Raw genomic sequence first — 144179 nt, forward strand, 5'->3', positions numbered from 1 at the left:
GCGGTGGTCAGAGTCCCACAGAGACAGTGGCTGGCCAGCACAATGAGAATATGTTTCCTCCAGAGAGAAGAGCCCTCACTTGCCATGAGACTGCTCTTTCCTTGCTGCTGTGCCATTTGCAAGGCTGACAAAGTCGTAACATTTTGTGGGTGGCAAAGTGATGTCATTTTACTCAACAGCTTGTAGTAATTTCCACTCCTAACCCTTCATGAGAGGTACAAATTACCAAAGAAAAAGGTCTGTAAGCTTACAGATGGCAGTATCGCTTTTCTTTTCCATTGAGATCACAACATCCTTCTTTCTAGCTGAATGACAATTGGGCTGTCACTAAAATTACATAATGCTGTGTCCCCTGAGGGGCTATAGTTTGGGATTCAAAGGACAGCTGTCAAAATACAAGTTGCTCTATTTTGAGCTTTAAAAGTCTCTTAGCGGGCTGCATATAAGAGTTTATCTTTTTGTGTGTGTGTGAGTTAGAGGCACAGTTAACAATGGAAAATTAATGAAAAAACTACACTTACATGGTAAGTTAAATGATACACACAAGATACAAATGACACATTAAAATAACTAGTGTTTGCTGTAAATCATTGGCTTATGCAAATGGCAGCACTACGACCAGTGACTTTTCCCTTTGCTTGGTATTCTATCACATCATACAATATGTAGTAAAATTTGCTCTGATTTTCCAGGTTTTGTCCGGTGTTTTGAAGTCAGCTGTGCTCTAATAGCATTTACTGCTGTACACTGAGTGTTTGCATATTGCAAATTACTGTGAACAAGCATTAAGTTGAAGTTTCTCAGTACAGCCTTTGACTGTGACTGGAAGCTTCAGCTTGGGTAGTTTTAGAAAACTTCTCCAAAATTTCCCCAAACAAGAAGGGGAGAAAAAAAAAAAAAGTAAAAGATTTGAAAAAATATCTTGGTTTGGCTTTTGGGCTTTTGTAGATACTTTTGGAAAAAGTATCTACAAAAAGTAGCTTGATAAATGTTGTGGTTTAGCTCCAGTGGGGAACTGCCCCTAAACAGCTTCATGGCCACTCCCTGTGAGTGGGATGGGAGAGAAAATCAGAAGGCTCAAGGTGTGAAAACTCATGGATTGAGATAAAGGCAGTTTAGTATGTGAAGCAAAAGATGTGTTCACAAGCAATGCAAAATATGGGATTCATTCACACTTTGCAACTGGCAGGAAAATATTCAGTTGTCTCTAAAAGCGTTGGGTTCCATCTTCCATAACAGTGACTTAGGAAGGAAAATTATATAATTCTAGACTTCCCTTTTTCTCCTTCTTTCTCCCAGCTTTTATTGATGAGTGCAGCATCCTGTGGTGGGTCATGTTCCTCTGGTCAGTTGGGCTCAGCTGATTGAACTCAGCTTCCTACAGTGGGCAGTTCTACATTCCCCCAATCCTCGCCTTTGGACAGTGTGACTGGACCCCTTGCAGGTGAGGACCAAGGCAAAAATGTCTTCTACTCCCTCAGCCTTCTCCATCTTTGTGGTAACAAGGTCTTTTGTTTCCTTCTGAAGAAATCACACATTTTTCCTACTCTTCCTTTTATCACCAACATACCTATAGAAGCTTTTTTTCTTTTTGTTGCCCTTGATGTCCCTGGACAGGTTTAATTCTCTCAGAACTTTAGTTTTCCTAACCTGATCCCCGCTTGCTTGGAGAACTTCTCTGTACTTCTCCCAGACTACCTGTTCCTGTTTCCACTCTTTGTAGGTGTTTTGTTTGTGTTTTAGTTTGTCCAAGAGCTCCTTGTTCATCATGCAGTCCTCCTGGAATATTTGCCCGACTTCCTCTTTGTTGCGATGCATCATCACTGAACTTGGAGGAGGGGATCCTTGAATGTTAACCAACTTTCTTGGGCTCCTTGCAGGGTTTTATCTCATGATATACTACCAAGCAGATCCCCGAAGAGGCCAAAGTCTGCTCTGCTGAAGTCCAGAGTAGTGAGCTTGCTGTACGCCCTCCTTGGTGCTCTAAGGAACCCCACTATGTCATGGTCATTGCAGCCCACGCAGAGGTGGGGGTGTGTGTCAGAGTGCCTATTTCTGGGCTCTGTCAAGCAGGGCAGTCTCTTGCTGTATATTGCTTTAGCTGGCAGCAAGACATTTCAAAAACCCCGAAACAAACTGAATGCATACATAGTATCACCTTTTCAGGTCTGAGTCACTGAGAGGAAATAGTTGTCTGTGACATGAATGGAAAGGGAAACATCTGCAAAATAGTCGAACTCTCAGATTCAATGTTAGTCCCATTTCTGAAATGCATTTAACACTAGGCCTAAGATGACTGAGATGTGCAAGTGTTAGAACACATATTTGCTGCTCAGCTGTGTGGGAATGAATGAGAGGATGAATGATTGGTTTTTTTTTTTTGCCAGTCTGATTTGTGCAGGAGATTTGTGGGATGGTACTCAGGCATGAATGGAATGGGAACTGTTGGCTTGTTTAGTAATAGCAGAACAAAAGAGAGAAAGGTCATTGCTACCTCTAAATACTGTCAGAGGGGAAAAGAGTATTTCATTGAAAAGACAATGCTGGCAGAGAAATGCCCTGGTATGAATGAGCTATAAGTAAATATAGGCTGACTATGAAAAAGTTCATAATCCTAGGCAAGGAACTAAATTTTAGAGAGTGGTTGGCAAAAAAAACCTCTGAGTTTTGCTTGTTTTAAAGAAGAGCTGAGACAGTTTACAGATAGGATTGTATGATGCTATTTATCTGGCAGAATGAGGACTAAAATTCACCCACTCTGAGGTCTTTTTCAGTCCTAGGTTCCTTGGTTCTACAAAGCATTTACATCAGACCTATGCATTGCATAGCCTCCCTGAGCACATGCTACCCACCGAAGGCTTTCTTTGGCCAAGCACATGTGGATAAATAATTTGGTTTTTTCCTGTTTGACCTCTGCAGGTCAAAGCTTCCACCAGAAATAAGGTGATGCCTCTTAGCCAGAGGGAGCTGGCTGCATGGGGAGTTAAGAGGCAGTGGGCCAGGAGGTATCAGGATTATTTCTCTGCAAAGATTTTGAGATTGTGCTTCCAGAACTGAGATCAAGAGAATGTTGGGAGGACACTGGGAGATGGCATATGTGCACAGGGGCTGTAGGATTCACTGGGAGTCAGAATTAGCAATGACTGTGACATCCAAGGATGGGCCCTCATGTTTACAAACATTGTGGGTTAATTGTCGTGTAGGGCATTTTCAGCTCCATTAGGAAAGTAATTTAGATCAGTCTTTGCAACCATCAGCTACCATCTGTAGCTTTGTCTTTCCTAATGTTTTTTACCTCCTGATGCATGTTCTCACCCAAAAGGAGTTGCTGTGAGCTGCTGACCAGTGAGTAGCAATTGGAGCAGGCATAAGTGGTAGATGTTGGTGGCTCTTCATCCTTGGGGCTATTTGCCCTAAGTCTTGCCTTCTCAGCTGTTCCATAACATTTACTCTGGGACAGGCAGAGGGAGCAGGGAGCTGGAGTGAGGCGTTGGAGAAAGTAATTAAGTTTTAATCAAAAAGCAAATCAGCAAGCAGGAAACACTAACTTATATAAGCAATATTAAACTTATAAGCATTTTATGGAGAGCAAAGAGGTATTCTCAGAGAAAGAATTATTCTTATTGGCAGTTCTAACCTAGCAGTAGTTCTGGTTAATTCACAAGAGTTTAACTATAATCTGTACCTGTTCCTCTAGGGAATGTTATTACATATTACACATTTCTACTGAAAGTGGTCATGTATTGCTGTCCCTTTCTCTGTGGTATGTACAATAGATAGAAGCCTTATTTCCACACGTTCATTAAAAAAATATTCTAAAATAGCTTTTAATTAGTCCATTTTTAATTAAGGTAAGAAGATCTGTAATTTAAATGTCTATTTTTAAGTGTGGTAAAAGTACAGAGAAAAAGCAGATCAAAAATACACTCTTGGGGAAAAGAAACAGCTCTCTTAACAACAGGAGGTACTTTCTGTGGTTAGAGAACTCATCTGGTTGTATCAACACTTGTATTCAAAAAGGTCTGAAAATTAGTCATTCTCACCCTTTCTGATACTGCCTTTTCCTTTAGGGGGTTTGTTGACTTTTTTCATATGATGAAGAGGGAAGTAATCTGCACTTGTCTTTTTTTTTTCTTTTTTTAATGCATAATTAGTCAGTCACTTAATTTGAACACCACAGAAAGAAACTTTAAAAAAGGGCTCCTGCTTTGTATTTGATCTTAGTGATTTGAAATTAAATTTTGATGCAGGTGATTAGCTACTTTTCTGGAGACTTTAGGTTTGTCCTTTCTTCTAGCTTGGCAATAAGTGTAGTTTGATCCTTTCCTAGTTGTTTCATGTATACATAATAAAGAATTTTTGAAGAGTAATTTTGAGGCAGATGATAGCTTTAGAAAACAATTAAAAATTTTCAATGAAAAGACATCTCCAATTTTGATTTATTTTTTTTGCGCGTGGGGGGGGGGTGGGGAGGGGTTAAGAAGCGATTCCTGCTGGCTTTTGTAGCATGAAAGTGAGCTGAGCAACCAGTAAGCACAGGCTCTAAGCAAAAACTAGCCCAGGAAATGAGAAGGATGTTACACAAGTACATGGGCAGCACAGCCAGGTCCTTCCTTGTGTTAATCCTGTGGAAGGGGTGATGTTGGAGTGAAGCATTCAGTGATGGGATGATGTGGGGAAGAAGGAGTGTGGAGACAAAATTTGAGGCAAGCTCTGCCTGTCTGGGCACTTGACTGCAAGCAGGAGCTTGTCAGTGAGCAGAGCAGTGCCAGGAGGAGCCTGTCTTGCTGGTTTTGAGTCCTGACATTACACCAGTGCAGACCACTGCAGGTACAAAGGTCAGATATGTGTCTGCATGCACATTTTCATGATGAATTATTTAGTTTTTCATAAAAATGGACAAGGGGAGTCCCTGATTATTACCCACTTCACTATCACAAGCTCAAGGACTTGAAGTTCAAATCTAAACTAAAAATAATCAAAATTGAAGAGCATATAGAAATGCTCTGGGACCTCCAACACAAGAAAGTTATGGACCTGCTGGAATATGCCCACAGCAGGGCCACAAAGGTGCTGAGAGGGCTGGAGCACCTCTCCTATGGTTGAACTGAGGCTGTTCATCCTGGAGAAGAGAAGGCTCTGGAGACAACTTGGAACAGCATTCCAGTACCCAAAGGGGGCCTTCAAGAGAACCTGGAGAGGGACTTGTTACAGGGGTGTGGAATGATAAGACAAGGGTAATGGCTTTAAGGTGAAGGAGGGTAGGTTTAGATTAGATTAGATATTGGAAAGAAATTCTTTGCTGTGAGAGTGTGGAGGCCTTGGAGCACGTTGCCCAGAGAAACTGTGGATGCTCCATCCCTGGAAGTGTTCAAGGCCAGGTTGGATGGGACTTTTCTATTGAGAGGTGTCCCTGACTGTGGCAGGGTGGTTGGAACTGGATGATCTTTAAGGTCCCTTCAACTCCAAATCATTCTGTGAATCCATGAAATACAACCCCCCTCTCCCATGTTAAATCAGTTTGCAGCTACCTCAGACTGATCTTCTTGTATTATTTGCTGCTACTATTATTACTATTCACTGATTATCATTACTCTGTTGCAGCTCAAAAACCCTCAGGTAGTGTGAGCACCCATTTATTCCCTTCCCTCAGAAGTAAGGAAACCAAGCCAAGGGAATGGAGACCTCTTTCCAGTTGGGCAGGGAGCTGGGATTAAGAGCCTCAGGGGCCAGGCAAGCACCATTACTGACCTGGCTAGTACCACCACCCCTGCCTTCTCATCACTCATTTATTGCACAAAAAGCTTCATTGCAGTATGTGTGCATGTGTAAATATATATACTCAAAAATTATTATTTGAAATTTTAATATAAATCAATATTATTATAATTAATATCATTAATATCATTACCAATAGACATACTATAATAATTAATAATTATTAGAAATACTAGATATAGTTATATATAATATAATATAATTATATGTATATAATTAATATATATTATAAAACAGATATTATGTGTTATAAAAATAATATAAAATAGATATAATGTAAAGTTATTATAATATTATATTATAGTATTATAATTATATAATATTATAATATTATAATATCATGGTTATAATATAATAATAATAATAAATATATATTTATAAATAATACGTTAAAATTGCTATTGTTTTAAATTCTAATATAGATTTATGGATCAATATAATCAAAATATAATATATATTATATGGTATATAAATAATTTCATAGAATGAAGGATTTCCAGAAATGACCCTATTTCAATATTAAAAAATATAAAATCTGCAATTATTTTAGACTTCAATATGGATGTATAGAGCAACTTAATTAATAAGGGACATAAAAAAATAGGTGTCGGGTGCTGTACAGCGAGCACTTTTACAGAATGCTCTATTTCCAGGCAGGAGGGTCCGGCTGTGCGTGCGGGGGCGCCCGGGGAGGCGGAGGGAGGGAGGCGGGCGGGGGCGGGGGCCGCGGGCGGGGCGGGGCGGAGGCGGCAGCGGCCGCCCGGGGCTTTGCCCGCTCTCTCTCCGGCGCTGCCATGGCTCCGTTCCGCTCCGGCCCGGCGTGGTGGCGCCTCCTGTCCCTGGCCGTGCTCGGCCCCGCGTTCTGCGGCCGCCCGGCGCGGGCCGAGCCGGAGCCGGGGCCGGCGGGGGATCCGCACGGGCGGCACCTCTACAGCGCGGAGATGCTGCGGCACGGCGCCGCTGCCGCCCCCCACTTCGTCATGTTCTTCGCCCCGTGGTGGGTACCGAGCGCGGCGCGGCCCGGCCCGGCCCGCGCCTTCCGCCCGCCTCCTCCCCGTTGACGTGGCGGGGGAGGCGGCGGGCAGGGCCGGGCCGGGCCGGCGGGGAGGCCGCGGGGTCGCGCTGCCCCGAGCCCGGCGGGGGGACTGGCGGGGAAGGGCAGCCCCGGGGCCGGGAGGGGCTGGGACGGGGAGCGGGACCCCCGCGTGTGCTGGCCCTGGCCGCGGCGGCCGCCGCCGTCACGGAGCCACGGGCTCGGCTAGGTTGGAAAAGACCTCTGAGATCATCAGGTCCAACCTATCGGCGCCCGAAGCCGCCCCCGGCTGGGGCTGCGGGGGAGCCGCTCCGGCGCGCCTCAAAGAGACCGAGAGCAGTCGCAGCTTGGCCACCGACACTTACTCACCCTGGGCCCCCCAGCCCGAGCTCGCAGATGCTTTCGTTGCAGAATCGATGTTCTCTTTGCATGCACAAAATTTAAGGGTAAATTTGCTGTGTTAACTATCATGCTGTGTCCCCGAGGCCACAGGTATCCGTAGGAGAGCTGGAGAGTTATTAGGTTTGTGAGAGACCCACTGGGCTTTTCTCCTGGACTGGTACTTTTGGCTCGAAAATGGTTGAGATGAATGAGGGAGCAGTGCTTTACTGGATATTCCTAGTCAACAGCACAGTACTTTTCATGCCTGGGTCTTTCTCATGGTTGTTCATATTCTTCTCTTTTCTTTGCCTCTTCCCCTACCCTTTTTTATCTTACTGATATCCAGTAGATGTTTTTGGGAGTTCTATTGTTGGGGTTGTAAGGTTTCTTTTTTAATTTTTTATTTTTCCTCCGAAGTTTTCTTTAATCTAGATAAAATAAAGTTAAGGGAACAATGTGCAAAAGTTGTGTTTTGATCCAAAGTTATCCATTGCTACATGGTGCCATTTAGGCGTATGAGAGTCTTTGAAATCCTTAGCAGGAAAGCATTTCTTTTGAAAACTTTTTTTGTTATTAACATTGACTTATTTATGCCATGTGAAAATGTTAAGTAAAAGCTTGAAAGAGCAGATGCCTTTGTTCTCTGAAGATCACAAAAGTGGATGACGCCTGACTTGCTGGTGAAGGACTTTTGCCTGAGAGTGCAGTAAGGCCTGAGAAATGCTCGTGCAGAGCAGGAGTACTTCTGCTCTCTTCTGTACTCAAGTGATGATATCTGTGTCTGTCCACACCTTGACTGACTCTTTCACAGGCATCCCTAAAACCACATGAGCTTTCTCTTATCCCAAGACACTTCTTGTAGGAGACTCTCTGCCAAAAGGGCTGTTGCAGAATCCAGTGGATTTTGCACATCCTCAGCACAGATCAAAGGGAGTGCTGGCCTTGCCTGCTTGGATCACACTGTGCCCTTGCGAGAGCTGAGGATCTCTGCTCAACTTAAGTGTGAGGGAACGGTGTTGTTTACCAGATTTGTGGCAGCTTCTCTGGGTGTTCTCCTCATCCTTAGCAAATCTCCAGATCTCTGGTCTTGGCCTCAGGGCCCTTGGTCTGGATGTCTGGCTCCTGACAGGCAGCAGTAGGGCCAGGTTTCAGGTCCAAGGGAAGAGCAGAACAAAAGGAACATCCAAGTACCTGAGAGAGTTGCTTATACCACTTACACCAGTAGTTCTAACTGTCAGTGGGATCAGGGTGGGCTGCCTGACAGTCCTGGAGTCTGTGTTAGAGCCTCTTGCCCTGTTCTGAGGTGATGTGCTAATCTCCCAATGCTTCCCACAGGCTGTTGTCTGTAGTTCTAAGGCAAACAGCAAACAGCCCAATGTTCAGCTGGGATTGTCTTTCAGATCTGTGTGGGTGCTGCTAATGTTGCATCATCAATGCTACCAGTAAGAGTTGGGTTAGAGCCAGCACCACCCTTCTCTTCCAGATTCTTGAAACAAATGTAGCTCTGGGCCTCACTCAGAAATAGTGGTGGTACAGGGTGGGGTTCTACATTTGTTTAAAGATGGCAGCATACTCCAATTAGAGAGCATTCCAAGTCACTTGCCATCAGATGTCATAAGATTTTTGTTCAGAAGGCTGTCCCACTTGGTAGGTACACTTGGGACAAAACAGGTTACTCTCTTGGTGGCACAAAGTATTCTTAAGTTGTTTGCCATGCCAGTTCCATTTCTACAGAGGAGGGAGGTTCCCCTGGTTCTTTAGCAGGAAATCATCTCAACTGAGTAGTTTTACTTCATTATTTTGACTCTTACAGGTCTTTTCAACATATGTTCTTACTTGGTAAATCTGGCAAGTCCACTGAGCTGCAGCAGAATTGATCACCAGAGTTTGTTGTTGTTGAATAGAACTCTGTTGGCTGGATTTTACTTCAGTTGAATTCTTCTGTGCAGAGCAAGAATGGTCCTGGTCTGCTTATACCATGTCTGTGTTTTTAACTGGATAAGGATTTGAGCTGTACCTTACTGTGGAGCTGCCCTTGCTGGCTGCTGAGCTCAAGTTCTACTAGTGGCCCCCAGAAATGTTTGTGTTAGTCTCTTTTGGATCTTCATTTTACTTGCCAGTGGAGGTTGTGGATGCTTACAACTTTCTAGCCCATGTAGGGATAAAAGAGCAGAACTCATCATTGACACCCAGGTCCCCACTGTCCCCAGCAGCTCCTCCAGCCCCACTGATGTGTTGTAGAGTAGCAGCAGTGAAGGACTGTGTAGGTGCATAGGGTTGAGGGAAGCCTGTGATATTGCATGGTCTTGCTCTTTGATTTTGCTCTCCTTGATTTTATATATATTTCCTCAGAAACATCAGAAAAAGTGTTTTTGGGACCATCATGTATTTCCTTCTATATAATACTGTTTTGGTTTTTATCAAACTGGGAATGACTAACTAGTCGATTACTGATTCAGATAGGAACATTTTTCCTGCTTTATTTTCAGTTTTAGCTTCCATAATCCAAAGAAGGAAGGAAAGGGGTGTGTATAAGAGAGATCACAGTGTTAAGTAGGGACAAGGCAGCTCTGTTGTGCTTAAAAAACAGGAGGTTAATTAATTGGGATTCCCTTACTTAGTTTTCCATGCTCTGTTCTCTAACACCAGCCAGTGTTCATTTGGTGTTTTGAATCACTGCATCTGCTAGGGGAAGGGATCAGAGTATCTAAAATCCTCCTCTTAATTCAAGCTCTGTGAAGGAGTTGACTATGGAGGGACTTCAGTCAGGAGTTAAATATTTAAGGAATACTTGATTTTAATAGCAACACATTGTGTCCCTTCACCAGGACAATTCAGAATAAGATCACATAGGAGATTGTATTTGGCCACATCATGGGAGCATTTGTGACCCATTGTGCCTGACTGTTACAGGACCTTATTAACATCAGAAAAAAATCTTTATCTTAAAGTAAATCTCAGGGGTTTTTTTGTTTGGTTGGTTAGTGTTTTTCTCTCAATGATCTCAGGATAGAAAGGTGTGAATCCATGCAACTTTTCTACAAGTGTACTCAAAATCATTTGTATGAGTGTAATTATTTTAAGTCCAAGCAAAGTTCTCCAAAGTCCTAGTGGTGATTTAATTGTTACTTACAAAATAGATGTTGTAGGTCATGCCAAGCAATAACTGCTGTCACACTGTCAGTCTGAGAATGCTTTCTGTTACTCCAGCTTTGTATTTCTTTGATGTCTTGGAGGGTTGGCAAAAGCAGCCATTAAGGAGAAATGAAAATCCATTCCTTAAAATTTTCCATCATACTTTGAGGAATAGAGTATTGCTATAATGATTTGAAAGATTAGGAAAACAGTGAGAAGAATAATAGCTATTTTTTGCCTTTGGGGAGGTGCTGTTGTAGGAACTGTATGAGGCCAGTTTTCTGTGTGTATGCAGATATAAAGAGTTGATGGTGTCCTGCTGGGGCAGAGCATAGCATGGGAGGATTTTCACAGAATATTCTGAGGTGGAAGTGACCCACAAGAGTCATCAAAATTTTGGGAAACTGTATTGCGAAATTGGTTGTGATCTTTCTTGACTTGTGTGTTACAATTCCTCTGAAGCATGGAGGTGCAAGTGGCATTACAAAGAGGCTAGAAACTATTCTCTTCTTAGCTACTGCTAGAAAAAAAGGAATTTTGAAATATTAGAATGTAAAGAAAGCTGGGCAACCTTGCAGGATTTTTCTAAAAAGCTGGAAGATGGAGAGTGCTTTGATTAATAGCCTTACTAAATTTGGGGGGTATTCATAGGATTTGTACTATAAAAGAAGAGTAGCAAGAGGTTCTCAAATCTTGATGATTTTTAAATTAGATGTGTTTGCAGCCTGCTGCAGTTCTTAATAGCATTTGCTGTTGCTTAGTGGAACAGGGCTTGAGTATGGAGGATTTCTGATGTAACTGATATAAGTTTTGATTTAAAAACTTGTTTAAATTTATCAAAATCACCACTCTGCATATGACTTTTCCATGGGCTCATTCCTCTCTAAGTGGAAGCAGCTATTAAACAGTATCTTGTCCCTTCTGTCACAGGTGTGGACATTGTCAGCGCCTCCAGCCAACTTGGAATGATCTGGGAGATAAATACAACAACATGGAAAACCCACAGGTCTATGTTGTTAAAGTGGATTGCACTGTAGATGTTCCACTGTGCTCTGAATTTGGCGTGCGAGGATACCCTACGTAAGTATAGAAAGAAGTCTGCTCCTATGTTTCTTTTTTAGTTTTCCATGATCCCTTGCCAATTTCTTGAAGCTAACTTCTAAGCTGTATTTTAGCTGGGTTTCTTTGTAGCCCTTTGGACCTGATATATTCATTTTAAGCCTTTTTGCAATGTTGCCAAGTATCATGTGATACATAGTACTCTTAGGCTTTTTCTTTTTTTTTTTCTTTCAAGAAGCTGTTTTATGTCTTGGAAGGTGGCTGTGTTTAACTGAAGTCCAGAATTTTCCTGTTCTTTTGTGTGGGAGTACCTCTTTCTGAAGCAACAGTACATTGTGCAGCTGTGATATGCATGACAGAGCTGGTTTCTACTAAGAGTGCTTTTGAAAGTAACTTGCCACAAGTTTTTCACTACACTGCACCTTCATAATTGCATTATAAGTGGTCTCTTAGATTTTTAGTGAATTAAGTGCTCACAAAGCAATAAATGAATAGTATCACTTAGCATAGCAGTGGTGATATTGTGTGGATTTTTTTTGAGCTAAATTTGGTTATATTGGTCTAGTATTTTAAGGTTGCTATGTTTATGCTGTTATCAAGGATGTATGTCTTACTACCTCAGCTTTGGTATGCAGAGCATGGTCTAGAGTATCTATGAGAGGTCAGTGCCTTTGGGTTAGATGTGTGTTCCCTTTTAAAATGACAGAAAAGGAGCAAAAGGATTTATTTTTCACTTGTGTCTTCTTTAAAGCTTCTTGCAATTATGGATGGGATCCTTTCAACTGGTTTATTAATTATTCAGCTTAGTGGGGATAAGTGGAGATTGTATCAATGATTATCTGTAGCCCTTCCACAGCCTGTATTTTTCAATTTCCTTCCCTTTGCTCACTTTGTCTGGTGTTTTTGCTAACGCCAGCAACAGCCGGAACTTTTCATTCGCTCCTGGCTGCACCCACTTGGACGCAGATGAGTGTGACTGAGTAGAAGTTGAGAGTTATAAATAGCACAATCCTTGTTGAGATAGGAGTTGTCCTTAAGGGCAGTGTATGTCTTGCTTCCACTACAAATACCAAGAAAGAATGAATGCTACAGTTCTGTTTTCATATCTCCAGAAGTGAACATTGGTTGTCATTGCCTGTTTGCATAGATTATATTATGGTGCTGTTCCTCTTGAAACAGAATGGCAGAGATTTTTGAATAGGAAAAAATCAATGGATGTGTAATTGCTGGAGGGTTTTTTCCCCTCCCTCCTCTATAAGGTCATTGAATATACAGGTTTGTTAGTGCTTGCTTTTATCTATTTGAAAAGTTAAAAATAATAAGGCAGTCATCTGCTAGGTATAGAAATATAGCAATGAAGGGCAATTCATGGTAACAGTTCTCTTTCTCTTTGAGTAAGGTTTGAACTAGCTTGTTTCTAAAAACCTCCAGCAAGGGAAGTTTCACAGTTTCCTCAGGCAGAGGTATTGCTGCAAGTCCAAGTTATGCTTATCCCTACACTGCTTTCCTAAACACCTGTCAAAGGAAAGGCTGCATCCCCTTTCCATCCCCTCAGAGAAAAAGTGGCTGAGCAGGTCCCTGCACTTTCTATCACAGTTGTCTCAGGACTACCTGGTGGTGCAAAATAAATATTCTCTCAACTGAACTAGAGAAAATGTACCCTTGTTTGCAGAAAATAAAGGTGCAGCTAGCTTTTTTTAAGATGTTACCTGAATTTGTTTTGTTACTTTTCAAAAAATATTGCCAGGATGTGTGTTTTAGATATTCTTCTTTTAAATTTTTTTTCCCTTCCTTATTATTCTGATTTTCTGTCATCACAAGGAACATTCAAGAGTACCTTGAAAAGAAAAAACAGTGGGAGCTCCTATCTCTTTTGAATGTATTTGCATTATGTGGTTTTTAAACACTTTTCATATGTTCATTTCTTCCAACTGTGGAACAAGAAGAGAGAGAAAAACATTCCAAGAAATTAAAGAAGCAGTACAAAATGACAGCTTGTCAAGGGGAAGTGAGGGCTAGGTGACAGTAGTAATTGAAAGTCTGATTTGCTTTAAAAAATAAGACTAGGTCAGAATGCAGTATCACACCTTTGTTAAATAGACTTCCAATTTTAACTTAAAATTTGCATAGAAGCTTTACGTAGTCTATGAAAATGTTTTGATGGCGATTAATGAATGTTGCAATCATGAAGTCTAGATGCCTACAAGAAGTCACTTATCCTCTTGTCCTATTGACTTGTCTCAGTGTGTTTTTAATCAGTTTAATACCACATGACAAGCCCTACACTACAAGAGCAGTCAGGGAACAAAAGGTGAGAAAGAAATTTCCGGGAAAATAAGTGCTAGATATTTTTCCTTTGGTGAACAAAACAAAATTGATGCTCTTTGAGAAACTGAAATAGGATTAATAGAACTGAATTCTGCAATTTTTAAATTATTTTTTCTTATTGATCAAAGGGATATTACACTATGCTGATTTTTACACTATTGTGCACTATTATTTTTACACTATTGTACACTATTACACTATGCTGATTTTTAACTTAGTATGGTTTATTTTCTCTTTTAAAAATCTCCTTAAAGCTTACATGGGAAAGAAAAGGGGTCCTAAGTTCTAGCCATGACACTTTAATCTGAAAGGGGTGCCTGATGCTGATGTTAATCGTCAAGAGATCTGGTACTCTGGTACTGCCTGAGATGCATTGCCATGGATTAGCAAAGCACATTATGTTTCTGAGCATGTTTCCTGTGTGAAAAATTTTGCCTCACTCTTCTCTACATTTTGACCCTTTAGGCTAAAGTTGCTTAAACCGGGACAAGAACCTCTGAAATACCAAGGCCCTAGGGACTTCCAGGCACTGGAAAACTGGATGTTGGAGAAACTAAATGAGGAACCATCTGTAAGTGAAAAGGAAATAATATTTTCTGCAGGCTTACTTATCTATCATTTCTCTAAGTTAGGTTTCAATTTCCAGGAGGAAATCTGCTCCTGAGAATAAAAGTCAGATTGCAGTATCAATCTGAAACAGCTTACATGTAAGCCAGAGTAGTAATTAAAACTGTCATCCTGTGACCTGCTCTCTGTTTCCTGCTTTTAAAATTACAGTACATAATGCAGTTTTAATGCTTATACATTTGACATTTCAAGATACAGTCCTTGCTGTCAATTCACTTGACACGTGTAGGCCATAATGTTTCTAGAGTGAGAAAAGCAATTTAGCTCTAATACATTATAAATTGCATTTGTGTTGAGCTTTATTACCTCTTAAAACATGGATGCCATCTTTAGCTGAGTTACCTTCTGATAATATTGTGCCTAAAGAAAAGGTTTAAAATGATCAGTTAAGTAAGATATGCTAATATCATTAGGAAAATCCTTAAGTTTAGGGGTATCATTCACATACGGGAGCCAAGCCTTGCCTAAAATTAAATTTTTGATTGCTGTTTCTCATCAAGAGAAAGCTTTAGTGATTGCTGAACCACAGTTAGAATGTGATTACATTTCAACAAACATGGTATTTTTAATAATTGAACATTAAATGCTAAATTATTTTAAGAAATACACATTGTGGTTTCTAAAAAATTCTTTTCAGCTCTAGAGTTAGAGTCTAGAAAGTATTCACCTGCTTTTGCTGAAATGCTCATGAGTTTCTTGCAAGTTAAATGTATTAAGTGTTTGCTCCATTTCCATTGTTGCTGTTTTCCTGGCACCATTAGGTAGACAGCATTCCTTCTGGCACTAGGGGAGCAGAAAATAGCTTTTGCACTATTTTTAAATAGCCCAGAGACCACTGAAATGAGTGTAATGGCAGCTGTGGCTGATGTGTGATGCTCTGGAGGCACTGTTATATAATTAAAGTGTGTTAATATATGGTGATGCAATGAATGCTACAGCAATTACTGTGCCCTGAGACTGTACTAGAGCACAGTGAAAGACTGGTATTCCACAGACTCTGGTAACTCTCTTTTATGTGGCAGTCCTTTTCACCTTTTGCTTTCATGTAGTTGTTTTTTAGAAAACATTAGGTACTTAAATCAACCTAAGTAAGGACCTTGCTTTAGGAATTCAAAATTTCAGAGTCTATGGCACTATCACACAATGATGTGATACAAGAAAAAAAATGTTGTGTATTTACTGTAGAACAAAAATAAGGTAATTTTTCTCATGAATAGGACCCTGAATCTGATGTGGAACCACCAAAAGCCCCTGAACCTAAGCAGGGAATGTATGAACTTTCAGCAGACAATTTCAAGATGCACATAGCAGAAGGTAACTGTTTTTTCCAAACAAGAGAAACTTGGTTACAGAGACATTAGTAGAGGGAAGGTTACACCAGAAATGTTCATTCTGAGGACACCTCCATCTCACTTTTATTTTCCAGTAATACCTAGTGAAAGAGGTAACTACATAGCAAACTATGTAAAAATGCACTGTTTAAATTATTTACTGCGGACTATAGGAAAGTTGAAGTACAGCAGTCAGAAGGCAGAAAAATTATGGTTCCTAATCCCAGGGAAGAAGCTAGTGGGGCTTGCTCAACTAAACTGTCTCTTTTCCTGAGCTCCTTGCTCAGTCACAGCCTTGCCACTTTGTGTTTTTGCAAGTCCCATTTCCTCCTTCCCTAGGTGCTGGTTTGTTCTTCCTCCCAGGTTGTTATTCTGGATAAGTGTAATCCACCCGCTTCCTCCTTCCAGCCCCCATCCCACTCCAGTCTGACGCTTTATTTGATATTGTTTCGCTTCCTTCCTCCAGAATTAATGTGGGCAAAACACTTCGTCTGTTTGGCTATTTTAAAAAATACTTTGTCTGGAAGCTTTAAAATTAATGCCAGGAGGGATACCTAATAATGGAAATTTCACCACTCAGATGATTTTTTTTAGACAATGAGCAAAATCTTAGAATACAAACTTTGGGCTGGCATGACAACAGAGGATTCTACTTTCTCCATCTGTTATCTGAAAAAGAAAGGCTGGGTAAAATTAAATGTTTCCCCATTTGAAATCATTAGGGAGGTCAAACTAGAACTTCTTAAAGTAACCATTACCTCATTAGAAATATTTTCATGTGTAAAACAGCATTTTGTGCAGCTAACTTAAAATTTCCCAGCATGTCTGGCTTAATGTGGAATTCAATCAAAATTCTCCATTAATTTTCCTCTAAGCCATCAGTGATATGCTAAGCATTTGTCAGCTTAACTGCCTTCTCAGACTGTAAAGTTCAGTGCATTGTAAATGTTTTAAGTGTTTTTATTATGTATCCATTGGCCTTCATAGAGGAGACATTCTGATGGTCATATCTGATGGTTAAACAGGTTTATGATCATCTGCAAATGTGCTGTCCTTTCTTGACTTCAGTTACAAGAAGTTCAGTGCTTAAATACAATGTGAATCTTAGCAGTTACACCAGCAAAGTTGAATTCTGTTCTTAAATAGCCTCCTTTTACCTTTTTGCTGCTCTGGGACAAAAATAAATTATATTGTTTTCTATTGAGGAGAGTATGTCAGAGTACATGGTAAAGAATAGCTGATTTTGACTAGTGTTCTTATTAATTCATGGGAAATTTGATTTTGCAGTTTACTTGACCAATACATAGAGTGTCAATCACTCTATGTCTTCCACATGCAGAGTCATGAAAGTCTTCCACATGCAGACCAGTCCAGTTAGAGTACACTAGTACTGCAGTTGTTTTTTATTGCCTTTCCTCTGACCTTCCTTTGTGAACAAGCCTTCAAACTAGAAATTAATTCAAGTAATATCAGCCCCAAAGCAGTCTTCAAATGATTATGAATAATTCTGCTAAAAAGAGCTTTTCTCCAATTGCTGGTGTTTCCTGCAAATTAATTTTTTTCCCTTATTTTAATTAAGTTCATTTTTATTTCATTTAACAGAGCCTTGCCTCAGTGTATGCAAAAAATGTGCAGCAATTTGAATTAATTAATCTTAATTGAAAGAAATTGCATATTCTAGTACTCTGCAATCAATAATATATACTTTTAAACTAAACCTTAGTAGGAGATAGCACAGGGACTCTGCTTAAAATGCCACAAACATCTACTAAAGGCAGAAATTTCTGAGTAGTTGACATGAAAATTCAAAGAGCAGGGCAGAAAAAGAAAAATGGAAAACTGAACAACATTTTTCAGGTAATTAATGGACTTAAGCATTTCTTAGGAAACACCATTGCATGAAGTTGAAGTTTAATACTTCAATTTATGCTGTTATCAACATATATTCCTTGGTAGTTCTTTCTACTCTGTAAGAGGACAACTGGTAGAATTAAACATTAAGGTAAATGGTTAGGTTAAAAGTATCAGTTTTAATACCTCACTTGTTGGCTTAAGATTGTGAAGCTGTTTGAATTTTCAGGAAATTTGGCAACACTGTGGGAATGCATACAGTATTGAAAACCTAATTGCTGAAGTATTTTGTCCTGGCCTTTGATTCACAGTGTTTCCTATCTTTAACTCAGGAAATACCATGATAAATTTGTAGCCTGAGATTAGTACCTCGGCTTTAATTGCAGCCAAGTTCATTCCAAATTAGCTAAATATTTTTTTTCTTTTTTTTTTTTTTAACTTAAAAGGTAATCACTTCATCAAGTTCTTTGCCCCTTGGTGTGGTCACTGCAAGGCTTTGGCCCCAACCTGGGAACAGCTGGCTCAAGTCTTTGAGCATTCGGAAACTGTCAAAATTGGTAAGGTAGGTGAAACACTCTTAGTTTGAAAATATGGTTTGTGTCAACATATGTTTCAGCCAAGAATCATGCCTTTTGTGCTATGATTTGCAAATCACAATTGTTTTGTTTGTCACCTCTTAAATCCTTTTATAGTCACAGTTTGTATTTTTGTTTTGAGACGGTCATGGTTTTTTTCTTACACATCCACAGTTAACAGGACCTCCCCTATTTTAAGCAAAGCCTTGTTACAAACAGAGCTGCCTCTCTGCATTTCAGAGAGCTGGGAATAAGACTGATACTTCAGATGCAGGGAATAATATTTTTGAGATTTGTTTTTTATTATTCATTTGCTTTGCAGAACTTGATAGACTTCAGTATTTATTTTGAGTGGGAAAGTGACTTTGAATTTGTTCTTTGCAGCATTGGATTCCTTAGCAAGCTTTAGCCCTACTGGGTATTTATGATGAGTTATTTCTTTGTTGGTTTTGGTTTTTTCCCTCTTTTTCCCCATAAAACTTTTAAAAGGTTTCAGGGGGGTCTTACACCTTAAAAATTGATATATTGTCCTGCTTTACTATTTCCCTTAGGGTTGATAACCAGGTTCTGTGGTGTATTTACCATGGGAGCTTGTTACTTGTACGTGGAGTGACTACTGTGCAGAGGTATGGAGGTGGTCTGGCAATTGCAGTTACTGGCTTTATTTGCTGACCCATACCTAAGTCCAGGTGGCTCATGATGGGAATCCCTCTGTATCTGCCAACCATGGAAACTGGACCAGGCTCAACTTCCACGTCCCTAAACTTTCACAGTGGTTCCACTGACCTGAAATACTGCATGGCGCTATTGTCAGTCCTGCAGAGGGACTCTCCCTCTGCTGTCTCCCCTGCCTCTGCCCTCACAGCACTTTCAGCTGCACGGGAGGGATGAGCTTGACTGTTTTTTTTAAATGCTTTTGAAAATCTGTTGATTCAGGTATGCTGTACATGTACAGCACAGGCCAGCAGAGTTGAACTTTAGAGGAGTTTAGATGAGACATATATATATATATGTAATGTTCAGACCTGGTGGTTATAAAGTTAGATTCCTTCTGAAAATGAAATGTCAGAAGCTTTTTCTCCTTTGAATCTTTCTGTACTTTTTGATACCCTTGTTTGCTGTCTGATGAAATAGTTGCTTAAGTATCTTTATGAAGTTACCATTTTCTGGTACCCAGAGAAAAAGAAACAATAAATTTCCAAAATTTCTGTTTTAATCAGTTGTCTGTGGTGTTTGCAGTTTGTATTACTGAGAGAGTTGCTGTTTAATACTTCCACTAAGATTTGTCTTGATGCCTAGACAATTTTATGTAACTGTATAGCTTGTGAAATATATCTTGAAGCATGTCTTGGCTAAGATTTTAAGTCTGTAAGTAAACAGGAAACACAACTGTTTCTAAGAAGGTTGAACCATGACCTTCATCTAATCTGGGGGAATAGTGTCTTAACACTGTTTAATCTTTAGAATTGATCTTCAGTGAAAAGTTTATAAACAAGTAACTTTACAGACTATATTAGAATTGAATGTTGCTATGCACTTGGAGCTTCCCTTGAAATACAGTTCACTTGCTAACTGTTGACATGCCTTCTGAAGCCTTTAAAGAGTAGTTTTTTAATAAATGGGTGAGCCAGTATGTCTTCATTTTAAAGCTCTCTCACATTAGTGTTTTGTGTCTCATTGTCCATGTACTGATTTTATTAGCTGAGAATACCAAGTACTTTTTAATTGAAATATTTAATTATGTCTTCATTGTTCTTTGTAACTGCTACTACTTCCTTCTAGCCATACCTCCCTCCCTGATCCTCCTTAAATAAAATAAATAAATCAAATACACACAGGGTCTCCCAATTATACAACCAAACCACTGTTTGGAAGGCAGACATAATCATTCTCAAGATAGTACTTGGTACTGAGTTTTGACAAGCCTTGTATTGCTTCTTCCTCTATTTTTCTGAGCTTTTAAACAAGGGAGGCTGTGATGCTTGTTGTATGTTTATTTTAGGCACTGAGTAGTTTTGGATTTTATTCCCAAAATGTAGGTCGACTGTACCCAGCATTACGAAGTCTGCTCTGAAGCCCAAGTTCGTGGTTATCCCACACTCCTCTGGTTTAGGAATGGTGAAAAGGTGAGTCTGCAAGTTCAGCAAAAACTCACACAATTTTTCTCTGAATAGTATTTGGACTATGCTTACATTCTGGAAAAAAAAAATCTGCTTGTGAGAGAAGAGATGTTGGATGTTAATTTGGGTGCTAGAAGAGGTAAACTTTGTCCACAGATAAAGGTTTCTGTTCTCTGTTTTGCAAACAACTGATATAATGTTCATAAATCTGTAAGCAGGATCTCCAGTTATGCTGCTGTGTGAGAGAATTCTGGGTTTACTTTATCATAGTATTTTACTTCATATGAAACACAATAATATAACTGAAACAGAAATAGTAATAAAATATGTAATTTTCACAATGTGTATCAGAAGGTTCTGATTTCTAAGTGGTGCCCATCTGCTGAGTGATGTCTGGAGATGCAAATTTTCTTTTTTATATAAACCCAAACATTTCACATGACGCGAGTGAGAATCCTGTGGGCCCAGTTGACATTTTTTCCTTGCAGCAATTCAGAGAACTAAAATATTCTGAAATTATGGGGAGATAAAATATTTATAAATACCACATACCTGAACAGCAATAAATAAACATATTATATAGCATTATTTATACTACATTTTACAATTTCAAGATTAGTTTAATATATTCAATGGATATTCAAAACAGGCCTGCAAGAGAACCCAGGACTACACTTCTAGCTCTTAACTACTAAGTTCTTAGCAGGGGGAAGGTTGAGGAGGTTTTCTGCCATTCATCTTGAATTCCTTTTTGAACATTTATAGTATCAGCAACATTAGGTTCTGTTACTTGAAACAGTTTAGTGGCCACTACTTGTGGCTGTTTTCTGGCACTCTGAAGAGAAACTGGCTGCAAGTACACACCATATGAGGTTTGGGATAAACACCCCTATAAGATGAGACACTAGGGAATTTAAATGAAGCAGCCCCGGTGTTTTTGAATTCAAACCAGATTCACATAAGTGTGCAGCTTTGTGACCTCTCAAGCAACACAGCTGGAAGCTGAGGGAGTGCTCAAATCAAGAATGGTGGCATGTCCAAGGCTGGAGGTTTTTAGTTAATTAAACTTTAGTTTAAACATTGTAATAATTGGAGTTCCTTGGAGTTATTTCAATCAAGAGTGCAGTGACAGAAAAAAAAAATCACTGCTGTTGTATTTGGTAAAGCTGAATCTCGGCCATTAATCTGAACAATGTATTTCAGTTGACATCAAACTCTTTCCCCACTGGCAGTGTGGAATTCCTTGGTAGAATACTGCCACCAAAATCACATGTTCCTCAATGGGCTGATACAACATATTTGAAAAAACACAGAACGACCTCAACAATTTTCCAATAATCTGGCCCAGAAATTCCTGAAACTCTCTCTGGCAGCCATAATACTGGTCAGTAAGGGGAAGGAGGAGAACTGATTCAGTCATCCAGCCTTATCTGTAATACCTTCATGCCCTTTGCCATAACTGAAGTCTGGCATCACACCACTGCTGTTGGTGAGATGCAGCAGATACTCTGGGAGGAGCCCTGACCCTGCCCTGCTGACATGGGTACAAACAAACAGGTACAGGCCTCTTGCTCCTTAGGGATTGACTGACACCCAGTGCCAGGAAAGGGGCAGTAGTTACAGGAAACATTATCAATTACAAAGGAAGGAAAATGTGTACGAGTTCCAATGACAAAGGAAAGTTGAAGAGATGTCTGTTCTTCCCTCTAATCTATGGAAGATTTTGTGTTGTTTCTTAAAGAGTCTTCCTCGTCTGCAAGAGGAAATATATCTTGCAGCCCACACCACATAGGACCACATCTCAAGAATTCTATCCAAAATGGATTTGTAATGCCTCAAAGATATGATCTCTCTTCTGAACAGGAAAATTAATACTAATTTTCACAGACAGCCCTGAGGGCATTCATGCAAGAGCCAAATTGGAGAGGGCCAACAGTGAGTTTGAGACTAAAAGATGCTCACAAGTGCTCTGATTTCTTGTTCTGACAATCTCCTGATTGTCTTGTTCTCTGGATTTGGAAAGTACCAGAAATATGGGGAAGCATCCAAAGTAAACTGTGGCCTCCCAAAGATCTGGCTGGCTGACTGCTTCATGTGCAGGTTAAAAAATAGGATTAGACTTTTGGGAGAGTGGTGCCATTGGAAATGTCTGCCCTGCAGCAGGCTGCTGTTGTCTCTTGCTCCCACGTGAACCTAGGTGCCCAGAGTGCAATGGCTTACTATTTGGGTTTTCCAAGGACTTGTGGCAAGTGTGTAGGCCAGAGGAATGACTGTGTAGTCCAGAGACAGGCAAGTTAAAGTTTTCAGCCCTGCGTTGTGCTTTCAGTCAAAGCACTGCGTTGAGCTCACAGGGTAACAGAGACCACACCCAAACCACAGTGGATATTTTATTGTTCCTTGTAGTAGAGTTAGGTGCAAAAAAATAAAACTTTTAAAAAGCTGACTAGGGTGAGACCAGAAGGTCAAAGTGGAAATGTTTCAAAATTTTGTTTCTATGTTTCTAAAATACCTTTCATTTCAAGGGAATGTTAGATTGTTCCCTTCGGGGACCAAAGAATCTATGGCAAAAGCTGAAGATATGGAGTGAATGGAATGTCATAGAGAAGTTTAAGAACTAGATAATCATATTTATTATTTATTTGCTTACACTTGGCAATCTTGTTTTACTAGTAATTATTTATTTGCTTTGTCAACTGCATATAGAAGGTTGCACAAACTATTTGCTAATTGTAGGGTGACCAGTACAAAGGGAAGAGGGACTTTGATTCCTTGAAAGAATACGTGGATTCCCAGCTGCAGAGCTCTGGGAAAGAGCCACCAGCAGATAAACCTGTTGAAGCCCCACAGCCACCTGCAGAGCCCACCCCTGTTGAGGTAAGTGCTCCTGCACTCTGCAGCAGTGTAAGGTGTTGAGACTGTTTTAGCTGCCTGAGTCTTCCATGTATTTCTCTCTCTCTGATAGCTTGACAATTTCTGGAGGTAAACTGTACCAAATGCTTCCCTGGTTATTTTTTTGAGTAACTAATGAGTGGAATCAGATCACAAATCCTAGAGATACTTTTACTAATCTTATAAATTGAAGAAGGGAAAAAAATCTGATTCCTATTTTATGGTTGCAGTAAGTTATTTAGATACAGGCATAAATGTGTCTTTTTGGCCCGTGGAACTGCTGGCATCTGGATCTGTATGACAGCATATTTTACCACTATAGAGATGAACATTTCTTGCAAGATTATCACTTGAATCCAGGAGGATGGTGCACACTGCTAAGCCCCTAAAAAAAGCCAAGGTTCTATACTTAGAAATCTATCTGCAGAAGCAATGAACAAAGATTATGAAGACCAGTACCAATATGGTAAGGTAATGTGCCCTGTGACAAGAAAACTCCTTGGCTTTTGGAGACTATTTTTATCTTGGTTGTTGGAACTACAGGCTTATGTTGTGAAGAAATTGGCAGAAATAACCTTTGTACAATTGTAGTTCATGTCATATAATTTTATGTCTTTTCTAATCCCTTTGGCATTTCATCTGCCATTTTTCTTGGAGATGAATGAAAAATTGGTGAGGCTGAGAAATTAGGGATGGATATCAAACATAATTTTTCATGAAAGTACAAAACATACTTTCTGCCTATAAAATAAGGGACAGGGATTTACACCCCCTTGTGCTATAGAATGAACTTAAATAATTAGGTAACAATGTTATTAATATAAACATAGTTTCTATGTATCTTCTTATAGGAAAATATTACCTTTCCTAGCTGACTTTTCCAGCAGCATTACCCATCTTGCATAAAGTGGCTTACCAAACATTACAGACCACATAGATTTGCAATTGTCATGCTCTTCAATTTTTATTTTCTTAATTGACCTCATATTTGGAAGATCCCAATGAGCTGGTGTTAGTACAATGCCGAAAGTAATTAGTTGTCTTTCTATTTTTATAGAAATAACACAAACCACATGTGACACAAATTCCCACTTCTGCCTTGCATTCACCAGGCACACACACAAGGAAGAAAAGATTGTTGGGGTATTTTTTGCTAAATATTAGTAGATATGGTTCTGGACTCAGCTTGTCCTTACAACTTTTATCTTCAGACCCCCTGACTCTTTGTTTTCATGAATTTTGAAACAAGGAGCCAGCCCCTGTAGCCAGCAAACACTGACTGCATTTGCTATCAGTTGACCACAGACAGCCAAGGCAATGAGTTCCCACTCCAAATTTGTGTCCCAGTGTTGAGCCCCTACTTGGATTCCCCCATGTCTTATATAGCCCAAGTACTTGCCAGCCCTTTTACAGAAACTGCACTTTCACATCCATGACACTTCTCTACTGCCAGACATGGCTAAAATCATACAAAAAATTATCCTGGTGGATTAAGGCAGCATGACCAGCAGATGCTCAGATTATGTGATTGCATTAGATGTCTTTTTTGAGACACAAAGCTAAAATTGGGATATCTCATATTAAATTTATTTTTGTGGTTACATAGTTCACATTACTATTCTTATAGTATCTACAGGTCTTTAAAATTCATTTTACTGTGCAAATCATGGAGAAGTTGTTACTAATCAGGTTTTCACATATTGTATCTTAGATTGTATATTATGTTTGGAACATCAGTTTTAGATAGCCATTTAGGAATATCAGAGTAGAAGCATAGTGCTTACTTTTTGCTTCATGTAATTATTTCTGATTATTTAATAATTACAAAGTATAAAAATATAATTTCTAATTTCTAAATAATTATTTAGAGGTAAAAGCACTTCAGCATAGTGAAATAAGTCCACGAACTAAAGGTTATTTACAGAAATGTTTAAAGGTACTGGATAATTTGGATTTTCAAATTTATTTTTGGCTTCACAAAACTTACTGGGGTTAAAATAGAATTGATAATACTGTCAGCTGTGATCTTATTTTTCTTTTGCTTTCATTTGATTTTGAAGCTTTTATAGGCATGGGGTACATTTATTTGTTTTTAATCCCTCCCACCCTTAAAGGTCTCACACAAAAAATGAAGATTCAGCTCTATGCTCTCATGTGAGACTGTAAGCAATGTGCTTTCCTCCCATCATTCCCTTGCTCCTGATATTATCAGGAGTAGAAACATTTCCTGGCACCCATGCAAGTGTGGTGTTGTGATGTCCTTTTGACAGGCAAATCCGTGTTTCTGGTAACAGCTTTTTTTGTGAATGCAATGCAGGGGAAGAAAGAAGAGAGCAGCTCTTGAGACATCACTTGTGTGCCTTGAATACCTCATTAAAATCTCAGATGGCCATTACCTGCTTGAAGCCAACTCCTCTAAGGGCTGCTCCTTGAAACATAGTGTATTAAAATTAAGGTGATTTTTTACAGTTACTGAAAATCTGGATACAGGCAAATCCTTTGAAAATAGGAAAGCTTTGTTTCCTCAGTTATGGATGAGATTCAGTGTAAAATATGCTTTTCTCTGCATCTCTCTGGGGAAGGAGAGTTGCTGTGAAGTAAAAGGCAGGTCTGCTGCTGCTACTCTTGTTTATATTGCCAACAATATTATCTTTTCCAATTCCAATTTCCCTTTTAGGAATGTAAAAGCTCAGTAGACTGATGTTGTATATACAAAATGTTTTGACATTTTTTTCTCTTTTTCTGTTTTTCAGGGGCAGGCTGCAGTGCTCTCTCTCTCTGAAAAAGACTTTGATGCAACCATTGCTAGAGGGATCACCTTTATTAAATTCTACGCTCCATGGTAAGAAGTTTGCAGCTGTTGCTGTTCAGGATTATTGCTGGCTAAGATGTGAGTGCACTAGTTGCTGTAGATCTTTAAGCTGTAGTAGTGGATTTGTTGTCTTGATCTAAACTGTGAATTAGCTGAAGAATGTGTGTGTTGGCAAGAGTCACAGCAAAAAAAAAGCTTAGCCTTGTTTAGCTCCCTTGAGCTGCCTCTCTGTGGAAAGGCTGACACAGAAGCTTTACCGTGTCAGCCTCCACGTACTGCTGGGGTAACAGGGAGAGTGAAGCTTTCTTTGCAGGTGCAGCATGTTCCTATCCCTGGGTTAGGGTGAGATGAGGGGAGTATATCACCATATCTCAGTGCTGAGAAAGGAGAGGATGCTGGCCTTAGGGCACTCTCCAGCCTCCTTGGAAGCCTCATTGGAGCACCTGAGTTTTGATACAGATTGTTGAGCTATGGATAATTAACTGCCTGTTACTCTCCAAATAACTGTCCAAAAACTAATTTGCTCAAGTGGCAATTTTAAGATGTTCTTAAGAGTGTATGTTCATGCAGTATGTTCTTAGAGGGACCCAGAGCAGATGGTGTAGGTGTAGATACCCAATGGAATGCGTTGGAGGGTGAAATGAAAGTCATCTCTGGCATCTGCCATTCCTGCTATATCCAGCAGAACCTGGGACCCCAGATGGGTTAAGACCTCAGTATTACAAACTTGTAGACGAAATATTTCCCCCTTTTCCTAACTATTCCCTTTCTGAGACAAAAAGAAAGTTTCACGCTTCTCTCTCTGGTTTATAGAATTCATCTAATTTGTGCCTCTACTGAATTTAATGAAACTTGCATGCCATCTTGCTCATCCATTGCTCCATTGCTGGTCTTTTAGCAAACAGAAGGAAGCCTAGTGTAGTGGGAGAGATTAAAATTAAGCTGTATTTCACTGGGTGAAAGATAACACATCTCTGATTTAATCACTAGCATTCCATTAACACAGTGTATAAAATATAAAAAGATATTTTGTTTATGTTACAAAAGGCCCCATTACAAAGCAACACAAGCTAACACCACCCATATTTAGATGTGCTCAGGCATCTCAAAATATTGCCATTTAACTTCACCAGTAGGCATGCATGTGTTTCTTAGTGTAGGCAAGAATTACCTGGGAACATTTCATTTCACTTAAGCTCAGGCTGCAGGCTTTTCCAGTGTTGTCACCCTTTGCTGCTTGAGAACCACTGCTATGCTCTCTTCCATCTGTAAGATCTGCTTTTGGATGTGAGCAAGTATCTGCCACCACTGGGTTAAGAAATGTCCTGCCCATAGCATGCACACCCCTCATCTTTTACTGCTCTTTCCTCACTGCCTTTATCCCCTCTGTACTCTGGGAGGGATTTAGATTGAGTCTGTGCCTGTGCTGCTTCTGCCCCACCTGCAGAACTGGCTGGGAAATTCAGTTCACACCTGTGCTCAAGAGCAGCTTCCAGTCTGATTTCTGAACCCAGGGCTTGTTGGCATATCTACTAGTTCATTTCCTGGAGCAACTTTTTCTGGGAGAGTTTGAGATCAAGAAATTCACCCCTTTTGATTATCTCTTGTTAACAATACCATATCCTCATCTCATGAGATTATCCTGGGATGCTGCTGGATCTCACAGATAGGATCAGTGCTGGATGGCAGGGTGAGAAACAGTGGTTTCAGGATGTAGAGTCACCAGTGTGTGCTGCCTGGCTGCAATGCTCAGAAAGCCACCATTTAGGAAAATGCTTCCTATATTTATATAACTCGTATCCTAGTTTTGGCTCTGAAAGTCAGGCTTGTGACTGCCTCTAGTGCTCTGCATATAAATGACCATATTCTCTTCCAAGTGGATTAACTTATGTACGGCTCAGCAAACACTATTATGTTGCTTTCTAGTTCTGCCCTTCAGTTAGTTTTGGATAAATATAAATGTTAACTTGCATCGTAAGCACAAAATCATCCTGTTCTAGTAGTTTTTGTGCATGGTCAGAAATGCTTTTATACTGTCACTGTGTATTAACAAGGTAGTTTAAATATACACTGGCTTGCATTAAGAAAACTTCTGCCGAGACATCTTTTATTATTTTTGTAAATGCCCTGATCCAGCCTTGAGGCAATTATGGGTCTGTTTTAAAAACCCAATTAAGGTGCAGCTGGGTTAGAATAGTATGAGCAATGCAGATTTAAAGTCTAAAGTGCTTTGGGAATTCTTCTTAAAGGCAGTAAGAAGTTCACATTAGGAACTTGACTAAGCCAAGTTCAAAATATAAACAAAATGAATGCTAATGGTCAAGGAGGCCATTAGGAACTTGAAGAAATTTAATAGGGAAATTAAAATCTCATTTAACTAATTAAAACTCGGCTTATGTAGCTTTAGCATGATTGGCATAGGCTACCTGAAAAATTAATTCTACAGACATTCTGTGTCTTCCTAAAAGCATTTTTGTTTCCAAGAGATTTTTTTTTTTCCATTTAAATATTCTCTGGTCTTGTCTTTATTTGGCTTCATATTCCTCTGTGGGGTAAAATGTTAATGTACCGAGATCTAGAATACCATTCTAGACAAGACTAAAATGACCAGAAAGTACTTCAGTGCTTAACTTAAATAAAATCACTTCTTTTCTTAGCTCATTTACTGACATAATAGTGCAAGGGAGTTGGAGGGCCAAATCATTAGGGATAGGAAAGGCTGCTAGTTAAACTTACATCAATTGAAGCAAGACAGTAGAGATAAAGTAGAAAGCGTGTCTGTTAAACAAATCTCCCTCCCTTGTTTCTAGGTGTGGTCACTGTAAGAACTTGGCTCCAACCTGGGAGAACCTTGCCAAAGAGCAATTTCCAGGTTTGACTGATGTCAAAATAGCAGAAGTGGACTGCACTGTGGAACGTAACGTCTGCAACAGATTTTCTGTAAGTGTGAAAGTTCTGAAATGAAGGGGACAGTATTGTGTACCAGATGTTGGAGGCTCCAGTGTGCAGCCCAACTGGCTGCTGCACTCCAGGTGCCTGCTGACAGTACAGCTGTGGTCTCTATTAGCCAAAAAGAGGCACCTGGTGACATCATTTTGTTCCTGAACTGTTTGTTTGGGCTTGGTCATTTTCATTATTGGACAAAGCTGAAGAAGTCCCTACTTTAGGAAACCTCTCTGAAAGCACTAAAGCTGTCTTGTGGTATCCAATGCTGAATTTTGTTCCTAGAAAAAAAAAGTCTTTCAGAGCTGTTAGGCAGACAATTGAAGACAGAGCTGGGGCTGTCATTCCAAGACCCTAGAGGAACATGTATTACCCCATTCTCTTAAAAATGTTCAGAAATTGCAGGTCGGCATTGAAAGTTCTGCTGTGGATTTGTTTTTTTAAATTAAATTGGCTTACTGTTTTAGATGGCTTTTCAGAATCAGGTAAATATGAGTGATGGATGCAAGTTTGAATGTTAATAGCAAGTTTCTTTTTTTGTGTGTGTCTTTTGAAGGTCCGTGGTTATCCTACACTTCTGCTTTTCCGAGGTGGAAAGAAAATCAGTGAACACAACGGAACGAGAGACCTTGAATCACTGCATAACTTTGTCTTGCGTCAGGCAAGGGATGAACTGTAATAAAAGTCTGGATGCTCTGTCCCTGGCTGTCTCTGTACAGTAGCTGAGGGATTTCTATCTTTGCTAATTTTTAAATAGTGTATTTGGGGGGGATGGGGCTTTTTTTGTTTCTTTGTTTCTAGGAAATTGAATGTACTAAACTTTGGTATCTTCCCCTTGTGTGTGTGTTAGAGACATGTCTCTGTATGTGTGAAGGAAAGCTAACAAATAGTTACTGTGCAAATCAAGAGTATTTTCAGCATTGGTAGTTGCACTGCATTTCTGCATTCCTGCAATGAAGTGTAAATGGTTTCCTTTGAGACCAAAATACGTTAAGAAAACCAACTGAACGGCAGCAGTAGAATATTTTTGTCTTCAGGTCAGATCTGGTTAAAAAGTAATCCTTACAAACTGCTTACCATTACTAGAAAGGCAAAAGCTACAGCTGTGTTGAGTCACTTTTGCCTCTAGAATTGTACTTAATCTTTATTTGTCTTAATCTAGCTGCTGAAAGGTTGAAAACACACACACCTTTGGAAGATACCAGGCCACCATGAGCTGGTTGTTTCCTGTTAATCCTCTCAGCATGGGAGGTCTAGCCATAATGAAAGTGATGGTACTGTAACATGTGCCTGAACGTTACTGATGCCATAGTGTACATGTGTCAGGTGCATTTCCATAGGCTGCTGCCATCCAGCTCCAGAGGCACAACTATGCTCTACTTCTCTAGAGCCAGAGTGAAAAATAGGTGCTGTTACAACTGCCCCGTTAATGGTAAATGATCAGTCAGACTCCAGAGCTAAGGACGTGTTTCCTATCCCGGCCTCAATCCAGACATTGTGCTGACCTGCTCCTTAGTCAGAGTACCTAGAGAACAACAAGTAATACAATGTTTAATATTTTTTTTTCCATTCAGCTCTTCTGCAGTAGTGTAAAATAGTTCCCCCCTACCCCTCTTCTCGAGCCTTAATGTTTCTCCAAGCTGTAAGCATTGATAAGTTTGAATGCTAGGACCACACACTTTGTGGTGTCTTGGATTATAATATGAATCTATTCTTTGGTGCATAAGATGTTCCATGTTAGACTTAACTGAAAGCCAAAGAATTACATTGCAGAGACTGTCATGATACAAAGGCAACAGCAAACCAAGGATTGAATTCTGCTGTCTCGTGCACAGAAACTCATGAGGAATGAGGATTGCTACAGGCTAATTTGACTTATCTGTCAAGATGCTGGGTTTTGTCCATCATATGGAGTAAGTTGGGTTGCTTTTCTTTTTTATTAAAAAAAAAGCAAAACATCAATGAACTTTTAAAACAGTGAATTTCTGGTTCTTCACTTCACTGTCTGTCCAGAACTTTTGATTCTGTTCAGTCTGAAAATGTGTGAAGGTGAAAAAGCCACAGTGAAAGCTAAGTGTTGTACTGGCAGATGTATTGGATCAACTTGTGTACTTCTGCCTTTCAGGAAGCCTTTATTATGTTTTTAACAACTTTCTAGTGAAGCACAATCTCATGAGTTTCTTGTATAAAATCAAAGTGGTACAATTGTTTACACTGAGATTTTTTCTAAATAAAAACTTTTTAAAAAAGCAGTCTTTCTATAAATGATACAGCACAATGAATATACAGTGACAAGTGCAATAAATTATAGCTTGTATTTACAATAAGCCTTTTAAATGCAAGTAGAGGTAAGTGCATTTAATACAAGTTTAATATTGATCAAAACCATTTGCTATTAGCTTCTGCTAGACAAACCATGGCTCTATGCTGCATTTCCTTTATACCAGTTTGTTAGTTGCATGAGTTGAAAGGGAAAGATTGCAAATGTTGTTGACATTCTGTCTTCCTGTAAACAAACTGTCCAGCTAGAGAATGAATGGCCCCTAAGCTTTTACGTCTGAATTACAGCTGAAGAAGTGTCCTGACTTCCTTCCTGGGCAAGTGGTAGTAGATGAGGCAGCTCCACGTGGGGAGTGGAAGGAAGTTGCATAAGAACAAGTGTATAAATTTGTATTGCTCAGTCAGATAGTGAACTGGGAAGACCAGCCTAGGTCTGAGTTCATGGTAGTGTTTCTAACACAGGGTGCAGCCATGCCATCTTACACTTGCAAGATAAGAGTTAAACGGTGCTGGGAGCATAAGAGAACTGAAACATCTGCTTTGGCACAATTTTAGATGCTTACTGTCACGACAGATGTCAGGAGAAGACAGTCTAGGTCCAGTAATTGGTCCTTCTGGCCAAAAGGATCTTGCACGAGATGTACACACTACGTTTGAAGTACTAACACCACTTTCTTTAGCTTCTCTGCCTCTCCCCCTCATCTTCCCTCCCTGCCCCCAGAGAAAGACCCTCAGTTGTTTTGGGTGTTGAGTGCTCATCTGGTAAAACTGCAGCACATATCCAAGCACCTGCTACAGGTCAAGCTTCTCTGTGAGATTAGGACCATCCCAGCCAAATAAAGTGTGGGGCCATTTTGCTGCTGCTGCTGCTGAGCTGGGCAGCCACTGTGGTGTAGGGTCAGTCTGTAAGAAGTCCAGCAGTTTACTCCCACCCTAGGGGGTGGTCCCCACACCCCTTCCTCCCACAAGGCACATACATGGTGTTCTGAAGGGTGGTTAATCACGTGGGGTTTTTTTCCCCCAAGGTCATGAAAACAGGGAGGGGTGGATCCAAGTTCATGGCAGCATCACAGAGTCCGTGTGAAGACTGTTTGTCAGTGACATCCACAAGCTCTTACTACCATATTCCTGTATTTCTTCAAGATTACATTAGAATTATCATCGAAGTAAAGGACAGATATGGCATTTAGTTTGGTAGGTGCACAGCATGGTTTGGGAACGTAATCAGGATTCATTAGATGAACCTGTTGCCAAGAAAGAAAACACAACTGAGACACTGGTATATTGTTTACAAATTCACCTGGTGCTTTGGCACTGAGCTGCCTGGAGACTTACCAGAGTTTGTACAATGGCATGATTGGTTGCGTTCATATGGGCGTTGAGTGGGAACGAGCACTCCCCATCACAGTAGTTGGCTGCGTAGCCTTTTGGAGCGATTATCCAGTCCTTTTTAGGGAAACAAACAGAATGTGGTTCAACAGACAACTGCACACAATTAAGAGCAGCTGAAAATTTTCCACTAACTTCTTCCTTGAGGGTGAAAATGTGTTTTCACTGAAACTGCTTGGGTTTTAGTTGGGTTTTTTAATTTCTTTTTGTGCACCACTTTTTGTGTGTCACTTTTCCATGGACACACTGATTTTAATGTCCAAAGAATGATGCACATCTATGTACAGCTCAACTACCATTAACTAAGAGGGCTTTACCCCTAAAACTCATTGGGTTGCATTGTGGAGATTGTGGTTTGGAGGCCTTTATTTCCAACATTTCCTGCAGGCCCTCTGGCTGAAATACCTTTCCTAGGTTGAGTCACAGGCACAGCTGGTGTCCTCAGAAGGAGCCTAGCTTATACACTCTTATAGAGGGATACTACTCTGCTACAGACCCTGTGGGAAATCTTGGCTGGCTAACAGCTTCTCCACCTGTGTCAGACTCCTAAAGGAGGGGCATGACAGCCAGCCTGAGCTGAGGTGGCCCCAGTGGCAATCTGAGTGCCATGCTAGGCAAAAAGGGGACTCCACCAAAGGAAGCTTGTCTGCTGCTGACACAAAAGAGCCAAAGGGAAACTAAAAGCAGCACCATGGAACAAGAGACACTTGGCCTCCCTTGGTGTTGGGCTCTGCAGGTCACCCTGCAGAAGGACATACCAGCATGTTTCATGTGCATGTATCTCTTAGGCAATTTCCACTCTACCTGACAACCCCCTGAGTTTCCCTGAATTTTGCTTCAGCAGGGCTAAGCAGCCACACACTGTTGCTGTAGCTTTGCTAACCAAGTTTGTTCTGAAGGAAATAGCAGTGCCCAACTGCAGGGGGCTCTACCTTGCCTTGATCATTTTCCTACAAAAAGTAGGACTGGATTCCAGCTCTTAGAATGAGCCCTGCTGGTCTGTGGCCTTCCTTTGGCAGCATCTTACCTTTCTGCAACTAGAATGGTGAAGGTAGTACCTTCAAGATCATGAACTTCCCAACTGGAATCCACTTCCTGCCCAAAAGTAGGGCAAGTAAGATTAAGGAAGAGGTGGAATGTCTCTGCTCAAGTGAAAAGTCACCCGTAAGTAATGGGGAATGGAGTCACTACACAACCACAATTGCAGCTACTGGGCTGGAGTTGACACATGAGCTACAAAAAATGCTGCTATCTCATTAGCTGAGAGAGGACTTGCATGTGTTGAGTATTACAGATGCAGCAAGGACAGCTCTGGCATCCTGAATTATAACCTGGTAAAAATATTACCTGATAGAAATGGGACCTCCCTCAGAAGTGTTGAATGAAGTAATTTAAAAGAAATAAAATAAAAAGAGAAGGGCATTCTTTGAAATATGATGTTTGTTTGCACTATAGCCTGGTTCTAAATAACTTAACTTTATAATGACTTTCTGGCCTCATGGTGTTGCAACTAAGCTCAGTCTTCAGTCTACCTACCGCAGGCAATGATAATTGTGGGGCAGGGATTGTGGAGGATTTCAAACAATGGCCAAGGTTAAAATCAGGGTGATCACTAGAAAAAAAATTTAGTTAAAATCACTGCTTAACATCAGATTGTTTTCCTTATCATTGGAGGTACACAGATATAAGCCCTTGCCCGTACCATGACTCCCATGAGTGACAGAGAATGACTGTATACTTGAATCCCATAAAGTATCAAGCTTTCTCTGGGTCTTATCAAATGTCACAACTATCAATATTTATTTGCCCTTCTCTGTGACTGGTTTTAGTGAGGAGGCACAAGGAACATTTTAAAGCATAATGGCAGAGTTGAGTGGAATTACTGTGACACTGTTTAGATAACATTTCATAACAAAATGTCTGGTTTACCCAGAGAGAAACATCACACACCTGCCATCCCAAGTCTTGGAAGCTAACGTAAAGCTCATGCTTTCTGCACGCTGTTTTTAAGTCACTGCTGTTGTAATCTGTTAAAAGAAAAAGAGCAAAACAAGAATTTAGAAAGTAAAACAGGCCGAGCATTGCTGGAGGGCACATCTGGCCAGATGTGTGCATGCTGCGGGCTCAGCAGCGAGAAGTGACGAGCTCCCTCAGCAGCTAAAAGGATAAGGGTGTTGAGGGACATCCAAAGCAGGGCTGAAGCTTTTAAGATGCCTGTGGGAATGGAGGAACCCAAGTAACAGTGACTCAGTTATAGTAACTCAGCTGTCTTTAAAGTGCTTGGAAAACATCTCCAGTAAAACTACTTCTTAAAAATAAATCTGCTTCAACCCTGCATAGGCTGCATCCCCACCGAGTGCTCACCCTCACCCCACTTCCTCAGCTCCCCTTTCTGGCATGTGCTGCCCCAGGTGGGGAACTCAAGCTGCACACACTCACTGAGAGAGAGAACTACAGCCCCAGGAAGGTTAATCATCACCTTGTGCCCCTGCACCAGTCTGCAGAAGTCCTCCAACAGCTAAGGTGTCCCATAGGCAGGGAAGCCATGTCCTTGTTCCTCTCTGTACTTTACCCCAGCTTGCCCCACACATCTTATGTGACCCATGGCACCACCTCTGCCCTTGGACCTTTACAAACCATGCCCTGAAAAACACATTTCTCCTTTCCATAAACTGCTTATTTGCAGATGATACAGCACTTGACATGCTCTCACCATTCACTTGCTCCTTATTGTCAATAAAGTGAGGACACCGGATGCAAAGCCCTGACAAAGACCTTCTCCCTTGCCATGGCACAATGTATGGGGATGTTTCAACCATGCAGGAGCTGCTCCTGATGATCCCACAAAGTACAGCTATTGATAGCAAGTGGAATTTCCCATTTATATTTGGAAAGAGAGGCAGCTCGGCATGTGAACACCTGAAACCACAGTGAGCAGAGGAGCTGAGCTGTGACAGAGGGGCCTTTCACCTCCAGGTGGCTGCGCAGATCCACCCTGATGGGTGGTTGCTGATTTTGTCACACCTCAGGTGGCTGCTGGACCTCAGCAGAGCAGCCACAGAAACCACCCTTGCAGCGAGGTGACTTGGCCACCAGCTACAGCTGCTGATCCTGTGCTCTGCACCCGATGGTAGGCACGAGAGAAAGAGATGGCAACAAATTCAGCCAAGCAGCTTGGGAGCCAAAGTCACCATCCATGTTTTCCTCCCATGCCTTTCCACAGGGCCCTTCTCCTCCCTCACAGCTCCCATTTGCGAGTAAAGGCACTCCTGTCAGCAGGCAGATACCTCAGGCTGATGCCCCTGCCCCCTGCTGCCCTAGATCTTTCAGTTTACCAGCCCCCTGGTGCCCCTAACATGGCTTGAAAGGGCACCCTCCCAGTGCAGCTTTCCCCAGATGCGGCAGCTGGGATAGAAAAATATTTTTAGTGATTTTTTCCTTGGCTCTGAATAAGCCTTTCTTTTTCTTCCCTCCAGCATCATTCCCCCCGCCCCCCCTGAAGTTTGGGAACTACAAATGCAAATATTTATTCAGAAGAAAAACTATAATACTAAAAGCACATCCAACTGACATTAAGGGCAGCACAGCAGTACAGCTGGGTACAGTTAACACTGAGGGCCGAAAAAACCCTACACCTCAAACCCAGCTTCCCAACCACCAAAGATTAGGGAGTTGTTTTTAGAAGCAGTTGGGTTTTAAACTCTGAGGATTGCATTTCAGCCTTTGAATAGCTTCACTTCAATCACGGATTTAATCAGGTGAGCAGAGCTGGTTAACAGCCTGCTGCAGCATAAACATTCGCTCTTCCAGCAGCACGCGGCAGCGAGAACGGAGGCAAGTCTCTCTATTCAAGCTTTCCTTTTTCAAACCAGACATACCCAGTAGAAACCAGGGTGTGGTGGTTTATTTCGGATGAAGCTTCCCAGTCCCTGGCTCAGCCCAGGAGCAAATTTCTAGCATGAGATGTTTTGAAATTATTTGGTCATAATGAGGGAAAAAAAATATGAGAAGATGCTTTTAGTGATCAAAGGCCTTCATTAAAACACCTGGAACACAACCTCATTGTTCTTCAATGGGATATATAGATTGTTTAGAGGAAAACCATCTGTATTTGACAGTGGAGTTGATCTATTCACAATTGAGTGGGTAAAATTGTGCTATGTTCCAAATCCAGCTACAATTTACCCAGATCTGCTACAGGAAAGGGGAGAAGGCAAGGGAGGCAGAGAAAACAGGAGTGGGAAGGAAGGCTGCAAGCAATCACAAGTTTAAGAAAACACAGGGGTGGAAAAAAAGAGCTGCTTAACAAGGTACACCAAGCAGAACATGTTATGAACGTGTCCTCTCTCACACTATCCCCAAAACCTCGCCTCAGCTCACTGGTCAGTCACCTGATTCACACTCTGCATGGAGCCCTGGCTGCTCTCCATCCAGGGCAGATGCAGACTGCTCTACCTCCTCACTTGCCCAGCCTCAGCCTTTGCTTTTCTAAATGTCAACACATTAAACATCCCCTCTCCCTAGCTTTACATTCTTCCCTGTTTAACCCTCACCCAAGATCCCCTGCCCTCCTTTCTTATTATGTGTTTGCCTACTATGCTTGCTTTATGGAAGCTATTTTAGCCCGGCTTTAGGTAAGTCACAAACCTTTAAGCAACCTTTAGCAGTGGCTTTCTGAATTGGGGAAATTGCAGCAGTACAGATGCACATAATCATGACCCATTCCCTACAGTTAGGGGCTCAGCATATGTCCTACATTGGGCCTACATCCTGAAATCCCATCAGTTATGGGTCTGAAAAGAAGACGAATACACAGTCACAGAGTTTTTGGCAGTGAGCTAAAGCTCACTGAGCTACTGAAGTTGGCTTCCACAACACATTTTCTGCAAAGCTGGAAAGCAGCATCAGCCACCCCAGGCCAGCGTGCTCAGCTGTTTTAGCCCAAATTGCCACTCAGGGTGGTTTGCAGTGCAAGATCCAACTGTCAAGAGGTGACAGGGATTGTGTCCCTTCCCACCAGCTTTGCAGCAGGGAGCCAGGAGGGCCAAAGGCAGGCAGCCTGCAGAGGGGAGGTGCTGCAAACAGCTGCCACAGGGCTGGCCCACACTGCCATGGCACAATTGGCAGGGATTGCTCACCAGAGGCCTTCAGCATCTCTGAGAGTTTAGGGAGCTGCTCTGGGAGCTCCTATAGGCTCATTGTGGGTTTAGCAAAATTGTCTCTATTTTTTGCCCTGAACATACCAATTCAGAAATGCTAACTTGGCACTTAGAAGGCACTGCATTTAATCATGCTGCAAACAATTTTTTCTAAAAGAGATTCAAAAAAAGCTCAAACCCCTAGTTCTGCACTTAAAAATAACTCCCAGAGCAGCACAGTTAAAACGTCACAGCTAAGACGGCTTGTCTCTGTGGTGTGTTTGCACTGAATGTTGTCTGCCTTCACAGGACCCAGGTCTGACTTTCTGCAAGCACAGATGTTTCTCTTAAGGCTGGACACTGGCATGTGTGTTGCTGAAAAGGGTGAGAGAACAGCCTGACCCTAATGGTCTTCCTCCTACAGATAGATACTTATGCACCCACCTTAGATTTCCTATAGCCTCTCCCACGTTAAGTGCTGGCAAAGAACATATAAATATTTACTGGGTTGATCTATCTGAGTACACCCTCGCTGCTCCCAAGGTGCCAGTTTACAAAATTCCACACAGTAATTAATTGCTTCTGCGATCCAAAATAGCTTTGACAGAGGTCTCCAAGGCCAGCCCCTTCTTCTTGGTGTTTGACTTTGGTGATTTGTCCGGATAAAGCTGGTGTAAACTGATCACACAGTTAATAACAGCCCACTTCACATGAAAGTGATCTGCCTGGGTGGGAAGAAGGGGAGATGTCGGGCTGACGTGAACCTGCATGTGAAGGCACACACAGAAATGCTGGCCACGCTGCTCCAGTCTGCATCCAAACACTGCACTGAAGGGAAAACTATTCTGGAGGGAGGATTGGCTGCCAGATAACAAAGTTTATTAACAAGGCCCTTGCCATCACAAAAGCATTTGGCCTTATTTGCCTCCAGTGTTTGTGAATGCTGCCCTTTGCAATATCTGGTTCCCGTACACATGCGGAAATCTGTCTGGTTGAGTGCGCATCTGCTGGAAGGAAAGACCACTTGAAGGACCTCTCCATTTTTCATAGAGCACCTCACATCACTCCAGGGGGCATTACAGAGAAGGGCCTGAAAAGGGACTCGGCTTGAGTTTCATTCAGAGCAGCAAGTGCAGCCCAAAGTCAGGCATTTAAATTCTCTCCACGAGGAGGGGCTGATAGGAACGGATGTGCCTGGAAGCTGACTTGCAGAAGAGAAGGATTATCGCCACTGGAGAAAGAGATAGCCCTGTGTGAAACCCATAAATCATGGAGGTGGCTGAAGGGCAGAGGTTCACCGCCTGTTATGCTGGACAGTCCCATCTCTTTGTTCAGCTGGAGGGTCAGTATGAGTCTGAGAGCACAAGTTCAAGCCACTGCAAGATTCAGCTGAGCCAGGGCCCTCCAGGCCCTGCAGACAACAGCAGAGAAACACCTGCAGGCTCCTTCCACCCACCCTGTCTCTCCATGGCTGGGGCCAGACCTGGCATGTGACTTCCTGCCTCAGCAGATGAAAATACTCCTTTTTCTTCCTGCTCATCCTCCTTCTGCAGAAGAATTGAGGCTCCAGGAATGCATTGACACAGGACTCTATGTCAAAGCAGTTTGTAACCATGGGGTTTGCTCAGTTCTGCTTTATATAAGCCAGTGATAATTAAGTGTTTATAATACATGGAAATAAGCATTCTTGGCAAAAAAATACAGACCATTGAGAACCTTGTGCCACAGACACAGCCTTAGCATCTGAGCTCTTGGTACTGACTGCAGGACAACTGCACATCAAAGGGAGCAGAGTGGGCTCTCTTTGGGTCCCTTTCCCACACACAGCAGCATGCCCTCACCTAACTCCTTGCCTCCCCAGGTCCAATACCAGCCCTGCAGCACACTTCATGTACTCCAAACTAATTGAAACACCTCCCATATCCAGACAGTAATTGGGGCTTTTTAAAACATACTGCCCCAAAACAACTCACAGCATCTTTTGGGAAAGGGGTTCCTTTTTGGGCTGAAATAAGAAAACCCTGTGTATTGATTAACACGGAGGAAGGAAGTTGCAGTCTACAAAAAAAAACAAAACATCAAAACTAAAAAGTGCCTTGCTCTGCAGAAGAGAAACTGCTCTCAAGCCGTGGTAGGGAGCAGCAATCCTACCTTGGGGAAGAGCACCAACCAAAAATCTGACAAGATGTGAGATACAGCAAGAGAAGAAGATGCGCGGGTGAGGAGAGGCACAGAAGGGAACTGCAGCATCTCAGTTTTGCACCCACTTTGGGTCCAGATGCATCAGGGCACCCTCAGAAGAGCTAGGCAGCCTTCAGGATAATCCCTGGGCTTGCCTTCTGCTTCATCTTGGGGCAAATGCTTCCTCAGCCCCACCATCCATCAGGATTTTTTATCTTCCCAGGTTAAAAAAAAAAGAAAAAAGCCCTGTGATCTCTAACACTAAAAACACTTTTTGGTCATTGGTGCCTCTTGGGCCAATAAATCAACCACTTCTTAAAGAGAACAGAGTCTGAGAGTGTCACACTTAGAAAGGAAAACAAGATGATGTAGTTTCTCTTTTCTAAACACAGAAATCAACCAAACATACAACTTAACTTCAAATTCCCCTCCTTTCCCCTGCCTTAAATCTACAGTCTCAACTATACCTTGTTGACCACTGTGCTGCCAAATTCCAGGTTTTAAATTAAAGCTGGCCCAAAAAAAGCCCTCGAGACCACAGAATGCCAGCTATTTTCCCTTTTTGTCATTTTAGAATTTTATGACCTGATGTGTGGTGTAGTCAAGAAAGCAGCAAAGTACAAATAGCCCTTTTTGCCCAACATATCTGCTCCCTCTGGGGCTTTGAGTCACATCACCTGATTTCATAGTGTGAAAATTTTGTTTCAGCACTGTGAAGTTTGTAGAGCCAGGGAGAGAAAGCTGGAGCTTATCCTGACTCCAAGTGCCACTAGCACCACAAAACAGCAGTGCAGCACGTAACTTTCCCAAAGCACCGTGAATGCATTTAAAAATTGGCTCTTGTGAAGGGAGCACAGAAGCTGAGCCTACCTAGGTGGGAGAACTGCCTGCATATCAGCTGGGCTTATGACACCCAGCTGAATAAACTACCTGTGCCCTTGGCAAACTCATCATGCAGGAAAATAACTCAGCAAGCAGCTACGATGCCCAGCTGTAAAACTGCAGCGCGGAAACCTGAAGGGGGACCAAAGCAGGTCTCAGCAACTTAGATCCACATAAGGTGTTCCAATGGCAGATTAGGTGATAACTCCTCCAGAAATGTCACGCTGGCACTGGCCAGCCTCCCCCAGGGAGGTTGGGCTGCAGAACTGAGTTGCTCCTCCTGTCCTTAAAATCCACAGAGGACATCTCACACCCAGCCGAGTCTGGCACTTGCATTGCATGGCATGGGAACCCACAGCCACGCTGCAGTGTGCACCACAAGGACGTGCAAAGGCCACTGCTGCTGGCACACACTAGCTCAGAGGGCAAGGCCATCACCACAATGGGCTGGAGCAATTGAGCTGAGTCAACACACGGCCATGCACAACTCTGGCTGCCAGCCCTGGAAGGGCTCCCAGCCTGGCTCTGCTCCCTGCAGCATGGAGCCACCTTGGGATCAAGCATGGCTCACCCACAACCCAAGCATGCAAGAGCAGGGAACGGCCTACATATTTTCACCAGCTAAGCATCACCAATGCTGGTTCATCTCGCTCTGCTGTGTTTGGACATAGAATAAAAAATACAACTGCCTCTCTTCGTTGGGGCATAGTCATTTCTAAACATGAGAAAAGCAGGGATACTACAGGAAACAAAGGGGGCACCATAAGCAAATTAATCAAGCAACTTGGAATAGGCTGAAATGTTTGAGAGGAAAGAAGGTGCTCAGCGAATGATGGGCTTGTGGTAATGGAAAACAGACAAGACTTAGAAGACAGAAAACTCACAATTTTTGCCAAAATGTCATTGTTACTCTATTGCCCCACCGGCCCACAACAGCACTCACAAGGCTTCTGTACAAAACCTGCAACATGCAACCTCTCCACAGCAAAACTTCTTTGCCTGCCTGGAAAGGTACTCCACCATGTGTACACTGATGTTCTCACAAGATTAAAAATATAAAGCATCTCATGCTGTTCTTCCATGTTTTTTCCAAAGAAAACTGAAAGAGGACTCTGCTGGGAATGCATACATGCAACACCATAAATCTCAGTGCATACAGAGATAGAGTCTTTGAAATACTGCATTTCACAGGGCATAATCCTAGACACACTGTATAGCAAGAAAACTACAAGCACAAGAGTTGTGGTTAAAATACCTCACCACCTTGAATTCAGTGGATGCAAGTTCACATGGGGGTCTGGACTCCATGCAGGATTCAAGAGGACTCCTGTAAGTTTCATTACGTGAGACCTCCTCTCCTACAACCTTGCAGATGTAACCTATTATCCCAAGGGAGAGCATCCCACCTCACGACCCCCTTCTTGCTTCTGCCCTCCAAAGCATCCAAAACCATTACAAGACATCATCCCAGCTTGTGCTGCATGATTGATTTCCCGTGTTCCATGGTTACCTGTGACACTGGACACCCTGGAAACGTCCTGAGTCTGGGTGGAGCGGTTCCGGCTCTGCTGCCTGCGCCTGCTGGTCGCTGACCTCGTGGTGCGCAGGTGAACCTCGCTCACTTTGAAGAAGGCAACCATGAAAGGCTGCTTGTCGTAAGGGCCATCTCGCCCTACCAGCCCTGCTTCTCTAGGGTTTACACTGAAACCTTCAAGCCAAACAGAAAAGGGAGAAAAGTTAAGAGAAATGGTGCAGTTGCATTGCTCCTTTGAGCAACCAGTGTCTCCTCTCTTCTTGCTTATACTCCTCTTTAAACACTGAACATTCCTTTCCTGCAACCACAACATATGGACATTTTTATGACAGCTCTCCACCCATGCTGGACAAGACTTCACTGCAACATCTGGTTCCTTGGTTCCCCTTTGGCATCTCTGGTCCCATTTTGGCAGTGAAGCTATATAGATAGATATGTAAAACACTGAACTGAACTTGATGTGTCATGACATCAGTCCTGCTGCCTGTGAAACAGAAGCAGCAGACATGAGATTAGGAGATGTCTAGGGACAGCAGAGGGCAAAGAGATGGTGTGCTTTTGCCAGGAGCACAATGATGGGCTCTCAGCCCAGCTGGGAAGGTAGAGTTTGGCACTAACATTTCCTCAGGGAGAAGTGGACAGCCCCTCTAGTCTTACTTGACATCACAGGTGTACTAAACTGCAGAATGAAGCAATAGAAAAAAACAAGGTTGGAGATTGGTTCCTATAGAAGACAGACGTCAGTCACCTTCTGCTCATCTAGATCCTCTCCATTGCTTATCTTCCAATTTCATGCACTTTTGCAGTCTCTTATTTTATTTTCTTTTCCACCTTTCAAAGTTTCTGTAGGCTGCGAAATGCTGCTATTACAGCTGCCCCACACAGCAACCACATAGTTTCTCCAGCAGTGCTCCCACGTCAGCTTTGATGAGATCAACAGCAGCCACAGCAGCCAGGACAGCTGACATAAACCCACATGGGGAGGTACATACCTCTGCCTTTTCTCTTCTTCTCATCCCCAAACCTCACCCTACATGGCATCCCAGTTCCTTGCCCCCTTCCACCTCCAACCCAGAAACTGAGGCCCTACCCAAAGCCATCTCCACCAGCTGGCCTGGTACTGCCTAGGGACAGTTGACCTCATTTATAGGGAAAGAGGAAAGACATGTCCATCATGGGACAGCCAGGAACCAATGTCTGAGGGCACAGCCCACCACCTGTGCTCTCAGACATTCTTGCTCGTGGTGTTGGCTGCAGCTGCCTTAGGAATGCAGAGTGCCTACCCTGCCTCATCCCAGCAGAGTTCTGTCAGCACCACTTCCAGACAGCATCCAAGAGACTGAGGGGAGACTCATGCTACCTGGCCCATGACCTACCATCCTGGGTCACCACGCTCAGCTGCAGCCCCATGTTGTGCTGGGGGTTCATCACCCACATGTTGCTGGTGGCAGTGACGTCAAACTCCAGCCAGCCCTCCTGCGATGCCCACACTGCCCGTGTGTCCAGCAGAAACAGGTCAGAGGCCCTGCAGAGAAGGGGAATGACAAGACTGTGAGGTTGGGGATTTTCTCTCTTGGCTTTTGCTGTTACAGAAACAAAATCTGAAATAGTTCTAAATTATGTTAATGTCCAAAACAAAACAATGTCTCAAATCTTCCTGTTTGTATCCAGAGTTTTGCCATGAGATGCACATACTTCCACACATGAAATTCAGGATTATAAAGGTTTTCACCATTTTCTAAGATGGAGGAAAGCAATCCTACTCCTCAGGGCTGTCCATTTCTCCACCAGCAAGGGATGAGTAAGGCACTCTTCTTCCTGAAGAGTGTACTGCTAGCCCTGACATTACTTCATTCATACATTTACTACATTAATAGCCAGTGGAACCATCAGCATGACCAGGCATTCTATGGCTTTTGCCATAGGGGTGTCATGATTTAAGCTCCCCACACATAAACACAGGCTTATCTTAACTGACCAAAATAAAGCACAAAAAAAACAACTGGCCAAGCATCAAACAGTGAAGGAAAATGGACTTCTAAAGGCCTCTAAAGACATTTTTCTGAGGCTTATCAACAACAATTGGACGCCTTGCTTCAAGGCTGCTGATCTTGTACCACCTTCATGGGCTTCAGCTTCAAATGCTTTTAAGTTAATAACTTTTTTGCAGCACCAAGTACTCACCCAAACTCTACTCAATGAAATCAGCTGCAGAAGCACTCAGAGAAATCCCACATATATTTTCTTACTGTATTAGAGATGTAACTTTCCTGTGCAAGAAAGCTACAATTCCTATCCTTTACCTGTGGCCATCACCACAAATGGATACCAGGTGTCAATCCCATCTTCTCATCTTTTCCCCCCTGGATATTTTTTCCCTAACATTTGTAAATGAGGAAACAGGGTACCTGTCTCTCCTACACACCAAAGGTTAAGTTCAGGAAAAGATTTTGATTAAGTTACATTTTATTTTTGGCCGACTGCTATGTCATACTGCCCAGCAGCTTGGTTTGCATGAGATCACACATGGAAAAAAAAGCACTTAAGTGTACTAGAGCTCCTATTTTTACAGCATGGAGGCTTTCCTCCACCTCACTGGTAGCTGCACACTGTGGTTGACTCAGCAGCCTTTCCCACAGGAGTCTTTGCCACCGTTCCTCCAGTGGCAAGAGGGCTCAGGATCAATTCTGACCTTCACCTCCAACAGCAGCAAGCAGCTATGGCCAGTCAGCTGCTCCATGCTTTGGAAACCCTAAGGTTGAGAGATTTGGGCTTTCCCAGGCAAGATATTTAAACTGAAATGTTGCTTAAAGGCAACTGCAAACAGCAGCTGCAGCTATGACCACTCTTTCCCTCTCCAGTTTTAAGAGAGGAATGAACTTCTAGATCATTCCCACCTCTGAATATGACTTAAACATTGGGCCTCTCCAATGCCTGAAGTAAACTATATCTGAAAAGAGGTTTTCCTAGCACCTGTTCTGACCTTCCTCCTCACACCAGTTGCTTCCTGAGCTCTGTAACTCCTCTACACAAGGAACTCTCTAAGAGCAAACCTGAACATTGAAACACACACACAGGAGTAGTCAGGTCTAAAAACAACATGAAGAGGAGGTCAAAAGTTTACATTCCCACTGCCTTGACATTTGGAAAGGCACCTGGACATCAGAGAGCTGTAAAGCCAAAATGGTCCACATGGCATCACGTAGCCCACTCCATGAACTCCAGGAAGGATCACCTACTACCCATGTTGTTCCTGAGAGATGTTTGCCTGACCTGATCTTGAATATCTCCAGCTTCAGGAACTCTCTCATCTTTCCAGGAAATTGAATGGGCTTCATGCGACCTTTCTCCCCCTTTTTTTATCTAACTTAAATGTCACTACAATGTCCCCTTCTTATTACAACAATATCTTCAGTCTCTCCTTAACAAGCCCTGTTTTATAGACTGACTTCTCTCATTGCTTTTTATTGACCCAGCTCAGATCAAGATCTCACTGATTCTGAGCACAGTGGAAGGATAATCTTGATACATCTCACAGACTGCGCCTCTACTCATACACCTCAGAATATTATTTTGGCTTCTTCACAAAACTCACACTGTTAACTCATGTTCACCTTGTGATCTACTATAATCCTTGGATTCATTCTGCTGAACCGCAAAGGACACATTAATTCCCTAGTCAGTCAAATTTCAATGATTTTTCATGTCCAAATGCAATTGTCCTTTCCACCAAATCAAATTGCCCCCCACACCACCTCAGACTGAACCTCCACAATTATCAGATTACTTAAAATACAGACTTGCCTTCCAATGGGTATCCTTCATTTTAGTATCCTCCACAAATATAGTAAGAAAACTGCCTGATCAAAGAACAATTCTACCAAACAAGAACGAGCCACTTTATCCCAGTCTGTCACTCTCCCTTTGGAAAGATTTTGATTCCTCTGTAAAATGAACAAAAATGGATCATCGGCTTTCCAGTCCAGTTAAGTCTCTGAAAAAGTCCCATACAGAACTGGTTTTCAATCAGCTCTGCTATTCAGATGACTTTTGCATTGTTCAACTGGATGAAGGTTCACCCCACAAGTATTTTAGGGCATAGTGGATGTGTAGGCAACACTTCTGAATACCTTTTCTTTAAGACTCTTTTCAATCAACATTTGTCGCCCAAGCCTTGGCAGGCTGTGCAGAACTGTGTATCATTACTAGTTTCCATTTTGGCATGAAGGTTTTAAAAAAATATTCAGTCAGCTATTTCCAAAGACAAAACTAAGGAGGAAGAAGGGGGTAAAAATTTACTCACATATAAAAACCTCCCAACAATTTAACTGTGTCTTTAACCACTCCTTTATATTTTTCAGAACAGAAATCTTGCATGTCCTCCCCACTCCTTAACAAAATCACCTCAAATTTGGCCAAGCAGTAAGTACTTGAAAATTGCTGCCCACAAAGGCTCAACAGAGATTCAGCTCTTAGCAACAAAACTCTCTGGACTTTTTGCATGCAGGGAACATACTTTCCCCTCCTTCCCCACAGATACCATGAATCACCTGAGGAGAATCTGCTCTTTCTAGAGCTGTGTGGCTAAGAGATACCCCTGCTACTCCTTCAAAAAAAAAAAAAAAGCCATGTGATGTCTGATCTTGAAATGGACACTGGGAAATCTCCCAGACTAGCCTCTGGTCAAAGAGAAATAGGAAGGGAGGTTAAAGGGAAAGAACAAGTCATCTCAGCCCCTGGTCAAAGAGAAAGAATATCTCATTAGACAGGGAAAGGTAGAGGAGCTTTTGCAGTCGCGAGGGACATGGAGACATGCAAGGACTAAATGAAGAGACCTTGGATAAAAAGTCTGCAGAGAAAAAGGGATTACAAAGATTTTCATCTGCACAAGAAGAATGAGGCCCTATAGCAATGTCCAAAAGAGAAATAGTCTAGGAAGCAGTGAAACACCATGCTGAAGAGCACTACACATAAGTAGTTGCAAGCCCACAGTCGAAGCAAAATTAAAGAGTGAACAAGACAGTTGGAAATATACTGAACAAGTCACACAAAACACGGTATTGAATTTCTAGCCATTAAGTGACAACATTGATCCTGTGCAGTGAGGCAGGCAGTGGCCTTCCAAGAGGAAGCAGCAACTGTGTATGTGGTCACATTCATGGAAGGATGTCTGAAAGCTTCAGCTTTGAGAACCACAGAGGTAAGATGGAACCTAAGGGAAACAGGAAGAGAGTGTGAGGAACAAGAAAAACTAGAAAAATAAAGGCTGGAAGAAATTTTTGAGCCAGCATCACTGAAGAGAGAGGAAGAAGTATCTGCTCTTAACATAGGCTGAAGAAAGCAGAGTCAGTCCAAAGGTTTCATGCCCAAGCAACCCCAGATGTCAAGGACATCAAAGGACCTCTGGCACCTCCTTTAAAATTCAGCATACAGAAGATAAATTTCATCACCAAAACAAGCAGCTTCTTCATACTCTCTGTCTAAACCTGCCTCTGGGTTTTTACACAGCCACTGCCACCTCATTGTCACTAACGAGCCCAACAGTCTCATCTGGATGAGTCCAGTTACTGATTTCCATAGGAAGGCTGCTGCAGGCATATTATGTATTAACCTTTTATTATGAAAGAGAAGCAAGTGAATGAGAGAAACTGAGTTGATGAGCTGAAACAACTTTCCTGATACAAGAGAGGATATTAAATAGGAAGATGCAAATTAGAGACTCCCAGCTCAAAACAGGAGGTCTTTGTTCTGCATCAAGGCCCTGAAGTACGGCTCAAGTCTCAAGAAACAGATGGTAGTGTTTCCATGGCCTTCAGAAGACTTTGGAGAAGGACAGAGAAGCAAAGGTCACAGAGCAATCACAAGTGGCTGCAATAAACAGAATGGAGTACACAGTTTACTGAAGGAAATATGGCCTGTGTAATTCAGAAGGCAGGATTTAGCTCCAGTGCCTTCAGAGAGCAGATTTGTCAGATATAAATATCAAATATAGCTACTATTCTTAATGCCGGCATCCCAACCATGTGCTCAGGGCATTTATAGGAGAAACAGCTTGCATTTAGCTTCAGTGCTTTCTCCCTCTAAGATAAATATTTTGTTAACTGAAACCTCTGTGTAAACCTTTCAACAGAATGTCTCTAGGTGTTAATTCTTTTTAATTGAACACTAATTAAATTAGAATGCAGTCAAATTAGTAACCAGGTCAAGTGATTTCTCTTAGTTACTATACTTAGTGAAATGTTCACATTAAAATAATTTCTCTGTTCTGGATACACATTACAACATGGAACTTTGCTTCAGGAAAAACACCAAAGCTATAAAAAGCTAAATTTAAAGAAGCATCTGTTGAACTTATTTTTTTACTTTCCCACCCTCCCTGGCCTTTTTTCCCTGAGCAGACAGAAGTTTTACCAGGGAGACAGTGAGAACAAACAGAAATCTCACCTTCAAAATGACCAAGTTAAAGGTCTCGTATTTTAATTACATGTCTTAGAACAACATTTTTGGCCCAACTTCAAAGCTTGCAATTACCCAGGTGTTTAAAGGATTGTTACGCATCAACAGCCATTTACCAAAACATTAATTACTATAAGTCTCTAAAACTTTCCTCAGCTCAACCTTTTTGTTTACTTTTCTTCAAAGACAAGTTGACATAATAGTCTAGACTGCCTAGCAGCAGTTTCTCAAAAGGGAATTTTGCACAGAAGTGTGTGGAATCTACATTTTAATTAATACACTTTCTAAATACTCTTCTGCATACCTCAGGATCTTTAGTTTGTGGTCACATCAACTTTCTGTAAAAATTGTATTCTATTCTGTATATAGCAAACTAGCAAGATTATTTGCTCTTATCTACTTTCAATGGGCAAATCACTCTTACCCACAACTGACTTGGTCTTGCAGAGTTGGATGGAGCTCCACACAGATAAAACTTTGAAACTGCAGCCTCTTCAGACCTGTAGATCCCCCATCTTGCAGTAGATGTAAGCACTGCTTCAAATTTAGAAGTGTTTATTACTTATAGAATGGACCTTATGTGGAGCTCCCATGGCACAAAGTACTGCCAAGAGATGCAACACAAAACCTTAACAACTTTGTGTGTCTAAATGACCAGCACTCCAAAGACTTAACAGCAGCATAGGAAATTTAATCTATCAGTGCTCCCCTGTACAGAGAGCCTCAGGCAGGGGAATGCCAGCACCTGGAGTGAGCTGCCATGGAAAGCAAAGGCAGTCTCTATTGTTTCATGAAAAGTGAGAGTCAGTTTAGCTGTCCTGAAGAAGCAATGCCAGAAGGCCAGGAGAGAGGTACATAGCCTGTAAGAGTTTCTTAGAAACAAGGAAGGAAATATGAAGAACTGCCAACCTAAAAATCAAGTTGCTTCCATGGTGGAAGATAAGACCAGCAGCTGGGCACTGATTTGCAAGGACTGAGAACCAGCAAAGGAAAAAAAGCACAGAATGGAGATGTTGGGACATTCTGGAAGAAATCTGCAATTCAGCATAGGGAGGGGAAAGCCATCCTGGATGCATCCAGACATGGAAAAGAGCAAGAAGGAATGGATAAGATCAGCCTCGCACCTCCACCACTCTGTGTAAAGAGTAATCCTGTGCTGAAAAGGCTGTTCTGTAACACTGTGTCCATTGCCTCTGGCACCAAAGTCTCCTAGGGCAGAGGGTTGTCTTTCAGACTCACCAGAGAGCAGCAGGGTGAAACCCAAGTTTCAGAGCTCCCTCTGGCAAAGGGTAGAAAATCAGAGCATAGAACTAGAAGACGCCAAGACTATGGGAAGTTCAACCTACAGGTCCATGATAATGCCCAGTAAAGTCAACACAAATACCTGGGTGCAAAGGTGTGCCAACCCATTTAGCTTAGGGTCTTGAGCTTTACAGATATGAGGAAAGAATATTTTACCAACTGGAACAGTTTAAAGAAAAGAAAAAAATCATCCCAAATCATAGGAATAAGATATGTATTTACCTTTTTTTTTTACTTTTTACTACAATTCTTTAGGGAAAAGGGGCATTCCAGCTGTAGTGACAGCTATAGTACTAGACTTCAGAATTAAAATGCAGCTTGAGGCACAAAGATGGGGGAGAGGACAAAGGGGTAGTATTTATCTTTGTCCATTAAGTAAAGAAATAAGGCACTGATATGGCATTCTTTAGTTTAGATAGAAAATGCCAGCTGGTTATGGAACCAGTATGTTTCACCCAGAATAACTCTGACTTTCAAACTACTCTAAACCAACCAGCCTAAAACACAACAAATCACATACCCACAGTGGGAGCTGAACTGAGATGCGGACAGATGCCTCTCTATAGCATCATGGAAACAGCTTCATCATATACAAATATATGCACACTATATACAAATCTGACCCCAACTTGAAACAGATTGATGCTAGCTTTGTCATTTGTATTACACAACCCATTCCAAAACCCAGTTGAGGAGGGTTATTTATTTTCTAAGCTATAAACACTGCCGTTGAATCAATTTGCCCTTTAGATTAGAAGCTCGGATCACATTTGTATAAATATCCTGTTGCAAAGAGGAAGACTTTATTACCACTATAACTGGCAGCTAAAACCAACAAGCACTTAACCCTTAAGGAATTGTGTTCCATAGAACAGGAACATGGTCCCCAGGCAGTTGCTCTGCAGGGCACATTTATGTCCACATGTGTCTTTTCATGTAGGAGGAATCTTCCTGACCATCATGTTCCCATATTTCATTCTGGGTGCAAACAAAACTGTTTTATAAACTGACCATTAACGTACCGTATCTTCCTTTGATCACTAACACAGGCCACTGTGTTTTTCATAGATCAGTTGTTTGGACAGTGTGGGAGTGTTTTGAGGTCTGCATTAGCAGGATATTTACACTTGAAAACATACTGATGATCCATACCAAGGACTAACATCTTTGATCAACCATAAACTGCCTTCCCTAGTCCTGACCTGACACCTCTCTGGGTGAGGGCATGGAAGTTTCGAGAAAGAAACTGTTTAAATAATGATCGGTTTTCAGGGTCAAACTAATTTCTTCCCTTCCTCTGTAAAGGTCTTGTTTACATGGCATTCCACTCCCAAGAGGTACCAGAAATCACAGAGGGCTTTGCTGATTCTTCCACAAAATCAGTCCTGCACTTTAGACTCAAGTCCAGGTGCCAGGTTTAGCTGTGTGTTGGTACCACACAAGGGAGGAGAGTTGAGGCTGTGTAGCTGCTGAAATTAAACAGTCTGTCAGATACAGCAAGGTGGGACAAGCATCTGGAAGCTGACACCACTTGCCTTCCTAAACTAATGCTTTGGCAAAGGTTCCTGTTTCCTCCATGTTCCAAAGGAGGGGGAAAAAAAAAAGAAGAAAAAGATCCCACCCTAGTGTTCAAACAGCCCAGTCTCTTAAAACTCTGGGGGGTCAGAAGCTGAAGGGCAGCAACATCCGCCAGATGTGTCACCCATTCCCTCTCCCAGCATCAGCCCCTACAGCCCACAGCCTGTTCCAAAACCCAGCCATCCCTCTCAAAGCAAACCAGATATCACCTCAGCCCTGCCTGGTGAAGCCTCTTCTCCACACAATCCAAAATGCATGCCACTGATGGCTGGCCACAGGCTTGACCCATCCATCCTGAGGATTTAATTAATCTCCTCGAAGCATCCCACTGACAGCTCCAGCAGTTTGTGTTATGACAAAATGTGGCCGTTAACCACGGTTTGGTTAAAAAACAAAAGCTTCGTTTCTAGGCACTATTTTTCTTACCTTACGAAAGGGTGGAAGGAATGGGGAGATGAAAATATTACTGACACAAGTGAGTCAGTATTAAAAATGTTTTCTTTTTTGAGAGAGAATGTACATAGACCACACTGTCCTCAATGTGAGTTTCACTGCCTGGAACCCCCACAAGTATACTTTTCATATTTCTGATGGGACAAAGTCACATTTCTGCCCAGAGGTTTTATGCTATTTCAATCAGCATTGATCTCTGATCATTCATGCTCTCTTTCCATACAGGTCTGCCTAGAAGACAGCCTCAAATGGGCCCATGTAGTTCCTGATATCAGCCTTGTCTACAGTGGCAAAAATCAGTTTGGTAATTCAGTAACTGGCAGAAGTTTTAGCCTCAGGCTTGATTCCATTTTTAGCCATCAGGGAGCAGCCAGCAATGCCTCACGAATCCGTGCAGCAGCGCACATCTGGGCTGGAGTCACACGCTCACGCTGTTACTGTCCAGATGAGCTTTTTTTTCCCTTTGCTCAAGTAATACTGAATTAAGCCACTTCATTACACTTAATCGGAGCCAAGGGATACTTCCAGGCTGAGCTTTGGTGAAGACTTGTATTTACTGAACATTTCTCTTATCTCCTGCCCTGCCAAACTTGTTTCTTTGACAGAAGCAGGCAGGATCCTTTTTCTTTATATTCCTCCCCCAGAGGTTCATGCTGCCTTTCCCTGGTAGATTCCTGGTTTAAATCCATACATGCCAGCTACCCTCTTAAGAATCATTTGTGCCCAAAAGTATTTTAGGAGCTACCAATATTTGCCCCAGACAACTGTTAACCTCATAAACACCATGATTAACATGGTGTCTTTGAACTTTCTCTGCAGACAGGAAATCTTAACTGAACAGGCACCTTCTGCAGCCCTTAGAGATGAATTGTCCTGACCAGAAGGAATATATGTCAGCCCAAAAAGATGAAAAAAGATGTGACATCAACTCTTCTCTCTCACCTGCTTGTTCACTAGCTAGACTTCAAGATCTGAACAGACTCCTCCTCATACAATAAAATGTCATAAAATGTCAGGAAATATCAGGCTGTCATTCAAAACCATTAATCTAAAGGAAGTGTGACCCAACTTTTTTTAGTACTTTTTGGTTTTTTAAGTCAAAGGCAGCTGTTATTTTTTGGCTCATAAGATGTTTTCTAAAATTCAATAGAAGCCTTACAAATATTTAGCAAGTTCCTTCAAAACCCAGTGCTTTCTTTTTCTTATAATTTAACCTGCCAGTGTTCTGATCTGGAAAAGAGAACACGGTATTCCAAATTAATCCACTGAGATAAGAGGGGAGAAAAAAAAAAATTTGGACTTTTCCCCCCACCAGTAAAAGCAAGTAAGTGAATGGATGATCAAAACCCATAACCTCTCAAATAATACAGTTTCTTCAGGCATACCAGAATAATCTGAGGCATTTTCCCCCTCCATGCAGAGATATTAGCAAACAGCTAAATACAGTTTTTTAGTATTTGTTTTCAAGAATATTTAGAGGTCATATTCCACCCAGGTCACCAGTGAGGGTGAATGTTTGTAGCCAATGGAGTCAGACCTCATCTGAATGCAACACTGAATATACAATATGCAGCTTCTACTATCTTAACTCTTTTAATATCTGCATATTTTTAATATAAAGAGGACAATTAATAAATATATATGCACTTTTATTTACAGATAATATACAGAAAATAGAAGCCTATCCATGTATTATTAGAGAAGCACAATTCAATTATGATTTTATATTTTACACATACATGTAAAAGTCTTTTAAACTGAAAGGAAAAAAGAATGGAAAAGGGCATGTCCTTTCTACAGCTGCAGGAATCTCTGAGCCACATCTTGTCCACCTCTGTGAGGATGATGTGACAAGTCCCACAGACTCATCTGAAGTACAAAATGCTTCAGCCAAACGTCTCCCTCCTTCCCACCAGTAAAAGTAAATAAATAAAGCAGGAAAAGAAACAAAAAGGGAGCCTTGAGGGACTGGATGAGTCAGGGGTTAGTAATGAACTACAGACACTCATCCCTGGGTCAGCGGTTCACGCCCAGCCCCTGTCAGGAGGGACAGGGAATTGCTGGCAGCAGCCCGGGCCTGGAGGAAGCCGAGTTAGGATTCCCAGTCCCAGCGGCGGGATCCCCTCCGCATGGCCGCCAGCAACGGCAGAAGGAACGCGGCAGAAAGGAATGGAAAGACCCAAAGTACTTGCCAGCTCCTGGGCAGAGACCACCCTGGGGATCCCCACCAGGTGTTCCTGCCTCTGCTCTGTCTGTAGGGAGGCCCCTAGCACATAGGGATGCCCAGGACACACAGATGCCAAAGGAAATGTCCCAACTTTTCAGTGCAATCCCATTTTGGCATGCTGCTGATATGGTGTGTGAAACCGCAATGCAAGGTCCCAGCATCATTGCTGCACACAGCCGCTTTCAGAACAGAGAGTTACTAGATTTGTTAGGAATAGGGCATACTAGGGGCCATATCCTGTACTTTATCCAGTACTTTATTCTCTTTCCCACGTTGCCTTGCTTGCTCAGTTTAAAAATGTTATATCCACATAAATGTTATATCTCCAAACAAATGTTATATCCATATAAAATTTGACAGTTCTCCTACTCTGTGCCCTGCTTCAGTGACTGTCATAGAGCAGCATATCAATTTCTTCCACAGACGCTTGGCAGAGGTTTCCTTCCTGCTCCGGGGGTGGGATCTCTACTTCTGCAATCTGAAGCAGACCGACACTCGCCATTATTTCTGCAATGTGTCTCCAAATGAACAATATATCTAACATCTATGAAATCTGCAGGACTGTCTGTTCATCAAGTGGGCACTGATGTAACATCCTAACCAGCATAGACAACATCCCAGGAGGCACTCCAGCAATCTGCAAGTTGAAGCACAAAGGGAACACTGATCTCCCAAAATCCACACCTTCTTCCCCATCACCTATGTACCCAAGTATTTCTCTCTTCTCCCCAGAAGCCACACTCCCCACAGAACAACCACGAGCTATTTGATGTTGCCCTAAGAACTGCCAATCATGAAAGGCTGATCCCTCCAAATGGTACCAGTGGAAAGGCTGGAGAAAGAAGGAGCAGAAAGGAAAACGCCCATGAAGGCTTCAAAGAGAAAACAAATTGCGCTTTTTTCAAACACTGTTGGTTTTGAATTTTTTTTTTTTTTTTAATGCCTGCAGCAGAGGAACAGTTACAGTCCTGACAAGTTTCGGTAGAAGTAATGAAACACTTTTGTACCACAGCATTACTCTGACATTTAATTGACCATGTATTTCCATCTTTTAGCCTTACATGATTCCTCCATCTGAAACATTACTCTTTTAAAATTAATCATTCCATTTACACTTGTTTGGATTTTTGTGTCACAGTTTCTACCCTGCCTCTCTCACTTTTTCTCTCTCATTGCCACTGAAAGAACAGAAATTATTTTGTACCTGTGGTCAGCATGTTGAATTTTCTTCTGCTTTATTTACTTTAAGTCCAGCTGAGAGCGGATCAAGTCTGAGCTAATTACCAGTACTTTTCAAACAGGCTGCTAGTATTAAGTTGAAAGTTGAAAGGGGATATGTGTATTTCAGTACACAACAGCAATGCCAGCAGTGCTTTAAAAATCTACTGCTTCTCAGCAGATTCTTTCTTTATTTAAAGACAAAGCTTGCAGCTAAGTCACACCCTCATTCACACCCTACCATGCCCATTTCCCATAAGGAAAGGGCCATGCAATAATATAACCCTGTTAACATGAACAAACCTATATTTATTTTCAGTATTATCAATACTATTGCATAAGCTCAGCCTTCTCCAGGACAGCAGCTGGTGGCACAGAGCAAGCCCCCTCTTGCATACCTGTTCTGATGTTCCTGCAGCACCTGGTAGATGCTGATAAGGAAGGTTTGGTTTTTAAAGCTTCCCAAAACGCAGTCCTTGTAGATCCGAAACTCAGCAGCTGTGACGGCCTCGCCCTCAGGAATCTGAGACAAATTAAATTTGAATTCCTTGTGGTGCCGCTGGTGAGGCGTGAACTCCTTGTCATACTCAACTGCAGATGGGAAAAGGAAAGAAAAGGAAAAAAAAAAAGGAACCATGACTAAAATTTAACAACAAAAGGTTTCTACATGCTGCCACCTGTTCCTTCAAAAAAACAAGGAATCTTGTTTTTTTCTCCAAAGATAGCCCTGGTGAGTGTCAGGAAAACTTATGCAATTAAAGCTTTTCAAATACAGTACTAAGTGAAGATGAATGTTCCTCCTCTCTAGCCAATTCCTTTTGAATTTCCTATTTTTTAAAGAAAAGCCAGCTTTGACAGGTGAAATATGACCATGCATTTTGCTCCTGTGTAAAACTCTGAAGCTTGTGATCACTCCCAGCATTTTCCACCTGTGGCTCTCCAGGTTCTTTACAGCATTTCCCTAAGTCTCATAGCTCTCTTCCAAGCAGGGAGACACACAGTCCCATTTTGCTTTAGCACACGCAGGCACAGGCAGAACCAAGTGATAGCACCAGGTCAACCAATTCCCTAAGTGCCCTAACACGTCCTGTTTTCTGGTTCCCAGGTTTGTACACTAGCCATTGGACCACCTCGTGAGTGAATACAATGAATATGATATTTATTTTGAGGTTAAAGTCAACCAGAGCTCCCCCTCCTTTGCAGAAGCTTATTTTAGAAGGAGAGAGCTGAAGAGTGACCACTTTTAGTTTCTGGTCTTGGACCTCCTTGGGTACACTCTCAGGCACAGGATTTAAGACAGACACAAAGCAGAATTCCTCCTTCTTTAGGAGTCAGGATTTGCATTTTCTCTGTTTGAGGCTCTCTTTGCAAACTCTGCTTCCAGTCCCACTCTTGTATTACTTGATTACATCTCAGTTTAGTCTGACTTTGATTAATTGTTTGTTATTTTTTCTAATTTTCTACTAGAAATGGCTTAAAACATTAACATATTATATAAACATACAAAATTACATCTTTACAAGCCTGAGGGGACAAAAAGTAAAAACAAAAAGCCGTTCCCACCAGTGGAACTGAAGGAGTGGATGTCAGTGATGAATAAGTCACCATTACATTATCATTAGGGACATGATTACGTGCACAGGCAGCAAAGGAACAACAGATCCCTTTTAATGTTTGTCTTTGTGGTCACTTTTTGTTGTTCCCCTCTGCCCCCATTTAATACATCAGACTGCAAAGGCGTCCACGAGCCTACTCTCACAACATCCCCATGAGGTAAGCAGCAATGCCTGTTCTCCAGCTGGGATACTGAGTCACCAGGAGAGTGACTTGTCCAAGGACAGGCAGTGGAGGCTTGTGGCAGAGCCAGGAATGACAGCCAGCGTGCCTGAGGTTCGGCACTTTACCCACAGGTTACCTCCCTGAAGAACAGACATCTCCCAGCTGCTGGAAACAGCCCATGGAGACTTTCCCCTCCACCTTGCCCAATTGCCTGTTCCTCCTCATTCTCCAGTCACAGTTTCATATATCCTCTCCCTTTCTTTTGGCAGCCCTTCCATGTGAGCTGCCTCATCTGGCTGGGTCCACGTCCTGGCTCCCTGTGAGACAGTTAGTCACATCCTTCTCTTTGAAGCTCACCTGGAAATCTTTTCACCTCTGCATGACTGCTGCCAAGCATTCTGTGGGACACCACACTGGGGAATGCCATGTTAAGGGCTGCCACAAGGCAAACAGGCAAATTCTCAAACTGCTGTCAGATACTGCTGCCAATTTTGTTAGTCTTGCATTGCATCTGTCTGAGCAGTTCATATGTCAAACAACAGACAAATGAGGGTGACTGGGCTCTATGGCTTCCAGAAATGAGGTTGTGACACCCAGCATCTCCATCAGAGACTGCACCAAAGCCAAGGATGGTAACATACTCAATCCCAGTGCCACCAGGTATTACCTCTCTGGCTGTTGGTTATGGGTGATCTGGCTTCCCTTTGCCCCTGTAGGGGGATGGGGATTGATTCCAGCAATACTGGCCTGGTTGGTGTCACTTGCATGTACACCCTCTGAGATGGGACCTGAGCTGCCTAATCCCTCCCCATCCCGAGGAGAGTCCCACAGGATGCACCTCCCAAAAGAGAGGAATCATGTACTATGAGAACATTGTAATTAGCCAACCAGTGAGAAACGGTGTTAGGCTGCTTGCAGCAGGATGTGCCCAGCTTGGCCCATTCACTCGCTGCTAAAAGACAAGAGGATGTAATTAATGGTGAGGGAATGTCTAAATCCAAGGGTTTGGAGAGGCACACATATGAAGCAAGAGCTCTCAAATTAGAACTCACTACATCCTCGCTCATGGGTGCAGTGACCAGCTGAAACCCACACCCCCTTCCGTGCTGTCACAGGGATGAGCTGACCTACGGGCAAGGTGCAGCGAGACGGCTTTTCCCCAGGCTCGTGGCTGAGGATGATAAAGAAGAAGCAGGAAGAGCAAGGGGAAGGACACAACCAGGATAAGCAACAGAACTCCATCAGGGTGCCAGAAAGCTAAAATTACACCAGAGACAGCAAAGGAGTCACTGACGCTTCCTGCCAGCTCTTGTCCTACATCCAGATGTGATATGGTCTCTCCTTGTGCACGAGAGAGCCTGGAGCTGTCCCACACAGCACAGAGCTCAAAATGAGCCCAAACATCACTTTTTGTTGTTCCTCTCTGACCTCAAGCTGGCTACAGTGGCCTGACCTCCACTCATCACTACAAAATATGCAGTTTAAAAGTGATATAACCAAACTCTAGTCTTTTAAATCAGTATTTTCCCACATTCCTCTCCTAAAACATCAAACACAAGTCACAAGAGGAAGAAAAGCCCACCAAAACAACTACCACAGAGCATGACAAGTAGCAGCAGGTGTGATGCTTGACTCCAATTACCCTTTCTCAGTTTTTACTTGCCTGATATATTCACAATAGTATTTTCCTGTTTTTTTCAAACTTTCTTCCTTTATCCCTGTTCTTACCCAAATACGCCACACAATCAGAGAAGCTGACTCAACTGATTACAGGGGGAAACATTCAGACTGATTTCGTTATCAGGTTTGGCAGAATAAACAACCCGAAACACACAAACAAGGAAATCTTTTTTTAATCCTTCAGATTAAGCAATTCAGCTCATTCTGTTAAAAGAAAGGCAGGTTTCTGTTATAAGGAAGAAATACTGCTAAGATGATGGTGTCCTCCTCCACTGGGATCAGTTCAGAAGCAGCCCAACAACATCACAGGATGGAAAAAAGCCTACATTAAGCTTGTATGAAGCAAGTATAAAAGTTTAATGAGTTGGAAAGTTTTTCTGGCTGTGTATCTTCCCATGATACAATGGAGGGTGGATTTTTTTTTCTTTGTGGGAGTGGTGGGATATTTAAGTTCTATATACTCATTGTCACCCCATCAAGCTAATAATCAACTGTTTTCATTCAGCAAGACAGCTTAAAAATATAAAATGCCAACAGTCTTTCTCTGGGGGCTTTTTACCCCCTGGAAACTCTTCATTTTTAACAAAGAAGTCAAGTTTTAGAACAGTAAAATTTGGAAAGGCAAGATTCAAGCTGCTGGTTCCCAGGATTACCCAGTCAGGATTGCTATTGCGTTACAATGCATCGGATGAGCTTGTATTCAAAATACAGACAGCACACACCAAAATGCAAGGCAACAGCAAAAAGCAGAAATCATTTCTCAAGCTGCTTTCCCGTTATTATTTTTTCCACATGAATACATTCGGGTCAGTCTGACCGGTGATGTGAAATCCAAAGCTAATTTCCGTCTGGTGATGGACATAAGAATGTCCCAACTGTGCAAAGCTCTTGCAGGGAAAATCAGGCAGCTCACAGCTGGGTCAGGTTGGAAGGTAGAAGCCCTGAGTGGTGTTGGGCCCCCATAACCTTTTCCCAGAGTGCTGGCTGGAACGTTAGGACCAAGCCAGGCAGAACCAGTCTTTGTGAGTTCATGGCATGAACTACAGCCTATAAAACTCATCTTCATGGTTAGACGGTATTATCCCAAACATTACTATTCTTTTGCTGGAGTAAGTCCTTGGAGGTTACAAATCCAGGCCTGCACATATCAGGGCAAGTTGGAAAAGGAGATGGCAAACAGATTTTAGCCCATCACGAGCCAGAGGGACTGCCCACTCCACCATGGGGATCTGCCCCCATCCTGGCTGGTGGCTGCTCCTTTGCTTGCAATGCAAAGGAAGGTGTGAGCTCTGGACATGGGACTCATGCCTGAGTTTTCACTAGAGCCCATTTCGGAGCAGACTGCCAGAGCGTGCAGAAAGAGTTAACAGAGGAGCCTGCCAGTAGCTCTTTACATTCCCCTTAACAAATATTTTTAAATACTATACAAACACAGCACTATTGTTGAGCAGTTAAAAAGGCAAGAATGGCAAAATTAGGGTTACTGTGGTTTTGAATTTTGTGTATTCTAATTCTAACCCAGTGTTGCAATAGCCAATTTCAGCACAAAATGTCCCTGGTTTAAAAATAGCGTGCTGCTTACCATACTTGTTACTTTAAAAACACTGCACAGAAAAAAAAAATTAATTGAGAAATTAACACATCTATTTTGGCAACTATACCATCCTACTTCCATTTGACTGTGTAGGGCGCACCTTGGACCAAAGGAAGCATAAGTCTAATGTCAGACATGGAAATAAATTCTCCTTCTGCATTGGAATTTTAAGTATTTCTTTTTGGATCTAAATCAAACCAGTATGCAGAAATAACAGGTCAAGAGCCTTTCCTGAGGAAACACAATTTTCACTTAGAACAGCAGCACCAAGTATCATATCTGGTGATTTTCTCCAGTTCTCAGCTGCTGAGAAAAGTGTTAGGTCAAGTGTTCAGGTGAGAATTAAAATACTGGCTTAAGAAAGTTTCCAGTTCCAACTCTAATAAAACAAAGCCAAAAATACTAACCTAGAGCTCTAAAAGTAATTTCTTAAAAATAAATTTCCTATATAAACAATTATTATTTCCACGACAATGTGCCTTGGAGGGCACAGGGAAGGAGTGGGGCTGCAAATTAATAAGATAGGACTATTTAGGACATTCTGCATCTGTCCTGACCTCAGCAAAGCTGAAACTACCGAAGAATCTTTTGCACATCAAGATCTTTAATGGTGACTTGGTTTGCAGGGCCACATGCTCTAGGAAAAGTAGCCAGGATTCACAGCCTGCTTATGCAAAGTGAGTTGTGCATAAGTGTTCCTGAATTCAGTTTGAGAACAAATATAAGTAGTTCCTATTTATTTCTTCTCAGCCTTTACATGTGACCCACTCCCAAATAAAATGAGAAAACATCTGAAGACTGGAATTGCTAACAGGAGATTCACCACCACATCTACATAATCAGCACAAAGGCAATTCTTCTGTATTACATCACCAATTTCTGCTCTAAGTCAACAGCATTTATCACATCTGGAGCAATGAAGCAGTGTATTATGCTTCAAATGCTTTAAGCATTACTAAAGCTCCAACAGTCCCCTCTAATAAATGGACCATGTACATATGTGACTGATCTACTGCTGTGAACCTACAGTGGCATCACCAGAATTTCTTTAATATTGGCAGACAATAGCTTGCACAGAACAAAACTTATGTAAGCTTAAATCCCCCCTCCTTGATCTTGGCCCACAGTTGCAAGTTGCTTCTTTTGAAGAAAAAGAGAGTAAGAATGGAGGTTTGTACACCCAAACTGAGGGATGTCCAGCTTTAGAGCAAGACTCAGTCTTCATTTGGGTCTTACAATTCGCCTTCTGTTTCACAGTGGATCTACATGGATGGGGTCTGCAGTGCATTCTTTTTACTCTGAAGGGATGCCCACAATGTGCCTGAAGGCTTGTTTGTGTTTTCCAAATCCATCAGGTCAATCTAAAAAAAGATACCAAGTCTCCCAAACAGTCCCAAATCTCTGACAGATGATCACAACTGCAGAAGCATTGTTACTGTTAAAGATTAAAGCTGACATTTCTTCTTAAAATAAGCAGCATTTCCTAAACACTGTTCTAAAAACTGCAGAGTACAACCCAAAGAGCACAATGTACCACTTTAATATCTTCAGATAGGAAGGAGAGAAGACTAAGAGGCTTTACAGGTACTTTCTGCTGTTTAACAAGGAAACAGAAGTTACATTGCTCTAGGTGTACCTGCAGGTTCAAGAGCAGGTCACCAGCAAAAGCAGATGTCTCTAGAAAGTAGTGAGGATGCCTCAGAAAAGGATCACTGCTGCCTGTTTTTCACACTTCCATGTATACAACGTGTGCCACTGTCATTTGGGCACCAAGATAAAGAGATAAGTGGTCCATCCCACTGCAGTGACATCCTAAATTCACTACAGCTTATGGACAGGACTGATCACTCTCTCTTTACTGTAAAGAGCCAAAATAAAGCAAAACCTTCCCCTTTTCAAAACTATGATTTATTAACAAGCCATTTCACAGGTGGTGAGTAGGACAATTCTTTAAAAGATAAGAAACTCAGATGAGACATTAAAATACAAGGTCTGAAAGCAAACCCTTCCCTGCCCAACATGCACAAGAGGTGGAGAGATAATTTCTTCCCAACTTGGTCTCAGCCCAGCAGCTTCAACTACCTTCTGCAAACACAGCAACTCTACACAGCCTCCTAGAATCTCCTAAAAATGACTGTTTCTTTTGTTTACCCCAGTTATGATGAGGGATTCATCACCCACATCATGCCCACTGCTTATTGCTCCTGCTGCTGCTTTTGTACATGACAGATCTTCCCAAACTGCCCCCTCCCCATTCACCCATTTCTGAAAAGCAGAAAGAGCAAAAATAACTAATTCCAAAAAGAAGCAGTCCCTCTGCTTCTCAGACATCTCCCCTGGATTTTCAGTACAGTATCCCAAACAAACTGACCAAGGTTTGATCTAATGAATAAGAGCATGTAAAAGTTTGCCGGAACTCCCTGATGAACTTGTCCTACATCCACAGGGATAAAAGGCAGTTTTTAAACATAAAAAAAGGTCAAGATTCCTACAGTTCAGTTTGGCATTCCACCATTTGCTGATCCCTCTGGGTCCAGCTGAGGTGGGTTAGACACAACAACCAGCTGTGCAACCATAAATCTAACGCAGTTTTAAGTTAATGCCCAGACACCTTTACAATTATATGAAGATTCAAGGCCAACAAACTCTAAAAGGATGCTTTCTTCAAAACAGCTCTAATATCACATCTGGGCTGACACAATATAAAGTGGAATTATTCCACTGGCTTTGGTGGAGTGATGCCAGTTTACAGTCAAAGAAGACCTGGCTTTATGCTCAAGAGCTGAGTGTGCCAGAAAATAATGACTCAGAAAATAACCCATCATTAATCCAATCCCAATGTAATTATGGAGATTAAATTTAAACAATACCAAATCTCTCTCTAAACATAACACTCTGCAGAAGATCTTCAAAGGAGGAGGGGTTTTTACTTTGGGATGAAAAATGCAACTGAGCTCTTCTTTGTTTCTTTGTGCTGGGAATCAAGCTGGAATCAGCTTGTAAAATCAGATTAAAATAGTTGCACAACAACTTCCTTTCAGGATTCTTGAACCAAAGGCAGTCTAAAAATCAAAATAATGCCCTAATCAAATCCACAATACCCATGGGACACCAGAAAGTACTAAAAAGGCATTTTCACATTTTCACAAAGATGCCTACTGTATGGCCAGTAAAGCTTTTCCATTCTGCAATGGGAAGAGGCAGCAGTGGGGACCTTGCTCTAGCACATGATGGGAAAAGCTAAAGCAAAACTGAGGTGAAGGAGAGCTCTTGGCAAACTGCTCAGGGGGCAGCTAAGCCAGGAGGCTGACTGCAGGCCACCAGCACCTCTGCCACCAGCACTCACTTTTGGGCTTCCTGGGCTGTCCCCCTTGAAATAACAGAGATTGCTTTGCAACTGCTTCCACAGCCGCCCGCCGCCCCCTTCGTTCCTTCCCCACAGCTTCCCAACACAAATGTTAACAAAGCTGGTGTTTTCTTTCCATATGCTGGCACATATGGCAGGTCCCTGCACTGCAAACAGTGCTGTATCTTAGGAAAACAAAACATCTTTTTGCTTAAGAGATGCCAAACTGCTTTATCAAAGGCACTACTGTTTGCATTTTTGTGGCAATATTAATGCAGTTCCCACTGAGAAGCTGATAAAGACTCTGACTGCAAAAACACTCCTCTGGAAGGAGTGATCTGAAGCTATTTCTGTATTTCATTTCCAAATAATTTGTGATTAAAATAATATTATGGTTTTCAAAAGCATTTCTATTTCACAGCCAGGCTTCATGCGTGCACTGCCAGGTTGCAGGAGGGGAGAGGCTGATGCTGCCAGCCCATCAGCACAGAGACACGATCAGAAGTGCTCTGCAGCTGTGCACATGATGGGAAGGGAATTCTCCTACTGCTCCTGCTTGCTTCCTTGGCTCAGCATTGTCTCCTGTGTCCATACCCACACAGCAACTGCCTGGGACACTCAGAGCTGCCCGCAGAAATCTTCTCACAGCGTTTCCCACCCTCCAGGTTTGCCACAGGTCACGCTGCATTTCCTGCTGGCACAGCCACTGGCACGCAGCTCCCTGGAAGCACAGCTGCCCTGGGTGCACAGACTAGGTCTGGAAATATTTTCAGAATTTTTTAAGTGGCATAGTCATCTCACACCATCTCTCAGAATTATCTGTCCTTCTGCAGGAATTTAAGGCAAGACAGACCAATTCAGTTGCAAGTTTGAGCTAAATTTCAAAATACAGGTTGTGCAAAGTGGGGAAGTTTTTTTAATTTATGGGCATTACCCTCTCTGCTTTTCTTGCAGGTGAAGTTTTATGTTTGTTGGTATGACTGTGAATCAACCAGCAGCAAGTAGGAAAGCAGGCAACAGATGAATGTTTGCAATCTAAGATGCAAGTTTTCATTTTGTTGAGCACTCATCTCTTGGCATCACAGGCAGGTTTCAGCTTTTCATTTAATAGCCCAGCTGAGAAAGATATCTCCAGAGCACAATGCAATCACTCCCCATAAAAATACTGTCCAGAGCATTTATTAATTTTTGGAAAAGATTAATCCAGCACTCAAGACTCAGCTACACAGAAGAATTCAGCCCTGCTCCAGAGGTTGTCAGGCTGTCCTGGAGACTACACCACCACTGTAAGGACATGGCCATTGCTGACACGCTTGTGACTCCAGCTGATACCACGAAATGCTGTTGCCTCACTTATTGTTCAGTATTTAGTATTTTACATGGGGCTCTAATTTCAAATGACTGAATTAAGCAGCATCCAGCCAAAAGACCACCAAAGAGCATGGGCTTTGGGGAATGGGCAGGGCACTCTGTGAGACAGCATGAGGGACACCAGACTTGGCATGAGCCAGAGAACAGAAGATACAAGAAAGCAGGAAGCACTGCCCCTAAGAAGGGCAGAAAGTGGTCGCAGGGACAAAAAGAGTAAAATCATGGTCTGGAGACCCCAGAAATTCCCAACCTTTAACATGACTACAAAGCAAACACCCTTTGTGACAGTCAAGGCAAGAAGATGCTACAGCTCTGAAGACTGAAGAGAGCGAATGCCTGAAGTGCCTGAAGAAACAATGAAGTGTTTTAAAGACTATTACTCCTGGCTATGTATATTTGTCCAAGGAACAGCACAGTTTGTAAGTGAACCTCCCTTCAACGCATCCATTCACTATGTGCTAGCTTGGCACACTGATCCAGAGAAAGGGGTTCCAACATGTCCCTGGGATGGGAGATTCTCAACCACCACTGGTGTTGAACACCACCACAGCATTAGGACAACTCCCTGTGCCAAGTGGAAGAAACAGCGCCTTGTATGACATTGATCTACGCAGAAATACCAGAGTACCTTTGCTAAACCCAATATTTCTCTTGCCACCCTTCTTACTTATCATGCCTTCCTCCCTATCCTTCTGTCCTGGTCATCCTGACAGGTTCCCTGAAGGTTCAGGCAAGACTCTCTCAGGCCCAGGAAGCTGGCAAAGAGAGAGGATGGGCAAAGAAGAATGGAGGAAGGCAAAGGAAAGTCTCACCACTTCCACAGCCTTCTCCAGCAAAGGCAGGAGGGCCATGAAGCTGCTCACTGTGCAATCCTAACACATCTGGGAAGTGCTCAAGAGCAGCAACCATGAAAACTGAAAAAGCCCCCCAGAAATCCTAGAATATTTTACAGCCCTTACAGCAATGTGAAGTGTTCCTCTTTCTGAGGCAATAACATCTTGCAAAGCACTCTCCCTACACTACCCCTGTGTCATGATTTGCCCCCACCATGCACGCAGCCAGAGAGAACCGGAGGGAACTCTTGCCATGCCTTGCTCATAAAAATCGAGATCTCCTGCCCTACCATGCCACTGAACTCCCATTTTTTAATCTGTCTACTGGCCATGCCAGCAGGGTGCAATTTGGGAAGTGAATTTTTTACCTCTGAAACCTCATCTGCTGTCAACCAACATAATGATGCTGCGGAGAGCCAAGCAGCCGTCAGACGTTTAAAAATTTGCAGCCGCTGTGGGCGGTTGGAGCAGAGGTCAAAAAATGGTCATTAATAGTTTTACCTAACCTGCAGCTTTCAGCTGCTCAAAACACAGCCTTAAAAAGAAAAGAAAATGACATCACACAGCTTTAGCAATCTGCTTACGAGTAAAGAATTTCACTCCTTAAGAACAGAAATTAAGAAAAAAAAAAAAAAAAGCCTTGACAAAAACGGCTGGTTGACTAACAGCTTTGGTCTAAGCCTTCCTTTTCATTATTTTTTTATATTCCCATATCCCACAGTGACCAGAAGCATACTTGGAATGTCTCTGTCCATCTGATAAAGCCATCAGTGGCGGCAGCCCTGCGCTGGGCCTGCGGGGGACACAGCTCCTATTCCCAGCTGCAGAGCACAGTACCCAGCCCGGGGGAAAGGCCAGGGAGATGCAATGCTTTGGGAATGATGGGAGACTCCCAGGCAGGGTAGGGAATCCTAGGAAAAAAGGAAGACTTGGGGAAAAGCACCATTAAAAGAACTATTAAAAGGGTATTTGTGGAATAATCCTTAGTTCCACATAGTTGGCCTGACTTACATACAGTAGCATAGCTGGGTAGTTCACCTGAAAAACATCCAGCAGGAAAAGGGACAGACTTTGCCAAGTACTACTTTTTTTTTCCTCCCCTTTCTCCCCCCCCCCCCTTCACTTTCACCAAATACCCAAAGCAATCCTTGGGCTCTAGGCATTTAAAAATCAAAAGTTGTCTATAAATGTTCTTAAAGTAATAGCTCATAAATTGACTCCAAAAGGTCTCAAGTTAACAAATAGGAAATTAATAAACTTCAGTGGTTTAAAAAAACAACCTGGTATGTTGGCATTTCTGGCTTTCAGTTTATCTTGCCCTTTTTCTGTAAGTTATCAGGTTCCTGGAGACAGAATTTAAAATTAAATAAAAGAGAATGTGTTAAAATTTTCAGCAGAGCTGCTTGCCCACAAATTAATTTTTAGACATTTGGCTTCTATATCTTCACTGCTTGCAATCATGTCCTGGCTGTTTGGCTATCCCAGCATTTCTCTGCCCCACCCAATCCAGCCTTGTCATCACTGATTTTATTTTTCCGCTCTTCTCTCTTAGTAATGCCCTCCTCTCTTGCCTTGACTGGTCGCATGCCAACCTTGGAGAAAAACATCAAAACTCTTTCAAACTTGAGTATACATAAATATATATAGAGAAATCAATTTAAATAAATGCCTACAACAAATGTCTTCTTAAAATACATCTTTTATCTTTTGTTGTGCCTGAAGTGTTTTTAATGTTGTCAACAACTAAATTACCCAGACACAGATTCCTGTTTATGACTCAGTTTATGATTTAGTTTGTGACTATTTATTTTAGTTTATGACTTTAGGCACATTGGTTAAAAAATTACTTTTTTTTTCCTTAAGTCCTTTAAAGAATTTTTTAAGTTATAGCAGGAGGGTAATGCTATGTATCTGACAGTATTAACAAGACTCCATGGAGACAGCTGCCATACCTACTCAGTTTTTATTTGTGTTTTAATAAGAAAACCATCAGCCATAAGAAAGTTTGGATCAGGTTAGCACATCAAAGCACACTTTTTACAAACACATAGACAGTGGGGAGAGTTGAAAAGCACCAGACTTTTTAAATGCAAATTTACTGAATCTGTTTCTCTCCTGCACACTAAGCCACCCTTACAAGTGAGGTTGTGGCTTCAGCAAGTGAATCTTTTTAGGGCCATTCTCTCTTAGACACAGCAAGACTAAAGCTTTTATAATGTTTGCATGCAGAGAAAAAGGCAATTAATTATATGGCATGTCCTAGTGAAGAACTTCCTCCAGTCAAAATAGGGGAACAGGAACCTCAGTGTTATATAATTGATGTTATTAGCTGCAGCTGCTATCATACTTGGAGAAATCTCCAACTCAGAAACAGCAGTGATGAAGTGCTCCAAGATGAGTAATAATATGCTTGATATTAAGGGAGGGGGACAAAAAGGATTCTAAAAAATGTGGTCTCTTGTACAGTAACAGTCTCAGATAATTGCCAGGCAGAAAACACTGTGAGATACCAACAGAAAAACACACCACATTTAAAGTGTTGTCTCCATGAAACTGAAATTGGGGAGGGGAGAAGTGGGTAGAGAGGAAACCCCTTATATTTGCCAAACCTATATGAATGCTAATGCTCACACGTGTGGTGTAACAAGATTGGGGACTTTGAAAGCTCCAATCAGTAGGTGCATAAGCAAATATTTATTCTGATCATTCCAACTCTCTGTGGTTTGTAAATCCCTGAGAAAAAAAACTGCAGAACAAAGCAGTCTAGACCACAGAATCTGGCTACTGTATGCTAGTTAGAAAATTACAGGAAATAGACCAACTCAAGAAGGGATTATTTGGTGGACTTTTTTGTTTGCTTTCTGAAGACCTGTGACTACCTCATATATGTGCACTTGTTTGGGTAGCTGAAGAGAATTCTTTTGAGCATTATTTTAAGCATAATCACTGCAATATTGAATTCCACATGCTTGATGTCTTGGTGAGGTGTTGATGTATATAACCTTCCAGATTCTTTCTGACCCACACTTTTCATCTGAAGACATTATAAAAAAATCAAAAAAAAACAACCTTAACCTGAACAATGTCGCCTTTGTATTTCAAGATCCTGAAGAGCTTGTAGCAACATTCTTTTTCTCTCTGATACTCAAATGCATGGAAAGAATCACTCAATATCTTTCCATCAGAGGAAAATCTGAGATGGAAAATATTTTAGATAGAAGGTTTATCTTACTGAGGATAGCATCCATTCAAAGTATTAGAAGGTCTTTCCAACCAGTATTAGAAAACTTTTTCTATGGGATGAAAAGAAAAGTTTCTGCCTTTACCATGTGGAAAATATCAATAGCTTGAGCAACTCTGCTTTACGCTAAGCCAGAAAGAGGCTGCGTTAAACAGAGCTCTCAGCTTCTACTGTAGGCACTGAGATAAGGCTGGGGATCTAAAAAAATCCTGGCAAAGACAAAATATTTTCTAATAAGTATTTCCATAATAAATGCTTTTCTCATAATTATGCTTTTAATATTTTGGAATCTGAAATATTTTTTTTTTTCTACTAGGGAAAACCAAAACAGAAAGCACAGTAAGTTTTTTCAGCAGGAAGAAATGTTTTTTAAAGGCAAGATTTTATTCTCTATACAAAAATGCCTTGATACTCAACAACAGCAAAAATAATACAAACCTTTTTGAGTAACTATTTTAGCCTCATACGTCTAGCTCAATTTTATGAAAAGTTTCTTTCCTCTGCCACTGCCTTTTTGCTGTTTCTTCAGCAGAGCAGCAGCAGCTGGGATAGCTGCCCTGCATCCAATGCATTGTTTGTCATAGGACCAGCCCAAGCTGCATCTCACCCAAAACGGCTCAGAGCATGGGCACTGACCTGATAACTAACATTGAGATAAGGTTATTACCCCCTGTGATTTGCTACACTCAGATGTTTGGTTTGGCTCAGTCTGTCACAGACCAGTCCTGCTTGGGTACCATGGGGTTACAAAGCACAAACATCAAGGTCTTTAGTCAGGTATCTGAACAGTAAGACTATGTAATATTTCATAAAGGAGTCAACTGTACTCTGCACACAGAAGAAAGAGTGATTGAAAGGCTTTGAAGAGACAGTCAAATGTGAATTCTGCTTTCAGAATGGATCGAAGGGAGAAATATTATCTAGTCTATCCATAAATAAATGTGAGTTTAGCTGGATTTGCTACGGTTTTTAGTTTTGGTTACATTGCTAACAGCAAAATGTGCACTGATAAACTTCCCCTACTAGTACATGTATAAGTGTGGAATCCAGTACATGCCAATTCCCTTTGAATAAAAAAAAAAGTTTTGCTTTTTTAAAATAAAGAGAACCATGAATGCAATAGTTCAATGCCTTAACATTTACAACCTTCTGTTAGATACAAATAGCCAATGTTCCAGTTAACATTCTGTGCTCCATATTCATGATGTCCTGCATGCAGAACAGCAGTAGAGGCTAAAGCTGCACTTCTGTACAGCTCAGGTAAAGCTTTGGGATGTATTTTCACTATATTCTTCTTCAAAGACTTGCATTTCTTCTATATGCAGTTTTAATCTTTTATTTTCTGACATGGAATAGTTTTCTTCTTAAAACTAGAAGTTTCTGAAAGGCTGTATACTCTTACATAACCAGCATGGGCTGAATCAAAAGTCTTTTGGACTGTTATGTCATATTCAGAATACAACAAATATTCCTTCTATCCCTACCTTTCATACCTTGTCCAAGGAGATACAGCTTACAAGTTCAAATACTACAAGTTCATGCATTAAGCAACAGCAAGAAACTGCCCCTCAGAACCCCTTTCAAATCCAGCCACATTTGCAAGGAAATTTATGGTCTTGCTTGAATTCCACATAACTGAAAAACAGAGCTTTCAACAATCAACAGGGAATGTTACTGAATGAGGAGCAAATATTTCTTATTTATATTCCAATTTGAAACACTTTACAAACTTTATGGCTACCATCACAGCTCAGATGCCTTACAGGGAAGCATTAAATGATGAATGTCATAGGAACACACCCAGGGGTCTTGGGATCCTGGAGTTATCATAGGGCTAGAAATGGAGCTTCCATTTCCAAAACCTCAACGCTTCCAAATGGATGCTCTTTAATGTCAGACTGGAACCAAAACATCCCAAAGTGAACCAAAACCACTGAAATCATGTTTCACTGAAGCAAAAGGTTTCATGCTAACAGTACGTAAAAACTCGTAAGAAAATACAAATCGCTAGATGGAAATATACAAATGGCCTAATTTCACCTCAATAGAGGGCAGAGCAAACTAAGAGAAAGAGGTCAAGGAAAACTGACCCAGTTTCATAGAAGTTGCTGCTTTATCAGGTAGAATCCAAAAGTACACTTAAGCCATTCCTGGTAATTCACAAAGAACTCAGCTGAGCTGAAGAAATTATCAGAAACACAGACAGCCTTGGCCCTTCTGGTTTGAGCTAGAAGGCTCAACCAAAACCATGCCTGACACTCCTGAGTTATCTGAAGAACTGCAATCAAAACAGTGCCCCAATTAAAAGCTCTTTAGGACAAGTTATTCAAGTGCTGGAATAGCCACACCTTTCACAAAACTGCAAGGGGTAGGTAAAGACTCATGAAAACCTTTTTCCATTCTTAAGCCATTGTTAAGAGACTTGTGAAAACCCCTTCCCACAAAAAACACTTCTCTCCAAGTTATTTTACCAACTGCACTTTGCTTTTTTTTTGCCTTTTTTCCCTCCAATAAAGACCTTGGAAAAACCTGGAAAACCAGAATGTAAATTATTTTGCAGCTTTCCTTACAATGCTCTTCTTTCTACAAGATGAAATATTTTGCTGGCACCCATAGCAAATCTATATTTTAATACCAGTAGCATGATGGAGAAGCAAGGCACTTTAATGGTGGAAAATATGCTACTTGATTTTCCTCATTTCCCAATAAAATTGGCTGAACTTTATTTGGCTGTTCACCTCCACCAACTCAAGACTAACATCTGCTTTTTGGTCTATGTAGGTAATAGAAAGTTTCCATATATTTGGAGCTCATTTCGCATTCCTATAGATAGCAGAAAACTGTAAAAAAAGTTTGCATTTGCAGAAAATAGCATCCACATCACAAGGTACAGGAGCAGACATTCAGAAAGACTAGAAAATACATGATCAAACACTGCATAATCTACCTTGCTCAATAGCTATTTTAACTCCTAAAAATCTACTCTCCACTGCTCATTTAGTATACATGCAGGCACTTGGTAAACTTTCATCAGGTTGCAAATGTTACAGTGTAAAAAATGTGTTTTCAGGCCATTTCCTAAATTTTCCTGTAGATATAACTGTGTTTTATAGCCGCGAAAGGGCTCTGAGGCAGATGGCATCGCCAAGTACCATGGTAGGTGCATTAATAAAGGAATTAAACTCTCCTTCTTATTTGATCAACATATGTAATAGGATAATCATGGATAAACTGCAGCTCTTATGCTTCTTTCTCCTGCCCACTGGCTGCACCTTTGCCATAACTCACAAAACATTGTTGGCATGCGGGTTTTCCACCCTCCAACCAAGTTGCTTCCTTCCAAGCGTGTGATCCCTTCCTCTCTCACAAACACTCAGTACCAGCAGTAGTGGGATGGGGTATAAATGCTTGCCTTCATTTGGGTGATGAGAGACTGGCAGTAGGTAGGTCTACACAGATGTTCAAATTCACTATTTTCTTGTCTGTTGAGTTTGCACCCACATCATGAAGGCCTCAGGTCCTCCATTCCACCAGTTATCATCTAGGGAGGGCCATGGCTTTGTATCCACACAAAGTGCTACATTAGCTCCAGCAACAGACATTTGCCTACATCAGGAAGGGAGAAGGACCTCTGTGGCACATACACCCCATCCACTTCTCTTGCCTCTCAAATAAGAGGTCAAGACAACTGTTAGGAAACTAAATTTACATCATGTTAAGTCCTCCCTATGTTCTAGCTACATGGACCAGGATGTTTGCATACTGCATTGTCAGAGACCACTGGTGAGACACTGGAAGGAGAGGATGTGTGCTTCTCTCTCAAGAACCTGAAAAGTCAGAGAGGGAAACAAGCTACTGGTTCCTCAGCAGTCCCCAGCACATTGACCAGGAGAGCAGTGGCAAGGACCTAGCTTTTTCTTACCAAGCACAGAGGTTTATCAAGGGATTAAGAATTTTGGAAACATGAACTTCCTCTGCATGTTAGATTTAGCTTTGATTAATGGAACAAGGGAGAAAAGGCTTTTATGATATATACAAACCCAGTTGGAAAGCACATAAAATAGAATTTCTAAAGCTGACAAAAGCCTCTGAGTGTGAAAACGTGAATTTTAGCCTCTTTTACATGCGATCAAGGCTAATAAGAGGATTGATGCTAGAGCCTGTTTCCAGAAGTTTGACTGGCCACAGCAGTGTTCATGCAAACTCAGGGTGATTGGGAGGTGCCAGTGCTCTGCCAACTCGGTGCAAGCCCCTGGCATGCTCGAGTGCCAGGACATGGGCTGGAAGCACCAGCCCAGATCCCAGGAGGATACAGCTTAACTTCTAACTGCAAGTTTTAAGTGAGTTAGAAACATATGATGCGTTGGAGTTGAATGGGATTAAGCCACTTGTCTAGACTTAGCCAACCACTCTTTGAAATAAAGCCTTTTAAGACTGAGACTATTCAGTGCAGTATTTTGAAAGCTTTATGCTACTGTACTCAAAATGCTGGGGATGGAGTGAAAACAGAGAAGACAAATCCCCTTCCATAGGGCAGCTGAATCTGAGGTTTAGATCTACAAATAGTTTAAATCCCCAGGAAGAACTTGCAAATGCCCAGAATAAACTCCCTATTCTTTGTCTATGGAACCTTTCCCACTCCATCCCAGCTCAGATACAGCCTCAAGTTCAGATATAAACCCAATTCACCAGCTGCAAAAGCTTAGAATAGATACTCACAATAAACTGCCCCTCATTAAAAAAAAAAAAAAAAAAAAAAAAAAAGAAGAAAAACTAAACATGTCTCTTGCCATTGGCTTGCTTGTGGACTCTGAAAATCCCTAATGGGTGGTGAATGGGATGTGGTCAGCAGTCAGCAATGTCTCCTGCACACACACACTTTCTCTGCAGTCCTCAAAGGAGAACAGAGGTTGTCTGTGTTTGATTTCTGAACCACATTTTCATCCTTTTCTGCCTGCACCCAACCACAAAGAAAAAACAGCATCCACACAGTGCATTCTTTTCCCAGCTTGACAGCTGCTCCTCCACTTTTCCTTGGGACAGCTCATTTGCTAAAAAGTGCTGCATCTCAGCAAGGTAAGCTGGGATGCAAAAACCAGGACCACAAGCTTTATTTTTTGGGGATTGCCAGCCAAATTAGCTCTTGTAGGGATGTAGATCTATTTCTGTCTGCAAAGGATTATACACTGAAACCACTTCTGACAGTCCAAGTTAAACTGCAAAGAGGAGGAGGGTGGGGATGGGGTAGGGGGTGAGGCCCTTCCCAATGTATGGATCAAAGAAAAGAGTGTATATCCTGTCATTGCTTGAAAGCACTGGAATTTTTGCCAGATTATATGTGGTTTTCAAATTAAAGAAGAAGAAGATGACTCTATGCTTTCCTTACAGTCTCAAGATTTCAGAAGTTTAAGGAAGCATCAGAAATAATGAGAAGCGGGTGATGCTGGTTACTGTGGTTCAGCCAATTGTCCAATTTCCCCTGCCTCTCAAAGTAAATAAAAATAGACAACTCCAGTGTTGGCAGGGAGGGGGAAATATCAACATCTTTCTAAGCCTTTCTATTTCCTAAGAACAAATGTTCAAATTAAAAAAAATAAAATTCAAAACCAGGATCTCAACTGAGCTATTTGTTCCACTGAGTCCAGAGTAACAGATTGTGACACACCAGCTTAATGTTCAAGACTGTGAAAAAGGCTCCTAAAGAAAGATTTACAAGATTCATAATCCTGTTTTAGAAACATCCTTCCATCAGGCCTTGCTGATCAGAATATTTCCTTTGACATTCAACAACAGAAGCTGTGAGAGGACCTTGAGAGATTATACACCTAGAAGAACATTGACCTTAAATTTTGAAACATTTAATTGATTGTGATTCCTTTTACTAAATCATACTAAAAATAAGCCACAAAGCAATATACACTAATTTAACTCATCTTCCCACTGTTTTACATAGCCACAAAATCAACACTGACATAATCCATGCCTTTCTGAAATAAATGTGCCAGTAGTCTAGGTTAAAGGAAAGGTCTGAATGAAGAATGTTACCACCACAAAAATGTGTTCCTCTTAAGATTTTATACTGTAGAGACTATTGCATTCCTTTAAAGTTATGACTAAGGCAAATTGTCCACATGCCACTCCAAAAAAGGCAGTATATTAAGCAGTTTCTTAGCCAGTCTTTCCTGAATTATTTAGGCTTAACAAGGAATGATAAACCATCACCAAAAGTGATATTCCTGACAAGGTAGAAGAAGACATCAGTTTTTTTAGCTACTCATTTTAGACATCTACATTTATCTACTACAGTAACAATGCCAGAAGTCACCAGAGATACTGTGTGGTATTTTGGAAAAGTTCATGGAAGGTTTTTAAACTGTGGGCATTAGGAGGGCACTCCATCATCACCTATTTTTTTGCCACTAAGATGGCAATAGAAACGGCAACCTTCACCCTTCTGGGTAAGGGCTTTTGGGGGCTTTGGTTTTGTTTGTTTGGGGGATGTTGTTGGTTTTTTTCTGTTTTTGTTGGGATTGTTTGTTTGTTTGTTTTGTTTTGTCTGGTTTGGTTTTGTTCAATTGGGGGTTTTTTTGAGGTTTTTTTTCAGTTTCAGTATATGACAGAAGGAATGTAGAAGGTAAAGTCAGAAATGGGAAACTCCCAGTTGAGAAGTAACAGCACTTTCTTGCTTGACTTAGGTTGGACACTTACTCTCCTCTCATAGCTCAAGACTGACATGTTTGTGTAATGTAATTCATCCTGGCAACCTTTGAGGATGCAAGAGAACAGAGACTGCCAGGACCACTCTGTGAAGAACAATAGGGTTTGAAAAAAATATGTTCTTCTGGCTTTGTTTCAGCCCTCTACTGCCAGCAGTAATAGCACACTATATTCCTTGAAACAGTTGAATACCAAGTCCCAAACACAGACGTCCACAGGGTTAATTTTGTATTCTCAAGGACTTCAGTTTAAAATGTATTAAACATTAATCGTTTGAAATGTTATGAGCCATAGTGTTGACCTGACCCATTAAAACAGAGCAATCCCTAGGGGTGAAAAGCGTGTAGTCTTTTTAACCTGACACCTCACACTTCAGCAGTAATGAGACTAAAACCCAAATGAAGTCATGTGTCGCTTTGACTGGAGATAAACAGAGCTAGCTCTGCTTTATTTGATGACCTCCCGTAGTGTGGGAAGGCTCAGCCTGAAATTTTTCACATACATATCTAAGGCATTGAAGCTCTTGTGACATTTTTCATTGTACAGTATTTTATGCTCTCATTTGAACCCTTTGATACTTCTCTCTGGGATTCTATTTTGCCTTAAATGGTTCTGCAAGTTCCTTTTTGAAACAAAGGCTGCTAAACTCACTGTTGATGCCATGTTTGTTTTCTTTCGTCATAATGAAGTCCTAAGTAATTGATTCATAGTCCTTCTCTTTACATGAAAATTTCAGCATGACCCTCACTGGGAAAGAGCTGGCTTCATTCCAAAGTATCTGATCCATCTGTATAATTAAAATGCCATCTATTTTGAACTATTTAAAACAGAGATAAGCTGTGAGAAGAAAAGCAACCTGGGTGATGCAAAAAAAAAAAAAAAAAACAAACCCCAACATCAGCATCTTAATGTCTGAACTCTGTAAAGTTATCATAGGGAAACATTTAAGTCCAGTCTCCTATTCAAGCTAATCACTGTCTAGATAACAATCTCACCTGTACTGAATGGATCCAGAGCCTTTCTCATGCCTGTATATCAGTATATGATTTCAAAATTCAAAAAACATGAGGCATGAGCTACACATTGTTGGACATTTACAATGAGCCCATGTGTGGCAGTCCAACTCAACAAGTGAGTCAACATCTGGCAAAAGCCAGTTTGTTGTAAAGGAAAATATACATCTCTCCCTTCCTCTTGCAAAGCAGGAAAACAATAGGGCACTAAATATCACAGGTGGTTTAAGAAACATCAAGGTTTTATAATCATCACAGAAAGAAAAAAATAAAGGAAAGCCCTCAGTGACAGTTTCCACCAACACAACCACCAAAGCATCCTTCATAGAAACAATGAAGGAGCAAAGCACAGTTGAAGTGATGCTGGTTACTGTATTTCTGATCAATTAATGGGAAATAACAAAGGTTTTTAAATAAAACAATGCTTTTGAATGGTACAAATATGTGCATGCAGCATAGTACAGACTATGTGCAAAAAATATTTTTGTTTCTTTCAAACAAAGTGAGCGAGGCAGCTGCTCTGCTCTTCTCCTGATATAGAGAGGAGTTTCAGGATGCTCAGTGAGTGATAAGAGGCTCCCCTGCCCAAAACATCACATGTCTCCAGGATTCAGGAAAACCATATCAACCCTCCCTCCATTACTCCAAAATGTTCTGTTCCTCATGTGACATTAGCTAGGCAGGCTTTTAACTGTCATTCAGACTTTGGATCAGCAAAGCAAGCCAAAAAAATGAGGAAGGCAAAAACTTTGTTGCGACAGAAACCAGCTTCTAGACTAATGAATGACTCTTCTCTCATTGCTCTTCAAGGAGATGGAGCAGTCAGTTCCCCAACCTGACAGCAAACAAGAATGGCTTCCAGGAGTTGAACAGGAAAGCCAGAAAAGGGATGAGCCAAGAACCACAGGTTCAAAGGGCAAGGTCCCTTATGTTTCTTAGGGGAAATTACATGATTTACACAAGGTCAGGAGGGAGCCAAGGTCTGAGCCATGATCCAAATTCAGATGTTTTTGGAAGCTTCATTTTTGACACAGTTTAGAGTGTTTCATCTTATCAGAAGAGAGTCTGTGAGTCTGCCTTGATATTCCCAAATTATTAAGTGCTCAACTAACCACATGTCCTGCAATTCCTCTTTTCTTTCTCCCGTCAGGACTTTCAGGGACAAGTATTTCCCAGGACCCTCCCAGGACCCTGGCAGTAAACAAAGCAGGAGTGGTACCAATCTCCTGCACCCCAGGAAAGCACAGAGCAACCAGCTGTTGGGGGTAGTCTGTAGCCCACATCATGGCCCTCAGCTTCCCCCAGCACCAGCCAAGCATTAGCACACTCTGGCCCTGCCACAAACCTCCCAATGCAGCTCTTCATGCCAAGAGGGGAAGGTTGCAACAACAGACACCCACGGCTGCAGCAGCACGGGCGACACCTCAGCATCCTCTGCATCAGCACTAAAAACAGAGAGTGGAGGAAGTTCTCCTGCCCTTCTGAAATGTAATCTCAGCATGTCCAAGCAAAGACTATGTACTGTGGCTCTGCAGAGCAATGAGGATCCAGTTCTGGGGAGCAGAGAAGTCACCCATGCTCTCAGGGCTTGTTGCCTTTTTACAGCCCTGATGTATTGAACATTGGAAAGATTTCTTTTTTTCCTTGGGACTTTTTTTTTGTGTGGGAGGAGGAAAGAGTGCTTGTTCTTAGGAAAAAATCTGTAACAGATTTTTGATGTAAAAGACTCTCAAGCATTTAATAAAGTGGAAAGTTAGTCTTTTTTTGGGAAAAAAACCTCACAACATTTATAGCCTTCACACATCTATGCCAAAGTTAGGCCTCTTCAGAAGTAAACTTGGTGTTCATCAGGCAAGGATTAGGAGATCACAGAGAAGAGTGGGGCAAAGATTCTTCATTACATCTCTTGATTACTATGCAGCTAGTGCAGTTCAGTGTTTACTAACAGTATTTTTACAGGTCATGCCTGAGCACAGCAGAAGACACAAGTGTCATTCCCCAGCATGGGGCCAGGGCACAGGAGAGGAGTGATCACAATTTCTTGTGACATTCTCTCCTTCTCAGCCTACAAAATACAATCTGCAAATGGAGATAACTTTACCCCTGTTTAGTCTGCATTCTGCCCCAGGGTGTCAGTGGAAAAGCTCCCTGGGAGGTGCTCTTAACCATCACGAGGCAGGGGAAGGTACAGCTGATGCCTGAGAGCACCACATGGGGTATGAGGACATACCATGCCAGAAACCCAGAGACAAGACCCAAAATTCTTGTCTCAAAATGCTCCGCATGACACATAAACAGACTAAAAGCTACTTCAGCTCTCAGCTAGATCAAAAGCAAGAAAAACTTTTTGGCACAATAAAAGAGAAAGCAAGCAAGGCTTTATCATATGATTCCAATCACAGACAAGAGGCCTTTCAGCCCTCCAGAGATTAGCTTGAATGAGCAGAGTAGGTTTGGGGCAGAATAACTCTCCATTTCTTAGGAAGTTAATCTGTCTGATTTTGGAGGGGGCTGGTGAAAGGCTCTCCTCCTCAGGAGATAAGCTGCTTTTATAGACTTGGCAATTCTTACAGCTGCCAGGGCATTAGCAAGGCTCATACACACAGCGTGATCCCCTCTGCTTTCAGTAAGAGCAAAGCTAGAGCTGCTGGCAGCCCATTTTATAGCCATCGGGTCACACCGCTGACAAACAGGTTCCCAAGCATTACCAGATTGTTTGCATTAGTTTACAGGAGACTTTCATTTGTGGTTTTGTTGTTTTGTTTTTGTTTTTTTTTTTTTAAATAGGAGGCAAGGAAAGTATCAGCATTTCCCTCAAGCATAACTACATTTCTGACATGTTAATTGCTGCTCAGAAAGGCTGCAATTAGCCAGGCCTAACTTCATTGCTCTCCATGTCTATCATCAAAATCATAATTTCAGACCAATTAAAGGAGCCCCTAACCCACCTGATGAATCGGGTCAGGCTCCTTTGACACAAAATCCCTTTTGTGGTGGATACAATTACTTGAGGGATGATGCTGGCCCTGTCACCAGCTGGAACAAGGCTCTTTCTTCAATAAAATTTTACTGACAGAAAAGGTCTGCTTCCTGCCCTGACAGAAAGAATACAAAACTACTTAGAGAGCATCTTTGAATGCCATCCATCCCACCTGCTGACTGGCTATGCTTTATGAGCAAAACCCCCCAGTTCATACTAGCTAATGTGAAAGGCTACTTGCATTCAAACCTCCCCATATCATTTGTGTCTTGCCATGCTCCCCATAATCATCTTTCATGTACTAGTGACCTAATATTTTGGCCACATCCTCAGGATAGGAACTCTGAACTGTGGAGGTTAGAGAAAGCAGCAACAGAGAGGTCTCTGAACAGATCCCACTACCTTCCCATGCCTACTCTGAACAAGAACACCACATAACATAACATAACATAACATAACAGCATGCCCAGGTGCTGCTTCCCTGTTTTTTCTGTCACGGATTTATTTCCCCACATGCATGGCAAAGTGCTGCCAGGATGGTCATAGACAGAAGAGAGACCCTGTTAGCAATATTCATTCATATCAGACGATTAAATACACAGTCCAATCACAGCATCTACCCTTACTCGTTTTGGGTACTCACTGTAATTAGGATACCAGCAAAATTTGTCCATGATGGCTCTTTAGCTGCATGAAGTACGTAAAACACCCCTAAATACATTTGTCTCCTACAAAATCTCTGCATCTCTTGATCCAGATTAAGATAATCCTTGAACTAGGTAGGGGGTTTCAGAAGCCGCTGTCAAAATACAAGGGATTATTCTCAGCAACACATCATTTCATAAACGTGCTTGCAGTATCTGCCATAGAGAAAATAAGTTTCCTGAACAATGCACCCCCCATAAATTCTGCTTGCAAATTAGAAACCACTCCAGGGAGGTGACTATGTGTTTTTACTTCATTACTGCAGTCAATATACAGAGCAACTGTGGAAGGGTAGTGAGGTACAAAGTCCTACTACTTATTTTGTCTCTTTCAAAATTCATATAGTGTTTTACTCTGAATTGCCTGAACAACAGTAAAAAAACAATAAACTTACATTCTGGGCCTTTTCAGCCATTTCTTAAAACTATTGATGAGTATATTAGAAAAAATAAATACGCACGCAACATGTGACTGGGAAAAATCCATTTGAACCTTGTCTCCTAGTAGATCAGCATCAAAGCCTAAATTCTGTCCCCTTCTGCCATGGAAGTAATTGCAACACAGGTGCAGCTGAAGGTGAAATTTATTCCTAAAACATGGTAAAGAGGAAACCATTTTCCCTTCATCTAGATTTGCTTCTCTTTAAGAAGCACTCACACCCAACCAGGCAAAAAACAGCTTCACAGTGCAAATTCTCACAGGTTTCTCTCTAACACGTTTCAACAGCTCAAAAGACAATGACAAAGAGCTCAGCTTCGGCCTAGCCAATAGCTGATTGATAAAAATCAAAATCATAAACTAGTTGATAGATAACAATCAAAAATGAAGCTTTTAAATAAAACAGAAACAAAGCCTTCCACAGCAACTGCAGCCTAAGTTTGAAAAGCAGAAGTATGTGGCCATTTTGATGTAGGGAAAAGTAAGAAGGATGCCAAGGTGCAGCCCTAATCAAGGTACATACCTTCCCTCTGCAAGCGGGGCAGTCTGACATGTGAGAAAAACTGCTGCTGCTAAAACAAGGGCCCGTTTTGGTCAAGACAAAGTAAAAATGACCCCCAGTAACTACAGCATCACTCTGGAAACCCACGTTTGGCTGCTGGCCCACCAGTAGAGTCAGGAACAAACATAGCATGACAAGCACAGGTACAACAGAGCAACGGGAGGAGAAGACCTTCCCACCTGCTCTGAGTGGTACCAACAGCAGCAAGCAAAACTTCTCCTCTCTTCACACCACCTTCCTCAGACAAGGGTGCTCAGATTCCCAGCCACCATGGGGGTGGTAAAACTCAGCGGGAAAAAACCAACAATTTCAAGAAGAAAGACATGGAAAGCCTTTAGCTAAAAAAGGACAAAAGAATTATAACATAACTATATTTACTGTGAATTCAAGAACTCTTTTTTTCTTCCTCCTCCTCCAAAGGCTTACAAGCAGAAAGGAGAAAATTTCCCATGGGCCAGTTAAAGGCAGCATGGTTCTGTACAAAATGCAGGTGTTAGCCTGGGGGTACTCCTGTCCCTGAGCCTCACAGCTGAACCACAGGGGATGCTGTGCTGAGGATGACTCCTCCAGTTCACTGGAGAAGCCTAAGCAGAAAATACCACTGTTCAATCATGCCCTTTCCTACATATGACACACCTGCTTCCTCCTGTGACTAATCCCCTTTTCTGTTGTGGAAACATCTGGTTATGAAGACAGCGTGGGCACGGAGAGGCGGCTAACAGCCTACGGCACTTGCTGACAGTCCATAAACATGGGTAATGGGAAGACTGTGAAGAACAAATAGGCTGTCCTGCAGTGACAGCAGGATTAAGTACAGCCTGCCAAACACAGGGTCTAACCCAAAGGCCAACAAAATGAACAGGAGCTTTTCTGGACAAAGATGCCAATGGCAGCCTTAGCAAGGGCTTCGTTACACAAACCTGGGGCAGCAGTGCCACTTGCAAGTCCCACTGCCACCAAGGATGGCCACAGGAACCCAGTACCTCCTTAAGTCAATCCATGTGGGCTCAGATTCTGGCGCTCTTAAATCTCACTCTACAGAGACTCTCATTTGAAGTCTGGGCAAGTGAAGCAAATCAGAGGAGCAACCATCTGCCTGCAAGCTGCTGCTGTCACAGAGAGCCTGGGACTGAAACAGCTTCATGACAAATTGCACCACTTCCTAGATTTCTGTGACAGACAGAGGGAAGAGGTAGGATATTTTGGAGGATATTTTATGGGTGGGATTTTAAGAACACCTGAAGCCTTTTCAAGGAGTTCCCTACAAGGAGAACTCCCTACAAGGAACTCCCTACAAGGAGTTCCCCAGTTGACAGAGGCATTCATTAGTTCTCATCTGTGATTGTTCCACATCAAAAATCTTAATTCAAATCCTACCTTACTTGGGACCCAAGATACTGTTCTCATTGTTCATGAAAGCACATGTGAACATTTAACACACAATGCAACACAAAGACAGAGTAAAAAAAGTTATACTCCAACTTGCTCTGCCTAATGAATAAAATGTTCTCTGACCAGACAGTCAGGATGATAACAAAAGCTCACTTAATATGCTAACAAAAAACACCATGAATTTTGCCTTTGGTTTCTTTTGCTATTGTTAAAACGTGCTTAGGCCAGTCTTCAAATACTTTTTCTGATCTCCATTTACTGCCTGAAGGCATCTCTCCAAAGAGAGTTCTTTCCTCCCCATCTCCAGTAATTCTCTATATTAAAAATAGTGGAGGGTTAACTATAAAAACTGAATCTAAGATTTAGTTCATACATCCAGAGTTACAAGAAACTTCTTACTTTTCTTAGTGACAGTAGGTTTGTTATGATGCAGGTGTTTCCACAAAGATTTCTCCTTACTGGCTCTGCTGTGCTGAAGCATGTCCTGAATGAATAAACTCTTGATGAAACATTTGCAGCCTTTCTAGAGAGGGACAGGGATGGGAAGGGCAGTGATTTCTCCCAGTTGAGGTTCTAGAAGAAATGTCAACCGGAAGCCATCTCAGAAGGAGTCCTCCTTGCCAACCCCTGTGGAAAGGCTCCTTAATAGACAAGAGGGATGCAGCCACCATGTCCCCAGGTGGAGGAGAGAGGACACCAGTGGAACAGCATGGCAGTGTGTATTGTTGCTGCTCATTCCAAACCTCTCTGCAGGATTCCTAAGGAGGACCAGGTAGTGGTTTAACCCTCCTGTTTTACAAGGCAACACCTACATTTTTCCAGCAGGGCTCACTCCTACCAGCAACATGGGTTGCAACTTGCTTGTAATCAGAGGCAGAGAGAGGACTAGGAGCAACCTGGAATCATGAACAGGTCAAGGCATGTACTAAATGTCTGGTCAAGGATGCCCAATGGCAGTGTAATAATGCAGAGACTTCTATTAGTTTTCTGGCTGTGTTTCTTTGCAGACTGAGCTGCTGACAGTTGAGGCTGCAGCACTTAGGTTCAAGACTCCAACAGATGTGCCTCCATGAGCTTTGCACTTGTCTAGGCTCCCATCAGGAGATCTTTCTACCACTGCAACCTTCAAACCTTCATCTGAACACAGCTGTAGAAATCCAACTGTGAAAAAATGCAAAGTATACCAGCAAAACAATGAGTTTCATAACTTAAAATACTGCTTTCACAATTTCCTATGAATGTGGGGGCTTTTAAATGTGACTCCAGACACAACAATACCACCGTGCTTTACCATTTCCCTCTCCCCATTCCCTTTTGAATTTTTGGCAAAGCTACTCACTGAATCTAGTTTTAATTAGACTGTGAACTCTCCTAGACAAGGATTGATCCTTATGTACAGTGCCTTGCACAACAGGAGAACGCCAGTTCAGATCAAGGCTTCCAGATGTCAGCATAAACCAAACAAAACAGAATGTTCATAAATTTCAATGCTTGGAGTAGCTCTTAAGGCATAAAAGGCCAGTCATACATTCACTTATTTCACCAGGAAAACTGCCTTTCCAGTTTTAAGCCTCACAAAAGCAAAGGTAGTCCCTGAGAATTGCTTGAACACTAAGGAATGGCAAAGATACATATTCAAAATTTTGCAGCCATCTATTGACATTTTCTTAGCTAATTAATATGCCTGCTACCAGCATAACTGAAAGATACTAGAGCATACATCAAGCTGTAATAAGCTTTTACAATCAAACAGTTTGGATATGTAGCTCCCAAGTTCATATTTAATATGCTATAATGTTTCCAAGAGGGAACAATATTTTCTACTCTAATTCTATTATGTAAAAATATGTTATCCCTGCCAGTGAAGCATATGGGACAGTTTTTCTGTTGTTAATAAATGAAGTCATGCAGTACAGATTTTCACGTTTAGTATTCTGAAACTAAGCCCTTTTTGGTAAAAAAACTTGGCCAAAAATAATCCTAAACTGAAGTGAAATTTAACGCACTTTCCCATAATCTTCTCTAAAAGGTGAACTTCTACACAGTGTTTTTAAATAGTCATTGAAACACAACGATCATGGGTGACAAAGCTTCTCAGCGTGGATCTTTCACTGAAGACAGTTGGTAACCACTCTGTAACAGGAGGGGGTTGCAGAAAGAGCCTCTCAGGAAGATGCATGGTTATGCTTCTCAAACTCCACAGAAAAAAGCAGTGTTCTCATTCACTTGGACTCAAATGCTTCATCAGCCCTCCAAAATGGTATTCACATGCACAGCTTTTCAAGTTGTCTGCATTCCACTCAAATTTTAATGAGTCTTTTCTGAGTACACAGTTTTAAGTATCAGCTTAAGCTTTTGTAGTGCTCAAACCTAAATCAGAAGCAAGTAGATTTTAAAGGGAAGCTGTCTATCTAAGCTAGCATCTGGGCAGGACTGGTAAACCTACTAACTGAAAAAAGAAATCAGACTTCTTATTTATTAGGAAAAAACATGCCTCGCTTCAGGATATAAAAAAATCCCAACTCTTACTGTTTCAAAAACCTTAAAAAGTGGTTTTGTCCTAAAGAACACCTTCAAAAATATGAAAGCCAAATACACTTTCTAGCCTTATAATATTTTTCATAGCACATTCCCTAATACTGCAAATGCTGTAATAATGATAAAATCATAGGAAGAACTTGCTGCATGACTTTTTTGCTGATACCAAACTGCATCTCACCGTGCTAACTCTATAGAGTTTACTTCAGTAGCAGATAAGCTCTGAAACAAATCAACTGCTACAACAGAAAGAGAAAAGAGCTCAAATCTGCCAAATACCCAAAGTATGGAAATGAGTTAACTAGCAAATGTCATCCCTGTTCTTGGTCCTCCTGACTCAGCAGGCAAAGAAATGGCATTTAATTTTTGCATGACACCACACAAGTCTGGCCTGTTCAGCTTTAACCCACTTAATCTGGCATGGGAGATGCAGATCAGTAACAGTGATGTAGAAAGGGCAGTATTGAAAGGAGTGACACAACTCAAATGCCAACAAAAAGCAATTTTCTCTTTCAAAAGCTAAGCTGGAAGGTGTTCCAAGTGAGAAATCACCTCCAACCACTTGCAGAACAGTAGTCTGCTCAAGTGAAAAAGAGGGAAGGGTCCATCTCTGATCCAGCTGTGGGAGGAAACTGGGCAACAGGCATGAAGGACAGACATGGTGATGTTTCCATAATGATTACTTGCATGTCATTCTCTTTCATGGGCACTCTGACTCCAGCCCAGAGGGTGAGTGCCACCAGATTCCTGCCTCAATCCTCTTCTCAGGTATCACTGCAACCTTCTGGCTTCCCTGATGCATGAGCACATACTGAATATGAGCCCAACCCAGTTCACCCAAGCTCACGTACTTCCCCGCTGCTCCTGGACAGGAAGGACCCCAAGCAGTGGTGGTGCCCTCTGACCCTGCTGCTCCTCTGCCACAGGCAACCTCCACTTGACTCTCTGCTGAGGATCCCCAGAAATCAGCTCAAGCAGATGACTATCCTTCAGGCCCCATCATTCCTCTCCAGAGCACAAAGCTTCCTGCCAGCCTGCATAAAAATCTACTCTATTCAGATTTGATTTCTCAGTGCTTCTTCCTTCCATGCCAGAGCTGCCTCCACTCCCTGTGCTCTGCAAGAAGCCAGAGCACGATGGCCATTTATTAAAAGAGAATGGCAGTGTCTTGCACTTCCTTTTGCAAGACCACACAGCCAATTTAACTCGTCATTAGGGGTGGCCAGCTGAGCTCTTTTACAAAAGAATCACAAAATGCAAAATCATTTTACCACTTGTCTCTTTATCCAGCAAACTCTTTGGTTTGGCATCCAACCTTCCAGCTGCTGCTCTGAAAGTCTGATCTGAAAAAAAAATCAACCTTATTTCTCAGAGTTGTGAAGATGTCACAACTAATTATCTGCCCAGTCCAGACTTGACAAAACAATGACAAAAGAGCTGACAGGCCTTCAAGTTAACAAAGCTGCACCGGACCCTCAACCAACCAATTCTATCAGCATCCTCCAGTCATGAGACATCTGAAACCTGCTGTTATAAAACTTGAAACCTTGTTGGGAAAAAGCAGCCCCAGATTTATTGGCCCACACAACAGAAGCAAACATGGCAGTAACAACCCTGGAGCCTTCCAACAGCATTCACTTTTCCTGCACTCCAATGAAGAAAGGAACCACCAAAAAAAAAAAAATTAAAAGAAAAAGCAGCAGATGAAATATATCCATGATTTTGCAAAGAAGTTAAGAAACAAACATCTTTGTTTGAAGGCAAGCGCAGAAAGGATTCATGTTTGGACTTCTTCCCCCAAAATGATCCACAGAAATCTGCCTGCTGAAAGGGAATACAAATGGGAAAAATCTGTCTCATGAGCCAAGGACTGGTTGTGAACGCCTGGGGATTTTTGTCAGCTGGCCAAATTGGACCCTCTGGCTTGTTTTCATTCTTCCTTCTAAAGGAAGTTTTGATTGTCCACTACCTGCAATCAAAACTTTTTGTTTCAGTAGAGGACAAATCTCTGTTGAAGGTACATGAGGGAACACTGTGGGTGGATGACAGGAGCAGGTGAGCAAGCATGCACTCCTCTCCAGGATGATAGATAGGGTACGTGCCTTGATGTTTTAAGCCAGGGAGCTCATTTAAGGACCTGCAGTTGGACAAAAGCTATTCAGATGTCACTCCCTCAAGGCAGAGGACAGCTCCAGCCACCGTAGAGGGGCCCTGGCACGAGTGACCCTTGTCTCAAGTGCTTTTCCATCTTTTTCCCAAACCATTTTAGGAGAAGCTGCAGGTACATTAGCCTGTCTGGCCACAGCTGAGCCTGCAGAGCCCCATCCCTGGGCTCACTGCAACCTGCTGAAGGGACCCCCCCAGCAGTAGCAGGTGCTGCTGGGGGTCTGCCCCCGGGCTCCGTGCTATGGCTCTTACAGAGGGACCCCTGCCAGGGTTGTGAGCAGTCAGCTTTCCTCAGGGAGTTGATAAATAAAGGAAAAACAGACGAAAGAAGGAAAAAGCAGCTGTTCGGAAACGAACTGTAAAAACATCTGTAGTGCACCACCAACCGCTTCTGGCTGTGGCCACAGAGAGCTTTAAAGGGCCATGAAGTTCCAGCAGAGAACTGGAACCTAAGCACCCTGACTAGAAGGACACCAGGACCAAATGGCACCCCCAAAAAAACAAAAACAGAGCAAAACAGAGTCATGCCACCGCAGTGAACCCTCTGCTTTTGGGGCCAGGCCAAAGAAGGAAAGACAAGTTAAAATCATAAACAAGAAAAAGTCCTTAATAACACTGTATTTCACCTCCCACAGCCCCTGACAGGTGATGATCTTTATAGAGAGTGGCAAGGGGAGATTTAAAAAGGGCTTTGTGACGTTTTAGTTTATTGCTGGAAGGCTGGCAGCGGCAGCACTGGAAGTGGTTAGTTCACACACAGATGAACTCCATCGCTGCCTGCATTTCACTAGCTGACAACATACCAAAGAAACATTAAAATCAATCTATTTGGCTTTGGTGCATATCATTCCAGCACAATTTTATGCATTTGCTTCAGACCCAGCAGGAGGGGGAGAAAAAAAATAAGAAGGTTCAAGGGTCTAAGTAGCTCAATTTATTTTTCAGTAACTAAGTTACCAGAGACTTGTAGGGCGATTGTATTTACTTTCTGAAGGAGGCTCCAAGTTGGCAGAGAGGTCTTTGGAAGTACATATTTCTTCACGTTCTCTTGATCTCAGTGTGTGGAGATTCACTTAACAGCTGTTTTATGTGCAAATATTTTTTCAGGCATGTCCTCCCCAACCATAAACAGATTTTTAAAGGAAACCCTCTTAAAAGAAGTTAAGAGACAACAAATCTCTGAGCCTGTTCTCACTCAGACCTGGAGAAGAGATTTGAGCAAAGCCCAGAGGGTCTTCATACCACAGAATGTAGAGGGAACATGGAGGGGATTTGAGTTTTTTGTTTGGGATTTATTTTTTCTTTTTTCTCCTTTGTTTTTAATGTATCAATACTGATACAGAAAAAAAACCCAAGGTTCTGCCTTCTGCTCAGATGTACTTCATTTCTTTTTCTACATCTACATGCATTTACATGGATTGATATGGGCAATATCTATATTAGGTCTACCTATATTTAACCTGAAGATTACAAAAGCAACAAGGTTTTCTGGCAATGCAGAAGCAAGAGACACAGTCTTTTTACAAGAGCTGCAATGAAACCATGTAAACATTTAGCTGCCAGACAAGCTAGGCACATCAGTATATCTGTACACATGTGTGCCTACAAGCAGGAATGAAGAATTCTGGAAAGACCAAGGCCAATCCACCCCACCATTTTCTGAGGCACAGATTTAATAGAGAACATTTGGGGTAACTGTTTATGAACACATCTAAGAGCCTACAAAAAACACTTGAAGGTTCTTACCTCATACTACAAAATTGTTTATATTAACTCCTTCAGGTTCATTAGAACAAAAAAGGATCTGTAGACAGGGCTTCTAAACAAATATATAATTTGTGATTCTAAGGATAAACTGTCAAGAATTCCAGGAAGAAAAAAAATATGCAAAACTGGTTTTAAGCACCAGAAAAGAAAAAAAAAAAAAACAAAACCCAAAAGCAAACAAAAATCCCAAAATGAACAGAAGAAGAGGAAAGACAAAATGTATTTTGAAAGGAATAACATTCACCACAAAAGAAGCACCTCTGAAGCCAGCTGGAAAGGCAGATTCTCACTCCGAGAGGGGAGTCCCACAGCCTACATCCCTTGGTGGCAGAGACAGTTTAGGGATTTCTCTCTGCCTTTCCACTTCCAGGATGCCATTCTAGATATCACATCCTCAATGGCTCTTGTTGGCCCCTTGTTGCGCTGAGTGAAGTGTGTGTAAATCCAAGCTCCAGGTCAGATCTGCAAAACAATCTAACTAAACAAAGCAGAAGGAAATGGGATGAAAACCAGTATTAATGCTGATGCTGTGGTTTACTGCTATGGTGAATCCAGTTTTAAAACTCCTACTACTGAATTTTCTAAAAAGCGATAAAAAACCAAGATACAGGAAAACTTTCTTTTGGTGGTTGAAGCCTGCTCCACTCCTTGCTACCTATTTGAATTTGTATTGGCAGGCTCCTGGCCAAGTCATCTGTCAGTCTGTGCCTCCCACAGGCAACATAAGGCCAACATAAAAGCACCGAGGCAGCATTATATCCCATGTCATCTGTTCACAGCTGATCCAGATCACATCCATACTGCAGAGTGATCCAGTCTGAGACAGGGACCTGGGGCCAGACCACAGATCCACAGTGGAGTCATTGCCTCACATCAATGACTAGGCAGGGCAGTTGACAAAGTCCTGATGAAATCTCCTTCCTGCATTTAGCAGCGCCATTACCTCTTCTGTCCCAAGCTGTCAGCCAGTAATTAGGATCTTGCAGGTTGTTTCCATTAGGAGATGAAATTGGAGCCAGGTATAGAGCTGGCAGAAAAACCGCATTTCCAGTTGTCAGGAAATTTTCATTTCTTTTGAATATGGTTTTGGGCTAAATTTGATGTACTTTTTCTGCAGCTTGGAATCATGGTTGAGATCCTCCTGTAATACTTGTGCTGGAATTGGGGACCCCAATACTCCCAGCACCTCCTGCCACAGGGGGAGGCTGACACATGCAACACATTTCTCCTGGACTCTAGATTCAGCAGCAGCTCAGCGGCCCAAGGTATTTCAAGTGAAACAATGTAGGGCCAGCTACTGGTATGTCCTCCTTAATCCTTGCAAGTATTTCTTCGAGGTAATACACCTGATCCACAGAGAAGTTATCCCTGTGCAAAGCCCTGCTGTCCTGAGTAGACCAGAGGGCTCTGCTGAGTTCTCCAAAGTGCCTTTCACATCCCCCAAACTGCAATCCAAACTTGTATCATCTATATTCTGAACTCACAGAAGTAATGGACAGTCAAAACAAAACTCAGTGCCTGAGATAAAATGTCAGAACATCTCAGAGAAGTGGGTATGGAAGAAGTAAATGCTCCATCTTGGAAACCCGTCAGCCCAGTGAGTAAAGAGGAATGATACATTTCAGATGGCTCACAGGTGAAACAGAGAATCACAGAATATGCTGAATTGGATGGGACTCATCAGGATCCTTGAGTCCTACATCTGGCTCTGCACAGCATCGTCTGCAAGAACCACACCATGTGCCCAAAAGAACGGCCCAAATGCTTCTTGAACTCTGTCAGGCTTGGTGCTGTGACCACTTCCTTGGGGAGCCTGTTCGAGCGCCCAATCACCCTCTGGGTAAAAATATCCAACTTAAACCTCTCCTGACACAGCTTCAGGCCATTCCTTTGGGTCCTGTCACTGGTCACCATAGGAAAGAGATCAGCATCTTCCCCTCTTCTTCTCCTCACAAGGAAGCTGTAGACTGCAATGAGGTCTCCACTCAGCCTCCTCTTCTCCAGGCTGAACAGACCAAGTGACCTCAGTCACACCTCATAAAGCTTTCCCTCCAGACCCTTCACCATCTTTGTAGCCCTCCTTTGGATGGTCTCTAGTAGCTTAATATCCTTCTTATATCATGGCACCCAAAACTGCCCCCAGCACTGGAGGTGAGGCTGCCCCAGCTCAGAGCAGAGCAGGACAATCCCCTCCCTTGCCTGCCTGGCCATGCTGAGCCTGATGCCCCCCAGGACAGGGTTGGCCCTCCTGGCTGCCAGGGCACTGCCGGCTCATGTTCAGCTTGCCATTGACCAGGACCCCCAGGTCCCTTTCAGCAGCACTTCTTTCCAGCATCTCATTCCCCAGTCTTTATATATAACCAGGGCTGTCCCAGCCCAGGTGTGGAATCTATTACCTTCCCTCATTGAATTTCATGCAGTTGGGGATTGCCCGTCTCTAAGTTGTCTCTCTGCAGGCCCTCTCTGTCTTTGAGGGAGTCAACAACTCCTCTCAGTTTTGTATCATCTGTGAACTTGCTCAGCATCCCAGTCCTGCATCCAAGTAATTTATGGAGATTTTGAAGAGCACAGGGCCGAGGATGGGGCCCTGTGGAACCCCACTAGTGACAGGTCACCAGTCTGCTGTCACCCCATTCACTGTAACATTTGTGCCTGACCTGTGATCCATTTGTTCACCCATCATATGATGTGTTGCTTGTCCAGAAGGAGTCTGTAAGAGACACTATCAAAATCTTTACTTAAATCTAGAGAGGTTACATCAGCTGGCTCCCCTTGATCAGCAGGGTGGGTTACCTTGCCATACAAGGAAATCAGGTTTGATAAGCAGGACTCTCCTCTCATAAAGCCGTGCTGGCTGTGACTGATTGACTGCATTGTCTTTCAGGTGTTTTTACATACCTCCCAGAATAATCTTCTCCATAACTTTACCAGGCACTGAAGTGAGACTGACAGACCTGTAATTTCCAGCATACTCTTTCTTGCCCTTTAAAATCAGGACATGACCTCGCAAAATCACCAAGAGACATTTTGAGATTCACAGCAGCCAGCTCTTTGAGGATTCTCAAGGGGATGAGGGCAATTCATATGACACTCACTTTTCCTGACAGTTGCTGTGAAAGGTATCTTTCCAAATTTCAACTTACGAAAGGGAAAAAAGCTACAAAAACTCTTGAACTAGTTTCTTTATTTATTTGAAGCAGTCGTCCCACCCATCAAGCACTACTGTTCTCAAGGTTAACAATCCTTCAAGGGTTTAACCAGCCAAAAGATCTTATTCTATTTTTCAGTTGTCAATGAGAAGCTTGCGAACAACCCAGATCTGTTAGTCAGAATAATTCATTCCACTCTTTTTTACAACTAATTTCCAAGGCCTGTCAGCTGCAAACAGGCCATTCACTGCCATCCCATTGACTTGTTCCATGAACACTAAATCTGCAGCTCCTTTTCATTCACATATACAACCCTACTAAAATCTTATGCCAGCAAATAGATTTCTAATTTTTCCACTCACTTGACTGCAAAAAAGCCCCAAACCAAAACAACAAAATCCTTGCAGGATCCAAAAAGCACACAGAAACACAGCATTGCCTCCCAGCACATAATGAACAGCACATAGACCAGGATCAGTGAAAGCAGCCCCACTGCAGGACTAATACTTGGCAGAGGCTCAGCTTCCCTGTCCATTCTGAATCTGTAGGTCAGTGATGTCCATAGGTATCACTGCAATTTATGCTGGTGCTCACTTTTTGGGTCATTTCAGGGCTTTCTAAGTCAGTTGCAAGATCTCCCACTTGCCTTGAACCAGAACTTGGCCTAAAAAAACCCTGAGCTAGGACTGGATACTTTAATTCAAAACAAAACAAAACCTCAAAACATCTGTTTGCACATTTTTGTTTTTCTAATTGTAGGTATGTCCAAACCAAACAATCTTGCCTCAAAAGCCCTGTTTGTGCTCTCATAACTCGAAGTTCATATTGATAACAGGTCTACTTTTTGCCTAGGTCTGTAGTTCACCACTTGGGTATCTGCTCAAGGACCCCTAATGAACAGGTCTAGGACTGAAATAGCTGTTACTGGCACCTACTTTTTCTCATCAGTGTAACACAGCTTGCCTGGTGCACAATCTGTCCAACAGACCAACAGGAAGGGGTTTCCTGCAGCCACAGTACAACTGATGCCCTTGTACCATCAACATTGCACTTCATCCCATTCCCATATTGAGAAGTTTTATCATGAGTCTTATATTATACATTAACATTTGATGTCATATATTCAAAACCCTTGAGTCAGCCGCTAAACTAAACACACCTCCTTCTGGTATTAAATGACACATATAAAGGTATCTTTCTAGACTTCTACAGGAGAATTCAGAACTAAAGACTGAAAAGCAAAGAACAAAGATAATAACCAGCTTCTTCTTTTCAGTCAAGACAACAACATGAGCAGCTTGATCTTTGTTGCTCATTTCTGCTCTAGAAATAAACAAAAATGAAAGGCTGGAAATCCACTCCCTACAGTTTTCATGTGGGAAAAGGCTGATTGGGGCAAAAATCACAGAAGTGGTTGTGGGTCCCTGGTGGACTGCCCACAGGCTCGTGCCCTGGAGGCAGGTGCTGTAAGGCAATAGGTGAGCAAAGCTTCTCAGAAAAGAAAACCAGCAATACGCAAGCAAAAGGGAGAATTTCCGATAAAGTCTCTTGATACTGCTCCATGACAAGCTCAAAAACTGAAGGATCTTCCTACTTTCGATTTGCTCAACCAAAATAACAACAAAGGCTGATGGAGGAGTGAGGCTGATCCTTCTGTCTGTGATGTGGCACTCAGCAAGTCACACTTATTTACAGTCCTAACCAGACAGAGTCAGATTGATGAGATCACAGAAAGAGCTGTAATAGACCAGACCAGGAACTCAGGAAGCCCAGAGCCTTGTTTCCAAAGGTGGCTGGTAAGAAATGCTCAGGGACAAAGGCAAGACAACACAGGAGGATCAGCACCCCATTACACTCTTCCAGCCATCAAAAAGCTTAGCACCACAAAGGGAGTCTTGGAGGAGAAAGCGAGGGAGGAAGGAGAAGAAATCACACTTATAGGACAAACCGAACTGGAACTGATCCTAAGACACTAGCAGATAGACTATCAGCCAACAAAAAATTGGTAAAACAATGAAGGTATAAGAATGAAATTAATGACAAAAACACATGTTCTGAGATAAAATCAGAGAAAAACAGTAAAGGAATTTTTGAAGAGCTGTGCAAGAAAAAGTAATGAAAAGGCAAGGTCAAGCCTAAAATACTTATGCGTGACTGTATGAAAATAACTGATTTTTCAATTATTTCAAAAGGGAAGCAAAAAATTTGCTCCAAAGTGCTGCAATCTGGTCATTTTATTTGCACTCCACAAGCTAACCTTCAGAAGATGATACTTTCCACCCCTGGTGTTTTTAACAATGCATGATATGCATGTTTTCTGCATAATTCATCTGGACTAACGGTTCAATCTATGTGCACTCTCTATCTTTTGGCTGATTCTTTCATTCTAATCCTACTCTGGCCAAAAAAGAAGAGGAAAACTGTTATGCAGAGATCCACTGACAAAAACAGATTCAAGAGACCAACTAGGTATCTCCAGTTGGTAAACTGAGCTCACAGCAAGAAAAACCCTCAAAATTAAGTAAATGAAAAATCAAGTTAATGAAAAATGATGTTTTCCATATTTAAAACATTTCCTTCAAGAAAAAAGGCTGGGAGCTCTTAAAAAAATATGAAAGAAACTTTTGCAAATAAGCACCACATATGCCAGTAAGAGGATGGAAAAAAGAATCTTTCTTAATGGAAAAGACACTTTTTTTTTCTTCCCGTTTTCATTTCTATTTCAATAGAAAGAAGAATAATGTCCTTAAAAAGTCCAAACCATAACACTTTAGCTCTTTTGTTAAAAAAGCTAAAATGTTAATTCTTTAAAAAAGACTGACCGACAATAATGCTGAAACCCAGCAATGCAACTCATGACAAGTCATACTTACATAATACCAAAATTGTTATTTACTAGAACTAATCAAAAATACAGGAGAAGGGTTACTTTCAAGCCAAATTGCATCTGCTCACTGTCGGCACCTGTGAGCTAACTAAGACTCCAAAATCACTGCAAGCTGGTGGCCCCCAGCACTTCCAGAAGAAGAGGCAAGGAAGGTAATGCCCAGCCCTCCCCCTCAATCACATATGCTGCAACCAGGTTTGGAATAATGTTATATCTGTGGCAGGGATGTTCAGGCTGGTCCCAGGAAGTGAAGGGGATCATGCTGGCACCCGGTTCATCCCCAAGGAGGACTGGCCACAGACAGGACAAAAGACAACTTGGAGCAGGAACTCTGGCACTAAGTGCTCAGGAGCCTTTTCCTCCTTCTTGCAAACGTAGTTGAGATTAGGTTAGAACATCACTGAAAGTCAACAGTAGCAAAATTACTCCAACTTCCTTTGCAAACTTGTCCACTCCCTCAAAATATCACTTGTAGGGTAATTCAGTATCTCAAACTCTCAAGAACACTCTTTCAATTTGTTTAATGCTGGTTTCACAAACAGCACTGCATTTCTGCAGCACTGTGCCAGCTACAACCAGAAACTCAGCAGCAGCCTTACATCCCAACTTGCTCACACAGTGCATCAGTAATCCACCTCACTCACTCCTCCACCCAGGAATCTGTGCAGAAACATTCCTGCCTGACTCATCTATTTCACCAGTCCCACATTTCCCTCCCCTCCAACAGTGACCAATGCAGAGTCGTGGCCCCAGCCTCTGGCCACTTTTTCCACTTCAGCCTGACTTAGTACTCATCTGTTCTCACCACCACCAACCAGGAACATGATTTACCATCTGAATTCTTCACTGCCATGTATTTCAGAGGAGTCCACAAGTGTCCAAACTTACTCTGGCACCAGCCACCTCTCACCCATGAGGGCTCCCCGATCATCAGTGCCAACCCAAAAGTCACATTGTGAACCTTGGCTGGATTGTGGTGGACATTGCTGCTTTCTTCAAAGTTAAGAACAGGAAGATCCAGAAATTAATCCCTAAGACTGAAACCTCAGCATGTGTGTGTAATCAGCGAAAAGGAGGCTTAAATGGAAAAACCCAAGACAGCAAGGGTGCAACGTGGCACATAGCTTCCCACATTCATCCACAAAAATGCAAGCACCTCAGAATTACTTGATCAAATTATGAGCCCTTGCATAGCTGAACAGATAATGTTCCTCCACTGAGGCATGGGCTGTCTTCAATTGCTGCAGAAAGCCCACAGCAAACAAACTCAGAGCTGAGACCAATATCCACATTACTGTAAGAAATGGGAATGCATTTGCATTTCCCGACTTCTCAGGCAACTTTTGTCCATGTTCAACCCACTTGGTCTCTGTGTTTTCACATTATGGACATCAAAATCGCCAGAAAGCCCATTTAGCAGACACAGGAAAATGTTCTCCTCTCAGCTCCAGGGAGTCCACAAGCTCTCCTGTAGAATATACCATGAAATGCAAAGCCATGCCTCCAAATCTCTGAAAGCCACAGCAAACAATGTGGGCAGAAAATGACAGGTTACATTTACCTCAGAGACTGCTTTGTGTCACAAACCCTATACAAACTCTTGCTATCCTCCAAAAAAAATACCTTCAAGGGGAAAGATTCCTTTCTGTCCATCTTTGGGCTTTGCACTGAAATAGAAATTTGCTTGCTTTTCTCCTGTTCAGTTACCTGACTCAATCCCCTACATGCTGTTCTCCAAAAGTGATTCTGAATATTCTGCTGAGACCAACCATCAATACAGGTCCATCACTCAACATCAGAAATGATCCCTCTGCTCTCCATCAAGCAGAGAGTTCAAAACATCCATTTATGAGCAGATATCCAAGTTAAAAACCCAGGCACCACTGATGTCTCATTTTCCGTTTCAGCTGCACCAGCCTAAAAATGATTTCCATGTACACATGCCTCCCAGGGACATGGAAGCAAGATTAGGTACAGAAGACTACTCTGCCTGTATAGAAATAAACTTTGTACAATCCTTAGTTTTCCTTAAAGATTAAAAAACCATGTAAATCTCTAAATGTGATATGAAATACTGTAAAATGCATATTCCTGCATATTGATACATAACAACTGTATTTCAAATAATTTATTTAATGTGGGTAAACACGTACTTTTCTGTTCATCTCTGAGCATTTTGCTACTCTGTCCTCCACCCCTTTTGTTATTCCTGTCATCCATCATGTCCTCTTAGCAGTCAAGGGCAGAGCTGCCTTCTCTGTTATGTATTGGTACAACGCCCAGCACAGACTTCTCATTACAAACTCCAAGTCTTGCTGTAAAAGAAATAGCAATTAAACCCATGAATAAATAGATAAATTTCTGAAGAGAATGTACAACTTACATAATGACACAAATTCACAAAAATGCTGGTTTCGTGTCAGTCAGCGCTGCAGACGCCAAATCCCTTGAGAACCTCCATATTTTATAGGGCTTTTTATGGCATGTTGGGACAGAAGTGAGAAGACGACAGCCCAAAGCCAGCTCTTAATCAAATGCAGATTTACCTATGGAGCACGGACCAAGTATTAGCAAGTTGCGTTAGGAAACAGCAGGGGAACCAGAATGACTCTTGGTGGTAATGAAACCTCAGGTCACCTGAATTTAAAATAAAACTCTTCAAGCAAAGACTTTTCAGTTAGGCATCATTTTTTATTACCGGTATGTGGGACACTCCCTGCTAAAAATTCCTGCTTCTCTGGGTGGAGACTGATCACTTCTGAGCCATTTCTTCACTGAGTCTGAACCACCCACATCTACCAGGAACATTTATTGTGATGAATAGACCTATTAATACTAGCTTCACTCCACCCTATACTGCTTCAGAGTATGGAAACTCAATGGATGTATCTGGTTTTGGTTAATATGCCATGACTCTCAAGTTTTACAATGGGAAGAGGCAGAGGAAACACATTATGTATTTCATTGTAGAACTCTGGCACATTCTCCATCAAGTGGAAAATTCAACCTATCGGGGATGCATTTTTCAGTCTTTGTTTACCAAATCTTACCTCCTTCTTCACCTTTTTCCAAAAAAAAATATTTTCTCCTTTGCTCTTTGCCTCTTTTCCAGGAAGAGCCAGGAGCAAGCTTTAGGTCCTCCTAAGCTCAAGTTGAAACCACATCCAAAAGGACGAGAAAGGGACAACTATGTGTGACGTTTAGCGTGGGAAAATCTTTCAGGAGCAGTTTTGAATGTGGCATAGACTTGCTTCCACCTCACCTTTTAAATCCTTCCCACATCTAACATCCCTAGACATCAGAAATTAAATGCTGATGTAAAAATCAAGGTTACTGCAACCTGATGAAAATTCTATGCAGGTTTTTTTCTTCAGAAGAACCATAGACAAAAAGGCAACAGCTTGGATTGCTGTGAGCTATCCCACAATTACAGATCACAAATTTGTAGCAAAGAATATAAAAATAAGAGAGACAGGGCAACCATTGTAACAAGAGTCAACTTAAAAGGACAGCAGAAGTGGGGAAGACACTGAACTGCTTTGGTTATGAGCTAAAGGGCAGGCATACTAAGCCTAAAATGAGGGAAAGAAAATGCAACAGGCTTTCAAACCATACACACTTTAAACATAAAGTCCAACTCCTCAGGAAAACCAAAGGGTGAATTTCCTCATTCATAGGACAGCTGAGGCTGCTACAAGGCAGGAATCCAACACCACTTCCAGCACTTCACCAAAATGGCTTCTGGAAAGGGATGTCCCAAGTATGGGACCTGAGGTGAGCTCCGCATGGAAATCCAAGTTACTTATCTGCCTCCAAGGTACTAGAATAAATCCTTACTTTTTCGTGTTTCCTGACACCTCAGGAGATGCTTGAAGGGCACCTCCTTGGGGAACAAGGACTCCTTGACAACCTCTTCCAGAACAACTTCATTTTCACAATTACTAGTGTGACCAGGTCACACCTGTCCCTCCCAGCAAGGCAGCTTCTTAACTACTTTGGCAACTCTTGCTCCTCCAGGTGGGAAGCAATGCAGGGAAGGGCAGGAGGAGCCAACAGTGCTTCATCTACATTTCAGAGCCAGCCAGGACCCTGGATCAGGGGAGGAGCAGCATTGCAATGACTCCACTTTCCAGCACATCTGATAGTGCCATTAGCACAACTGGCTCCCAGCCACCTGAGTGAGAAAAAAGAACAACTGGATGCTTGTGAGGAATGATCAAATAAAAATTTAATGTCTGAATAAACAGAACAGAACACCTGGCAGAACGACTGAGGTCTAGCCACAAGTACTGGTGGCTCCAGCAAGAGCTCCAGTGATGCTCAGCAGTGCTGTGGTGGGGAGAAGCCTTGAGCTCAGCCTGGTTCCACTGGAGACCCTGTAAACAGTTTTGGGCCACTTCTTGGCAGAGCTCTTCAATTTATTTTAGATTTCCAGCACTTGCCAGAGGGAACTATTGGGAGGCCCATAAAAATTGAGTTTCATCTCACAGTGTCAACTGATGAAGTAGTCTTTGCTTCCTGGCCACAGTCATTGCAGAGCGCTACCGCCTGCTGTTACAGAAAGTTGCTGTGTGACAATAAGCAAGCTGACACCTAATTGTTACATTTGACCAAGTGTTTTAATTAAGGGCAGAGTGTCTTTAAAATAAACTCTTAGGAGGCTTTGGCCCACATTCAGGAAAGCACTTAAGTATAAGCCTTAGACTGTCTCTATTCAGGAAAGCATGTGCTTAAGTGCTTTCCTGAATGCAGATATATTCCTGCTCTGGGGCCTTAAAAGTGCACTAAATAATAACATTTATTGCAATTTGACTTCACTGTTTTTTTGAAATATTTATTTAACTGTTTCTTTATTAAGAGTAAAGTCACTTGAATTTTGTATCTATTTAACAATCCTTACTGCTTGCTGATTGCATTCCAAGAGACAATCTGTAAAAATGCTGTTCAGTTAAACTCCAGGGCTGTTCCCACCACTAGCATGAAGCTGTGTCATTTTCCTGACACACCAGTTACTCTCACGCAGGGTACCTACTGGCCACATACCACTCAAAATAATTTTGCATAGAGTTGGAGATCTTTGAGGCTGTTCTCCATCAAATACCCAAGAAGCATATAAAGTCAAGCTTTATCTAAACCAACACTCATGTCTTGGGCATTCACTGAACATTATTATATACTATTGCTCCTACCAATAGTAATGCCTGTATTGTTTCACAAATATAGATGTCACAAGTCAGAACAAAAAGCCAAATTTCAACTAGCAGATCCTTCCCCCTGCAGACAATACACAGTACCTTTGTTTCACATCTCTCACAAGCCACATCCAACACCTTTGCACTGCAAACTTTAGATTTTCTTTTACATAGAAAGCTGAGAGGAGGAGAAGAGCATGTGAGCACAGCATGCACACATCCACATGAAAAACTGGGAGAAGAGATGGGGTGTGCTTTGTCCTACTTAACCACTGCTCCTGCAGCTTCTGAAACAGGAACTTGAAACTTGGGAAATGAGGACAGAGGTGTCAAATTTGTCAGTACTGCTAGAGCCCAATGAAGTGGGAGGAGATCATTCTTTTTCCCATGCTCATCTGGCCCATAGTTACACTGTATCAGTCCCACATTTCCTGACTTACATCAACAATCTGAGCCTTTTCCTGTGGTCCTGTGAAGAAGTATCAGGTACTGATTGACCCAAGCTGAAGAGCCTCAGTGCCTCTACTTTGGGTCAATCAATACCTGATGCTTCTTCACAGGACCACAGGAAAAGGGCCAAGAGCCTGCTCAGACCCCATCACTGACTTACTGACAATCTCTCACATGCTCAGGCTAGCACCAGTGATGAAATTTTCCTCAAATCAAAGCAGCATGAGGAGTTTGCATGTTAGGTATTTTCTCTTCCCTCTGTAACACTGAGAACGTTCATATCCACCTGGGAACACCATCTAACAGCTGCTGCACTGGTGTGAGCATGCAGGACACCAGTGACACTGCAGAGCTCTCCTGCTCCCAGCACATCTTCCCCAGCAGCTTACAGCTGCAGGTGCTGCTTTTCACTTTTTCACTCCTACTTTTTTTTTTTTTCCAGGGCAGCTGGCAGGAGTTCTGTGACCTGCGAGACATGGAGGAAAACTGGAATGGATTTCTGTGGAGCTTGCTGGACAAAATGCCTACAACATCTTTGTCTTCAATAGCTCTGAGGATCCTTGCTAGTCCTAACATGAATTTACATTCCTAGTTAAGACTTGGGCTTTTTGTGTACACCACCACTGCTAATGAAAGTACTAACTGTTGTACTCTAGCTTACTACCTCTGCACTCCAAGCACATAAAGAAATGCTGGAGTGATGGAAAAACAGGACATTGAATGATTTAACATAATTTGCACAATACACAAAAAAAGTTTTCGAAGGCTGGGAAAAAAACCTGCAGCATTAATTGTCCTCTGGCCACACAAAGAAGCAGATGCAAATACAGGTGTCCCAACTGTGACCAGCAGGTACTTAATTAAGGAAACACCACATGAAGACACGTGCTTAATTTATTCAGGTGGCAAGGTTAACAAAATAAGCTCAGGGAATTAATGCAACACAAGCAGAATGACTTAAAAACTAAGAAAAAGCCACTCAAGATGAACCACACATCTCAGTCAAATAAAGGAACAGTCTACTTGCTTTAAACTCGATCATAATTGGTTTCCTCTCACCTTCCAAAAACATATTTTAAAAGGAAAATAGTATTTACAGCTCAAGTTAAACCACTACCACTTTACTCATCTGTTGTCTCAATTTTTCCTTAAGGCTTGTGTTTAAAGGCAACCCAAAGCATCTCAGCAGCCTTTTCACACAACACTGCATTTAACGAGAAAGAACAAAACTCATTATGATGAAATTTTGTAGGAGAGGATATTGCAAGAAAAGAAAGCAGCATCATTTTCCCTAGACTTCTCTTCTGGGCACCACCAAACAGAGATATCTGACCCCTCACTCCAGCAGCTGCTTGAGGATGCACAGGGGATCTCTTGGACAAAAAGGCATTCAGGACAGATGTCCTGCCCTGTGAGCCTTGTCTGTGTCACACAGCACTGCTCTCACCGCAGTGAGGCACCATTACTACTGTTTACATAAGTCTGAATCATGCAAACTAGGAAAGATAGAATAAGAGGTAAAATAATCAAAAGATGCATCAGCAAGAGCTGTAGTTTCAGTCAGTGGAAAGCATTATTTTTAGAAAACCAGAATCTCTTACTCACCATCCTTCAAATTCACTTGCCTGCACAGGCAAGAGCCATGACCCTCTCTCTCGTCCAGTTCATTCCTCCTTCTCCAGAGTTTCTCCTCTCCTTCATGCCCCTGAAATCAGGCATGCATGGCCAGCCCACATGATCTGCTGGACATGACCCACCCATGACCAGCTGCTGCATTTACTACAGCTCTGGTGGCGTCTTCCATATTTTGTTTGTGATTGTACCCAACATCCCAGGGGCTGGCTTTTTTCAGGGGTCTTCCCCAGTTGTACTTCACATGTACTTCAGCCTCAGATAACCAAAGCAGTTTTCACAGCTCAGCTGCCCCAGAAAGCACTCCAACATTTTTTTTCCTCCTCGAGTACAGCTTGGGTTTATTAAACAAGAAAGGGCATAAGTAGCAATGTGTGCCCTTCATGCCACACACAGTGGCAGGCAAATACCCTGCAACCCAGCCAGAAATCATCTGAATTGCTGGATAATTAACCTAAAAGCTTGAATTGAAATCTAGGATGGCAGATGACATGCAATTCTGCTGAGGATGCCCCTCTTATTCTCTCTTGCTTCTTCGCATCCCAGTTCGCCTGAACACACCCACATGCTCAAGAATTCCTGCTGCAGCAGAGGGCAAGGCAAAACCAGTGGAGACCTCTGCTACAGTGGCTCTGACACTGAGCTTGTGGCAGGGAGCAGTAAGACAGCAACAAGGTGGATCCCACCAGGACACTGCGGCAGAGCACCAGCCATGTATTCTTCAGCACCAAGCTCTTGTCTGCATGACTTCCTGATCTGGTTTTCCCACCTTATCTTTGGCATCCAGAACCAATCTTGAGTAGCTTCCCACAGGCAAGAGGGTAGTGGGGCAAGAAAATCCATGACATGGAGACAAACCATGAAACCCACAAAGGACAGCAGCGTCTCCTTCCAGGCCACTACGACCTAGGCTTACGACACAATCCCTAACCTCAGCTGAGGTTTTGTCTGTACGTGCTGAGGGCAAATTTTGCTGTCCTTACTCCTCAAATAGGAGCAGTGAAATCTCTTCTCTGGGTAACTGCTGCCTCTGAGTCTGGCAAAAGGCTGCACTTCCAGCAGGAGAAACACATTAGAAAACCACTGTCTTATATCAAAGCCTCCACAGTCTCTTAATAGTCCTTCATATTTTTTGTAGCTTCATACAGTTTTAGAAAATTTTAATTTTAAAATAATGAGTTTATTTAACTATGATATTTCTCTCTTGATTGCTGAGAGGATCTGTAGTACAAATCCAGGTTTTCTTCCATCTCAAATTGGTACAGTGCAAAGCCAAGAATACATATGTTGCTAGCTGGAAAATAAAGTGCCCTTGATTCCTAACTTTATTTTGGACAGTTCACTCCAAGTTATTAAAAGCCAAATTCAGTAGTGAGAAAATATATATAGCTTCAACTGTTTTGTGTGGTTTTAAAGTACTATTTGCTTTATGAGTAAGAGATTCAATAATGCATATATTTACATAAAAATAGTTTTGACATTTAAGTTAACTTCTTGCCAAGCTGGTGCAAAAATGGAAATGTAAAAAGCATAAGCACAGAAATAAGCCCCTATGCTATAAGTCTGCTATTTACAGGTAATTTTTTTTCCTTGGCAATAATACCTGAACGGTATGTTTTATAGCACTAGACCTAGCCACTCTGAGTCAATTTAGTGTTTATGGAACGTGCCAGACTGACAGTTTGAGATTTAAATGCTCCATGCCAGCCTGCAGTTGAGCTGGGGTAGGGGCTAGGAGAGTTTCCAGAACCCAGGCCACCGATGGACCCCAGTGGTGTTCTGCAGACATGACAAAATCCATGACGGCACAAGTCCAGCACACAGAAACGCGAACACCCAATTATTCCTCAAGCCCCAGGAGGCTTCTGAAGAGGGTGGCACCAACCTGTTCTGTGCAGGAGCATGGAATGACACACCAACCACAAGTCAAAGCCCCAAAATGGCTATTAAACGTCCAAAACTTTAAAACTGCTGTTCAAAACTGCCCTACTCTGCTAGCTCTGGGGATGACCATGCAGCAGTCCCTAGATAATGGATTTGATGGACAGAAGAGGTTGGAAACTTCTCTACTACAGTAACCAAAAGTCTTTTTTTTTTTTTCCCCCAGAGCAATTAGTCAGCTCAGAGATGTCAAAACATATAACTGGGCCATGAGACAAATTACAGTGTAAGTGCTGCTACTTTGCCAATGACCTAGCAGGCTTGACCCTGAGATTTCTAATGTTTGAAGTCTCACGTTCCTTGTTCAGTATTGCAGTACTTCTAAAGACATTTTAATTAAGATGAAGTGACAGGCAAAGCTACCTGCATGGATCCTTCATATATATAAACAAATAACAACAAAGCCCAGATAACCCAAGGGGTGATATATTTATATAAAAGAAAGAAATATAAAATAAATACATATAAATTCATCAAGCCTCTGGTGGCCAATTCACTCTTTTGCAAAAGTTCATGACAACTGGCTCATCAATACTTAATACTCTGGCCCAGCTGAATGGTCTGACAATCAACAGTAATCTTTACATTCTAAGCATCATAAATAGATGAACAGAAACAATTATTCAGAGCTGAGGATAGTCTTGATCCTTACTGCAGCCTCATGTGTTACATATTTTTTTCTGCTGTGATCTCACTAGCAATGCATCACTGTTTTTAACCACTCTGAGCACTGATTCTACGTTCAGCAGCTGTGTTTGTTTACAGGGCTAGAAATTAGCACAGGACAAATGGACTTCATCCAACTGAAATTTTATTTTGGCATTTTCCACTACACTTCACAATATATTGGTCCTCATAGACCAATTATGTATTTGCCACTGACGCTGGCCAAGGAGAGTGCATAAGCAAGGATGGTGCTCACTAATACTACACAGGGATGCTTTTATTGCGCCAAATGTGGGCTCCCTAATTACTAAGCACAGCCCAGTCACTTGTAGCCAGGAAAGTCCACTACTGTATTGTCCATACTTTTTTTTCACTAGGAACATAAAGAATTTCATCATAATCCATCCTGCACTTTGCTAGCTCAGTAAGAGCGATGAAATGGAAAAATATTTTATATTTAAAGGGACCTGCCTGTGCCCTTCACACTTATAATCGAGCTCCCAAAGCCAACTCCAAAAGACTGTAAACCAGATTCAGATAAGTCAGCCCTAACATCATTTTCCATTTGAACATTCATGTGCTTTTTCATGAACATGTATTTCAAAATGAACAAAAGAGCAGCCCTTTGCCCCTATGCCCTTTTCTCTTCCCTCCTTGACCATTACCTTAGCACAGAGGTGGGGGGACTTCAGTTTTTCCCATCCTGCTCTAGAAAAAACTGTTCAAGAGGAGTTACTGAAATCACTGGAACATTGTGGCAAACACACCTGCCGAGTTCTCACACACCTGAAGTGTAATTTCAAATGTTCGCCCTAGTTATTCAGAATACGTTTGTAAGCAATTCTTATTTATGTTAGAACTCACACAAGAGACAAACATAAAGTGCATTAAACTGTAGTTTGGAGACTTAATGCTGCTAAAAATACTCTGGTTCTATCTTTAAAAAAGTATTTTAGAGAAACTACCAAACAGTCCCACAGGCACCAAACAATTTCTTTAGGCAAATATCCACAGCTAATCTTTCAATTAAACCAATAAGTCCTGATCGAGCACCTCTCTGGAGAGAATAAAGTTAAAAGTACTATGCAAGTTCTTGAAATATGTTTTTTCGGGGACTGAAAATGCCAGGAATATTTGCATGGCATTTTATTTCTGAGGAACTGCCTCTCACTATTTTTAACTTTGTTTCATGCAACAAACTCTGATAATTTAAAATAATAGCAATGATGATGTTCTGACATCATAAGATGCATGAAGAACCTTGTCAAAGTAATATATTGCACTCTGCTGTGTAATTATGTTATGTTGGAGCAGAGTGTTGGAAAACTTAGTATAATCATTAGCCGAGTGCTGAATGTTTTGATTGTCAGACAGGTTGTATATGATGCAAATATATGACTCAGAAATGATTTCACATAAACATTTTGGTAACAGTATTCTGACTCATAACCTCCAACATAGAAAATAACAAGCTGCACAAAACATCTGTGCGCTCCAAGCAGCCCCGGCTTGCAGCAACCTTCACAAGTCTCCTGGCACAGAGAGACCAGAGGTCCCATCCCTGAGGACCTGGATCTGAGAGATGGTGACACCTACCTTTCCAAAAAGAGTCAAAGAAGGAGCAAGAAGTGCTGTCCTTCCCACCAGGGATCCCTGGCAGAGAGCTATGATAGTTTATGCCATCTGAGAGCCTGCCCAGTGGGCATTGACTGGTTTCAGTGCACAATTAACAGGGCTAAGATGGGAGGAAAGGTTTGTTGTTATTCCACCCCGGAGCTTCACCATGTCAAGTAGAACACAATGCACAGTTCTTCTTCTATTTATTTTTCATTCATTAGGATATGGACAGCTTCTTTCACAGCCCCCTTCTGAAGACAAATGTGCAGTCTTGAGTGACAAGGAGGATTTACCATCTGTTATTTCAGAGGAGGTTTGCCATGTTTATTCTGGAAAGTGCCATGAATTAATGAACTATCTCTTCAAGCCTCAGTGAATCAGAGCTGCCAGCTCTCCGGCTGCCAGAAGCAACAGACTGTTTTGGGACCCCATAAAATTGCTTTTACCGAGGCTAGAGATAGCAACAGTATCAGGCAGACCCAATCCCAATAGCTTCTGAAACATAAAGGAGTCATTATACCAACTTCAGCTGTTACACTGCATTTTTATGGGGAGTTTCTCAACAAAACTGCCAGTTAACTCGGAAGAACATCTACTATTAGCTTTCCTGCAGCATGGGCTTTATCAAAAGTCAACCAAACCTTTATTAGGCACCCCAATAGTTTCAAATGAAACGTGCTAGCCTGTGACCTCTTTCATCTCTCCTATGTTCAGCTGTTGGCAAGCATGTCTGAAGAGCCATGTCCCTAATGGAGCATAGCTGCAGAAGGCACAGACTGTGCAACTCTGATGAGCAAGGTTCACAAGCAGGAAGAATTAAAGCCTAAGCCAAGTGAGAACCTGTAGGCTCCAGCAGATTCATGCTGCCACCTGAGAAAAGCCAGGTTTCACCAGATAAGACCCTCTTGTTCCGCTGGCTCCATGAGCCACTGGAGGACTGGCCAGGTCAGTAAAACAGGTGAGACTGCAGGACCAGAAGCAAGAATTTCAGGGATCTCATCAAAGCCCTGGTCCAGTCATAACCCCCTGGGCCTCAGCTTAGTTATTTGGAAAATCAGTATAGAGTGACTTGCATTTGTCAGAGCACACTGTGAGAGTTAAATGCTTATGAAGTGTTTTGAGGTTCTGAGTAAGAGACAGAGTAGTATCTTGATGTTGTCTAGCAAGTAACGAGCATTACATATCCTGCAGAATGGAACATTTTTGGACAGGACAGCTGCTACAATCATTAAAGTGTAAAAACTATCACATGCAAGAGACAAGACACAGACATCTCAAAGAGAAAATCTACTGTAGTATGTTAAACAAATGTATTTTCTCTCCAGCTATCTTCCATAGCATAATAAGTTGGAACTTCCTTAAATATAAGAACTCTTTTTTTTTTAAAGTCTCCCTTCATTTCTCTTCATTCCATTCCCCCTCTGCCTTTTTTTTGTGGGTTAAAAAAAAAATCTAAAAAATAAAAAAAAAAATTGAAAGAGCAAGCCAAGAGATTCACAATCGCCAAAGCCTGCAGAACATACAGTGAATTTTGGCAGAACGTGCATGTTTATCCTTTTCATATGTTGTTTAAATTATTTTTATAAACAAGTCATTATCTTGCACAGCCACTGCTTGGTCCCTTTCATGTCAAAGATGTTTGATGTTACAATAATTAAGCAAAAAGGTCTGCATGCTTGAAATGATGTCTCAAGATGACGGTTTGTGGGCAAGAGAGGCTGCTGCTTTTCTAAAATGAAGGGCTTCTTTGCCAACCTTCATCATTTAAGTTGAGCACCTGGATTCTGTACTTGTGAATCAAATCTTTGTGTAGATATTAAAACATGAATTTCAAACCAGGCTTAAATTTTAGAACTATCCTCCTACTTTTTTGCATCAAAATTGCACACACATGTCAAGACTTGCAGAGAAGCCTCTCCCTGTTTGCATACAAAAGTTTTGAAGAACCAAGCCTGGCATCATTATGAAGACTCAGGTACATTAAAAGTGTGTAAGGCCTCTTCCTGCAGCACACCACCAACGTGGCCAAAAGCAGCGAAGAAACATGAATGGGAAGCCCATGGTAAGTGACATAGGAAATGCTTCCTCCTGTTTTCCTGCAGAGCATCTGGCAATTAAAGACTGCTGCCTCTACCTCTGCTCATCTGAATTTGGACTGAAAGAGGGAGCTTGCACCTCTGTGCCATGAGGAATTAAAGCTGTGACCACTTCTTTAATCCCTGATACAGAATACCTTTATCCAGATATTTTAAAGCAGTTTGAAAAATATGGAAGTTAGGCTGCAGCAAGTGTTCATGTTCAAACAGCTTTGTATTATTACAGAGTTTACAAAGACAGAGGCAGACAAGTCTTTTGCATGTTGTACGCATTAGTTACAGTTAAACCTCATTTTCCAACTTATTTGGATAATTTTATTCCCCATAAAAAGACTGGAATTGACTGCTAAGAGCTTTACTCTTCTGGTTTTCTCTCTCAAGTGGTCTGGAAAGCCCAGGAGAGACAAGGATGCAAGGAGGCACATCTGTTTCACACCATAGCTGTTGACCCTTTCCTCCCTCCAACACCTCTTGGCTTGTGTGTGAAATTATCAGACCCTGCTCATGAGTTCTAATCTGTTCTCATATTTTAAGTGCTCTTTGTTGCCTGGTGTGGAGCCTAACACTTGTGCTTCAATAGACATTATGTCACCCTTCAGCCCTTGTACAAACAGAGTGTCTAATACCTTGACCATACATGCCACGTGAACGTGATGAGGTGAGCGACAAGATAAGAAAGCTGCAGCAGTACACTTCAACGTAAACATCCCTGTGCATGCTTTAAACATGGCACATTTTATAGCCTGCACTTGATAAAAGAAACTGCAGATCTCCATTTGACAAGATTTTGGGTTGAACAAATATAAATTCGTTAGAACAGTGTTTCAAACAGCCAATTCATACATTTCTCACACTGCAGACAACCATTAACATACATGGAATAACACATCTTTGGAATACTGTTTGAAAACACTCCCTCATTTACTATCAGGAAATTTGACTCTTCAGAACAAGTGTTAACACTGTCTTGTTTAATTTGTAAAGCTATTCAAGCCATGAAGTACATCTGCACATTCAGTATATTTCCAATACTGTGCTTCTGTTTTCATTTTCAAAATGTTTTTATTTATACACTAATATTTGACCTAAGAATGTTCCAAGTTTATATGGAGCCAGCTGTTCTAAATTCTGGTTATACTGAGCATTAGTGCAAAACATCAGGTGATATCATTGGATATTTTTAAGGGGAAAGTTCACAGGAAAGCAGTTATGTATTCTTGTGATTAACACCACATTGGATCAAAACAGTCATGTCTAGCTCTCTGAAAAATACAGCTACTGTTTTAGTTAGCAGAACACTTCGGCTCTGTCTACATTATCCTTTTTTGCCAAAAGTTCCCACTGTTGCTACCACTGATTCAATTCTGTCATTGTGCTATGATGAACACTGCTACGTAAAATAAAAAGAGCTGAAAGCAGCGCTGTCAAAATCTTTGTGCCCTTAAAAACAAAACAAAAAAAAAAAAATCTCATTACATCACCAAAAAAAACCAACCAACCCAAAACGCAAACAAACAAAAAAATCCATTCCAAAACTCTACCCAACACTACAAGACTGTTTCTTAAGTAACTGAAAGTTCAGGAAATGCCAACCCCAATCCACAGCAGTTTTTAGGAATCAAAGTCCATTACGAGGTATTAAACACTCCTGCAATCCCACAGGGACTCAGCTTCTTTAATTAAGCTTTTTTCTCCTGCAGCAGCCCTGCAGCAGCTGCAGCCACATGCCCTTCCCAGAGCCCCTGTGTGGGAGCTGCTCTGGGTGCAAAGCACCAGGCCCTTTAGATGCTGCTGCCAGCCACCCCTGCTGCAAGGGCTGCAGAAGGCACCACTCCTCATCCCCTGCCAGCCACGACTGAAAAAAAGGTGGAAAGAAACAACTCACTGAATGTTTTCAGGCATGTCTCCTCACCCTCTGCATACCATAGCTACAGAATCCCAGTCTGAAAGGCCTTCCCAATTCCCACTTAGAATTCCAGGCAATTTGGGCTAGAATGGATCTTCAGAAGTCATCCAGATCAACCCCTGCCATGGGCAGGAACATTGTTCAGTAAAACAGATTGCTCAAAGCCCCATCCAACCTGACTTTGAACAGCTCCATGGATGGGGCATCCACAGCTCTTCTGGGGAACATGTTTCAGTGTCCCACTACTGCTGTTGGAAAAACTTCTGCCTTCTGTCCAATCTAAACCTACCCTCTTTGAGTTTAAAACTGCTGCTTCAAACAGGGAATCTAGGTATGACCCAAAACTAGTCTCCAAGAATCAGGTGGGCAGCAGACAGTTTCCCAGTCCTTAACCTCCATCTCCCAGGCTCTGAGGTCTGATACTTGCTGTAACAAATGGGAATCTCTCACCCATGAGCCATTTTTCCTTTTGGGCAATAGTGCTTGCTCTTTGCTTCACACTTCTATATAAATGGTCAAGTGGAAATGTTAAATTATTAGGAGGTGGGCTGTACCTTACAGCATAGCTGTGCATCTGCTGGGATACAGCAGAAACACACAATGGGACTGTTTATGTCCCAAGTAAATCATACCTTCCTCTAACCCCCTACAAGTTAGCAATGAGGCAAGATGACCTAAAAAGAATCGTGGCTCCATGGCATGGAAAGTCTAAACACCACCTTCCTTCCTCCTAAATCACAAACACTGCTTAGAAGTTTATATTTAAAACTACAAAAGAGAGTGTAACCACTGCAATGCACCGGGCTAGACCCAGCAAGGATCCACAGCTCCTTGGCAGAGGTACAAGCCTGCAGCAAGCAGTCCCAGCAGGAGCTCAGCACAAGACATCCATGACAGCTGCCCAAGTGATTTTCTGCTAAAGCCATGTTGAGCTGGAAAAAAATTGCCAAGAGAAAACCTTTTTATAAAAAGTGGTTTAGCTTCAATTTTTTTTTTTTTCTGAGGGAAAGAACTAGGAAGTTCTGCTTTTATTTAAAAAAAAAAAATTAAAAATAACCACAAAAAAACCTCACCAGACCCACACCTGGGTTTCTAATTCAAAATGCAACTTTTCATTTATATACAGATAAAAAATTTGGCTTGAAGTAATCAAGACTGGTTTGGCAATACTAGCTTTTTAAATTACAATAAATTGCTGTTGTTATTGTTGTTGCTGGAAGAAAAATTTGTGTGAAATGTTGAAGTCTAAGACTGTAAATTTTGAAGCTCTGAAAAGCTTTCACAAGACAGAGAATAATCCCACTAATGTCACACTGTCTGCTCCCAGTAGCTTAGTCCAGATGACAATCAGACTTGGATAAATTGCTTACATGAACATGACTCTCCACTCATTTCAACAGTACAGGTTTTGAAGAGCAGCATTTCCAGGAGCCACACATCTTCCAGGGCTCCTAGCCTAAGGCAGAAGGATGACTACGGTCCCTCAAATTCCAAGTCCAGAGGAGCTGAGGACTTCTAAAAGACCATTTGCCCTTTCTTTAACAGTGTTGTCAGGCAGTTCCGCACTAGCAGGCAGCTTGCAAGCAGCAGCTACTCCAAGGAGATTACATAAATGGGGATCTCGAGCTGCATCAGTTGAACAGCAAATATAAGGCTGTTCTTCAGCACTTGGGAATCTGTCTTGGCATCAAAGCCCACTATACAAGGCTTGGCAGAAGTCAGTAAACTCATTCCCATCATCAGCTTAATGATTTCTAGTATTGGCCTGCTCTGGACACACGTGGAGGACACTGCTCACATGCCGAGCAAGTGAGGCTGTACACAGCCAGCTGGCAGCACAGCCAGATCTGCAGCATCACACACTCCAGTTATTCCCTCTGAGTTGATGTCTTGACCTTTACAACACGTGGCCAAGAGTACAAACAGATGGGATGACAGTATGAATGGTATGGTCCCATCAATCCAATCACGCAACATCCCTGAGACATCTTGGTTGCCTAATTTTGTATCTCCCAACAGCAAGCACGGTGCTGGGAAAAAGGCAGGTGGGCTGATCAAATCCTTCAGATGAAAAAACTCACCTGCTTTAGAAACACATGTAAGGATGTTGGAGCACTGCTTCCCTCTCGTGAAAAGCTGTGCAGAACAAAGGCATATTGCTTGCACCTGAGGTGCTATGGATTTGGGCAAGACCGTTCCTAGAAGGAAATCTGGTAGGTAACCACTGCCAAAAAGATGAAAAGCCTGTTTGTAAGACATCACATCCATAAGGTGCTGCTTTATAGGCAAGGAGAAAGAGAGTGCATTTGTACAACAAGTCTTATATCTACCTCCAAGCAACTTCCTTGCACTGAAAGGGAGCACCCTTGCCCCAGCTGACACTTGAAGTCTTGCAGGGAAGATGGGGACTGCCTGGAGTTTGGAGATTCAAAAATAGAAGAAGAGTCTTTCCACCCCAACCCCAATTCAAATAGTGTTGAAGCTTCAGGGCTGACTGCAGGACTGGCTGGCAAAAGGTGAGCTTCCCCTCAACCTTTTGCATGAAGCCCTCCCAAGGGATCTGTGGGTCTTATGATAAAAGGGAAAATCTCTCTCCAAAAGTAGTCACACAGTGAATCAGTGCTGCTAGTCTGCTACAAAAAAAAAGCCACAATGCTGAATAACCAGGTACCACACCCCAAAGCACACTTTTTATGATCCTTATCTCTGGCAGGTTTGATGGGTTCAGACTTTTCCTGCACATCTATCAACAGCCCCAGATTTGGGTCACAGCAGAAACTCAGACTGCCACTGAATTCCTTAGGTTTGATTGTAGGAAGTGCATGGCTTTTTTCCTCTCAGTGTGGATGCCAGGATAGGAAGACATGGGTGAAGACCATGTTCTAACACAGGATTGCTTCACAGCACTCTTCATGATACACAAATAATTCTGGATGTCATTAAAGTAGCAAAGTCTTTGAGAGCCTTGTTTTCTGCTGCTTCACACAGCATGCACTACTCTGAAGACACCAGCTGGTGAAACAGAGGATGCAGCACAGATCTCCTTCACATCAGCACTGATGTGCCTGAGAACACTGGGGTCAAGCTGTCAATCCAGCATCACTGCCTCAAGAAGTATCTCCATACCAAGCCTGGGCTGTTCTGCCAAGAGGAGATAACCTTATCTCGTGCCATGAGGAAGGTACATTTTCCAGATAGGAAACATTAATAGATGTTATTCTCCCAACACTACCGTGTCAAGACATGCCACATATTTATATCAAGGCTGTTCCTACAAGAAGAGCTGAACAGTTTCACAAAGACAACTGCTGGCCCACAATGCATTCCCCCACCCCAGCCCCACAGCCCTGCTCTACAGCCATTTCCACAGCACAGGAATTTGGTACCCTGCTTCTTCAGTGAATCCATGCAGATATTTCCATCTGTGCTGGCTATCCAGACTTCCTATGTGTGAAATGAAAAGAAACAGGCACTTGTCAGATGCTTCATCCTAATGAAAACACCCAAAACAGACACTTCTAGGATCATCTTGCCGAAAAAGGACTAGATTTACCAAGGTCAGGTTATGTTTTCTGTCAAATTATGTTTTGGTATGTAACCTGATAGATTAAATTTATTATCTGAATTATCTGAACTGGTTTATATTTCATGTGATTTTGCTTATAATGGGAACAAAAAAATATTTCTCCTCCCTGATACGGCTGTCCAGGTGCAGTTTTTTTCATAAAACTAAGTGCTAAGCGTCTCCTAGAAACCCTGGACATACTAAGCTCCCCTATAATCAGTCACTCTGGGAATCATTGCCCACACCACAATACAGACACCACCAGGTAAGCAAGATAAATCCCAGATTCCCCATTTCAAAGACTGATATTTCTTGTCCTCCCTGTAAGACAGCAACTCCCAGTGTGTGAAGAACCTCCACACTTCTGTGACCTTCCTGTTTCACTTTAAAAAAAAAAAAAACCAAAACAAAATAGAAACTATCTCCAAGAACACTATCACCTTTGAGGCTGGGACAAGCCTGCACTGCCTGAATAATCCAAGACCTCACCAAAGTCCCTCAGCTTTGCAAGACCTTTGCACAGAGGACTCACACCCCAAGCACATATGGAAACACAGCCTTCCTCAGAGAGAAAACACATCTGCTGTGTCCCCAGACTGAAGGATGTAGGTTGGTCAGGAAGGGCTGGAGCCCTGCATGTTTAAAATCAGCAATGACTACAAGCTAGTGACTCTTTTTGGGCTACAGGGCTGGAAAAATTAAATGCACTTTTATAAGCACATCAACACCTGCAAACTTTCATGACAAAGTAGAGCTCCTCTGCACAGCTGACCTAGATGATGGCTTTCCAGCACAACAAGATGCATCAAACTTTTGTCTGGCTCTGAGCTGCAGCAGAAGCAGCATCAGCACCTGCAGGCAGGTCACCCACACTGACTTGACACTCACACAGCCACATTCACCTGCATATCCAGGTGATACCATACACTCCTCACCCTGAGAGAACAGCAAGGGCCCCTCACATCTCTTTAGTAGTTGCCTCTTCAATAATGGAATGGGAAGTCTTTAAGATTGAACATAAAGTTCTTCAGAAGTCAGTTTTAACTGAACAGAAGTAACTGTATATATGGCCACATGCAGAAAGCCCCAACTAAAATAATTCTGGCAGTGTCCACTTATAAGCAGACTCCAGCTGTGAGTTTTCAGGGTTGTTTGACATGTACTTCATTGGATTAGTCAGTGTGCTTGAAATCAAGAATTCTTCCCTTTCTGCTGTGAACCCACCATCTTTTGCTGCATTTAATGCTTCATCTAATAAGCTGCTTTGACAGATTACAAGGTGGCTTTCTCCCATCAAATCTTTTGTTTCTATATTGGAATATAACCTTAGGCTTCCTCTAGTTTTGCGATCTGAATTACCGTTAAATGGAAAAGAAAATGTCAATACACAGGTGAAAGACCCCAAAAAATCCCTGGTATGTCAGAGAAGCCACAGAAAACAGCCAAACAGCTGTTCAGTCCCAGCCCATCGATTTGTCAGCACTCTGGTAACAAACAATCACGTTAAATGACATTATGGTTTATGACTTGGGATTTGGAAGTTGATGAGAAATTTCTACAGTTGATTCATGCTTCCTGAGACACATAACTAGCATTTCAATTGCACTATTTTACTACATTACATGAATAATTTTCGTTGTTGTTACAGAAGGGTCTAGATCCAAATTCTCAGAACTGATTTGAATCATATGAGTGGAAGGGGTTGATTTCAAAAGAAACACATACTTTCAGATTATACCATCTAATAATATTGTCCTGGTGCTTTACAAACAGCTAATTACCTTCTTAAACACCACATGCTCACACTTATCCCTGAATTCAGGTCTTTAGGAAACTACCTGGCCCCTCGCAGGCACCTTGTTTCCCATCCCTCAAGTGCAATGTGACATGGGGGTTGCTTATAGACAACTACAGTCAGCACCACACTTCTTAAACTCACAGCTCTAAGTATAGGTCCTGAAAGTCCACAAGGCAAATAACAGGGACAGCAGCTCTGTGTATTCAAAGGACAGAGAGGTTTGGGGAGGCTGGGAGGGAAGAAAAACAGGTGCCCTTTGGATTTAAAGCCTGTACAGTATTTCCCAGATCTCAGCTTCTGAGCTGAGACCACAGACCATGCCAGTTTCATCGATGGACAATTTCAGGATGTCTCAATATATCTGAGCTCTGAGATGGCAACACCACCTAAACCTCCCTGAGCTGACTTAAAACAAGGCAGATGAGACCCTGACAGCTACACACCTGCAGTACAAGGAGACACCAGGGCTCCAGGCTCCTGGAAGGTCTGAGCACCTACGGCAGCTCAACTGTACCCTTACGAGTTGTGGCTGCCTCAGTTTCAATGCAAACAAATCCTTTAACAACTATTTGCAACTCTTCTGACTTACCACGTGATTTCCATCAGGTACAAAAATTAATCAGCTCTTGTTCTAGATGAACAGAACATGGCACAAAGCTATTGAACACCTGTACCAGCACTGAGAGCTCCGAGAAATTTCCTGCTGCAGTGACATAGCACTGCTCTAAACGAGTAAACATACAACAAATTCAGTTTGGTTTGTTTTTGTTTTTTTTTTTAAACAAGACAAGCTGTTGTAGTTCTGGCACACAGCTCTGGCAGCACAAGTAAAAAGGCAAAGTCTTCAGCTGACTGGCTAAGACACTTGAGCTTCACAGGAATTCCCTAAAAAAAGGAACTGTTATTTGCCAACTGAAATATTTTCATTCTCCACATTAGGCTGAATCTAATTACACTGTTTCCTTACAATTGCATAGTACTAAGAGCTCCTCTAAGTAAAAAACTTAATGATTTTCCCACTGCAATGCCTGCCTCAGAGCCCTTCACATCGCTGACAGGATGATTTGTTTGAAGAGCAGGTTGACGTCTAACAAAACTTAATTTAAGATTTCCACATGACACAGACTTTTTTTGCGTTCCTGTGCTCAATCACCAGAATAACCTACACAGAGTAGTACACATATTCACCACCACACTAGCTCTGACCCCTAAAAATAAAAACAAACAAAAAATATTTAAAAATGAGAAGATGAGGACACTATGAAGTAGTGTGGCTATGCTTTGTTCAAGCCCAGAGTCTTCAGTCCGGCATGTCTGTGCTGCTGGACCTTGCATAGAGTAAGTGCAACCTGTACTCCGGCATGACTCCAGCTCTGCTACCCAAGAAGCAGCAGAAGGTGTGCTTAATTCTGAACTACTACAGGCTACCATCAGAACAAGGACTACTAAAACAAAAAATTATTCTTTTTTTTCTTCCTTCCTCTCAGTCCCTCCCCCCAAGGTTTTGCATGCTGGGGTACATTCTTTTTTGACTGCTTGCGAGAGGTTTTGCCCTTCCCCAAAGTGAGCTGCCCTCCTGGCCGAAACCCGCGCAGTCCCCTGGTGGGTCCCAGCCGGGAAAGCCCCGACCCCGTGGCACCCCACCGGGGAGCGGCCGCGCGTCCCCCCTGCCCGGACCAGGGATGTCCGCGGGGCGGACAGACGGACGGGCGAGTGGCTGGGTGGGCTCCGCGCATCCCAGGACTCCCTCCTTCCCTCACTCACCCAGGTTGACGAAGCTCATGACCATGTCGGCGTCGTTGAGGAAGGCGCTGTCCTGCGGGCTGGGCAGCGGCGGGGCAGGGGTCGGCGGGCGGCCCCCGCTCTCCGCGCCCGCGCTGCCCTCCGCGCCCTCGGCCAGGGAGTGGTAGAGGTCCAGCATGAAGCGCGGTGCCGCTCTCAGCCGTCCCGGCGGCGGGGCCGGCGGCTCCCGCGGCAGCGGCCGGGGCCGGTGGGGCAGCCCCAGCACCGAAAGGATCTCCCGCTGCATCTCCCGCTTCTCGTGCGACTTCAGCCGCCGGTAGAGGAAGCCCGAGCCGGCGGCGGCGGGCGGCGGCGGCTCCCCACCCTCGGCGGGCAGCGCGGGCTCGGCGGGGCGGCAGGCGCCGCTCAGCAGCGCCCAGCAGCAGCACAGCCAGGCCAGCCGGCGCGGCATGGCGCTCGGCCGGGCGCAGGCAGGCGACGTCCCCGCTCCGCGCTGTCCCCGCGGGCTGCCCGCCGCCCTCCAGCCCTGCCCCCCCGCGGCGGGTTCGGCCCGGGCCGGCGGGGGGCGGCCAGGCCGGGGGGGCTCAGCGCTCGCCGCCGCGCATGGCCGCCCGCGGGGCAGCGCGCTGCGGAGCCCCCCGCGCCCAACGCCGCTCAGGTGCGGCGGGGCCGCCCCCGGCCCGCTGCGGCCGCTCAGCGCGCCATGCCCCTGCCCGGGGGATCCGCGCCGGGCCGCGGGGGCTGCGGACGGAGGGAGAAGGAGCAGGGTGAAGAGCCGCAAAACTTTTCTCGCTGCTAGGGAGCAAGGGAGGCAGAGGGCGAGCGAGCGGCTCCTGCGGCTGCAGCCCCGGTCCCCGCGGGCTGGCCGGAGCGCGGCTGCTGCCAGCGAAGGCAAATCAGCAGCGCGCCCGCCTCTCGGCGGGGCGGGCGGCCGCTCCTCCGGGGCGGGGAGCGGGCCCAGGTAGCGCGGCCCCGCGGGGGCGGACGGGCGGGGCGGGGGCGGCGGAGCAGCAGCAGCAGCAGCAGGTTGAGAAGCGCCGGCCCCGTCGGGTGTCGCGGGCTCGCTGCGCTGGAGCGGCGCTCCGCCGAGCTGCGGCTCCTGCCGCCTCTGCCGCTAGACTCTGCCGGCTTGTTTCTTGTTAAAGGAAGGGTTTCGGCCACCCTTCCTGCCCCCAGCGGGTGTTGGCTATTTGTCCTGAAAATAGGTGGAGTTTTCTAAATGTGAATAAGCGTTACGGTTTATTTTAGCAGGTTACGACATACTCCACAGATTTTTTTTTTTTTTTTTTCCCCTGGAGTATCTTGGAGAACTGAACGTGAAACTGTGGTACATGGCTGAGACTACCCAGGTACCCCACGCCAGCCCTGATTGATGGAGTATCAGTCTGCATCCTGTGGAGCAGGCTATGCTACCAGAAATTAACATACCCCCTCCTACAGTAATGCTGCAGCTCTGATTTCATCACTTTCATCAAAGAGTGAAAAAAACCAAAAAACACCAAAACCCAAACACCATCCAACACTCCAATAACAGCAGTTTGGTTGAGTGAGAGGCAGCTCTTCCATACCCTGATTTCTGACTTCATGGATCTTCCTCAGACTGGATGAGTAAAGCCAGTCTAGTCTCACTGAAATCAGTGCAATTGCTCTAGGTTTGAACTGGGATAATTTCATAGGAGTTGGCCTGAGAATAATATCTGGACCATTTGAAGTCACTGGCAAAATTTCCATTAACTTCATTAGAATCAGAATCTGGCAATAAGCTCATATTCAGCTTCCCAGAGACACAGCTGAGAATATTCAAGGCAGAATACAGTATTTTCAGAAGTGGAGGTTACACTGAGCCTTCACGTCTCTGAAAGCAAGGTTACAGATGTGTGCTTTAACTGCACCAGTCAAGGAATACTGTAATGCTGGATATTTAAAAACTTGTTTTGATAGGAAAAAGGGTATTAATTAGGAGATTTGAGCATACAGTCGTGGGGGTGGGAGGGAGGAGTACAAGTTGCTTTTGCAACTGTCTTTTTTTTTTTTTCCCAGATTGTGAAGATACTCAGAATTTGAAAATGGGGTTGCATGGGACAGCACAGACCCAACAGGTTCCTTTTGGTGTAGTGGATCCCACTACCTTCATGAAAGAGGTCTGTGTTTCCCAGGAAGGACTCAAGAAGGCAATGCCCAGGGAAATTTTTGTACTGCTGGTTCATTTATTCACTTTTCTCAACATAGAGCAGTGGGGCTGCTTTTTTTTTTTTTTTTTTTTTTTAATTAGATGAGACTAGGGCTCACTCCCAGAGAGGTGGTGAGCAACACACCTTTCCTTCCTGTAAGGCAGTGTGGGATCCTGCTGGGAAAACCCAGGTTCCCAGGAGAGAGCTCGGTGCACAAGCTGTCTCCTTCGTGAACTGAGAGGGATGCAGGACATTTTGCAACCCCTTAGGAAGGGTGTCTGGAGGTTGGGAGGAAGTGCAGGAGCCCTTAGGTGAGTGAGGGACGTTTCCTAGGCAGGTACTTTTCCCGCAGGTGGTGGGGGAGGAGAACAGCCATTTCCCACAGACATTCACTTCCCAGTCCCTGAGCTCGTTTGGGCGTAGCTCCTGTCGCGGTGTCCAGAAGAGCTTTGTAGCCTCGGCTTCCTGTTTTGACAATGAGAGAGGGAAATGTCCCATTACACGGTTATTGCTGAAGAATGAACCCTTCCATCCGAAGTGTCCCCTGCTTCTCTCAAAGATAGGAAGAGATGGTGCACATTTAGCAACAGACAGTGCCAAATTCTGGAGCAGCTCTTGGGTGTTTCTGCTCTTCTGATTCTCAAACATGTATCAAACCTTTATGGTTTTAATCTGAAATAGTGGTTACTGCAATAAACAGCAGCTGTTATAACAGTTGGAAGCATTTGGGCACCTGAGTTTAAAGAAGTCTGAGGACAGGGACACACAGCAAACCTTCCCTTTTAAGTTACTGGAGGTAAATTCCCTCGTGTAGGTGGGAAGTACACGAGGTACTTCCCTCGTGTGCTTAAGGAGAGGTAATGCCCTCCTTAAGAAATTATTGTACCTTATTAAGTTTAAGTGTTCCAACTTTTTTTCCAGTAGTGCTTTCTAGAGTTGTGCACTGCTTATGCCTGGAAATGCCTCTGCTTGTGGATGTGAATGCTTTACTGAGGGATTCAGTTAATGCTATCAGACCTATGAAAGCTACAGCATCACTCAGCAGCTCAATGACGCTGAAAAGGACTAGGTCTCCTTCCAGAGGTCACATGCAGTGACTCTCTCAGATTTTTTGCCATCTGAAAGGGCAAGCTTCCCAAAAGGATTTTAGGACTTTGGATGAGAGCTGCATACCTAATTCTCCGAAGGAGAGCACAGGCTCCGTATTCTACAACTGCTGCAGGCTGAGACACACACGTTTTAAGAGTTAAACATAGATTTTAGAGTTACCGGCAGGACTTTGGATTTTTCGCAGCCAAAAAGCCTTTGCAGCATACCTGCCGTCCAAAACTGTATGGTAACACATAATTTCATTCGAGTTTTCGCTGTCAGATCTTCAAAAATGCTGCGAGTCCAGGTTTTTTGGTATCGTGCAAGTCACCAGCTTTCCCTGCTCATGACGGACATCTGGCGGCAAAGTGGAGAAACTCGGGTCTGTTCCTCGAAGTTTCCCTCGTTGGCAAGTCAGCAATAAAACATTTCTTTGTCTCTCAAACAAACAAATAAAACCAAAATCAAACCAAAATAAACGAAACCAACAAAAGAAACCAACTACCCCCAACCAAAACAAGCAACACCCCCTCTATATAATACAAAAAGGTCTCCTCCCTCCCCCAGACAAATCCTTATGTAATTTTCTGTCCTTAAGCCAAACTTTAGTCTATATTCAGTCCCACACATGGTCAGTGCTTCATGAAGAAAGTCGTTTATACGTGACCATGAACAGAGCCTGTACTCCACAGAATACCCATCCCAAGGTGTGGCATGGGGCCAGCATGGATTAGCTACAGCTGTTAGTTTCTTCTGATAGTGACAGTGTTTAGATTATATGCAATTAAAAGCTGGGCTACCTGTTTCTAGTCAGAGAGGATTTACTGGATTTTCAGTTGTCTACTTTTATCAAATCTTTCCTTAACTTATTTAAGTTTCCTCATTGTTTTATGCAAAAGTTGTGAGGAGCAGTTCAAGGCACATGAAGCACTGAAGGAGTAAAGAGGTAATTCACTTTAGTTGGAATCCTTCAGAATGAAAAGAACCAAACAACAAAACAAACAAACAAAAAACCTAGAACAAACTAACAAAAAAATAGAGTTTTCATAACAATGCCTTAAAATACACTACCTCATCTGTACTCATGAGGAGAACTATGCAAAATCTTCATCAATTGTCCCAGCTACTGGGATTACACAACACGAGCAGAATGATACACATTAAGTTAAATTTTTTTCAGGATTAATAAAATACTGTTGAATAGAGTGGAGAACTTACTATTCTAGTCATCCCTTCTCCATCTCCTGAGCAGAGAAAAGACACAACTTTGCCCCAGATGAACCTCTGGCTACCAAGTGCCTGTGACAAGCACAGGCTCCTATGCTCATGGGGTCAGCAAGGACACTGCAGTAAGGGCAACTTCGGTCCCCACACTCATTTTGCCAAACAAAGTGGGTGGGTTTTTTTAAGTAATGTGGAAGAGATGTAAGTAATGACATTTGCTTTCTAAAAAAAAACCCCAAACCCTATGTTGTACAGTAATGACATAGCTGGAATGAACTATTTGCAGCACTGCACTTGGAGAGGTTGAAAATGCAAACATGCCTCCTAATTTTAGTGTGTCGGTTTCCAAAGTCTGCTTGTGCAATGAGAAAGAGTGGTTGAGTATAACCTTAGTTCAAAGATTGGAGCAGGCTAAAAACAGCATTTGCTATGAAGGCTCAATTTTTTCTTTTTGCTTGCTGAACGAACTTTCTCCACTGCAAGTAGAGGCAGTTGAAAAATAGTAACATCATCTTATTTGCACATAGCAAACCACTACTCTCTTTACTCAGAAATCTGATCTAAAAATATGCAATGGTAATTTCCCAGATCAGAACGCTTTAAAAAATGGTTATTAATATCAATTCAATAACACAACTGGACTGCTATCCCTGCAAAAGCAAACAGTTAAAAGTGAAATAAGTCCCAGTGTGGGGTTCACAAACAATTCCAACTCTGTTCCAATACTGGCCTCCATCTTCACCCTACCAAGGATGTACTTGTGTATGAACAATTGTGCCTTAAATTTTACTTGAAGTTAACAGTATCAAGGGAATCTGACCTGAAATTGCAGCAATTAAGTAGATATTAATATATTGCATTATTGATATAATTTTTCTGGGTATTTTCATGGTATTTGCATTTATTTTCATTTTTCATTAGTGGTATGTCAGAGAAAACTGCATTTCTTATGAACAATGAAAACTAGAGAGGTACCTGGCTGCAAGAACCTGAATGCTGCAAAAAGAGGTGACAAGAGGAGGAGAGGCCCTCACTCCATCCTCTGCTGGTGTCAGATGGTGAGCTATCAGCCAGTGTCCCTCCATGAGCGTTCTCTGGCATACTGATTAGAAAAAATGAACACCAGTGGTGTTAGCTCATAACAGGAGAATGAGCTGTAAGACTCTGGTTTCAGCAAGTGGCACTTTGCAGCACTCTGCATTAGCCAGTTACTAGAATCAGTGCATAATCTCTACCTCAAGGTGGTAAGGAAAGGATCCAGATGTATTTCCCACATCATGGTGCTTAGGTACTCGCTGTTCATCCCCCTGGCTATCCAGCTCCCTGTCAACAGAGGAGGATAGGGCAGTGTACTTTGCTGGAACAATTCCCTTCCACCTCTGCCTTGTCCTGCTGCCAGCTTTGAGCACACACATCCCTCTGTGGCTGGTGTTGCAGAGAGGCACCTACAATTGCTTTCTAGGGCTGAACACCTGAGCTGTCTCACCTGCAGAGGTGCACATTTCTATACAGACAACAGAAAAAATATTGGAGATGTAAGGGCCTGGCCATCACCTTCTGCCTTGGGTCAAAAAAGAAAAAAAAAAAAAACAAACAGAAAACCAAGACCAATGACAATGGTTAAGGAAGGAACAGCTGTTAAAATTGCTCCCAAACACTACAGAATGGGGCTGGAAAATATCCTGGAGAGAAAAAAAAGAAAGGTTCTGAAATCTTATTTAAAGTAACTCCAATGAGGTCCGCTCTTACAGTGTTCAAAATATGTCTTTTCAACGACACTTTTCAATAAAATTGGGATAGACCCAAGTAGCATGGGGCCACAGTGGGGACTGCCAGATTATTAAAGTTTGAAAATACAAATGCCATTCCCAGCAGTATCCTATTGTAAAGTCCACTGTACTCAGACTGCCTTTCCCTTATCTATTTGCACACAGGGGCAAGTTTTCAAAGACAAAGGGTCCTAAAGGTCCTCCAAAAATAAATGTAGAGACTGTTCCCAACTACTTTGGGCTCAGTCGCTGTTTTGTACCAGAAAGCCATCCCACCCTGGACATCTCCTTCCTGGGTGGGGCAGCTGCAGGAAGCCTGACAGGCAGCTTGGTGCCTTTTCCCATCCTCAGCCATCTCCAAGGCTTCCCCACTGCCACCATTACCCCTTCTTGCAACAGAGCTGCCACCAAGGGCTTTTCTGCCTTGTGGTCTCCTCAAGCTCTGGGGAATAAAGCACATTTCCTACAGTTCTTTGCCACTTACTAACATTCAGTAGACACCACTAGCTTTCATTCACTTTTGCTTTAAAAGGCACCTCATACACTGCCAAATCAAACATGGTATTTTAGGAAAAAGCAGGGTCCCAGAAGACACTGCACAGGGCAGCAAGTCTACAAAGGCATTTTTAGACATCAAGAACTGTAGCAGCTTAAAAAAAACTTTTAAACCCCTGTTGTCTTATAGCTGAGCCTTTTGTTTCATACACTTTTCTTTTAAGTACTCCCTCATACCCCAAAGAGAATATTTTTCATTACCTGTACTTACTGTGACAGGTAATAGCCTTATGGATTAGTTCCTTAAGGGAACTGCTTCAGCTGAGAAGAAAGAGAGAATGAATTCTTCCCAAACACAATTTAACATTTAAATTTAAGAGATGCACATTGCAATAATCGTTTTGTTAACAAGTCAGGCAAAGAGCTGAGGTAAGCAGCAGCCATATAGCAATTTTAGCTTAAAAGATGCAGCTGCCATTGTGCACTAAACAAGTTTCCATGCCAGCTCAAGATGAGGTAACTCAGAAAAAAGAATCATCTTTTTTCTTTCTACAGAAAATGTTTAGAGGCTGATAAAAGAGATTTTGTACATGTGCCTTCTGGAGGTAGGCAGAAACCACAGAGAAGGAGATGTGGTTTCTTTGGACAATATTCGAAGGAAGCCTTGTAAAAGAGAACAAAAAACCAATTTTTCTGTGTCCTTAATGTTCTCTAAATTAATAAATTTCCTCCTTGGTGAGGCAGAAGTGATAAGCAGCTAGTAATTGCATTGCTTTTGAGAGGCTTCAAGTTTCCAGAGCAACAGCACGCCTGTAATGCAGGGCTTGTCTTTGTTGCACTGTTGGCCCAAAGAAGAGCTCAAATTTTCTGTCTCAGCCAGCTTGCACACAAGCTCTGGAGTCTCTATCCCTGCTGCAGGATGTCAGCAGCCCAGACCTTGCTGGGTCCCCAAGGGATGCAGGCTGAGAAGCCATGGCTGCTTCTCAGGGTAGGAAAAACCAGTTGGGACATGGCCACCTGGTGTCATTGGGCAGCATGGATGCTCCCTGGAGCCAGCACATCCACACAGGTCAGCGTGGCTGTGGGCACAGGCTCACGGGCACTGAAAAGCAGGCAAAACCTTCCCTTGCCAGACTCAGCCCCTGCAAGCCATACAGAAGGGACTTGGGCAGCTGATCTGTTCCAGGTCCACACAGGTCTTTGTTCCTATGTAAGAGGATGACTCACACTGGGTGGAAAGAGTAGCCCCTAATGTATTGTTGCTGTTTTCATATTTGACAAGTACAGTACTATAATAAATAATGTAAAACAATGAATAAATAATGTCAATGAGAAGATATGATTAGCTTAAAACTCAGTACCTCCAGTGTTTAGGATGCCAGAGGTCAGACACCAGAAGCTGCAGGGTTGTATTGACGTGGTGCTCTGCTCAGACTTTCTAGATGGATGGAGCACTGTGACCAGCCCCTATCTCACTGAGCAGGGGTGGTGGGACAGCCTCTGAAAGCACACCAATGCCTGCAGGACTCTCACTCTGTTCTGAAATTAAATGTTGTTGGGACTGCTCTCTGAGGCTGCCCTCCCACCAGAGAGGGGAGGCTCATGACCACAGCACTCCTCCCTTACTTCCCAGGACTGCCTCTGGTCAGGCCCAACACCTGCCCTCCATGGGAGCCACTTGAGATGGCACTGCCTGGCCCAAGCTGGAATAACGCCCGAGACCACAAGGACAAACCTGTGCCAGGACCCAGCAGCATAAGCAGTCGCTGCTTAATGTATGGGAACAGATGTAGTGTGAGTTGCCTGGGATGCAGGCTGGATGCTTCCTGAGCATCCTTCATGGCAGCCCTGGGAAGTGCACTGCTCTTGGCCCTGGGCAAGCAGCGACATTTTGTGCTGATGTGAATTAAAAACACTATTCATTTCAAAATGCTACCTGAGGTTTGGGGCAGTTATTTGCAAACTGCTGAGCAGAGCTCCCAGTAGAAATGCAGCATTTGGCTTGGGAAGGAAACATTTCTAAGCTAACTTCTGGCTTAGAGTAATTCTATTCTCTTACGACGTCTTTATTTCACTCGGCTTTGAAGAGATAGAGGAGTCAGATAATTAATTATAAACGACAGTTTAAAAAAAAAATAACCAGTCATTCCAGAGTCTTGAAGCCCCAAGACAAAACTGATACACCAGTGACAGCATATGGGCCCTTGTTAGTGTGGAACCAAATGCCTGCATCTGATCTCCATTAGAGAAGCCTCTGTTCACTTCCCTCACCCAAAATGATAGGGAAACCCATTTAATCTTCTTCAAACCATACGACAACACTCGGTGAGTTTTGTTTCCTCCCATGTAAAATAAAATGAAGCAATAAAATATGATAACAGTCCACCAAGTGATGTTCCAGTTTCATTTATGTGATGTTCAGAACAGTTTCTGGCAATAAAAGGAATGGGTATTCGAATGAGGTATTATGGTCAGCAGCCTGTGGGAAGATATATTTAGTTTAAATACTAATAATAGCCTAATAGCATCAAAGCAAGATAATGGAATGTGACAGATGTTGGATGTTCTCTCTTTGCAGTGTGCCAGATGTATAAATTACTGTTTGCATGACAAAAGGGCCAAGAGGCCTCACTTTTGGATTCAGGGCCCTCTGAGGCTGGGCTCTGCAGACAAGAATGCAATCCCTTTCTCATGGTTTATCCCCAGCCAGAAACCCAGCCCCACAGCCACTCACTCACACTGCCCTGGTAGGATGGGGAAGAGAATCGGGAGGGTAAAAGTGAGAAAACTTGTGGGTTGAGATGAACACAATTTAACAAGCAAAGAAAAACAAGGAATTATCAGCTACTTCTTGTTTTCAGGTGGGTGTTCAGTCATCTCCAAAAAAGCATGGCTTCATCATGGGTAACAGTCACTTGGGAAGACAAATTCTGTAACTCCAAATATTCCCCCTTCATTCTCCTTCCCTGGGCTTCTATATGCTGAGCACAATGCCACGTGGTCCAGGAGACCCCTTTGGTCAGCTGGGGTCAGTTGTCCTAGATCTGTTACTCCAAAACTTCTTGTGCATCCCCAGCCTACTTCTTGACAGGGTGGGGTTGAAAAGCAGAAAAGGTCTTGTCTTTGTACAAGCACAACTCAGCAATAATGAGAAACATCTCTGTCTTACTGACACTGTTTCCTGCACATACTCAAAACACAGCTCCATGCTAATTACTGTGAAAAAATCTTTATCACACACAAAACCAGCACACTCTCCCTAAAAATAGAAATGGCAAGTTATTTTTATCATGTATATCAATGTTTTTGCATAGCCTAGAGCATCCTTAAAGGTGGCATTGTCAAAATGTTCACATGAAACCCATTTATTTCCCCATGCAGGTCATCCAGCAGTGAGCCTGGCTGTGTGGAGCAGTGCTTGGCAAGGTGCTGACTCCAGGCTGGCTGCCTGGACTGAGATCCAAAGCTCCTGGGGGATCACTTCATTTGGGCAGTCAGACAGTGCCACCAGCAATTGGAGGAGCCCTTTCCAAGAACAAATGCATACATATACTACAGACATTTTCTTGGAATTACATTACTGTCAGAAATGCTCTGCTCAATTGAGCACTATCATTAGGAAGCTTTTTTAGTATTTGCCCTTCAGTTTTACATTTGAAGAGGCAAAAAGCTATGTATAATGTCAATTGCAGGCTCACGTTATAGAAATAACTCTGAAAAGCAGCGTTGACCTCTGTGTTTTACTCCCACCAGTGATATCTGATACTCATTTCCATGTAATTTGTCTGTCGTATGAACTAAGACTGGATTTCTAAACTCAGACAAAGCCCTTCACAGACTTTCACAAGTATTTATCATTGATCTATATTATGCCCTGCAATATATCTTTTGTAGACTTGATGCCATCAACAAAATTTTACAGAAGCTGTAAATTAGTAAAATATGGGATCAGTGCTATAGACTGGGAGTTTCCAGCTCACATCCTCTCCAAACTGCTGGCTCTGTGAAACTGTCAGAAGGAAAATACAGAGACCTGCTATAAGTCTCTGTAATCCATGCAGTAAGACTTGCCTTTCCACAAAAAACTGTCCAGGTTGGAGCTGTATGAGAATTAGATGAGATGATGGTGTTGTTGGGAATTATTCCAAAGGGCCAACATGATGTTCCATACAGCTACTCTGTGATTTGCTAAATGACTGTGATCTTTGCTCTGACATCAAAGTTCCCAGGAGCTGCAAACAGTAAGCACACAGCTACACCTCTGTCCAGCATAATATCATTTGGTGATGAATCACTCCCACACCAGAGGATAACCCCTTTAGGCCTTCAACTGCACCCATCTGAACTCCAACCATTGTCAGAGCACTCAGATGTTCCAGCACTTAATGAAGTCATTCTTACGGGTCTCTGCAGGAAAAAAAGAGATCTATTTTCACCCAGAGAACTAAGGAACAAGAAGAATGAAACATCTATTCTATGGTTAGATGGGAAAATGAGAGCTGAATCCTGGTTTTCTGGTTTCCAAACAGTTCCCTAAACATTAGCCTCTTTTTCCTCCAATAACAGATTCAAGATGTTACAGGATTCTGACATATGGATTTCCTCCTGCCGCCAAAGATTTTTGAGCATTTGGGGTTTGATCAGCCACTGTCACCACCATGTTTCTTCAAAGAGATGTCCTGAAGTGTTCTGATGAGCAGCTGCAACCCAAGCAGGGAGAAAGAGAAATGGCTCACAGATCCTCAGAGCTACTACGCAGATATGTGGTTGGGATCAAAGGGAACTGCAGATGACAACAGCAGTGCTTAAAAGTGATCTTGAGAGTTGCATTTTCTTGCACAAAGTTTTATATAACCACACCACTTTGTTCTCAAATATTTGAGCAGGTTAGTGACAATTAATAAACTGTAATCATTATAACATGACAACATTGAAGCCAGTGTGGTGAAAGTGCTTTGTATTCCCAGGCATCCTACAGTCATCATCATCTTCAATATCTGACCATAACTCAGATCCAAGAAAGTATTAGAACAGACTAGACTGCCAACAATTGAATAATTAAATACCTCCTTGATCAACTACTTCCTTTACACAGAGGCCTGTGTGGTTATTATATTACACTGTCATCATTAAAATCTTTGGCTGTGTAAGGCAGAGCCTACAACACTCTGTTCTATGAAGTACAGTTAGAGCAATCCAGCACCAGAAAATGTGGGGTTTTTTTTGTTCAAATCATATGTGAATTTAAGAAAAGTCAGCTAAGATATACTAAGCAAACAATAGTAACAACTAAGGTAAACTTCCCCAGCCACCAAAGGACTTCCCAAATGTCAAGGGAGCAATTTCCATAGGAGACAGACTACAGTTCTCCCCTTCTTGCTCTCAGGCAATTTTTTTTTTTTTGCTTTCTTAAGGCATCTCAGCATGGTGTAGACTCTATGAAATTTCCTGGTAAATGATCATTGAGGTACAAATAAACACAGGTTCGGTAAGAAGCTCTGAACTCCTCTGACGATTAGTAGGTAGTGCTGTCCATTTGCTGGCAAGTGTGGTTCCATGGGAGACAATGTGAGCTCTGGATGTGTGACCCAGTGGGAAACTCAAGGATATACAATGAGCTGTGAAAATGCCACTCTCCAAAGAAGAGAGCCAGGAAATTAAAAGACAGAGATTCATCAATTCCCAGATCCCAAATAATTTCCAGCAGTTGTTGTACAGCTAATTATTTCTCATCCCAAATTTCTTCCAAAAATGACATGGGCTTTACTGCTCAAAATAAGAGAACTGAGTATTGCTGCACAAGTCTGCGAGACCGAAACTTTCTGCCCCCTCCTTGGGTCCCGCCTCTTCCCAGCACCCTGTTCCTCAAACTTGCCTTTGCTTCTGCAATTCCTACCTGAGATTCCACAATCTTAAAACTCCAAACCTTCCATACCAAATTTCCCACAAAGACAATGAAAAAAAATACATCAATAATATGTTTTCATGCACTCTGCTTCCACAGGATTTCCCACATATCTCTGTCCTTCAAGGATGTGGTAAGGAAAACACTGGGACTAGGGGTTTGCTTTGCTGGAATATTAAAATGGCAAATGACCTTTAATTTCTCTTGTGAATAAACTATCATAATCCTTTGTGCCTTACCTTTCATCAAACACATATAACAATTTTTATTTCTATTTTCATTGTCTGTGCCCAACTGAGAAAAAAACTTGACAGAGTTTTAGTTCCAGGACATTTTTTAGTTGTGGCTACAATTGCTAGGCATGTCTTTAAAGGAATTTGAATTAACAGTTGATCAATTTAAATTAACAGCAACTGCACCAATGAACCTTCCCAAGCCTTGGTAACACTGTGGTAAATTATTTACTTTTGATTTTTTTCCAGGGTAGAGAAAATGGGAAGAATTGCAGAAGAATAATGAGACATAAGGAGTGCAAGACCTGGAAGGACTGGATCAGGAGGGAAAATTGAGTGTGGGTATCACCAGAGATGCACTGGAGTTCAACAACAACCAAAAAAAACAAAACCAAAAAAACCACCAAAACCATAGTTCAGGAAATTGAGCTACTGAAATCACTTCTTATCTCAAAATTGAGATGTTCAAACTACAAGCTTAAAGATACTTTCAGCATTATATTCAAAGTAATTGAGTTTAACTCACTTAATAACCAATTTTCATTTGTGTCACTTTTAATGTGTTTGTCCTTTTCAGGATCATCTTGGCCACTGCAGAGTGGACCTAATGGTAGACCTTTCTCACATCCCTTCCCAAATTCAGCATAACAGCATTTGAAAATTATTTCTTTTTTTGTTTCCCTATTGATGGCTCTGACTGATTAGAAGTCATTTTGGATTACTATATACCAACAAAATCCCTTGTGAGCATTGCCAGCACATGCTCAAGGTCCACTCAAATTCAGCCTCTTTGCACTTTTCAGTGTACTAACAGAAGTCATTGTAAGGTTTCTTAATTTTCAAGCTTACCTTAAGAAAATGACAATTTAAAAAGGTGACCAAAAAAAAAAAAAAAAAAAAAAACAGTAAGGATAGCAAATCATGAGGGCTTAGGTCTTATTCTCAAATGGGTTTGCAATCTTAAGTTTTGCAAACCTAGATTACGTCCAAACCAGACACTGATAAGTTTAAGAATGGGATTTACAGCAAGATAGAGGTTTTACCAATGTAAAATCTGTGTATGTGCATTTGTACATAGAAGTGGCTGTGAGCCTAAGAGCATTTTCAGATACTTAGCATGTGCCTTTTCTAGAGAAACTTTCTCAAAAGTGCACTGAGATGACACAGAGGACTCCAAAGTGTTCTTTTTTTCCAAAACATATCAGTCAGGAAGAAAACATACTTCCAGTCCACCAGCACTGCACACGTGCCTCTTTCAACAGCCCCATGCTTAGGAAACTTTTAATGAGGAAGAATGCCATTGGAATGTTCTAAACCCCCATACATATATATACATTTATATACTATTTTGGTATAGTACACAAGAAATATCTAATTTTACAGAAACACAATTCAGTGGATAAATAAAATGGAATGGAGGACGCAAAGATTTCATCTGAGACCTCAGACCTGTGCCTGACCTGAAGTATTTGCAGCAAACTTGACCTTTGCAACAATTCTGTTTGCAACTAATCTGCATGCTGATCCTGGGTTTTGTTTGACCAGTTTCCATTTTTATCAGTAGAGTTTGATTAGCTTATTGGAGGCTGCTGCACTGTGACACGTCCCAAACAACTACCAATGCACTAAAACTCAGCAGTCCCATTTAATTAGACCTGTATGGGAGAAAAAGTAACTCAATGGGAAAATAGGGACTGTTACTGCTTGTCATATAGTAAGCAGAGAGAACCCTCTCTAACTGTTCACAGCCCAGTTTAAGGTATAATGGACTAGCAGTAAGAAAAAAAAAATTTACTTGCAAACTGAGAAAGAAAGTGAAGATTTTCTTACTGCTTTTTCTATTGATTCACTCTTCAGAACCAAACTGAGCTTTTAATTAATGCACAAATCTGAGAAAGGACAAAACAACATTTAAATTACCATTGATAAATGCCCAGCCAAAAGTAATTACTTATTCTACTGTGGTTCATTAAGAAACTGTTCCATTAAAGAAGAGTTAAATAATGAAGTAGATGAGAGAGTTAAGGTTAGGGGAGCTAGTGTGCAAATGTGAAAATGCTTGTAAAATGCTCAGATTGTACTTTTAAAAGGCATAATTTTTCACCCTGTTTCCAACCCACCTTAGTTTTCCCTTATATCTCCTCGCTGATTAAATGAATCTTGCCAGTTTTGCCTGTCTGCAGCTGGAAGGAATCAGGTGGCTACAAGGGAGTTGCAGGGAGATGGTAAAGGGAGAGGGAGAAATGGATTTCAGAGGACTTAAGCTGAGCACCACCATGTCTAGTCCAGCTGAGCTCAGAGAGCAAGAATATGTGGAGACAATGGACTTGAGCTGGGAGTGTTAGAGGGGGGTGGATATTGAGCTGCAGAAAGACCTCAGTGCCATTATATAAAGTAGGAGGGCTAGAATAGGGTGACAATATAAAACTGCTGGGTGGCACAGACTGTATTCACATAATTAGGCATTATTCTGCATTATGGTTTTGGCTGCATATCCCAGCCCCATAATCCTGTTGCTACCATAACGAAAGACAAAAATAACTGATAGAAATCATCTCACTTAACAGCTTGGCTTGATTTCTCCTGTTATGCTCCAATTTCACATTGCAATATCCCTGCAATAATAAGACATAAATGTACAGTGTTGAGCACCAAGAATCACTGATCATTTAATAGAGAAATAACCCATATGATTGTACCCCATGGCCAGCCCACTGAGTTTTACACTTCTCCTATCCTCATTTCTAACACTCTGTTCATTCATACAGCTAAATACTTGAAAAATTAATAATTATATTTTTTAAGAGGGAAGAAACAGAAGTGTGACATTGCAATGATCCATGCACACCTTTAAACAGCACAGGTACTTTGCTCAGTGGAAGTATGTTGAGGCTAGAACTCTTAGGATAACATGAATAAAGCATCTGGAAAACTAACTTTGAAGAAGCAAATCCTCTGTATTAGTTACATAGCTTTGTCTGTCAAAAACCAAGAGTGATCTCCAAATGAGAAGAGCTGCTACAAATTTCAGATGATACAACTGCCCTGTTTCCATTTCAACTGGAAAAGCCTACTGACCTGGCTGGCTCTAACATTACCTGAGGTGAGACCAGAAGAGATACAGTGTTGGGTCAATAGATACTGATACCTGTGAATCCAATACTGATACCTGTGTATCTAATTCAAGAGTTTGCTTTCTGAAACTGTATCCACCTGCATTGCTTTTTATTAACAGCCCATTATGAATGTGCCTCTGGCAAATTCACTGCTGATGGAAATGTAGGCATGTCCCTTGATACTGTCCAAAATGATTTATAAAGAATGGATAATGAGACTTAGACCAATGAAGAGGTCAGAAGCAGTGTAAAAATCACTTGCCCAACATTCCCTGTCAGTAACAGGCTGGTTTGTCCCAAACTTCTTTGGTAAAATAGGAGTCTTTCCAATGTCAGGTCTGAAAGCACAGGCCACTGTTTTTAGGAGCATTTGGCTCTTCAATCAGCCTTTATTCCACTGTGAGGCGGCATAGACAGCTCTCCTGACATCTTTGAAGGAGCCACAGTGGAAGGTACTCCACCCATCAGAGCAAAAGAGTGAATTGTGTCTTACCCTTGCTTGCCACCAACATTGCAAAAAACCCCAAAAATGTCATCAGAAGAATTGGCTCAGGAGCTCTTGCTGCATGCTTTGTCTTCCTTGCCTTTGCTAAGATCAATGTCAAGCATTTTTCTGGCTTCAGTCTAACTCTCAGTCCCAGAAAGACAGGGCATATACATCCTTAAAATCTTTAGGTGACACCGCACATGGGCAGTGGTAATTACTTCACATTTGCAGTGGAAAAGTTCATCTAAATGGAAAGATTTGTGCAGAGGAAGCCTTCTTAGAGCTGAGATAAGACACAGACTACCCAAAGCTTGTAAAGCTTCTGGGAAAACTAATGAAATTGGGGAGAGGAGGGTAGACAAACACATGACACAGGACATGACACAGATGGCGTGACACAGATTGGGAACAAAACGACAGATTAGGAGCAAAACTTTTTGTCTACAAGGCAATAGTCATGATGTTCCTACATTATAAGCATCGTATTTGGACTGCCCAGAGCTACTAAGTTTGGGATTTTGTCTAAGTTTCCTCAGAGAATTTGCAAGAAGACATAAGACAGCAGAAAGTAAAGTCCAAGGATGTAATCAAAAAGAGCAAAAATGTAACTGAATGCCCTGTGGTGAAATTAAATTTGAGAAACTCTCAGCTTAAAAGATAGAAGGACACCCAGTCAGAAATATGTCTTTCTGCTGACATACAGAAATACAATTTTATGAGAGAGAAAAAACTCAAGTATTTCAGAAGGCAATTTATTTATGGCCTAACAACAATTAAACCAACTATTATTAAGTTAGCTGAAATGAAAAAGAAATCACTGGCAAATTGGAAAAGAACAACCCTTAGGTCAATATGACAAATTTGTTATCCTGTGTGTGGGAAAACATCCCTTACAAAATTTGAACTTCACAGCTGGATGAGAACACATAAGCAAATTTAATGCAGAGCATGAACAGTTGGTTGTCACCATCCACAACAATGTACAATCAGAGCACCCTACATAAATGAGAGACAATCAGCCCCTCTCCATTTAAAGCTGCATAGAAATCTGGATTTACCAGCAAAACTAGGATGGCTCCTTGTAATGCCAGGCCAAAGCTTTCCTGCAGATCTATTCAAAGCCATCGAATATTTGAAAAGGGTTAAATGGCAGATCTGAGAATCCCCTCCATCTCTCCATAGCCTCTGCCTAGCAGCATTGCATTTCCATTTGAACTACAAATGACCCTGTACACACAATCATGTAATTCATATTTATATAAACAGAGGGTACAGTATGTATAATTTGAAAGATTTCTGGGAGGGGATGCATCATAACTAAACTCCTACTTTTCCCTTGAGGAAACAATCCCATTTGGTTTTAGTTAACTTCAAAGGACAAAAGTATTTTTCCTTCTGTGTCAATAATTTAACAGAAATTTGTCATTTCTGTCCACAAATCCAGCTTTCAGAGTTGCCCTATCTCAGTGACACACACACACCCACAAGCAAGTCCCCCACACCCCCACACAAACACACAGAGCACAGCAACTGCAGCACAATGAAATGCTCCTGCAGCAATTTCTAGCCATGGAAATTGAGTTTAGTTTCACTGACTTGCCAGAAAGCTCTCTGCACTGGGGAGTTGTATTTCCAAGCACATACCATGGGACCAGGACCTTTGGTGACATGTTGTTCCAATTTGATTGAGGTTGAGTTGCAGGCCAGGCCTTTCAAATCATAACCAGCACAGAAATTACCTCCTACAAAACACTGCAGAAAAGTGAGACTGCAGCAGCAAATCTGGGAAAGCTTCATTTTAGAGTCAATGCAGCTTTAAGCATTGATAACATTTTCCCTTCAGAGTTTGTCCAAGAACTGTTTTGGAGGAGGCTGAAAGGACAGTGTTCGCTTTCATTTGGAAATTTATGCGCTCTGATTGCCTAATTCAGAATTTGGGGGAGGAAAAAATTAAGTATGAACATTTAAAGGAACAGATTTGGATTAGAAAACATTGCATATAAATCTTAGACAATCATCACTTTTTTCCAACCCATTCACTGTATTCAGCACAGAGCTAGAAAGGCATTCTTTTCAAAACAAATTAATAAAAAAGTGCAATGATGTCTATTGTCTATAATAAAGCTACAGTTTAATTCATAGCAAGTCAAATTGTCCCAGTCTTAAACATCTGCAGATACATTAGCCAGAGATGCAGCTGTGCCTCAACAGGACCAGCCTTAGCTCTGGGGGATGCCAGGTTGATACTCCCATGGTTTCAGATCCAGGGCAGTCAAAGCCTCAGCATGGTCACTGTCCATCTTCCTCAGCTGAGCCTTGCTCAGGCTCTAGGGCTGATTCTCCAAGTGTTTGTTTGCTTCTCTGCAGAAGCAGCTTCCTGACTTTGAAACTGATTTTAGGTCAGACTACAGCATTTCATAATGAATTATAATGTTTGATAGAGCTGTTAAAACATAGTAGGAAATGTTAACAGCTAGAAACATGTTCTTAAGTGTATCCTAATCATGTATCTTCCTTTCAAGTGCTTTAGTTTAATTTAGAAATTATTTGAATTGCAAAATTCCACGGGGCTTTGGGCTGTATAAATAAGTCATATTTAGAGATATAGGGCCAGTAGATTGGAGTAGTTTCTTTGACATATCATTGAGATTACACTAACTCAAACTCTCTGGAAATCTGACTCATAAAGTAGAGGTATTAAATAGGAAGTAACACTCTTAATATGGCTCATTCTGTCAGCTGTATGCAGTGTAAGCAGGAGAAGTAAAAGTACTCCATTCTTACTTACACTAAGAAGTATTTACACCACCATGGAAACACAAAGTTCCTTATAAAGCTATGTTATATCTAAAGACTGCAGGGAAAAGTCATAGAATATTTTGAGCAGCTTGCTACATTACTCCACTTCTCACTAACAGCGTGGCATGCTCAATAACATCCATTTCCTCAAGACTGTAATATATTAAATATTTGTGTAAGGGTTTTTTTACCTCTATTAAATAGCCAGTTGGAAAACTAGTAAGAGGTAATGAAGCAAGCTCTAAGCACTAATGCATATACAAGAGGGCAGAGGAGAAAGCTGCACAGGCAGCCTTAATTCCTCATTCTCATAGCCCAATAGTTCCTCTTTCCAGTCTTTATTTCAGTGCTCTCTAACCCAAGGCAGCAATGAGGGGGACAAGGCTCTTCCTTATTGTGGATTTGCCAGATGTTCTTCACCACCTGAGGGCCTTTTTGGTTGGACAAGCATATGCCTCAGCATTTGTTACAGGAGTCATGAATCATCACTTCTAAACTTCTAAATTAACAGCACTGCCTTCACCCCAAGCAAGCAGCTCTGTGCATGGAGCTAACTCCAGTGCTTGTATGAGGCTCTGCCCTGGCAGCAGCCAGAACACCCCCTCCACAGGGATGGGACAAGGCAGACCAAGACTAAATCTGACCCATTGCTTTGCAAGCAGACAAGTCAGAATCCATGATCTCAACAACACAAGATGAATGGAAAAAAACACATCTCTCCAGGGTAATGTAAACCCATCCAAACTTCATTCACAGATAAATGGTGTTCTTCCTCTTTGCTGGGATACCTATTGCTTGGCTACTTCTCCTATGGGATAAAAGTGAGAGAAGAGAGTGAGTACTTCATCTTCCCCCAGGGAAGAAAAAATCCTTTCCAGATATGGATGCATAAAGGAAAGATGAAAGAAAGAAGCTCACATGGGCTACTATCTTACAGCCATCTAAAGTCAGGTTACAAACATAGATAGAAACAACTGATTCAGTCGTTTAAAATAATTTTTTTTAACTGTGTATATTGAGCTGAAGCATTATCATTCTAAGTATAACACCAAGAAGAGAAAATGGAAGAGATTTTGCTTCCCTGCACCATGACCAATGCAAAGCCATGTTGCTCCTTAATGAACAGTGAGGGATGTTCTGCTCCAGGACAGGAATTTTCCTGGAAACACAGTTTGTGGATTGTCAGTGAACTGGTCTTCCTGCCAATAGGTTAAGAATAAATTCACACCTTTGGGCTCTCTTGTGAACTATTCTTGGGCATGTTGGGAAAGATGAGGATATATTCCCCTGAGCCCTCATATTGAAATAAGGCCCTTACAGAGGAAAAGGCACTTATATTGAAAGTGGAAAACCACACATAAACATGTTGTCCTGATTCTTTATCCTTGAGAAGATCAGAACAGAGTTTAAAAACATCCTCAAGAGAACAGAAAAATATCTCAGCACACAAGTTCATTCCAGTGCTGTGTCAGATCAATAAATGCATATGCAAATCTCTCATGGAACTTTGGAAGACATTAAAAGGGAGCACTTCATTAACATGATGCTGAGAGTCAGCAACAGCTGTATAAACCTAAACATCTACTTGCATTCCAAATTGAGAACAGATTTATAGATAACCAAGTTGTTTTTTTCCACCCCTGAATGTCAAAGAGATGCTGATATAAAATTAAGTTTTTATTCCCATTTACAGCAGGAATGAGGTAAAGAACATAAGGGATATAGAAAATTTAAAAAAGGAAGGAAATGGGGTAAAAAAGAAGAAATAGGGCATATTCTGACTGAGCCCCCAAGAATTACTGTTCAAGAATATCAAATCTGTTACTTTGAAAATGCCACAACAGTGTTCAAATAAAAACCTGGATAAGCAGGTTTTTAAAATGACTGTGTCTGAAGGAGGCTCTTGGGCTATAAAACCACTCACTGTGGACCAGATCTAGTAATGTTCAACTGTATGTCCTAGACAGAGCCTTTAAACGTAGAAGATTCCTAGGGACATACAGGATCAGGCAAAAACCACACAGTTTTAGATACACATATATATTTTTTTTTTTTTTTCTATCCATGTAACAAAATACAGTGTATGGTAACACACAGGAAGGGAATGATTCACTTTCCAGTACTGCATCCAATGAACCATGAAATATAACATTTTTTATTTCTTGGTGGTAGCTGTCAAAATGCATTTACTTTGGGGAGATGAAGAGGGAATGCACAAAGAAGTGTAGAATAATTATGTGTTGAAAATTAAACCCAGTTGTCTGAAATGGGAAGAACAATATAATGTACCAAAGGAGGTCTAAAGTGTTTTGGCCAACAAACTTAGAGGTCATCCAAGACAACATACTTTATAAATGAAAGGCAAAGGCAGTTTTCTGTAGTGTACTCTTTACCTCTGTTTTTAAGAGTTTAGATCTACGTTTAACATGAAAAAATTCATAGTTTAGTTTAATCATATTATAGGGCTGTTTCCCTTATATCTACCCAAAAAACTGTGGGTTGTGTCTAAGGACACGGAGTTAGGCCCACATTCTTTGTTCATGGATGTTTGTATATGCAGAACTCCAGGAAGAGCAAATTCCCATTCAAGAGTGACATGAAAAAGGGCACTTTTTCTCTGCTTCAGAACAACAGCAGTAACAGGGTTAGAAGAATTATGAAGCTCTAACTTTCCAGGATGTCTGTGGAACCAGGGATATACTGGCCAAACTTTTAACTCCCAGTTTATGTCCTGGATAAACCCACAGAGCAGGTTCTCTAAGACCCAAGGGGTCCGTGTCGATCGTATGGAACACATGAATTACAGTCTGCTCTGCCAGAAATTCCTGCTAAGGAAGCAGTGGGAAGACATGATTGCCACTGTGGAGCATCCATACAAAAATCCCTGAAAGGCCCAGAAGTTGCCAAAAGTCTCAGTGCTTCAGTGGCCAGTGCTGTGACAAGACTAGAGGGGTATAGCATGCGCTCACAGTGATTAAGATATTGCTTCCCAAAAAGCAAATATACTAATTTAATAAGTTGCTTGCTCTGCTGATGGGGGAGATTCTTGCCTATCAGCAAGTTATCAGCATTGCAGTGATTTTTTTGTTAATCTGTCCCATGTTCTTTCCTTGCACCCTGACTGATTATGCCCTGAAGAGATGCTGCATTCCACAAAGATGTTGAAAAGAGAACAAGCACGGAGCCAAAGCAAGCCTTGCAATGACTCGTGCCAAGATGAAGGGGCACCCAAAGGGACGTGAGGCAAATGTGTAATCTGAGCATTCTGGACCACAAGGGAGGATGGTATGCACTCCTCAAGGCTGTCCATATACCACAAAATATAAAGAAAGACTGCAGACAGGGAGCAGACATGTTCCCTGCATTTTAAGGATGGATACACAGAATGAAAACTGAATACATTTCCAAGAGTCTTTTGACAGGGTAAACCAGAATTATACCCCCTCCTAATCTGCAGCCATATTTCCTCATCACTGGGGATGTATATCCTCTGTCTATGCAACCAGGCCAGACAGAAGACTAAATTCATTTTTGGGTGACTAAGGCATCATTATTTTTAGGTTCTGCTAGAAAACTCAGCTGCTGATTAAACCACAGTGATGGAAATCAGAACACACAATATACTTTAGTACCAGATTGTATGACATCACAAATTCTCCAAAACATACATGGAAAGCAGGAATTTACTTGCACAGTGTAACAGACAGAATCATTGTAGAGGTCTGCAAAATTCAATGCTATAATGTTCTCATTTTAGATAATTTCTGTGCTATATATAATTCATATATATGCCCCAAGAAAATAAGCTGCAAATCACACACAAGTTCCTCTTTTTCCACCTTTTTTTCTAAAGTTTTTACACTAAATTACATTGATTTTAGGACTTGCCATACCAGTATTTTCCAATTCCTTTCTTTTATCCTTTTTCCTTCTGGATAAAAAGTGGCATGGTTTTGAATAAGCACATTAGTATTGTGATTGTGTCAGAAGTATTATAAGGTAGAATAAGCAACAGCCTGGAAAATGAGGAAAAAAGTGAATAGTTTAGCTCAGGAGGAAATACTCAAAAACTATGTGACATTCCCAGTGTTTTTGTTTCAGAATGCTCGAGTTGAGGTGGTTTTAGAAAGGTTTTTGATTTTGAGGTGTGTTAGAAAGATTTTTGTTTTTTTCTAGTTAGGTGGTCAATACTCCTTCGCATTACATGTGTATCTGCAAGGTATCTCAGGCCACACTCATCCAGACACTGCAAAGAGTTAAAGGCTTTCTCTACCTCACTCCAAGGATGACAGCAACTGCACACAAACAGAAGCTCTGCCTGAGCCAAAAGGTCACAATGACAGACTAGTCCAAAGCAGAAGCAGAGCAATTTGGCATTTGTTGACATCAGACTGTTTTAGAATGCCATCAGCATCCAAAACCTAAGAAAAAGTTTCCCACAAAACAAAATGCAAACAATCTTGTAACTTATCTTTTTAAGGTGGCAACATCAGGAATACATATATTTTTGCAATTAATATGAAGTCATTCTAAATTACAGGAATATCTGTGTTTTTTGAGGTTTTGGGGTCAGCTAGCTTTTCAGGAAACAAAAAAAAAAGATATTGTGAATGCCACAGGAACCATGAGACATGAGGGAAAAGGACAACAGCTAAATTCACAGTGTCTTACTCTATGGAGGTAAATGAAGATACTGTCTACAGATATTTGGCCCATCATAATTTTCTTGAAGTAAGGGGAGCTATAAGGGAGCTGTTCTTCCTGAAGCTCCACACTCCTCCTGACACTCATGTGATGACAAACCCAAAGACTGGTGCACTTACATTTTTGTGTGTCTTTGAGAAGAAGGGTAACATAGTGAATAACCCACCTGGCCAATATGGGAAAGCCAGTTGGTGTAATCTTTTTGGACTTCAGCAAAGATTTTGACACTGTCTTCCACAGGATCCTTCTGGACAAAATATCCAGCACACAGCTGGATAAACAACACATCATGTGATGGGCGAACAAATGGATCACAGGTCAGGCACAAAGGGTTACAGTGAAGGGGGTGACATCAGACTGGTGACCTGTCACTAGTGGGGTTCCACAGGGCCCCATCCTCAGCCCTGTGCTCTTCAAAATCTCCATAAATTACTTGGATGCAGGACTGGAAGGGACACTGGGCAAGTTCACAGATGATACAAAACTGAGAGGAGTTGTTGACTCCCTCAAAGGCAGAGAGGCCCAGCAGAGGAGACTGTGACAAATCAGAGACATGGGCAATCCCCAACTGCATGAAATTCAATGAGGGAAGGTAATAGATTCCACACCTGGGCTGGGACAGCCCTGGTTATATATAAAGACTGGGGAATGAGATGCTGGAAAGAAGTGCTGCTGAAAGGGACCTGGGGCTCCTGGTCGATGGCAAGCTGAACATGAGCCAGCAGTGCCCTGGCAGCCAGGAGGGCCAACCCTGTCCTGGGGGGCATCAGGCACAGCATGGCCAGGCAGGCAAGGGAGGGGATTGCCCTGCTCTGCTCTGAGCTGGGGCAGCCTCACCTCCAGTGCTGGGGGCAGTTTTGTGTGCCACAATACAAAAAAGACATGGAGCTATTAGAGACCATCCAAAGGAGGAGAGGAAGGACCTTGAAGGGAAGCTGTATGAGGTTTGTTCAGCCTGGAGAAGAGGAGGCTGAGGGGATGCCTTGTTGCAGTCTACAACTTCCCAAGGGGAAGAGGAGGGGCAGATACCAATCTCTTAACTCTTATGACCAGTGACAGGATTCCAGAAAACAGCATGAAGCTGAGTCAGGATAGATATAGGTTGGTTATCAGGGAAAGGTTCTTCACCCAGAGGGTGGTTGGGCACTAGAACAGGCTCCCCAGGTGAGTAATCACAGCACCAGGCCTGACAGAGTTCAAGAAGTGTTTGGAGAATCCTCTCAGGTACATGGTATGCCCCTTGGGGTGTCCTGTGCAGAGCCAGGAGTTGGACTCAATGATCCTGATGGGTACCTTCCCACTAAATATATTATATTATTCAATGATTCAATACTTACATCACAAATGTGTCCCTTGTTAATTGCTATACTGCCACATATATGACTTCAATTCAAATAAAAATCCTAGAAAAGCTAAAATCCCAGCAGGCTGAAACCAGCAAGGTATATCAATCTGCAGTTACCAGGTAATAAGCTATTACACAGTTGGCTACATTACTTTTCAGTATAAACCAAAGACAGATTCAAGTTTTCATTTTCTTTTTTATTTGATTCACTAAATTTAGCAAAATGAACTTCACTGCAGAGTACTGATTTGCAAAAACCTGGCCATCTCCAAACTTAGAACTGTAATGCTAGGTTGGGTGTTTGATCTGCTACTTTCCTGAAGCAGATCTGTTTTCTTTCAAAACTGACATGAAGATTGGGTTTAGACTTTTACTGTTCAGAAACACTGAGTTCCACTCATTCAATTTGTATGTTTACAGTCTGTTGAAAATTTACCATATAAAATTCATGAATTCATCCATTTTTATTCATATTTCAAAGGCTAATAATCACTGTTTAATACTCTAAAGTGCAGATCTTATGAGTATATACTTATCCATTTCTTTCATAGTATTTTAAATTACAAAAATTAAATTCA

At 42.2% G+C, this 144179-nt stretch overlaps 2 protein-coding genes across 2 annotated transcripts; one reads left to right on the forward strand and one right to left on the reverse strand.

Moving 5' to 3' along the window:
- Nucleotides 1-6510: 6510 nt before the first annotated feature.
- TXNDC5 (thioredoxin domain containing 5) lies at nt 6511-29562 on the forward strand. Its single transcript, XM_071452324.1, has 10 exons — nt 6511-6775; nt 11258-11407; nt 14180-14285; nt 15559-15655; nt 17970-18085; nt 20138-20224; nt 22952-23092; nt 25861-25949; nt 28730-28859; nt 29419-29562. Exons 1-10 carry the CDS (start codon nt 6573-6575, stop codon nt 29539-29541), a joined length of 1242 nt encoding a protein of 413 aa, XP_071308425.1. The 5' UTR covers nt 6511-6572; the 3' UTR covers nt 29542-29562.
- A 1592-nt stretch (nt 29563-31154) lies between these two features.
- On the reverse strand, nt 31155-118715 carry BMP6 (bone morphogenetic protein 6). Its single transcript, XM_071452313.1, has 7 exons — nt 118286-118715; nt 55899-56091; nt 43643-43791; nt 42243-42440; nt 34482-34558; nt 32478-32588; nt 31155-32386 (listed from the first exon to the last, which is right to left on the reverse strand). Exons 1-7 carry the CDS (start codon nt 118713-118715, stop codon nt 32237-32239), a joined length of 1308 nt encoding a protein of 435 aa, XP_071308414.1. The 3' UTR covers nt 31155-32236.
- Between the last annotated feature and the right edge of the window lie 25464 nt (nt 118716-144179).

This window comes from Agelaius tricolor, unplaced genomic scaffold (genome assembly GCF_023055355.1).
Source record: "Agelaius tricolor isolate 1412-34295 unplaced genomic scaffold, bAgeTri1.0.p SCAF_2, whole genome shotgun sequence".
NCBI lineage: Eukaryota > Metazoa > Chordata > Aves > Passeriformes > Icteridae > Agelaius > Agelaius tricolor.

What these genes read in the sequence shown, in the direction of transcription:
- TXNDC5 (XM_071452324.1), top strand. Translation starts at nt 6,573, where the DNA reads ATGGCTCCGTTCCGCTCCGGCCCGGCGTGGTGGCGCCTCCTGTCCCTG. An exon ending in GTCATGTTCTTCGCCCCGTG is followed by an intron (nt 6,776 to 11,257) that starts GTGGGTACCGAG and finishes CTTCTGTCACAG; the next exon opens with GTGTGGACATTGTCAGCGCC. An exon ending in GGTTTAGGAATGGTGAAAAG is followed by an intron (nt 20,225 to 22,951) that starts GTGAGTCTGCAA and finishes TGCTAATTGTAG; the next exon opens with GGTGACCAGTACAAAGGGAA.
- BMP6 (XM_071452313.1), bottom strand. Translation starts at nt 118,715, where the DNA reads ATGCCGCGCCGGCTGGCCTGGCTGTGCTGCTGCTGGGCGCTGCTGAGC. An exon ending in CTGCAGGAACATCAGAACAG is followed by an intron (nt 43,792 to 55,898) that starts GTATGCAAGAGG and finishes CCTTCTCTGCAG; the next exon opens with GGCCTCTGACCTGTTTCTGC. An exon ending in ATGCCATTGTACAAACTCTG is followed by an intron (nt 32,387 to 32,477) that starts GTAAGTCTCCAG and finishes TCTTGGCAACAG; the next exon opens with GTTCATCTAATGAATCCTGA.